The sequence below is a fragment of the Phoxinus phoxinus genome (assembly GCF_949152265.1).
Source record: "Phoxinus phoxinus genome assembly, chromosome: 4".
NCBI classification, from domain to species: Eukaryota; Metazoa; Chordata; class Actinopteri; order Cypriniformes; family Leuciscidae; genus Phoxinus; species Phoxinus phoxinus.
The window spans coordinates 23496032-23629615 of record NC_136879.1 but is presented as its reverse complement, the minus strand read 5'-3'; the positions used below and the strand labels follow the sequence as shown (position 1 = coordinate 23629615).

At 38.6% G+C, this 133584-nt stretch overlaps 1 protein-coding gene across 1 annotated transcript; it reads left to right on the top strand.

Moving 5' to 3' along the window:
• Positions 1–26445: 26445 nt before the first annotated feature.
• On the top strand, positions 26446–118927 carry dchs1a (dachsous cadherin-related 1a). The gene is made up of 21 exons (XM_079609640.1): positions 26446–26743; positions 38084–39892; positions 96135–96323; positions 96947–97178; positions 97630–97866; positions 98262–99302; positions 100014–100201; positions 101069–101165; positions 102335–102492; positions 104969–105818; positions 109101–109340; positions 110185–110310; positions 110457–110666; positions 111561–112427; positions 112760–112873; positions 112977–113188; positions 113519–113670; positions 113989–114119; positions 114424–114710; positions 115075–115213; positions 115724–118927. The coding sequence occupies exons 2-21, from the start codon at positions 38105–38107 to the stop codon at positions 118312–118314; spliced, it is 9849 nt and encodes a 3282-aa protein (XP_079465766.1). The 5' UTR covers positions 26446–26743; positions 38084–38104; the 3' UTR covers positions 118315–118927.
• The last annotated feature ends 14657 nt before the right edge of the window (positions 118928–133584 follow it).

The window sequence follows — 133584 nt, the reverse complement described above, 5'->3', positions numbered from 1 at the left end:
TTAGTACATAGTATCTACAACTGTATTATTAGAGTAACTACACATATGTAACAACCCACGTAATGGTATGTGTAAGTACAAATGTGTAACAGGACATTGGTAACAACACTTTTTTCACATTAGTAAGTACACATGTGTAACTACATTTTGTATTAACAATATGTAGCCTATTTGTTGTTCCAATTCCACATGCAGTCTTAGATACTGCAGTTACCAGTTTGGGTATAAATGTATTTAATTTCCAACAAGTGGACAGTTCCTATGGAATTATCATGTAACGACACTGATGTACACAACAATTACCTTAACAATTACACTTTATATTAAGTGGACAGTTCCTGAGGAGTTACCATGTAACACTGGTATCACAAGGTGAAACTTTAGTTGTAATTCAACATTAGTCCTGCCAGTCATAAATACATGTATTCCAACTGGTAACTGCAGTATCTAAGACTGCATGTGGAAGTGGAACAACAAATAGGCTACATATTGTTACAAAATGTAGTTACATAATTACTGTTACACATGTGTACTTACTGAAGTGAAAAAATGTTGTTACCAATGTCCTGTTACACATTTGTACTTACACATACCATTCTGAGGGTTGTTACATATGTGTAGTTACGCAAATGTTACAGCTGTAGATACTATGTACTAATGTGCACTTACACTGTAGTTACATACTATGTACACATGTAGTTACCATGTAAGTTCACAGGTATTAGGGCCACTTAATATAAAGTGGGACCAAAACATTTTCTGGAGAATGTTCTTTCATGGGTCCACCCAGCCATTTGTCCCACCCAGAATCAAACCTTTGTGTTTGTAGTCTTGATCTTAACCCATTATACTATCAGGGCCCCATGATCTAAGACTATCAGTACATTTGTACTTTCCGAGAGAGTAGATAAAGTATGGTTTAATTACCACTCTTCCAACATAAAACCTAAGACTGCGGTGAGCTGGCCTAATCCACCCTCTTAGCCTGATTCTGGCTGCCCTCTCCCTTGACTCTGCTGAATGAGACCTGATGGAGAGGTGGAAAGAGACGAATGAAACATCCTAAAGGGGGACAGTGATGTGGAGTGGACATTTGATAGGCCCATATCCTCTTTGCAATCCCAGCACACTGAACAAATTAAGGGTCCTGTTTAGCCAGATCCCTGAGCTGTGCTTTAGACTAGACTCTTTATCTAATAACTAGTGATTCAGGAACTGTTGTCATGGCAGACTTTTAGCAGCAGCTGTAACACCACATTAGAGAAAGCTTTAAGTATTTTAACCCAAGAATAGAGAGAGTGCCATTCAAATGTAATTTTTAGCGGTGGATTGGCAAATAGCTATTGGATTCGTAAGTGAAAATGTAGTTGAAGTTATATTTACATTTATATCATCAGTCTTAGACATGATTGCTTTTTTTTTTTTTTTTTAGAAAGTAGGTGGATTTATTTATTTATTTGCAATGTTACAGAATTGTAAAAACGTTATTTAATTACTTAAAACAGTGTTGCAAACATTGCTACCATCAATGGTTCTCTTTCACGGTACTTTACTGTAACAATGAGCAATGCAATGAGTGTAGAAAAAGGTACGATGAAGTATCAAAAAACTGTGTGTGTGTGATGTGATGTGATAAACTTTTGCACATAACATGCTAAACTTTTGCACATTCTACTACTGACATGAATAATGTGTGTGTCTAATAGTGTGTCTTGCTGTGCATTCACTCATCTCACATCTGCTGTTTATCACTAGAACTAATAAAAAACTGAATGACACAAGATTGAAGACAAAATCATGTTAATAATTAATTTGAATAAAACCTATGTCCATTGCGATGGACATTAAACTTTAAAAAGATTTTGTTGATCTTCAAATTAACTTTTAATATTATCACTTGAAACTATTAAGATTATAATAGGTGGAAGTTGATGATGCTACCATAAACACAAATCTACATAAAAGGTAAAAATGAGCTCCTTCACCTCCTGTCTAGTTGGTTAGTCATGCATGTCTTATGCTTTAATTTCAGTCAGATTACATCATGGGTCATACTTTCATTGTGATTGGTTCAGGGACTAATAAGTGACCAGGCAGAAAATCAAAATCATAATATCTTATTGGTTTAAACCAAAAACCATGTGATGTCCATTACAATGGTCGCAGGGTCTGAATGGGGTTAATTTAGAGATTTACTGTGCCTACGAACTGGTAGTTAAAGATGTGTTTTTGTCAGTAGTATTTTATAAATATTAATGAATTAAATAAGTTAGCACAGATTGTTTGCTCAATTATTAGATTGTATTTATGCTGCATCTAAAAAGAAAAGTCAATTAAAAGTCTGTAAGCAGACCTTTTTAATCCTTGTCCAGAATTATTTTAAATTAAATTTTTTTTTAAATAATTTTCTATGGAAGCTTCTTTCCACCATGGCATAAAAAAGGTATATGTGACTTTTTATCTCTCAGTTCTGAGAAATAGTCGCAATTATTTTATTTTATTCATATAACTAAAATAATTTATAATGAGATGGTTAAGAACCCAGAATTGGTCAATTTTTTTTTTTTTTTTACGATTCCCATTCCATGAGCCTGTTCTCTTTCTATTCATTCGGATTCTTTTCTTCGGATTGCTTTCATTAAGCCCTGTGATTGGCATTTGGTCAAGCACACGTTGATCTTCCTGTTCCATACCATTGACTCTTTGAACTTTCACTCTTAAGTCATCCTTTCACTCCTCCTCTTTTTATTTAATTTCCATCTCTTCCTCCATAACCCCCCGTCGCACCTCTTCCAGCAGATTTGCAGTGGAAATGAGCTTCACAGGCTGTTGACCTTGTAGACCCACCACCTGAGGTCTGGACCAGCAGAGCTTGCAGAGTGACCCTCAAATTCACCCCGCTGTAAATCTTTTCACGCTCACTTTTTTCAACATTAATCTCATGAACATGCACAAGCAGAGAAGGATGTGCAATTTTGTCCAGGATTAGGAGTTTGGGATTTTGTGGCTGGTTTAGTTTAACTATCAGTTTATTTTCCATCCTGAACGAAAGTCCCGTTTGATTCACTTTCAAGGAAGTAGAGTATCGATGGTCCATGCAGCCAGCGGTGAAAATGATTTGAAGATGCTGGAAGTCATAAAACGTTCAAATTAAACAGAGCTGTTAAATGAAGAGTCTCATTCCCTGGGCATCGTTCATTTTTTTTCCATCAGAACCATTTAGAGCAGACCATCCTTGTAAATAAATACCACTTTAATGGAATTCAATCTTCTACTGACCTCAATGTGTCCTTTGTTCCCCAAAAACCATTTCATCCAGCCAGAACACTGGCTTTTTATTGTTCACTTGAAATAGTTTTGGAACACCTACGTTTGTAGTCACATAAATATGGCTTTTCTGTCGATAAATGGAAAAACATCACTGGATGACCTTCTGGCTCATACTTGCTTTCCTTCTGCTGACAATTTCTTTTTTATAATCTTTTTCATACGTTTTCTGTTGCTAATTATATTAGCTTGTGATTCTTATGTGGCCTTATTATGTAGAGCTAATGAAGTCATCGAGATCAGAGTTTCAGAGTTTAATCCGTTTGCGACTTCTCAGGATTGAAAAAAAAAGGTGGCAGAAAGTTCAGGGGATGATGTCTCAGCTTCTTAGAAACAGCATGAGATCTTATGACGTACATCAGCATGACACATTCACTTCAGCGGGGTGGAAGAAAGGTTGAAATATCATACTGGAAGTGAAACTCTGAGACTAGACTAACAGTTCCGGACTCAAGCTGTTTATTCAATCCAGCGCTAATTGTGTTTCCGGGCGCTGGATTGAAGAAAGAAAGAATCCTGCACGAAATCCTAAACGCCTTCCTATGTGAATCTAAATGTATTTTTGCCCCATAATTTAAACACATTTCCCTCAGTTTATAGTTTCTATGTAACAGATGGTGATTTGCTATTATTGTCTAACCCTCTACAGTCACTGTCTTGGATGCCCACACACCTTTCTTGCGATGAGTGATCTCATATCTTCCACAGTAAATACTCAAGCTGTGAGTAATTCTGCCAAGCATCATTATGTCCCGCTCCTGGCCGTTGTGCCTCATTAGAACCTGTTACCAGAGCACTCAGACCTCCCAAAGGGCCCTGGAGGTGTTTTCTTAAGCCCTACACCAGAGGAAACCGTGTGGCCTGTGCAGCCTTTTCCGGCCTGTAAACGCTGCATTTATTTTTGATGCTCTCTTCCAGAAATATCTCCTCTCTAAAACAAGATGCCACGCGCCGAAAGACTGCCAAGCTCGAACCATTCTACCATAAGATGTAGAGAAAGCGAAAAGGAAGTTCAAATTAAAAAGAGTTTATGTAGTGTTTAGGCCAATTCATTCCACACCGACAGACGGCAACAGACACTTTGTCAGGTTTTGTTGTGTGTTACCCCATTCGGCGTCTGTCAGAGCTTGTTTTCGCCGATTGAAGATGTTGAATCGGGTTTAGAATGTCTGAGAAGTGACATGCTGAAATCTGGTGAGAGTTTTGGGAGCAGGAACAGAGAACCGGTTTTTATTAAGAACTGCAGAAAGGACTGTTTTACTGAACTATTCTGACAGTTTCGTTGTTTATTCAGGGATGTCACAACACTTTCACTGAATCTACAGCGTAACCACTGTAGTTTGATTCCCAAACTAATGACACTAAGCTGATTCATTTAGTGAATCAAAATGAATGACACTTATGAACCGGTTCATTTTAGGGAATGAAAAACATACAGTTTACAACGAAATTTGAGATGCACACTGTGCGCTTTTGGCAGTTGTGTATACTAAATGCTACCTCTTTTTTTATTTTATTTTTTTGGTTAAGTAAACTTCACGAGTTTATAGCAGTGGCTGTTTATAATAAACTTGCATAAGTGAGCCAAAAAATCTAGACAAGTATCTTACTCTTAAAATGAGCTGTCTTCGCAGTTTCCTCGATTTGGCTCTATTGATTGATTGTATGTGTTATTTTTTGTCGGACCATCCGAAACTAAATGAAAGCATGCCAAAGATTTATGCGCAAACGGTAGCTCTGGTAGGTCAAAAACACATGAGGAGAAGTGTTAGGATAAAACAACATCAGCAATCACAGACATTTGCATTCGGACAGGATTAGATTTCTCAGAGGACCGTTGGGTTTGCCGAAAAACAGTAGGTAATTTGCTCTGGAATTTTTGCACAAGTTGTGTGAGAAAAACACTGACTTGGCAGATTCGGAGGGGATTAAAATCGCAAAGAACATCTTTGAAACACGAATTTCTCTAACGACCCCCTGGAAAACTAGTCCTGTCCGAACAGGGTTTTAGACGCGTTCCTGGGACAACATGTTTTGTTGATCCTGGAACAACATTCCTGTCCGAAAATGGAATCCTAACCTATCCATAAGTTATCCCTAACATCAGAGGGAAATGATAGGTGAATAATACTGGCGAAGAAGCACCTAACCTTGTTTGTAAACCTAAAATTGACATTAACTTTAAACTTGTCCCTCAAATCTGAATGGTTGATTGGAATGTTGATCCAGGAACATGTTGCGATTGGTGAAATCAGGTTCTGCAGTTTTGTTGTTAAACTCTTGGTTCTTTTAAGAAGGCAGTGTTCTTTGTAAACGGAAGAGGAATATGTTTAGTCATTTTTTGCTTCCCGAGGAACTTCCCGCCTAAACTGGCGCCACAGAACCAGCCGTCCTGATCGCAGTGTACCACAAGTTTTGCAGTGACGTTGTTTTGCCTCCGCTGTGTGCAGCTGGGGTCCTGTCATGATAACACGGCAGCCAAATCTGCAAAAGGGATCAAAGATGAGTTTCCTCCTAACAAACAGCCCAACACATTGCAATTACAACATCTGGCATCAGCTGGGTACAGATGTCAGGCCATGCCCACACCCCTAAAACCATCAGGATGCGGTCCAGATGTGAAGAGGTCCATCTCACGTAAGTTACAGATGTTGCTGTTTCTCAGACCACCACAAGGCAAACTGTGCTTTTGTCTGAACTTTTTAAATTTAGATTGTTTTGCTACACCCAGTTTGCATGTGAAGCTGTGGGACAGGATACAAAACAGCAACTGAGAATGGGATTCAATTAGAGTCAAGATTGTTTAGCAAAACTTTGAGAATCTGCGATTTGTACATCAGTCCTGTTGGCTTTGTTTTGGTGGGCTTGCATTTGATCAGGCTGAAGTATGAATGAGCAACAACATATAATGCTAAATGTTAGCATCAATTTAGTGATTGATGTGATTCAATTCCATTTTCAAACTGCAAACTACAAAATTTAGTAGTAATGTCAACAATGCTACCGTTCAAAATGTTGTTGTCAAAACTTAGGACAATGGTGTTTGTAGTGCCATTCTCCTCCAGTTGACCTGCAGGAACCAGTACAGTGTTATGTTCCCAAATTTCATCTGCCTTAAATAATATTTTTTCTCGTTTCTGTCTCACTGTCACTCCATTCAAAACTGCTTAGCACTTCCCATGCGAGATTAGACATATTTTTAAATTGGATTAATGCAGATGGGAAATCTCACAGGCGCAAGTGGGAATCTAATGAAGTGCAGGTGCAAATGAAATCATTCCAATATTCTCCTAGGATGTCTCAATCAGTCCACAAGTTACTGTCAATTCCTGAAATTGCTGACTCTCAAAGGACATAAAAAGTAGCCAAATCAGTATTCCCTGTGTTGGCTTTTACCGAGGTGACTTCCTGTTTCGAATATATCTGATTATGGGTTTACCTTATGCAACCTTCCTGCTGCACAGTTCTGATTTATCTTTTTCAAATATCATGCATGTTAAATTAGTCATGAGACGAACACCTGTGGATGAATTTGAATTCATACTGTCCAATGTGTGGGAAATCTGGTCTTAAGTTCTCAAGATGTTTAAACAATTGTAATTGTTATTCAGCAAGGATGCATTAAATTGACATTAAAGACATTTATAATGTCACAAAATATTTATTTTTCAAATAAATGCTATACTTTTGAACATTTATTTATCAGAGAGTCCTGAAAACAATGTATCACGGTTTCCACAAAAATATTAAGTATAGCGCAACTGTTTTCCACCTTGATAATAATAAGAAATGTTTCTTGAGCATCAAATAAGCATATTGGAGTGATTTTCATCGTTTTTTGTTGTTGTTTGTAAAATTACAACCAATTTGTCCTTCAGCATTAACCAAAATGACCTTCCAACATGTGTAAATAATTCTACAGGGTATAATTAATGTAATAGGATTAGATTGTGTTCATTGAGAACTGTTGTGGTCGGGATGAGTGGAGACATGATGAGATGCGTCACACCTCATTGAAGGGTTTGTACCTTTATGTGCTGTTCATGAGTGATGTTAGCACCAGATCCGGTCCAGGCTGATCCCGCTCTTCCGTTTCTGTAAGATCCCTGTAGGGATTGGAAAAACACTTTGGTGGATATTACACCCTGTTATTCTTTCTCTCCGCAGTCCCTCCAACCGCTTTCTGTCTTTGGGCCATTAGAATAATATCCCAGTGTCTGGGTCAGGAGGAAGAACATCACAAGTCAATCTCTGAACCCACTCCTATTATTATTATTATTTGTAGTAGTAGTAGTAGTAGTAGTAGTATTAATTTGTTTACATTATTCATATATTTAGCTCCACAGCTGTGATGGAGCACAATTGTTATGCTAAAATGAATTATGAGTTATATATGTTATGTTTTATGTTGTGCTGTGTGTTGTGTAATGTTATGCAATATTATGTTATTTTATGCTATGCTATGTTATGCTGTTATGTTATGCTATATGCTAAGCTATATGTTATACTATACTATACTATACTATACTATACTATACTATACTATACTATACTATACTATACTATGCCAAAATAAGTTATATTATTGTGTCATATGCTTCGGGATATGCTGTGTTTGTGGATCAACTATTAGTGAGCTTTCCCTCCATTTTTCTTCTTTTTTTTTTTTTTACAAAACTTTTAAAATTGTGTCACTACATATTATTCTAAATACTGAACCTTTTCCTGGTTGATTAATGGCTATGTGAATAATGTGCATCAATATGACTTTCATAATAGACTGTGCATTAGTCAATATTTTTTTATAATTAATATTTTTATTATTAATGTAAATTATTCAAGTTCTCCCCATCGATTCAAATTACGATTCGGTATGACACAGATTCCGTAAGCATGCCATTTTCTTTTTTAGAAGTTATATTTGTATGACCCTAGTATTTTGTTGATGCTTTCTACATCCTGAAATATTAGGCAACTTAAAAAAAAATAGCACACCTTACTCCAGTCTCCCCTAAATATGTTTTCTCTTCCTCTAGAATTCCTTTCTGAAATGTACGTTGTTTGGAGAAAGGCAGTCATTCTCTCAGTTGTCATCATCATCATCATCAGTGGTCATTACATGCGCCTATATTCCCTTCTTCCATGTTCCCCTTCTGTAAGTAATCATTACGAACATGGTTCATGTGGTGATTGCTCCACATTTAAGCTTCAGGTATGGCTGAGCTCCAGTCTGGGATTCATTGTCTTGATAGGTCTGGGTCCACAGAGCCTACGCATGACAGATTGCAAGGCCGCGACGAGTAGAAGATGAAGTTAACTTGTAAACGATGCCTTTCTCAGCTGTGTTGATTGATGTTGTTGTGCTGACATGGATGAATTACTTTTAGAGGAGATGTTGCCAAAGATCTCGATTGTAATGCTATCACATTATCTTTTCATTCTTAAGGGGTATTTAGAAATTTGACTTGGTGGAGTGCAGAATTATCCTGCGCATGTTGTATCGATTAGTGTCAACAGGATTTAAGCCATTGAGGATATGTGTAATTTATCCCAACCCATTTGATTTTATCATTAAACCGAACCTCACACTATCAGAAAAGACGTTGACATGGGAAAAGTTCAACGCAAAGTGGAAAATTAGCATTTGACCTTAGATTACCATCCCAAAAAACCCATCTAATCATTTCAAAACGGATGAAGTTAAAATTTTAAGCTTAAGCAAGAACCAACTCTTTCTTTCAAGTGGCTTTCGCTTGATCTATCGTTCTTATTCGAAGTAACCAAACGGTGCATGGATAATCTCTTTATGTGGCGGATAACCAAATGTCCCTCGCCGACCCCTGATACACGTCTCTGATCTTTGGCCCATTTGATCTCCTTCATGACCGAAACCCTTCATTTGTTGACGGCTTGGCCCGCCAGATATGATGCTTTTCCAAAGCAGTGAGTCATGGCTCCCGTCTCCTCATGTTTTGCAGCGCTGTCCAAAACCCTGAAAGACTGTGGAGGGAAAATAGACATCCTGACATCAATGGTCCAAAGATTCTCTGATTTGTGTCCACGTCTACATCGGCATCTCCTTTCAAATCATCCTATGTTTACAGGACCGTAGGTAAACCTCTGACGGATGACACAGGATATGTATTTTTAGGGTCGGCCTGGTCAGCAGACCTAATTGACTGCTACTGATTATAGTATTTATGTAAACCAGCTCGCCCTCAGCCGTAATGCAGTCTAAGTGCGCTGCTCATAAAAACATCTGTGCATGACTAATGTTGTTACGTGACGTGACTGAGTGGACTTCCCATGGGCTGTCGATCTATTAGATTTACTTCAACCCCACCCTGGATTCAGATCCAACATGCACAGCTAACAGGGTTGTTTGGTTCTGAAGGTGCAGCACGGTGCTTTTCCTCACAAAACCATAATATACATCAATTAAAATACTGTATGGGAATTCTGACCACTTTGATAAGATTTAAGGTTATTTTTAAATGTTGAAAGCATTGAAAAGAGAAACCAATGCCATTCTCACACACACACGCACACACACACACACACACACACACACACACACACACACACACACACACACACACACACGCACACACTCAGTACATACATACTAACTAACTAGTTTAAACAACAAACCAGCTCGCCTTAGATCCATTAAACATCTTTGAACAAGAAGGTATGGTCATCCAAAACAGTCCCATTCATTTCCATTGACTTTATGGAACGTTATTGTTCTCTATTTGAACACCAGACCAGGGATAAAGATTGCATGTACTTGCTAATACTATTGTGCAAGTATTTCCCTTTGCTTACAATGTTTGGCTGGATGTTAAATCCCGAAATTGGATTTAAGTAAAAGACATAAAAGCTTTCACTGTGATTTATTGGGATATGTGTCTCTGGTTCTACAGGGGGTTAGAAGAACACAATAACAAATATATGATCCATGGACTGCTACGGGAGTGATTTCCTCTGCTCTCTTCCATTGCTGCTGCACATCGCTGAGGTAATGCTGACGGCATGAAGTGGCCAACAGTGAACAGGCTAACTTGACATGAAGTGTCATTGAACTGGCACAGCCGATCACAAAGCGTTTTGACCACAGTTCAAATGATGTAAGTCGTAAATCTGGTATTGAAATCTACTGAACTACATACTGTTGTCTCTTCTCAGTTCTTAATCCTAATTATGTGAATGGAAAGAAATCACAGTTGTCTAAAAGTTGAAATAGTAGCACCACTAGGCGAAGCACCTCTGGAATATCTGTCCCATCCATCCATCCATCCATCCATCCATCCACCCAACCACCCATGCGCCCATCCGCCCATCCATCCTTCCATCCATCCTTCCATCCATTCATCGATCCATCTGCCCATCCCTCCGCCCATCCCTCCGCCCATCCATCCGCCCATCCATCCATCCATCTGCCCATCCATCCATCCATCCATCCACCCAACCACCCATGCGCCCATCCGCCCATCCATCCATCCATCCTTCCATCCATTCATCGATCCATCCACCCATCCACCCGCCCATCCATCCGCCCATCCATCCTTCCATCCATCCATCCATCCGCCCATCCATCCTTCCATCCATCCATCGATCCATCCGCCCATCCATCCATCGATCCATCCACCCATCCATCCGCCTCTCCATCCATCCATCCGCCCATCCATCCATCCATCCATCCATCCATCTGCCCTTCCATCCATCCATCCATCCATCCGCCCATCCATCCGCCCATCCATCGATCCATCCGCCCACATATCCATCCATCCATCCATCTGCCCATCCATCCGCCCAACCATCCGCCCATCCATCCATCCATCCGCCCATCCATCCATCCAAAAAAATGTAAAGTCTCTAGCGTTTACATACCACAAATTAGAGGACCACCTCTTCTATCGAATTCTATATGCTTTATTTTGATTATTCGCAAAAAAACCAAAACAATTTTAACCGCCATCCACCCAACCACCCATGCGCCCATCCGCCCATCCATCCATCCTTCCATCCATCCGCCCATCCATCCTTCCATCCATTCATCTATCCATCCGCCCATCCATCCATCCATCCATCCATCTGCCCATCCATCCATCCATCCATCCGCCCATCCATCCATCCATCCATCCATCTGCCCATCCATCCTTCCATCCATCCATCCATCCATCCGCCCATCCATCGATCCATCCGCCCATATATCCATCCATCCATCCATCCATCCGCCCAACCATCCATCCATCCGCCCATCCATCCATCCAAAAAAATGTAAAGTCACTAGCGTTTACATACCACAAATTAGAGGACCACCTCTTCTATCGAATTCTATATGCTTTATTTTGATTATTCGCAAAAAAAAAAAAACAATTTTAACCGCCATTTGGACGCTTTTCTCATTTTATATGTATTAGGCTGTTTTTTTATTTGCCTGCTTCATTTGAAAATGTCCAACCTCCCTCATTTTGTTGCACACAATTCACATTCAAATGTACGTACACAAAAACATGCAATATTTCATTGTCACGCCACTCTTCTAGTACACAAAGTGCATGTGTACAAACCAGCGGTGTCTTCCGGCATCTAAACAAATGCATTTATACAAAAAAAGTTGTACACATGGAGACCAAACAGTTTATCATTCCAGATAAGAACGGCACATTTGGATTAAGGAATAGATTTGGTTTAATTTCAGGAAGGCCTCCAGCCACTCTCAGCACCCCACTCACATCTGTCTCCTCACCTTCCTCTCAGGGAGTCAGCCAAAAACACATCACTCAGTCAGATCCCCGCAGACCTACCAACACATGCAAGTGACCCAGGACAGCCATGAGTGCTGGAGCATCCGTCTGGGATACTGCTACACAGAGGTCGTTGTCTCATTTTGTATATTCAAATATATCTTGTAAGTAGCGAAATGCGGATGTTAGTCATACCATGCTGCTCCTTGTTTTTCTTTCGGGTTAATTTATGTCCGGATGCCCAAAACGACAACAAAAAAACAGTCCTTGTGTGTTTTAATGCCTGGATGCACTTGTGTAGGAGACTGAAGGTCTGACCACAGAAGCATATAGTTTTGGATATCAGGATGATTGAGTTGTGCTAAATTTGCAGACACGTACATTTTATTTCTCATAGGGATCTTTTTATTTAATTAAAGATGATCGTTTCCAAGTAGTATAGATTTAATTAACTCCAATAACTATCATGTACCCTGAATATTTCACAAATTTTAAAATCAATTTTCCATCATAGCCTAAAAAGCAGTAACTCGAGTGGAAAACGATGTTGTTGAGTATGTTAATGTCCTGTGACGTTTTTCTCGAATCACCCGTTTCAGAAAGAGCAAATGTGGCATATTAAAATAAATTGCAAAAGCACTGGGAGCGCAGTAGTATTGTGGAACATGTTTAATGCCACATTGTGGTTTGTTGCATTAGTGGAAGGAGGTTTTGTGTTGCAGTTTGCTTTGTCAATCAGAGGACTGTTGGCAATCATGATGGAAAAATGCATTTCGGCTTAAGATTGGAAGTTGATTCTTCTTCTTTTTCCCAGCTGTATGTTTTTTTTTTTTTTTTTTTACCAGTCCGAATATTTGGACGAGGCATCGTTGCTCATGAATTCTTACCTTTGAGAGGTGATATACATTTCCTGAGAGACTTTCCATACGTTCTCTGAAAAGGTTCAATTCACATGCCAGTCAGTGTATATTGCGGCACTCATGCAATAGTACTTACATTGTATTTACTTTGTCTCTTCCTGCTTGCTCTGATGATGATGTGTTTAGAGAAGTTTCGAACGTGTTTTCTTTTTCTCCTTTCCACCGTCCTGTTTATTTAACACTGAATTCCCTTTTCATTCATTAATCTTTTCTTTGCAGGAATAATCACACCTTTAAAGTCTCAAAACTTGACGGAAGTCCACGTGTAATTCTCTGTTAGTCTCTAGTGGAGAAAACATTTCTAAATGAAGTGGGGTTAACATTTTACACAGACACAGACACAGACACCAATATCAAAATTGTGGTTACATTTTATTTATTTATGTACTCATTTATTTGTTTGGTTTGTTGGTTGTGTATTTTTTTTTTGTTTATTTATAATAAAATATAACATTTAAGTACAGTACTATATAATTATTATTTTGATTTTCACTTACAATTTATTTATTTAAATATCATATTAATAACATTATGTTTTTTATTTCCCCTTGAAACTCTAAAAAAAGAAACAGATATATAATATCAAAATTGTGATAACATTTTATGTATGTATTTATTTATTTATTTGTTTGTTTGTTTCAGGTTGTGTATTTGTTTGTTTATTTCATAATAAAATATCGAATTATTTTATGTTCTCTTGAAACTCTAAAAAGAAACATTATCAACATTCTGGTTACATTTTTATTGTAGTTTTGAATTTGTTTGATTTATAACAACATATTGTATTTAAATAAAGTAAATAATGAATATATTATTTATAATATAGAACTATAATATATTAACTAATAATATATTTTATTTTTTATAATATAATATTATTTTTTATTTTATTTTATCATAATTTGATTTATTCAAAACACTGAAAACCAACAGACATCAAATTTGCGATTTAAAAATATTTATTATATATACATATGCATACATACATACACATGATATCATATTATGTATGAGTAAATTATATTTTTAAATGTTGCAGATTATATAGGCATTGTAAATCCGATAAAAAAAAACAATGTTTTTCAAGGGGGATGTTTTTAGTCCCGTTACATTCAAAGAAGTGCTCTGTGAGCTTCCAGTTTTATTATCGTCACATGAAAGCACGTCCTCCAAACATTCAAGCTTTAACTCTTATCCCTGTTTATGTTCACACATGCATTTTATGCAACACCTTTCTACGTTTCCCCATAAAGTGGCTTTGAAACCTGAAGTTGTGAATCAAAGCTGTAAAGGTACAAACGAACGTGTGGCTCACAACCGAACGCCACGGCCCCATGTGGAGAGCAGTGGCAGTTAGTCAGAATCAATCAACAGATGCTGAGCAGGGCATGAGCTTGTTAATCGTTCCCTTCCGTCCCACCATTCCTCTACTGTTAGTCTCACTGTAGTGGCTATTTTATGATATTCACTGATCTTTAGTAAAATATAGATGATTCAAAGAATGTCACATGTGTGACTCTCACTTGTAGTGAGAGAAGATTCTTTTTATGTACCTGGGAAGGCAGAAGGGAGAGACACTCCAGAGAACAGACGAACGAGGACCTCTGACCTAGATGTCAGAAGGCCATTTGGTGAAGGAGGGCTTAGGAGTTGGCTCTAGTGACGAATCGAAACTAGTGTTATGGCTTCCTTGTCTATGGAAAACCACTGGATGGAAAACTACTGTGGGAGGAGGGCTCTGAAGAAGAAGACCTTGAATCTTAGATAAAAGCTGGTTCAGTCTGTCTGGGGGTGGGTCACTCTTCTGCACAGGGTAACAGCTGTGTATGAGACTGCTCCTATTCTTGCAAGAATAAATACTTTAATTTTTATAATTTGACTCTGAGTCTCCCTTACGCAGTGATGTTTGTTTGATGAATTTTTGCCACAACACTCACCCTGAGAAGTGCTGGCATCTGTAGCCCGTATGAAGTAGCCTACTACAAAGAGGCAGAATAAGCTTTCCTGAGTTTAATAGCCTCCCCCTCGCAGGAGTAAAGTGTTTCTGTCCCTCTGTTTATGCTTTATGAATCCGGTGACGATTCTCATTGTGGAGGTTGGTGATGATTTATGTTTTGAGTGGGATTATGTTGTCTGTCAGGATGTGGTGGAGGAGGACAGGGGGCATCTGCGGCTGGTTGGGAATGCTTGTAGGCTACTCTTGTTGTAATGAACATCAAAGCAGGACGTGATCTCTAAAGTGAGCTATTAACATCATGACCGTTTACTGTCAGTAAATCTATGGAAATGCTGTGATATTTGGTTAGGTCTGTTTGTCCAGTTGCTGAGTGACCATAGCAAGGGGGAAAAAGAGATATCTTATACATCTAAATTGTTTCTAGTGAGATTAAATTGAGTATCCTGCTTAAAAAAAAAAAAAAACTTTTGGGGATTATGAGCTTTTTTATGATTATGAGCATTTTTCATCTAATTCTTCAAATATTAGATTGTCTGAGCACTTCATCGACATTAATATTATAGCTCTACATTCCTACTGTATAAACAGTAATGATTTATTTTCTTAATATTTCAATTTAATTCATAACAGCATTGTGATGATTGTAGCTTGAATGACCAAGAAAATGACTTTTAAATGAGCCGGTTCTTTATAGTGAATCAAGAACTTAGGCTGGGTCCGAAAGCTTAAAAATGCTGCCTTCGGATGACTCATTGCAAGGTAGAAAGGCATCAAGGTACGTCCGAATCCAAACTTAACTTCACTTCCTCTCTCCTATTAAGATACCTTTATCTGATTGATTTTTGAAGGCAGCATAGATGTATCCTTCACTGCCTTTGATATCCCACAATCCTGTGCTTTCCTTTCTGTGACAGTTGAGGTAAAAAACAAAGATGGCATCTGAAAGTTGCGATTGGTCAGTTTGTGTGTAAATGTACTGTTTTTGAGCAACGTTTTCCACTTCTGGTGTCATTTCTAATGAGAAATCAGAACTGTAGTAATTAAATATTTGTTTAGTTCTCACCAAAGCTCTCTCTATATTGCTGTAGATCATTAAACCGTTACGCTGTCTCAGAAGTTTGTCCGAAATCAGTTTCGTGAGGTGCCTTCGTGCGCAAACGCTGCCTTCTGAGTCATTGCCTATAAGGCAGCGAGGCAACAAGTCAGCTGTCTTAAGTTTTCGGATGCAGCCAGTGACATTAAGGCTGTCATTTGATTGGTTATCAAGGCACACATGATCAAATTTAGCCATTACGTTTATTCCCATGGTAGAGCCACAGACACTCGTATATACCAACGATACCAATAATAAGACCATCTATGCCAGTGTATTTCGATTCCTGAACAAAATGACTCTTGTGAGCCGGTACTTTTTAGCAAATCATAAACTGCACCAATACATATTCCATAGACTGTAAAAAAAGAATCAGTGAATCAGAAAGCTGCAGTGCGATCAGTGTAGTCTGATTCCCGGACATACTAAGAGCAGTTCTTTTCGATGAATCAAAAACATAAAAAAAATGTAAATTCTTAATTCTCAAATGGTTCTTTTTAGTGAATCAAACAAAGTGCAACCAGTATAGATTCCTGAACAAATTTGACTCTTATGAGCTTTTTTATGAAGTCACAAGTCACAATTTTACGTTGTTTTCATTGATGTCCGTATTGAAATGAAGCAAGTTTAATGTCAGTCAGAATGTTTGTTGAACATGTTGTTAAAGTAAACATACAGAGTTTTTTGTATCAACTAAAGGAATAGTCCTTATCCCTTCTGTGAGCTGCTTCAGCACACTAACATAGTTAAATGAGATCACAGGTGGTTAATGAATAAGAAATATTCAAAAGTGGTGTAACTCCCTTCGGATGAAAAATCTTCCGATGGATAAGTTAGAAACCAGTTCTTACGCTAGTGTTTTGTTTGTGGGATACTGTTAAAGAAAGGGGCTCATGATCAGATCTGTGATATCAGCCAGTAAGGACTCCTAGATCCTCAATACAAAGCAAAGCCATATGGACAATATTTTCACAGCGTTCTCATGGCCGTTGTTTACATTTCAAGAGTGAAATAAAACACAGAACTCTTCACGGTAGACTATTAACTTGGCCAAGTTAGTTCATCTTAATGATGGCATTGTTCATAATCAAGAGCATATAGTTGCACTGAATCAACCCAGCCATCTGGATGATGTATCTTGCTGATTCTGAAACACTCCTTTTGCCTTGTCAGATATTGTGAGGTCTGTTTGTCCAGCCAACAGAACACTTGAGAAGACAATGACTGAAATGGTAGGGGATTATATGAGCCAACAGCGGGAAAGATCAGTCGAAGTCCTTCCATGATCATCCAACATGGATAACAGGGATCCATTTGTAATGCCAATTCTGCAATCCATTTAGTCACAAACAGATGGGAGTCCTGTATAGGAATCCTAACCCAGAGAGAGACATGTCTGTTTAGAATACAAATTAAGTGAAAGGCACAAAATAGGAACAAATGCACTTTAATCAACATGTACTTGAGGATCTTGTCTCCATTTAGTTCCTTAGTGTTACGTCCTGGGACGTATTGTGTACAGTGTTCTTTTCTGTATTTGCTTTACTTTGTGAAATATTGTTTTTGTTGTGTGTTCTCTCTTGCTCTCCCTCACTCTGCTTGCATTGCAGCTAAATGGACACACCTGAAACTCGTAAGGAGGCTCGTTAGCTGCTATAAAAGGACAGAGTGAACACTGCTTGAGGAGGTTCACTTCTCCCCTGCACCAGACTTGTTGAGCTCTTTGTGAAACTGTTGTGCTCTCTGTGAAACTGAAGTGTTGTGCTATCAAATTGAATATCCCTTTGGTGTGGGAGACAGCAGGTAGCTTGGCTACATTTTATTTCTCTTTCTCAACTTTTCTTTATTTGTTCGGTATTAAAAGGTATTGTATTTACTTTTACTTTGTATGGGGACTGGTAGGGAGTTTGAGTCACCCTTTTTATTTTGTAAGACGTTATTCCCTGTTTTTGTTTAGTCAGGGAGTGGAGGTTAGCTTATGTTGTTTATTTATTTTCTTTTACCTGTGTAGGTCATTTAGATTTCCTTCTAATAGTAAGATTCTTTTTGTTTGTTGTTTTGGTGACCTTCTCCTGAAGATTGAACCCCTATTTTCAGTTGTACAATAAATACTTCTCATTTGATATCTGGTGGTGTTGACTCACATTTCTGGGGCAGAGGATTGAAGAGAACTCTCCTCGTTTACTTTTTTTTTAATTTATTTAAACCGGTTACCTTCTCCCAACCCTAGACTGGGAGGAGCTTGTAACACTTAGATTGTTTTAGAACCAGTGTGATTTACCTGTTGACTTCGGGGAATGAGACACTGGCTTCTCGTAAACTGTTTATATGACTTTATATTCTAATATTTCTCCATATTACTGTTTTTTTCTATACTGCTGATTAAGAGGCTTCTTTTAAAAATATTAAATTAAAGTTGGCATGATTTCTTCCCTATTTATTCCAAGGGAAACGGATTCTCGAACATGCAAGGCGGGACTTGATTTGGTCCATGTGGAATTGATTGGATCGTTGGATGGTTGTGGTTTGTTATTGGTCCATCTCATGTGAAAAACAGTAATTGGTCATCAGAGAAGAGAAGTTGCAGAGAAGAGGGAGTGGAAGTTATTTTGACTAAATATCACAAAGGCACAAATAAAATAAATAAAATAAAAAGTGTGCACAGATAAATTATAATAAATATTGCAATATTCCATAAATATAGAGAAAAAGAATGGTCTATTTTAATTTCATGGTGACTTTAACCAATTCATAATAATTCATGCAACTTGTAAAATTAAAAATGTAGTAGTATAGAGAATGTAGCAATTAACATAAACCTGTTGTTATTGTTGTTGTTGTTTGTTATACATAATGCATAATAAATTGAGCCGTATTGTAAAGTGTTATCAATGTCTGCATGTGGAATCATATCCTGTTGTATATGATTTTTTTTGTGGAAAGAAAAACATACAGGAAAAAGTATTTTTTGTAATACATTGATAACAGCAGGCTACAGTGTTTGTTTATATGTTCTGCATTAACCTACTGTATATCTTAACAAAATAAGGAAGGGCCATTCGATTCATACACTCGATAAAGCCTCGCGCTTTGAAGTGATGCAAAGCCCTCGTGGGTTCGTGAAACGGCGATCTCTACATCTCCATCCAAACGTAACTGAACCCTAGCCTGGCCCTCGCTGAGGAAACAATAATTCTCTCCTGTTTCAACAGCCCAAGATAACTGAGAATAAAATAATGAAGTTAGTTGTTTTTCTGGAATAACTAGAAGGGGCCGAGATCAGGCCTAAGGACAGTAGGAATATTTTCTTCAGCTCTGCGAAACCAGTGAAGACAAGCCGTACATGACTTTGATTATCCTTCATGTTTGCTGGAACATTTTTGGTTTGGCAGGCAAAATGTAAAAGCGCTTTTGGTTCACCCTTCTCATAGGGTTAGCAAAACATTTAGCCCTTGATTAAAGTGGACAAACTAATCTCACGTTAGGCCGGGCCGTTTTAAGCACGTATGCACCATGTGCATTGAAAACAAGCAGTGTTAATTTTATACCCTGTTCTTTGCTTACTTTAATCCTGCTACAAATCAAATCCATACCTAAATATTCCACGCAGCACTCGCAAAATGATGGCAAATTATCTGGCCTTCAGGTCAGAATGGAGGATTTGCTTTAATCATGAACTGCATCTGGAAATAACAGTGTTCAAGTGCAATATTCAGGCTTTTAAGCCACCCCACCCCTTTTCATCCTAGGCAGTCTTTGTCTATTCATGATTACTTGTCATTTGTCATTCATTATATGTATTTACCCCGGTAATAGCTTTTAGAAAATACGGCGGCTCAATTTTAGTGCCTCAATTTCTAGAGCCAAAGTAAAGCAACACTAAACAGGGAGTCTGTAAAAGTGTTCTCGTCTAAAGACGGAGAACAAAAAGATGACACGAGGGCTGGTATATGGTTCCCCTTGATTTGAGCCAGCTGTGAACCCATGTGCCGTTTGGGGTCTGGCTAAGGTTTTGTCCCCTGCTTAAATATACTTTGTCAACACATGCAGACACGCACACATACACCATTACTTGGTAATTTGGTAGTAAATATACATTTGAATGGCTTTGTTTACACTTAAAATTGGAATCTACCATTTGTGTTCAATCAGTGGATGAATGCAATACACTGTTTAGACCCCTTTTAAGACTAATGTAAAGATAAAAGGGCAGGTGTTGCCTTTTTTATCTACCCAGGCCACCATACTGATGTTTAAATATGTGTTTCCTGGTTTCAGTGTGTAGAAATAATGGTCCCAAGCTCAAATTTCCTTGTCATAAATAATGTTTAGGTACAAACTGCAGCTGGCTGTGTTTTTGTCTTTGTTACTAAAACGGGATGCTTGACCATGCACTATATTTCTGTATATTTCTGTACAAATCATTCAGTAATGATTTGAGTTAGATATAATTTGATATTCTTTATATTTCTTAATAACATTAATAATAGTTATATTTGAGTTTTGAGTTATTTTTTGAGCATTTTGTTTTGTTTTGCTTTGCATTATTTTGTTTAATTTTGCTTTGTTTTTTGTTTTGCAATTTATTTTGCATTGCTTTTTAATTGCTTTGCTTTGTTTGGCCTAGACTTGCTTCGCTTTGCATCATGTTTTGATTTGCGTTTTGTTTTGCTTTGCATTATATTTTGTTTTGCTTCACTTTTTTTTTTTGTTGTTGCTTTGTTTGGCATATACTTGCTTCTCTTTGCCTTGACCAGTTTTCTTTTCTTTTCTTTTCTTTTCTTTTCTTTTCTTTTCTTTTCTTTTCTTTTGCCTTGTTTAGATTTTTTTTGCTTTGTTTTTTGTTTTGCTTTGTATTATTTATTTATTTTGCTTTGGCTTTATTTATTTGCTTTGCTTTGTTTGGCCTAGACTTGTTTTGCTTTGCTTTGCCTTGTTTAGATTTTTCTTCGTTTTTTGTTTTGCTTTGCTTTGCTTTGCTTTGCTTTGCTTTGCTTTGCTTTGCTTTGCTTTGCTTTGCTTTGCTTTGCTTTGCTTTGCTTTGCTTTGCCTTGCCTTCATTTCCCTTTGCTTTGCTGGCAGTGATTTTGTATGTTTCAAGCTAATTTAAAACTGTAATTTTTGTTATTGTAACTAAATATTTTGTAAAAATGTTATTTCTCTCCAAAATCAAACTTCAATATTATATTTTATATTATAATAATTACCCACATGTGTTGTTTCATAAATTATTTTCTGATTCATAATTGTTTTACCTATTTATATTTAGCTGAAAAGCACATGATGACATTGTGACAGTATGCCCGACTATTTAAGGTTTAAGTCTACATATATTTGCGGTTGAATGCGAAACTAGATGGGTGCTTGGCAAGACTTTGGTGCATTCCGTTGTATAGTTAGAAAAGAATGAAATATAAACCAAGATCAAGCCTGTCTGGATCACACTGTATCCATTACATCAATTAAGCTAAAGTATTTTGACAGAGTTGTAAATCACTGCAGACAGTCCTGTTGAGATTGCCAGGGATGTGTCTCTCTGATATGACAGGGATTGTGTAAACAGACAGAAGAGCCGTCAAATAAGGGCCTCAAGCTGCATGTAAGGACCATTTTCTCTAAGGTAATATTAAAAAGAATAAAACTGAACTGTTTGTTAAAAAGTCTGATATGTTTAAACTTCAACTCATTACCTTTTCTGTACATGTCCACAAGTAACATCTAAATGTACCTCTTGTGATTTCACAGCAAGATGGGAGGGTTTCAGGCAGTCTCTTATGAGAAGTCGTCTCAAACACACCCGGCAGTGCTGTGGACCGCAGGGAAACTGGCCAAGAGAAGAGAAAAACAGTCAGTAAAGGGAGCCAATTTGAATGAGGTAAGTGACAGTTTGATGTTATGTGAAGGAACTCGACTAGCAGGTGCTTCGGAGGCTTTTTTAAACAGACATTTGAACTGCGTGGTAACAAGAGTCAAATAATTGACCAAATTAATTAGCTAAATGACTTTTCATGTTGCCTTGCAATAAATCTCTCAGTATATCATCACAAATCAATAGGCCAGACCACCGATCACAACTGACCCTTGCATAAGCGCACCAGCATAATTCAGACCACTGTCACTGAAATAGCCATGGTGGAGCAATTGCAAAGTCTGTGATTGTGTGATGTGGCCAAAGGACTGACCACAAAGTACTGCAGCAGATCCTTCAAAACATTACCTGGCTTTTCCACTCGAGCGGTTTATAAGCTAAAACGGGCAATATCCCTCAGTTAACAAACAATTGTGCTGTGCGCGTCTCGATGTTTGGGTGATAAATGCATCAGATGTGAACATTCGAAATAAGCAACAGAGTTTGTTTGGATTCCTTGCAGTAAAAAAACCAAGATGGCAATGGAAAAATGTTGTTGACAACCAGTAAGAGATGTAAATCAGCCAATATAAACACATTTAAACAGATAGCGAAGAATTCTTCTCACTGAATATGAGTTGGTTTTCTACATTTGATAAGGAATTTGCTTATATTTATGTGTTTGTGGAAAGTCGTTGAAATGTTTTTTTTTTTCCAGGAATGACAGTGGCATTGCAATGCGTTCAAAGCATCTTAACTGTGTTTCCCTGTGGTTTGCACTAAAGCTTCGAGACGGTTGTGCAGATTCACGAGAGCTCGGCCGTCTCCGCTACTTCTCTGACATGTTGGCTACATATGCTCCCCTGATAGATCATCCTAATCAGTGTTAGCATTGTGCAGACCGTAAACATTTCCAACGTGAGATTAATCTTTCAGTGTGTGTTTTGTATCTTGCTGTAGTTTGCTGGCGGCAACGTTAGACTGACGAATCTTTTCGTTTTTTCATAGTATCCTGTTTATGATGGTTCAGCTTTGAAATTAAAATTGGTGTGACAATCTATCTAAAAAATCTATATTAAGTCTATATTATTTATTTATTTCTCCTGTCAGCAGAGGGCCTGGATTGAATTCGTCTGATTAAAGCGGTTAAAAACAACTAAGACTTTTATTAACCCAAATTGCTTCAGAGGGACTGTGTTTGCAATTGACTTACAGTAAATTGCTTAGGATAAATGTCTGCTAAATTATACATTTTAATTTCCGCTTCATTTTATTCGGTCGAATCAAAGATGTTGTACTGAAAGTCCTTTTCTCTGCACCCATTACCCTGCCTTCTAGCATGCATCAAGCTGACATGTAATAAACATTGTAAACATGACCTCACTGTGCAAAGTGTAGTGTGCGAACTGCCATTAAAGTCATAATCCGAATCATACAGAGTAAAAGAATGACCCCGTCCCGCCTCAGTTTTAACATATTTACCCGCAAACAAATAAATACAACTGAATGACAGTTTTGAGCTCAACAGGAAATAACTGTGGTCGCTCAGACATCGTGAATCAACTACATGCTGAAAATGAGCTTATGGGTTTGCTTGGTCTTGTTTGCCTGATGGGTTCCGCTCCACCCAGATACAAATGTTCTGGTTTCTCTGCAGATCCCAATAACATTTAGTCATGTTGTAAACATTTAATTGAGAGTTTACCAAATTGTGGGCATACGTTCATTAGCTCAGATACATTCATAGCTGTTTTGGAGGCCATTTTTAACCTGGTGCACATACCCAGGGCTTCTCAGTGTTGACGTCAATTTGTAGGCTAGCTTGGGAAGCTATTTTGTTCCTTTGGGAGTTTATAATGGATTTTAAGCATACCAGTTTTTAATTTATGGGAAAAATAAGGTCTGTGGTTAACATTACTTGAAGATATAGTAATAGATGACACCTATTTATACAGCAAATGTGAATTTTGAAACGGTTTATGCTTTAAAAATGTAGATGCTAACAAGTACTACAGCTACCATAAGGATGGACGTGCTTGACCAAGTTAAAAAATGATATGATCAATAAGTTATGACAATTAACTCATCAAAATAAGTTAAGCAATTTTCAACTTAAAAAAAAAAAAAAAGTTATAGAAGATTCAACTAATTTTTTAAAAGTCAGTTTAATGTCATTTAATTTGAAATTACTTAAACATCCAAGTTGATTGTACTTAAAAATGTACAGTATACCAACTTTTTCTTGTTGAATTTTTTTGAAAAACAGTACTTTTATTGAGCGAGAATGCATTCATTTGATCAAAAGTGAGCGTAAGAACATTTATAATGTCACAAAAATTTCTATTTCAAAAAAATGCTATTCTTTTGAACTTTCTATTTAACAATATTTTCACAAAAAAATATTAAGCAGCACAACTGTTTTCAACATTGGAATGATTTCTGAAGGATCATGTGACACTGAAGACTGCTGAAAATACAGCTTTGTCATCAAAGGAATAAATTACATTTTAAAATATATTCGATTGTAATAATATTGAACTATTTTTGATCAAATAAATGGTGCGTATAAGAGTCTGACCCCAAACTTTTGAATAATTGTGTAAGCTGTAGAATAAAACAGGAAAGTTTCTTGAAGTAATGTTAACCACAGACTTATTTTCTTCTCCTAAGCTTATAAACTACAAACTGAACAGCTCTGTCGCCATGTATCGATAGTTACATCACCACTAAGTAAACATATTGTTAAGGAGTATAACTGAGTGAAACAAAAGTTTCTGACCTTGTTTCCTGTCCCCATAATAGTCAGATGTCTCTCAGCCATGTGCTACCGAAGGAAGAGCATCTATATCTTTATTTTCTTTCCCATCAGCACACATGAAAATTTGCAGGTTTTTTGGACTCGAGGGTGTATGAGACAGATTGTTCTTCATTTTTCAGCCTAACTGACTGCCAAGCCTGTCTTCTCCCTAAACTCCTTTCATATAAATAAACTAGATAGTATATTTTTTCAGGAAAACTTCATCTCCTGTCTAATGTATTTTTGTATAGATTTTGGCGTGGCCTTGTGATCCCATGGGCTCTTCGACATTATCACTTGATATACCATGTAGACTGCAGTACATGTCGCTTCTGAACATTCAGGTCGTTGTCAAGGTTTATTTGCACTCAATATTAAATATTAATTGATTCCAAACTATTTATGTATACATTCATGTTTTAAATAAAACTTGAAGTACTTTACCGTTATTTCTTTAAGAGGCTTTACACAAATTCACAACCAATGTTTGTTGCATGTGCTTTAGTATTTATTCTTGAAGCACTTATGAATGAGTTCACTTACTTACATTTTTTTAGTAAACCCGTTGCCTTCAAATTATAAAGTAAACAAACTTAATGGTTAATTGAAAAAAATTACGGTATTGGAACTCAACACTTCCACATTACTTTTTTTTTTTTTATAAAGCATGAAACAAGGCAACAGGTTTCCTCAATTTTTTTCAAGTTAAGTCAACTGATCACTTTTTACAGTGTAATAACAAAATATCTGACAATTTAAATAAGATGAATGGAACTTTCCATGATTTTTTTTTTCTTAATACACACTGAATGAGAAATCATCCAAGTAAGACTGCAGTGAGGTTTCCTACAAGAGGCTAAAATACATTTCTGATGGTTGTTTTGATACAAATATTTGGAAAGGTGTTTTGCACCATAATGAAACTATTGAGTAGGTTCTGTACAGTACAAGGTCCTTAGGAGTACTTTGCCTTTATCTGTGTCAAAGGGATTTATATGCAAACAGACAGTGATTTGTACTTTTTGTTGTCTCTTAGGATTGATGGGGTCAGAAAGTGATTCAAGGTCGTGGCTCCAGCTCTGCAGCAGATGAAAGTAAACGTCCTCCAGGGCGTTCAGCATGCTTCTCTTAGACAACCACCAGATGGGAGGAAGTCACATGACCTGACTGTTGTCTTGGCCTTCGCTCGCTCACTCTCACCCAGACCACATTGCAATTTGCAAACCTGTATGACAGATTTCTCAAGATTACTTTTTTTTTCTCCTTATATTTTTTGGATGTGTGTTTATTTTTGTCATGTCATGACTGTGTAGGCTATTATAGAATGGTTTTCATGGTTTGAATTTTATTCTCACTGGTAATATTTCTGAACAAATAAACAGTACTAAAAAGCGAAATTAAAAGTCTGTCGGGATGTAGGCTACAGATAGATAGATAGATAGATAGATAGATAGATAGATAGATAGATAGATAGATAGATTTATTAATTAATTATTTGATTAATTTAAATTTGGATTAAATTTAAAGACGTTATAAATTCAATTCCTTCTGAAAAAGACTGGTGGCACCAAAGTCTGAGCAAATCACGTCACAATGTTTTGGCTCGCTGTCGCCCCCGTTCGATGAGGTCACGCTATTACCACACTCTTGCACGTGCTTATGAATATTCACGCGGGAGTGGGATGGCTGTGGTGTCGAGTTTCAGTCAAGGAGGTTGAGAGCGTGTGTTGGAAGTGTGGATTCTGGAGTTGGATGCTGTTGCCGAGGCTGACGGACTGATTTCATCCTGTCTGCGGCGCTCAGTTCGGAGGACAGAGCCCTTTTGAACTGGTGCAGCGTATTCTGAGCTTGACAACAACAGGGGAAATACAAAAAACTGGAAATATACTAGTGGAAGTTATTGTGGCACGCGAAAGTTAACTTGTGGGAAGATGGATATAATCTAAAACGGATTTTTTTAAACGACATTTCATTTTTGGGTGGTTTTCCTGCAGTTGAACGTTGAAACAGACTGGATCTCTCTCATTGAAAAGCACGAACAGATGAGTGTAAGTGTTTAATTGACATTGAACTGAGATTTTATATACCATAATTAAGCGACAAAACTAAAACGCTTTCATCTTAGTCAACGCGCGCGCTTATGGCAAGCCGAATCAACATTTATTCCTTAAACTGAGAATCTATCTTGATCTTACTAATACTTATATTTTGTCTTGTAATAAATAGTCAAAATAAGCCAATAGCCTACTTACCCAATCTATCTAATAAGCCCATTCATTTGGACACTATTTGGACAATAGACTACTCGCTTAACTTGAACAGTTGGACTGTACCATAACTATTCCAGTTTTACTGTTACAAATAGTAGTAGCCTATTAAATAAAGCAACTGAGATAAAAAATAAACGATAAAAATGAGATAAACCCTAGTGTCTGATAGTGTAGAAGAGTAGGCCTTTGGATAACGAATAGATAGTCTAATTAAAGAACAAGACCTCCTGATTAGTTACTGGAAATAGGAAAGGTCCGGTCAACAATTGGAATATGTTATTAGTACAAAAATTACAAGATTTTTTGTGTGCAATTGGTATATTTACTATTTATTAAATTAATAGTAACTTAAAGATAGATACTAGAGTTTAAAGGAATACATGTTAACACAGCTTGCCATAGTCGCTTGCAGTGTATACTTTGTGGACTAGAATGGAAGCATAGCATAATGTCAAATTTAGTAGTTTTGCATGTTTGGGTCATATACATTAACAAAGATTTTTGATTTTTTCATTGCAATAGAGACATTTAAATCACTGCGGTTATTGAGCATTGTCGTAAGTTTAAAAGTCCATGGCCATGCATTCAGTTATACTGCAGTAGTGTTTCATGTGCAATCCAAAGCTTTGGTGAGACCATTGAGATGTCAAGAGAGAAGTTGTAATTCAGACTTGAGAAATTGTTTGTTTGAGTAGGCTAGCCTACATTGCATTTGTTTTGGGGCTTAATACATCTTCGGGTCATTGTTTGCATCTATATTTATGATGGTTATTATGGTGATTGTACATTTTATGGTGGTTTTTGTATGGTTATCGTAAATATGAACCGTATATGATGGTTATTGTAATCTTTCTGAAGTGGAAGTGCATGCATTGTTTTTGTTTCTTGTAGACGGGGTAGAAATGGAGGTTAGGCAACTCTAAAAAAATGTTTCTTGGAATGAATCAGACCTGCACCATACTGTTAGTAATTAATCAATGCATAATCTGACAATCTGTGATAATGCAGCTGATATTAATATCAATACTAAGTTAAGAGAGCTATTATATTTCTTAACCATGACTCACAATACACAGTAGAAGTCGGTAGGTTAAGATATTTTCTGTGGTTCACTGCTGCAGTATGACCACTGAGCTACAGTTATTTGTATATTCTGCACTGCTGTTTTTGATCAAGCCTAGTATTGGTGTAACCCATGTGCGGGCCGCAAAAGCCTCCCAAACGTTTCTTTTCATTGAGGGGGTGATTTGTATTGCATAACTTTAGTTCTTTGCTTTTGAGAATGAATTGGAGAATAGCCTACATAAAATGCCAGAGGAGCAGCTGTAGCAGCCTGTGAAAACCTTGAGGTGAACTTTATAAATCTCACCTCCAGTCCATAGAAAGCAGAAGGTTACTTATCAAACTAAAGAATTATCCCTACAAAATGTATGTATCTGATTTCAAATTCAACAAATAAAAGTGTTGCATCCATCCACTATATCCCATGCAACATTTTAAATTACAGTTTTAATGTATTTATTAATGTCACCCACATCCTGACTTCTCTTGGCCATTGTATCTCAGCTGATATTTTTGGCAATGTGTTGGACCTCAGAGGAAATCAGTTGCAGAATAACAGGGGCAGATGTCCAGTGGTCATTTATTTAACTTGGTTGACACGGCAGAGCATATAGATTTTCTCTCCTTGCGAGACATTCCTCTTAAATTGGTTGATCAGTGGAATTCTTTTGTTAGCCATAGAGAAGTGCTGTGCTTTTGTGTTGGTGACAGGCCGGGGTTCATCCAGACCGCATTCCAAATCTCCCTCTGAGGATGAGAATAATTCATATTCATCAAGATAATAAGGTTGTTTTCACTCATTCAGCTCAGTTGACTTCCATTTCTCTGGTTCGTTGGTTGCCAGTGCGATACTGCAGATATAAAGCTACTGTTTCCACCTCTCTCGTTGAATTTTGAGGCTATTAGATTTTATAACGCCCCGCCCATCACCATCCGTTTGCTAAACTCCACATGTTCGCAGTTCGCACTCACGGTTTTGGGATCTATCCATAAGATTAGTCAGTCACATCCCAAGCTAATTCATGTTTCAGTTTGTTCAGGTGAAGTCATGAGCTTGAAAATGAACCGTGTTCCTCACGCAAATAAGCAGACTGCATCAGGTCGTTTATAGTACTACAATGGTTTTTAAATAAGAACAACATGTTTGATTCAACAGCCACAATTAAACATTGTGAATCTAATAAATCAGAGATAAAACTAGAAGGCGACTGCGCTAGACAGGAAGTGTAGTTGATTCTGGAGCAAGCCGGGCTGAGGAAAGCTTTAGAGCTTGAACCATTTTTTATTAGTTTCTAGACTAAGTGAATGTATAAAGTTGGCTAAGAAAATAGCAGCAGAATTGATGTCTGACCCTCAGACAGAGCAGAACCAGATCGAATGCTGAAGGGCTTTCAAGACATTCCAGGGATTATGTCACCAGACTCTCGTCCCAATGGACGATCGGTTAATTTCTCCGTCCCTGACCTCGGACTGTCTTGGGTGAGCTGAGATCCATTCGGATGTTGGGGGGAAAAAAGCGGGGTCGTTGCGCAGTCACACACTCTTTACAACTTTACATCACTCTTGATCTCATCCTTTTGGCTCAGGAAAGGATTCTCTGATGATCAGACAGTTCCAGTACCTCTGCTGTGGTGTAGTTAAACCCATCCTTACAGGTCTCTGGTGGAGCTCTAAAACCGTAAGCAGTTGCAGCATCTGGTCTCCAGAGTGGTGTGCAGAGATTGCATGCCAGAGGGCTCTTGCCCCTCATCTGCATTTCTCATTAGGTTCTGAGTCTGTGTGTCTGTACACATGTCCTATAAAGCCATGTAGGGTCAGTTTGTGACCTCCTTGTGTTTACTGAAAAAATACCTTTGTGCCCTGCTGCTGGTTGTTTTTAAGGGGACTGCCACTGAAGTGTACAGTTTATGACAACTGTGATATGATAATGAACACCTGTTGCTGGGATTTTGCATAGTTACATGTTTGTTGCCCTTAGCATGCCTAATAATTATGGCATGAATTAAACATTAATTTAAACACAGAGATGGGAGATCATGCTGCGCACACACAAACATTCAAGAGCACAGAAACTTATCAACGCTGCCCTGCAACTTTTATTTAAGGTAGCCTATAGTTCACCCTAATATGAAAATATAGTTCACCCTAATATGAAAATTATGTCAGTCATTTACTCATTATTTTAAGTCATCATTTACTCATCCTGGTGTTGTTCTAATGCCTTATTTCTTGTCTTTTTCGGACTACAAAAGGAGAAAAAAAAATGTCTTGTTCTCGCTGGTACATATATTGGCAGTGAATTGTGACCAGCATGGCAGGATCAAGCTTTTAAAAAAAGATGCAAATTATCACAGAATAATCCCATGCGACATGTGCCAAATATTCCAAGTGTTCTGAGGGTATACGATAGTGTTTGGAGAAAAACAAATGGAAATTGAATGTATTATTTAACCAAAAATCCTGACCTTGGCCATTGGTGTTCTGTTCATGGCTATGCAACGTGTGCGTTCGTGAGACTCCACTAGAGCCGCAGTTCACTCCTTTTTGCCCAGAAAAAGCACACAAGTTGTGAGAAATCAAGACTAATAGATACATGACATAAAATGCAAGTATCCGTGTACTTTCTTTACTATCTCTAGACCGGAATTCCATTTGTCTGATGACAGTCTGTTCAGAATGACAGTTGACAGGTGTGAACAGAATGCAATAACTTCTTTTTACGACAAACACAAAGGATACGGGTACATGGACTGTGTTTCCTGTCGCGTGTTTGATAATCTTGATTTCTCACAACTTGTGTTTTGGACAAATTTTGCACAAAAGACCAACGGCCAAGGTCAGGAATTTCATTAAATAATACATAAAATTTATTTATTGTACAAAAAGTTACTTTTTCTCCAAACCATATCGTATACCCTCAGAACACTTGGAATATAGCATACGACGCGTGTCGCATGGGACCATTCTGTGATACTTGTGGGTCTTTTTTAAAAAGCTTGATGCTGGTTGCTATTTACTGCCATACTATGGATGAGTGTGAGCGATACATTTGAAAAAAAATTATCATTGTATGGTCCATAAAGGAAAGAAGGGCATATGCCAATATAACAACACCAGGGTGAGTAAATTATGACTTAAATTTTATTTTAGAAATATATAAGAAATATATCAGGTTTCGGAAGTAAAATGGTTTGTGAATGTTGTTTCGTGTTGATTTCTGTGGAATTCTTCAGATTTGCCCCCAAAATCGGTGCAAAAAAAAATCTGATGACAATGTATTTAGTAGCTGTCTTTCCAAGAGACTAAGACTTAGCCTAAGATAGTACATAAACATAAAATGGATAACTGTCAAAGTAGCATTTGTAATGGGCGTAACTTGAATCTCCTGAGGGACAGAGGAAGACAAAATATTGCGGCTATGGCTTGTACGTCTCAACCTGATATGGATTTGTTTGACTGTGGGTTCAACAACTCAAATATATATGGTTCTCCATATGGCAACAGGCATAACGGACACGATACCTCTCTTTGAAATGATCCGTAAATGGGATGGTACAGTCTGTGTTCAGTTAAAACTACACTCAGTAAATTTCATAAACTCTGTACTGAACTCATCCGCTTGCTGCAGCCAGATGTTTCCAATTTCGCACTGTAACCGAAGCTGTATCAGCTGGTGTCATGTTCAAAGGACCCAGCAGCACGTGTGGTTCTTTGTTTTCTTCAGCGCGCAGACCTCTTCCACAAACATTTCCACAAACACACTCAGCAGGTTGGAGGGTGTGGGAAAAAGATGGTCCCCTGAAGCCAGAACATCCTAAATGCTGGCCAAACCACGGCTGATAGGGCCTTGTTTTTTTCCCCCCATGGCTCAAGTGTATCTGATGTAGATTAGCAGTGCACGTATATGAGGCCTGCAGGTGGTTTTCTTCTTTCCCACCAGCTCCTGTGGTGCACATCTACCATGGCTTATGTTGGACTACTGTACTGAGAACGTGGGATCAGCTCAACTGTTGAGTAAAGGGATGGTGGCACAAAATGCAGTGTTTCCCATAGGATTTTGTGAATCTGTGGTGGGTGGACCTTGGTCCCTCTAGGGGGTCCGGGCGGGGGCATTTTTTGTAAATTTTAAAGTTTTTTTTTTTTTTACAAATGTTCATTCATCAATCGGGTGCACTTTGGTAGTTCAAAATTAAGAGCTCCAACCCATATTCAGTGTGCAAATCGAACAAAGAAAAAGTCATTTGACTTGTACCTGAACTTTAATGTCGACATGAAATCAAAATGGACCCTATTTACTTTGTTAGTCTTGTGGTGAACATTTAATCCGAGCAAGTTAATACACAGAAAAAAATAGTTTGCCGTGGTAATCTTTAATCAAAATTTAATAAGGTACTTCCGTTCTGGAATGCCATTCCTTTTCTGATGACGTCAGTTTGACGGCTTGGGTTGAAAACGCTTAACCACTACCCTCAAACCGTTACTCTGTTCAATATTCCGTTTCATTTGGAAATGCGTCACAACACTGGAGAAAAGTCGTTTGCAGCTTCCGGTTCACGGGGACTTTAAAGGAGTCTCAAACCTATTTTTAGTTGTGATATTGTATCAGTCTACATTACACTACAAAGGAATAATTTTATAACTTATTATCATTATTATGACAGTACGTAATAGCCATATATTGTAAAACAAATGCACTGAAAAATATTTCTATACTTGAAAGAGTTTAACGCGTAAGCTTTTATTTTAACGAAAACTGCCGTCAAAAGTCAAGCTTTTATTTTGACTGAACAAGTTTACAAACGCGTCTCATTACAAATCTAATGAAATACTGCAATCTTCAACTATGCAAGTTGGTGCCTGCTGCGTTTCCAAATGCACGCTAAACTCAGCACATGCACAGAGAGAGTTCACTGCATTCATTCACTGTGAACTTAGACGACGAGCTGATCACGTGCTGATCGGAATTAGAGTGTACTGGTTCTGCTGTATGTTTCTGGCTTCAACAAATAATCAACTCATTAGAATTACTTGTTTTTTAATCGGACTACACAGGTTGCGCTATTTGTATTTTATTAAATAAAAAAAAGAGTAATTTGTTCGGGAGTCGGTTCCTGCATTATTATTATCATTGTTTTATAAGGATCCGGTTCTGAATAAGAATCGGTTCTTGGTTCCCAACCCTAGTTATAGGCGCAGTGTGTGCGTGGGTGGTGTTTGCAGATCTTTAAGATACTCCATTATTGTAGATAAGTGCTTCAACATGAGGCTTCTCTTGCCAAGTCTCACTGGTTCTGAGTGATTTGCTCAAACACCCAGAAGTAGCATTGGAATTGATCACGATTGGCCAGGTTGGTTGTTTTCTTTGATTTCTTTTGATTATCTTGTAAAAGCAATAAAATATTAGGAAAATAATCCCAGTGTGACAGCATGTTTGCTTGAGATCAAATGATAGTCAACGTGAAGTTAATTTGGCCCAGCACTAAACATACTTTAAAATGGAAATATTTGAGTTGCCCAATGTTGAGATTGATGGTGTTACTTTATGGCTGCTTAGGGTTTCTTTTTTTTAGGTCTTTTTGGCTTTCAGGGCCTTTTCTCACTCATCATTTACACTGAAGGGGCCAATATACTGTATTGTCTTTACCTCATTCGCCCTCTCAATCTAACCAAAATGAACTTTAGAAAAAACATCATTCTTTAAAGCCGTGTTTGCAGTCATTACAGTCTTCCAGCGTGAGTGTTGTTTGAGGTGTCGTGAGCAACGTGGACGTCTTCCACTGGTTGGGAAAACGTTTTGGACATCGAGTGATAGATGATCAGTGTTGGTCTGGCCAGCTGTGGTTGTTTTCATCCCCAGCGTCTTGGCCAAAGTGGTTTCAGTGTTTAACAGAGCAGCTTCTTTGGGATTGTTTAACTCCAGTTTTCTGCTCTGTCAGATCTTTGGAACTGTTGTGTGGAATGAAAGTGTTGGCTAATGGAGGAAGGCTGCAACACTTGCTTAGAAATATTAGTGGTCTAGATACCCACAAATCTGCTATCTTCTCTTCTTTGGAATGGAAGATTATTATCATTTTTTTTTTAAGTACAAAACTGCAACCCACTTGGAAAAGGTGCTTGGAATCAGCAGGTGTGAACAGCTTGTAGACCATTATTAAATGTCATTGTGGGCATTGATTCTTTAAATTAGATAGGGCAGACTTGTTTTCACTTCATCTGTGTCAGATTTTGTCAAGAGATAGACTGCCTTGCACACAAAGTGTTTTCTTTTTTCTTCAAATGGGCCATTTTCTATAATTAAACCATGAGTCCTCTGTCATTTTAAGTGGTCTGGGTTAAACACATGACCCAGAGCGCTGGAAATATGCCCAAAGATGGAAAATTAGAAACAGTGATGTAACACCTCTAACATGCTATTATAAAAGTAGCAAAATATTAAGATATATGGCCAACGTCTTGAATGGTTTGATCTACCTACTATATAAATATAGTTTATGAATAATATGTTATAGTCAACTATTATATTTAGATTTATGAGGAGAGAGAAATACTCTTGGATTCAGAGGCATTCAATGCAAGAATAAGAAACTTTTGGACAGAATAGCAGTTGTCTAGGTTCGTTTGCTGTGGTACATGTCCAGCCCTTTGGAGGTCTGCTCCAGCCGTTAGTAAAAGTGGCAGTGTCCGTTGAACATATCTGTGTAACTTTCTTTCAGCCTTTGACAATGTTTTGGACATTGCCTCAATGTCTGGAGAACAAATCATAATCTTTTTGTTCACAGTCGAATTTTTAATTTTGAAACCAAAAAATGTCCACACAAGGACAGGGGTTTCGGATATTGCCATCTTTGTGGGGATATTTTGTCCCCATAATGTAGGGTTTACCCGGACCACACACACACATAGACTTATGGTCGTTGTATTCAGAGGTTTGGTGCACATAATCTACGTTGGAGGTATTGTGTGTGTGTGTGATTGCCTGTACTTTCTTAAACATATGAGAGTGTTCCTGCTCGTGTGTGTGTGTGTTTCTCAGTCCCTGTGATGCTGACAGACTGAAATTAGCTTTGGATTCCCATATGCACAGGGCAGGCTTCCAGCAGACCCCAATTACAATGCAGCAAAGCCAGAGAGGGTGCAGGGCAGACTGTGTGGAGCCCTCCTGGTCTGCTCCGTCGCTCAGGCACACACACACACTGTCACTACCACAGACTTGACAGACTACCGCAATGAGGCGCACAGCACGCACTGATCTGACTCACACACACTGGCGCTTACACGCACTTTTATATGGACACCTGCATCATCAGACTCATTCACACACATTTTAGATTAACCACATGTGCAGCTGTGTGCAAGATTCAACACCACCAGTTATTCTGAAGTTAATCAAGTTAAACCTACACACACATTGATACATACTTACCTACTTAAAACAAATACCCCGTGGGGTAGAAAGTGAAAAGAATTAGCATTAGAATTTTGCAGAAGGGAAAAAATACATAGCTGGAGTCCACCACCGGAGGGAGCCTCTCTGATTCCTACAGTATGACAGAGCAAAAGTATTTCCTGTGAATCTGTTTTTATTTACTTTATGAAAACATGTGAAATTGTATGTGGTTTATAGTAAAGAATTTGATTGTGAAGTTATTTTTCTTTTGCAGGGATTGAGAATGACATGATTATTTCCCTTGTCCTTAAATTTAATTTTGTGGCTTTTGATAGTAATGCAGATGGTGACAGGCTCATCTTAAAGTCGACATGAAATAAAAATTTACCCTATTTACTTTGTTAGCGCATATTACTAGTCTTTTGGTGAACAATTCATCCGTGCAAGTTAGTACAAAGATTAAAGAAATAAAATTGTTTGCCGTGGTAATCTTTAATCAAAGTCTGAAAAGTTACTTCCGGTCTGGAATGGCGTTCCTTTTCTGATGACGTAGGTTTGACGGCTTGGGTTGAAAATGCTTAACCACTCCCCTCAAACCGTAATAGTCTTCTATGAGTAAGAGATGGAGAGGAGGAGCGCTGAAGTGAAACCCTGCCCTCTGTTCAATATTCCGTTTCACTTGGAAATACGTCACAACACTGGAAAACTGTCGTTTGCAACTTCCGGTTCACGCAGACTTTAAAACTGTATGTATATGTATATACACATGAGGACAAAACAAAAACATGAGAAGTTTATATATATATATATATATATTAGGGATGTCCAGATCCGATCACATGATCGGAAATCGGGCCCGATCACGTGGTTTCAGACTCGATCGGAATCGGACGTTACCTCCCGATCAGGACTCGGATATATATGTATGTATATATATTCTCATTTTTTAACACATCTATAGTTATGCGATGGCACAGAGCTAGACCCTTTTGACTCCACACAGAAACAGCAATGCGTGCGGCATGACATCACTTTGTTGACATCACCAAAAGTGAAGAATTTATGTTATTTATTACTTGATTGTTTAAGCTACCTCACAGAAGTGCTCTGTTTGTTAACAGAGTTGTTGAATGTTAAAATAAGGTGAATTAAATAAAAAATAAGGAACATCCTGGATCTATTTTTTCGCTCTTCTTTATTCTTTTTTTATGTACGTATTATAGAAGTATCGGATCGGGACTCGGTATCGGTAGATACTCAAAATCAAATGACTCGGACTCGAGGGCAAAAAAAACTGATCGGGACATCCCTAATATATATATATATATATATATATATATGTATACAAACACACACATAGTAGCTTGAAATTATGCAGCTTTTGAAAACGAGTGTCCAAAATGTGTTTAAATCTAAAAGGCACTGGTAAACTCTGTCTAGCTTGCTTTTGAAAATAAAGGGGGTCAATGTGATTTTTAGTGTTGTTTCAAGAGATTTAGTCAAAGGCAGTCAAATATAGGCTTCAGTTGTACCTTTGGATGTGAATACAATTTTCCTGTAGTACTTTTATTCCACAAAAGGAACCAGAAAACCACTCAATTCATTATTCCTCGGATAATAAGCTCTCTCATAACTTTCGAAATGTCATCTCCTTTCTGCTTTGCAGATCCTTAATACTTGAAAAGCTGGCCTAGATGAGTCAAGTTCCTCTAACAAGCATACATATTTAAGATGTGTCTTACAGAATGTTTATAATTCATTTGGACCCAGAAAGATCCTACTCCAGGAATCATCTATAAAAGATTTTGTTTCATAATTTCAGCAATAAGGTCGTCGTAGTTTGCAGGTCCACAAGCTACAATTTTATGGATGAGGAATTGCTAATTTAAAAAGGAGCTGGAGGAACGCTCAGAGGAGACCTTTGTGGTTTTAATATATTAGAATTGGCCCACCAGCGTTTTTCTAGCTTCATTTTGTGCATTAGTGTTGGCATTAATATATGACAGGGTTAAAACTGAGTTGGCTTTAAAGGGTACTCTTGGCTCTCTTTTGCATCAATGTGGGTTGCAGTTGTATAGTTTTACTTAAAAAAGGGGGGCTCATGTTAGCCACAGTCTCTATTTTAAGCTCCTGTCCATCACTGCATTGATATTTTGCTGTAGGAGGACATTCCTTAAGTTTACACCCCAAAAGAAATGAGAGTTGATGTATTTAAATGAGGGTTTTAAGCTTGGATCTCTCTACCATACACGCCAAAATTGACTAAAATAATCAATATAACAGGGTGAAATATTGACTCATTCAAAGGACATGTTCATCAAAAGACACAAACTATAACTAAAACAATGAGACTTTGAATTTCTTTTCATTTTAGTACAGACTAGAAAAGCTTCTCACATAAGCTGTAGCAATAACGTCTTGACTTATTAGCTGACAGTAAAATGCAGGAACAATGTGTGTACATGGTGTACTGCTGCATTATTAAAAGAGAACCCATGCAACATGTGGAAAGCCACTTAAGCATTCCTGTCATAACTGTAACCGAGCCTGCTTGTGTAATCCATCTTTCTGTAATGCATGCTTCTTTTTTTTACAATGTTGGACTGTTTTCTCTCAGTTCACTTATGCTTGTTTCTCTAACTAATGTCATTTTCCATTTGTCCTGTCAGGTTTTTTAAGAAGAATTTTCAATGAAGAGAGAAGGAAGGACAATTATGGATCCATTGCATCAAAACAGGACTTTGAAGTGGTGGATATTGGTGATCCTCTATGTGATACTACACCTCATGACCATCCAATCATCTATGGTACCAGGAACATTGCAGCTCCAACTAGATGAGGAACAGCCTGCAGGAACTGTAGTAGGTGACATCAGTGCTGGCCTCCCACCTGACATGATTGCAAGCCACTATTTCATCTCAGATCATCAGGGTACAGGTGTTGGCACCGATCTGGATATCGACGAGAGTACAGGGATCATAAAAACAGCAAAGGTCTTGGACCGAGAAGTACGGGACCGTTATAGCTTCATAGCAGTCACCATGACCGGTATAACAGTAGAAGTCACCATCTTAGTCAATGACATCAATGATCACGCACCAGTGTTCCCCAGAAAAAGAGCCACGTTTAAAATCCCAGAGCAGACAACCATAGGCGCCAAGTTTCCTCTTGATCCGGCTGTGGATGCAGATGAGGACCAGCTCACTACGCAAGGTTACATCATAACGGATGGAAATGTAGGACAAGCTTTTCTTCTTGAAACCAAACGAGGATCCAACAAAGTCCTTTACTTGGATTTGGTGGTCAATGCGGTTTTGGACAGAGAGACAAGATCTTCGTATACTCTACTCCTGGAAGCATTTGATGGTGGTTCACCCAAGAGAACAGGACAGATGATCCTGGACGTGACTGTGCAGGACATCAATGACAACGCCCCAGTCTTCAACCAGAGTCGCTACCATGCAATGATCTCCGAGAACCTTCAACCTGGGAACAATATACTGCAGGTGTTTGCTTCAGATGCCGATGAAGGTGACAATGGGTTGGTTCTCTATGACATCAACAGAAGACAGAGTGATCCTGATCGCTACTTTGTCATTGACTCTCGAACTGGAGTTATCACTCTAAACAAGCCTTTGGATTTTGAGATGAGAAGAGTTCATGAGCTTGTGATACAGGCTCGGGACAATGCCAGTCAACCAGAGATCACCAACGCCTTTGTGACCATCCAGGTGCGAGACTACAACGACAACCAGCCCACCATGACCATCATCTTCCTCAGTGAGGATGGTTCTCCACACATCTCTGAAGGAGCACAGCCAGGCCAGTATGTGGCTAGGATTTCAGTCACAGACCCTGATTATGGAGAATATGCCAATGTGAATGTATCTTTGGAGGGGGGTGATGGAAAGTTTGCTTTGACCACTAAAGACAGCATAATTTATCTCATCTGCGTGGATAAGATACTTGATCGTGAGGAGCAAGACCACTATGCACTCCGAGTCATGGCAACAGATTCTGGCACCCCTCCGTTACGGGCAGAGTCTTCATTTACCATTCAGGTCACAGATGTTAATGATAACCCACCTTTGTTTGACCATCAGGAATACACCCAGGTTATTCCAGAGGTGGCCTTTCCGGGAAGTTTTGTTGTACAGGTTACAGCACGGGACAAAGACCAGGGACCCAACGGGGATGTTCAGTACAGCATCCTACAGACTGAAGGAACTCATTCAGATTGGTTCAGTGTTGACACAATTACTGGTATTGTCACCACCCTGACCCAGCTAGATTATGAAACTGACCCTATACCGAGTGTAACTGTTGTTGCCACTGACAGGGGTCGACCGCCACTGTCTTCTACAGCTGTGGTCAAAGTGATCCTACAGGATATTAATGATAACGAACCTGTGTTTGGCAGCAAGTTCTACAATGCATCCATCAAGGAGAACGCCGCAGCAGGGACCTGTTTCATGGAGGTAGGACTATAATTTCTTTGTCTTCAAATGCTGAATTTGAATTATACTGATTAATATGCAAAATTTTGGGGCTTTTTAAATAATGACCTGTGTGAAAACCCCAATGTGGAATGACTTGTGTATATTTAAGACATATTGCTAGAGTGCTTTTTTGAAGTGTGTAAAATGAGTAAATGGAAACAGTCGTTTTAGGAAATTGACTTGGAAACCAGCATGATGAATTGTAAGATATTGAAGAGTGAGCTTAAGTAAGCTTTGTTTGGGTTGGACTACTTCAGTAGGGAGTTACTCTCCTCGGGCTTTGGGAGATTGTTTTTTACTAGCTGTTCTTACTTGCACTTCTCAATGGTTTTCACTGTATTGCATAAGGTGGTTCAGCTATTTGTATTTACAAAGAACCGGTTCTAGATTCACAACCTAACTTTTCATGTGAAAATGACATTGGATAAAATGTGAGTGGTCAGTTGAGGTTTGTTTGGACCTTGTTCTCATCGGGCCAAGAATTCTTAGTCCCTGTTGTCTGCTTACTATAAAAGGCACATTCTGCGTTTTATCAATGTCTGTACAGGGACTTCAAAGTGTTTTTCTAATAAGTTTCTCCACAGGCAAATACAAAGCTCGTAATACATTTCCTAGTAAATCAAAACGTGTAATTTCACATGGTCACATATCAAGTGAAGGCACATTAATGCTTTCTCTGTGGTGGATTTGTGCTGGCGGGGGTTGAGACACACTCCAGCGAGCTGACAGAGGGCCCAGCAGACGGGAACTTGGCCCTGGGGTTTCTCCGGAGAGAGGGAGGATCGTGCCTGGGAGAGATTTTGGGACGGACTGACTGCTTTCTGGTACAGAGTGGGAATAGGAGCTGTATAGGGTCAAGTGGGAGGTCTGGGAGTAAAATTAGAAGTTTATAGTGGTATTACTTAAGTTCGGAATTAGCAATCGGATCAGCAGTACTCGGGTCTACAAATCAAGTGCAAATCAAATCTGATTGTGGCTCCTGTCTTGCTGTCAGTTTTCATCCTCATTCAATGAGTGCTAATGGTTCACAGACAGTTGCAAAAAAAAAGACTTGAGTTTTCAACGTAAGAACAATATAAGGAGTTACTAAGTCTATCCTTACAACCATCAAAGCAAACTTGCCAAGGACGAGGTCCAAACCAACTGTCTCTCAGGCTGTGGCACAAACGACTGCTGTAGATGGGAGCTGGCATGCCACTCAAGAGCAGTTGGGAGTTTGATGATGCACAGACTGCAGAAATCACTGCCAAATCCACATCCAAGCATCACAGCACGGCACTTGATGAGTTGCTTTTTTCCCTTCATCAGAGATCCCTGTGCGCAGAGTTCCCACCGCCTCCCTTTTTCTGAATCAAAGCTTCTGTCCAAATGCCATTACAATGGGTCTATTGTGATCATTCATTTAACATCTGAACCGGGCTTGATTTCATTTTTTCCAGTGTATCCCTCAACAGAGCGTGATTAGTTTAATGTGTACTGGCACTGGCGGTTTACTATATTTAAAATTTTTGTCACTTTGCTTGTGCGTCACTGCCGTTGGGCTGAGGAATAGTTAAATTGGTTTTATTTCTCTTTTGGTGAATTTCCACTCTTTGTAGTGTGAAAACTCTAGCTACTCTCTCCAGTTTTGTTTTAACCGCAAAGATAACACGCAAAAGACTTGTGGCATTGGAATCAAGGGTGTCTAAAATTATAAGACATGTTACTAAATTCTTTTAATGACCATAACCCTGCTTTCAATTATTACTCTATTATTTATAAGGCATAAAACTGAGTTGATAATCAGTGTTGGGTTGGGCAGGGATTTTATAGTTTATAATTTGAATTAATGTTTTTATCAAGTCAGTTTTAGTTCGTTTTATTTCATTTTATTTTATATTTGTCTTAAATTTACTTTTCATTAAAGTTACTTTTCATTAGTTTTCATGATATCATTGTTAGTTTTATAGTTGTATACTTTCATAATGTTTAGTATAGTTTCAGAATTTTAGGGCTGCCAAAGTTAATGTGCTATCATTCAAAATCTTTAAATTTCTCAGTACTTTCTAGTGTTATTTGTATCTAGTTGCATTTTCATGTTTAATGGAGGCACGTTATACATTTTTTATAAACTTTTTTTTCAACAGTAATTTCATCAATCGAGGTAATTTATTAATAACTAAATATTGATCCCATGCTGGTATCATTCCAAATCCCAAATCTTGGTAACTATCTATCCATCCCTTCTATTGTGTGATATTGTGAACCCTCTAACCGTTTGGAAAGTTTGGAGCTGTAATGGAGGACCCAGATGAAAGGCTTCTCTTTGGTATGCGTAAGAATGGCTTGAACTCAGCTGCTGTTTTGTCTCTTCTGCAAGGACACTTCACATTTTTAGGCTATTCACAACACACTCCAACTGCGGTCTTGGACATGTTCACCACCGGGATGACGACAGTTTTTCACTCTGTGTGAGGCAGCTGCATAATTGGTACATCTAGTCAAGTCTCCTTTTTCTTCATGATTTGAATTGAGAGAGCTGTGAAAAAGATGGAGTGTGGTTGCTCCACAGGTCTCAACAGCACAATAAGGCAGGAAAGGCCTTTGTCCCATTCAGATTCATTGAACGCCTTGAACAATCATCTGTTAGCATAGTCTTGTTAGCGCTGCATTTTATTTCTAAAGCCATTTTTCTCTTTTTTTTATTGAAACACTCATCTTTGTGCTTTTCTGTGATTGTATAATGGACCAAAGCAAACAGTACTGTTCACTTGCACAGTAGGGCTGGGAGATATATTGAATATTTATTTACAATATATAAGCAGTGATTTTGCAGGTGTTATACAATTCAACAATATTATGATTGCAATGCTTTTATTGCACTTTTTGTTTGGCCATTATTTTTCCTAAAGACCACTCAACCCTCTACGCACACATTGACGATAGATCCCCATTGGCTAGTACATTTTTTTGTTCACTCGCCAGACTTTAGTAATAACTTTAGTAAATAGAACTAAAACTTGGTAACCATGTATGCATATTTGTCATTTTAACTGAATTTAGGACTGGTAGTGGTGCTTGGATATATTGTTGGTCATTCAGTGTTTCTGTAAAAAAAAAAGATAATAGTAATAGATAATAGTTCATATTAAAAGATAATAATACTAATTCTACTAATAATAAGAACATATAATGAGCTGCCGGGTTCATTAATATTAATCAGTTGTCAGCGTTTGCTCGAACTGATTTGCTGAAATTAAAACATGGACTGTAGTATATGTGCGCCAGCCAATGAGATAGCCGTTTGCGCATTATTTCTGCTCACTACCGGCATTTATCCTGCTTGTTCTTAAAAGCTGAATAATTCCAAATGAATTCCATTATTTTGACAGGAATATACATCAAAGAATATCGTTTAGATGAAGCGTTGATTTCTGCGTGGTATATAAATCTCTATATCTCTCTCTCTTTGCGTGTGTGTGATGGCGCTTTCACACTAGCACTTTTGGTGCGCATCCGGGTTTCGAATGACGCATTCATAGCGGTTACCAAGCAACACGATTACGCGCCAACTGCAGCTTGATGACGCAAGCGCACCGCGGTTCGGACGGCAGTCAACACAGTCCATCGGGGGTAGGGGGAGGGGGGAGCAATCGAACTCGGGTTCGGAACAGCAAGGCAAGCAACACACAGCGCTCTCAGCAAAGCGACGGCGAGTAGTGCGCTTTCACACTAGAGTTTACGGTACGTCAAATTCTCTGCGCACAAGGGGGTAATCCATCAGCCGGAAACTGAAGCTTCATTGGGGGCCGCCATTGTAGCAGACCATCACCTGCTGTTAGCATTCCATTGACTCCCATTCATTTTGGCGTCACTTTGACAGCAAATAACTTTACATCTGAGGCGTTTAAAGACTCCATTTGTTCATATTTTTTTTTTTTTTTTTTTTTAACACGACAATGTATAAAAGACTCCAATACCTTGTATCTTACGTTATGGCCCCGTAGAAGCAGTTTTTGTAAAAATAGGCTAACGATTGCGTCATAACCACACAACTCTCTGTCGCACAGTAGAGAAATTACCATAAGACAGGCGGAGAAGCTCGCAAGCAATCGGGGGGACGTGGAGGCATAAAGTCAAGGGAGAAGCCCATAGAGAGTCATAAAGTTGCTCCTGCTGTTAGCTCATGGACAGCTAATACTCACACTCTCCGTCTCTGCGAGATTCGGAAGGGAATGATTCAGATTTCTCTCGGCACAGCTACTAGAAGACTTACATCTGTCAGACAGGTTGCTCACGTCACATCTACGTCGTCAAGCTCAGCTTGAACCTGCGCAGTACGGTCAGCCATCAGGAAGTGAGTGCTTCTAATTGACTTCACTTTTCTCCGTTAAAACGTATGGGGTCGTTGTGTCCATCTTATATACTGTCTATGTCTGCGCATCCATCGAGATGAATTGAATTACTACAGATCGCTTGACGGAGAGCAAAACTCTCAAGCACTCAGTCAGTGTTCAGCAAGTGAAAATATATCTATGCTAAACTTATACTTAGCCTCTAACACACACTGGTGAGTAAAATCTATGATTCCTCTGAGAAAAAAATGACAACATTACATGTCTAAAAGAGGCTAAAAAAGTATTGATTTGATTTTTGATTTCTCAGCCCTAGTCATCTAAAGAGTTGTAATGGCAAAAGTTAACTTGACTTTTAGGGATGTTCTTCCTTCCTCATGGGGAGCTGTGTGCCTCCACAGCTTCTTATCTGATCTAACTTCACAGCTCATTATGAGGGTGTCAGTACAACCACACCACCCCAAACCTTCTTAGAGAGATCTGTCAACACTGGAGGCTCTTTAAGAACTTGAGAGGAGTCCGAATATTTGAGCCAAACCAAAATATTTTGGCATTTGCCCGTTTCAGAGCTCTGAGTACAACTGCGTCTATCAGTTTTCCCTTTAGCCTCAAAGATGTTTCCTGTCTCAGTCGTTTCTTGGCAACTCTCTGCTGGAAGTGAACTCCAAGTCCTGCAATGTCCTTGAAAAGACATCACTGATATGGTTCCATTTATCTTCCACAGGCTTTGATTGCCCCCGTGCTTTAAAAAATACACTCGCAGAGCTTTCTTTGGTCAAGGGCAGCACTATATCTCTCTGCTTCATTGCCAAGGTGTATTCGTGTTCGGGACAGTTTGGGGCAAATTACTCATAACACAGCATCAGACAAGTGCACTCCAGCTGTGCCTTTCTTTCCTGCATCTTTAGACATTAAATCACCCAACTTGTTGAAATGTCAGAGGCAGGAGGTTTCCGAATACTGACAGCATCTGCCCCCAAAAACCTGATATTACCTGATACCTGATTATTTTACACACCAATTAGCGGAACACGGTGCAGATCCATAATGCATCCGGACAACGATACATAAGTACATTTATAAACAAACATATAAAGAGGACATAAAATAAGGCCTTTTTATTATCTATTTATCTATGTATGTACAGTATGTGTGTGTGTGTCTGTTTCTGAATCTTCGCAGTATCGGCCTTAAATTAATTTGACATATTGTGTTTAGGCACTCTAAATGAATACTCAGTACTCAAGACATGTATGCATTGGAGGAAATATGATCTAAAGTTGTTAAATGCTATACATATTTTATATATATTTTTTAATATAGATATTTTAAATGTAATCTATTTTGTTGTAGCAAAGATTTAAGCTTGTAGCAAATTTACGTTGATGTTACTGCTGTGCTTTTACTCACTGGCTCAGTTTTTCTTCTTTGAATGCGAGACTCAAAACATCAACAAGCGAAGCTCAGCAGGCCTTTGCATGGACCAGGTCCTGGTCTGAGGAGGAGTGGATGTCTGCATGCCTCATTAAGCTGCATACACACTACCATATGGCATTTTTCTCTTGATCAGATGTCCAGTTTTTTTTTGTTTCAGAATATGCCTCAGATGCTGCCTTTTTCCACTAGTCTCCAAAAGCCATTCTCCACTTTTCGAATGACTTGGTCACACTGCTTCAGTGCACACAAAAGGCGATCATTTCTCTTGTCTGGTTTGATGCCAGACAACTTTGCATAGGCTAGTTTGGGCTCTTTTTTCACAATGGCCTTCAATAAGAGAATCATAGCAACCGTATTTGTTAGTTTTTTTGGATATGATTTCTTTGGATTCTGAAGCAGAAACTGTGTAGAAAATGCCTGGGGAGCTCAACATGACCGCTTTTGGTTATAGAAGTTTACTATTTATAGAGTCGTTTTGTTAAGAATAAAGAAATTCATATTGAATTAACGCATTTGAATGCCGTTTATTTGCTTAAATGCTATAATAATGAATCCCAAAGCTCAACTAGTTGACAGACCAATTTATTTCTGAAATTAGTTTTTAAAAATTTGTATCTAATGTTTTGCTTTCTGTATTATGCTTTTTTGATTCAATATTTGTTGGATTGTTTATATTTTCAGGCTTTTTATATTATATTTATTGTGTGTATATAATGCTGCAATTTTGCACATAGCCTAGCTAAAATGCAGGTTAAACAAGACATTTTTTTAAACAATTACAAGTAGCCTCCAAATATTTGCACGTTTTGTAGATGCTTTTTCGTAAACAGAAAAAAAATGGCCCATCGAACAGTTCCAAGTGCTCTTCTTCATGTTGTTGAATGTTGCTTTGCTAATATTAACTTGTGAGCTCTCTGTTTAGTTGTTTGCACTTGTTTATAGCCATACCTTGCAATCAGTGTAACCAGCTAAGCAAATACAAGAAGAGGGAAAGCCAGTCAGACAGTCTTGGTGGCATACTTCGGTCCTCTCCCCTGCAGGAGCTCTATCGCTCTGGGCCAAGCCTCCGCTGTTTTTAGTTCTCCTCGGTGCTTCTCTTTCCTGCCGCTAACTGCCGTGCCCCTGCTACCCCGGCTCTGTGGTTTAGCACTGTATTTACACAGAGCAGCCAAATTGCAGGAAACGAGATGTACTACTTAATGTGTTTGCAAATATAATACTTCCTCGAGCACTTCGTTTGAGGCCAAGCGGGCGCACTGAAGCGAATATAAACATGGACGCACATCTGGACATTTTGTGGGTGTCCAGGTCAGAGTTGCTCCACTTGAGGCAACTGCCTATGTTTTTATAGCACGCAGAGCCCATCAATTCAAATCCAATGCATCTGTCCAACTGTAGCAGGGGGGGAAATGTGTGACTTACTAGGGTGTGAAGAAAAGTGCTCACAGTGCACTGCTTAACAGTGACAAATTTAGGATGTGTGTTTGTGGTAAGACAACAGCAAGAAAGAGGGAGAAGACAGACTTGTGGACTATGTGGTGGTTTTGGTATTAGCGATTTTTGAATAGTAACTTGGGGCGAGTTGATGAAAAATTAAGTCTTTCATGGTTTTGTGGTTTGTTCTGTGTTTTCATTATATCTGTTTGGTATTCACTGTCAGGCTTTAGGCCTTAGTCTGGGTAGACGCCATATTTAGTTTGACACGAATGAAAATGAGGCTGTGAGGGATAGGAGGTCTTATGGTTCTTTTTAACGTCTAGTTTTTACAGCCTATGTTTTTAATCCCTGGGAATTTAATGAAGATGAACATTTTCAATGTTTTTCAAAATGGACGGTGACCAATATTACAGTTAGGGATGCAGAATATATTGGTACCATATTGGTTAGCAGACAGAATTAGTGATTTTTCTTTTTAATTTTCCAGTTTTAGTTATTGTTCACACCATATTGTTCATGCTCATTTCCTCATTGCTATTTTCACATTCAAAGTATCTTTACCTAGCCTGGGAAAACCCAGACCACTTCCGGCAAATTTAGATTTGCTCTGCAAGTGGGTCTGGCAAAGAGCCCATTGAAACCCATTTCCAATCCGTCGAAATCGCGGCACCAATCAGAAACGTTGGGGCGGGCTTTACACAATGACGACAGAGCAGCGACGGTGACGCAGATTTTGTACATTACAGAGATGGATGCCGCTATCGCGTCTGTTTCAAGCGATTTAAAATGGTCATTTACAAAAACGGCAAAAGTCGTCAGAAGCCATTGCTACATCTTCCTGAAAAACACAAAAAGAGAATTGCTGAGGGTCTCAGATGTTTCTCCGTCGCTCTGATTGGTTTTAGATCTATCCAATTGCGCCCAGAGCCATTTGAGCGACGTCCGTTGGTGACGCCCCTGTGGAAATGAATTGTCTATGGAGCTTTGCCAGACCCTAACTCAGTTACAACTGAGAGTGGTCTGGGTTTTCCCAGGCTAATCTTTACCATCAATTAACTCAAAACTTAGTTCATATTTAAAAACTAATAATTTAATTTAATAGTGAGCAAATATCTAAATGAATATACTTTTTTTGTATATACCTACATTATAATGTTGTGATGCCTAAACTTACTTGTAGCATTTCAAACCATTATTTTTATTAGTACTCAGCCATAACATGAAAATAATTATCGGCCTGTCCGTATTGGCCAGGTGTTTTTTTTACAGCCATTGAACGAACTAGCCTATATTTATATCCCTCACAAACTTGTTGACATCAAGTTAAATATGCTGTCTACCCAGAGACTAAGGTCTACTGAGTACCACTAAACCTGATGCCAGTGTGAGTTGCAGTTGTTTTTCCTCTCATATCTGACTAAGTTTTCTTGAAATTATTTTTCTTGAAGCCTATGGCTGCTGAGGGACAGGATTTTACTAAGGTTTTGGGGGTCCAATGCTCACATCTGGAATCATAGTAGTGCTGTTTGGGTGGTGAGTGTCCGTCCTGCTTGAATTAGATGGCCTAGTGAGCAGGTGAGCAGAACCTCTGAAAATCACTGCCAAGTTTCTGTGAAAATAGTGATGGATGAGAGACAGAGAGATAGAAAAGAGGGAAAGGAAAATACAAGCATCATCTCTAGAGGGACAGTGGTGTCTGAGCAGTTGGAGGGAAGCCTCAAACCAGCAGCTGGAGTTGGCTGCAAACAGTTTCCCAACAATGTCTCTTCCTTTGTTAAATATCTGTGTGTCATCTAGTATGTTTCCTTTTTTCACTCACCAACTTTGTTTTCTCACAGGAAAAATATTTTTCTTAATCATCGTATTTTGGTCTTGTTTTTCATAAAAAAAATATCCAGCATTAAACAAGGTAAATTTACTTTGAGGAATTGTTAATGATGGATAATAGCCTACTTTTTTTATGGAAGCATGTTTCCACTTCAGAATAAAAAAAACCCGGTACTTAATCATTATTTTGACTTTTTTTATCTTATTTTATCTCATCAAAAAAAAAAAAAAAAAGATCTCACAATTATCTGTTTTATGTCTGAGGTGGAAATAGGCTTCCTTACATTTTAGGCACATTTTGTTGCACTGTAATTTTATGGAAGTACCCTCTCGTAATTCATCTTGTCTTTTTATATATATTCCGGCCTAAACATCATAACCGCTGAGCAAATTGTCTCCATATTCAGAGCATCGCTGCTTTAAAGAATGCATCCCTTATGTCTGCCAGCAACCTCAGGCCCCTGATTAAACTCTGCCAGTTGCAATAACGAGAATGCAATAATGCTACCAAGCAGGCGGCGCTCGGGAACTGAACCGAAGTCAGACGGTCCTGGTTCTCATTCTGAATAGGATTACTTTGAGTTTAGTGAGATGAGTAATTGTTAGTGTAAAGGTGAAAGAACATAATTTTGTTTGACTTTGCCTCGTTTATGAGTTAAGGTTGATGTCGAATAACGCTGAGAATAAGATGTTTGTAAATGTGTTGGTTACTTGGGCGAAGCACATCTGTAAATCTCAGCTGCAATGAAAAAGGTTTATTAGGGCCGATATACACATAGCAGAACACTCAAGATGTTCTGCGTCAGAACAGGAGGAAGGAGACGGGAAATTTGACATTTCAGTATTTTACACGTGATTTCTTTATGTATTTTAGAGGTTGTGAACTCACAGCTCGCATTGTTTTTTTGATTATATTAATAAAAATGTCTATCTGCTGCTGCAGAAACCAAATGGCTAGTGTCCTAGGATGTTTCTGACATAGGAGAAGTGAATCCATGAAGACCAAATATAATTGTGCTGTAAATCAAATGCATATAGTTTCACAGTAAATCAGAAGTGAAAAAACAAACATATTGTTGTGTTCTAAATCATCATTAGAAGATCTCTTAAGGGTCTCTTTGTAAGTGATTTGTATAATCGTAAGGGGTATAAAAGTGGGAAGAGGCATCGTAATCACTGCCCTAGATTCCTCCGTAGATTGACTCAAATGCACCTGTGGGACTCCAGGAGGAATCCAGCAGAGAACTGGATTTATGTAAGCAGGGAACCTCCTCAGATAGTCTGCAAGCTTGCAACTGAACTAGCGTCGAGCTTAGTGATCTTAGCCGCTCAGGTTTTTCTCTCTCGAAAGCGATGATACATCCGCCCTCCCTCACAGCTCATAAATACAAGGGGAATTAAACCGTCCCCCCTTGTGGTGGAAGGTTCTTTAGGACTTTTCACCGATCGAATGGAAAACCATTGACCTTCCGCTCATGAGATTTTACTAGGTGTTTGAGTAACTGTTTTCCCTCTTCCTTTTCTCGAGCAGGGCAGTGCAGTCAGCCTCGAAGGACTTCATGGTGCATTGCCCAGAAACGTGGTCTTCAATGACAGCACCTTCATCTTCCTTGAAGCCTCCTCGGTTCCATTAAAGGAAGCTGGAGGCGGTAGCCAAGAGCGCAGAGGGCTTGTCAATGATTCTGTAAAACAGGCGCAGTGTTGCTGAGAGGGTAGCAGGGGTTGGACGTATGTTTCCAGCTCCCAAACAACTCTCAGGTCAGAGTCCATTGGGGCTTTATGATGGAGTGCTGGAGAGAGTAGATGAACTGTCTAATGCAGTGCTTTTCAAACTTTTCCGCCTGTGATCAAATCAGAACTAGTGGTAAACCAATATGTATTTTTTGAATAACTAATATCTTAGAGAGCAGGGTGACCAATGGCCAATACATGAGATAGCAAACTATTTAATTTAATTGAGTAATTTAGTCACAATTTTCTGAAGAGACACCATCGCTTTATATGAAGAACAGATTTAATTTAGGCTTTTATTCATATATAAACATCCATCAACACATCAGATATGGTAAACGGAAGCTCAAGTATGCCTGCTTGACGTACGAGAACCAATCAGGTTCATTTTCATGTTACGCAGCACGTTTGAGCCTCTGGAAGAACCAATAATGTTAGTTCTTGTGTTTCGCAAAATGTTTGAGCTTCAGCAGGAACCAATTAGGTTTATTCCTGTGTTACGCAGCACGTTTGAGCTTCAGCAAGAACCAATAAAGTTCATTCTTGTGTTACGCAGCATGTTTGAGCTTCAGCAAGAACCAATAAAGTTCATTCTTGTGTTACGCAGCATGTTTGAGCTTCAGAAGGGACCAATGAGGTTCATTCTTGTGTTACGCAGCACGTTTGAGCTTCTGCAAAACCCATGGGTTTTGTTTGTTTTCGTACGTTAAGCAAGTATGGTTGAGCTTCTGTTTTTGTTCGCTGATCAATGTTTGTATGTGAATAAAACCTAAATTAAATCTGTTCATCATATAAAACGATCCAGTCTCTTTAGAAAATTTGGACTAAACTGCTCAAAATATATGGATTAGTTTTACGATCTCTTTATGAACTTTTTATTAACGACTAAGTGGTAGTTGCGTGGACCATCAGTGGAGGGACAGAAATATCTCAGATTTCATAAAAAATAGCTTCATTTGTGGTTCGAAGATGAACAAAAGTCTAACGGGTTTGGAATGACATGAGGCTGAGTAATGACAATTGTTAATTTTTTGGTTGAACTAACCCTTTAAAATTGCATATAATTATGAAATTAGAAATGTGTTTGAGAACACTCATGTATTTCCATCAGGTGCCCCACTGGAATCCAAAGACTAAAATCTTCGGTGCACTGTCATCTTCTGAAGCTTTTTCTTAGATTCTTTGATCAACCTAATTCTTTTAGTCAAATGTTTTTCTCACATCAGAGGTGTGAGGTATCCCACACAAAATGGTTAATGCATTGCTAATGGACTTTGTACATGGCACAGATTTTCAAATGTCTCTAATCAAATACATTAATGCTGTCAGAATACTGTTGTTTGACTCAGGGATGGAAATGCGGACTTACAGGGTTCTGATGTTATAGCGACTCTTCTTTCTGTTTGAAGTCTGGTTCAAGTGTAAACCTGACTGCTTTATCAAAGCCTTCCTTTTCTGTTTGAGAAGTGCTTCTGACATTTTTAGCAGCATCCTCAATGTTTTTAAGTCAAGACACGAACCTGATCACCTCATCTCCTGGATGACATCCAGAATCTCTCAACATGAAATCAAAACAGACCCTATTTACTTTCTTTATACACATTTCTGGTGTTTTTGTTTCACAATTCTTCATTTCAAAGAAAGAAAATATTTATCTTTGTAATCTTTCATCAAAATTTAATAACTAATAACTTTTTTTTTCTATTTACATCACATGAAAAGCCCAGCATGATATCTTTGGTTAAAGTGAACTCAAAGCCAAATAGATATTTAGACATTTTTTAAAGGGATAGTTCACCCCTCAAGTTGTTCCAAACTTGTATGAATTTCTTTCTTCTGCTGAACACAAAAGAAGATATTTTGATGAATTTCAGTTCCATAGCATTGACTTCCATAGTATTTTTTTGTTCCATACTATTGAAGTCAATTGGGGTCCATCAACTGTTTGGTTACCCATATTCTTCAAAATATCTTCTTTTTTTGACCAGCATAAGAAAGAAATTCATGCAGGTTTGAAACAACTTGAGCATTTACTAATACATTTTTACATTTTAAAGTTATTTCTCAACATTAGTTAGTGCACAATGAACTAACATGAATGATCAATGTATAAGTATTAATGTTTGAATATATGTAATATGAAAGTACAGTACATTTTCATGGTTTAGTATTGTTTTTAAATTTTTGTAATAAAGTTCAGCACTATTTTATGTTTTTTTAAAAATGTTATTCAGTATCCATAAAAAAAAAAAAAACTATCGGTTGATTAATGATGAATTCGTTATTGGACCATATTAATCCAGCGTGGGCCAACCTAGTTATTGTTATCAGTAAAATCCAACATCGGTCTACCTCTAGTAATTTTTCTTGTTTAATGTCTTGCTTCGGTCTGAAATGTCACATTATGAATGGTGTTTCATGTTGACTTTCAATATTTCAGATGCATTCAGTGCTGTGACTGTGCGGTAACATGCACCGCTTATAACAGTATTACAGTAAACACACCAGTCCAGTGTAACTCGAAAGCTTTGGACGCTTCGGCAGAGGGACCGGTTTTCTTTTCTATAAGTCAGTGTGGCATAAATCTGTACTGGTGTCACTGTCTATCAACTCTAACACTGCTAACCACCATCTATGCTTACTCAAAAATGTGATTATTTATGACCTCGTTCTCTGGCTTGCTCTCTCTCCTAGCTTTCCGAGTTCAGTATCCTGGAGGATCCATTACAGAGGCATTTATTTCTCATTTATTCTTTATCCAAGTATCATCCAGAAACTCCATGCATGCTTCCTTTCATTGCTGAGAAGGAAAATATGAACCTTGGGTCGCAATTCAAATGTCCAGATCAGTTGAACGACATTAGAAAAGGTTTGTTATAGTTGCTGATTTGCACGCACATAAATGTTCAAGCATACAGATTTTTTTTTTTTAAATGACGTTTCAGCCTTTATTCCCCTCTTAATTGAAGCTCTGTCAGCACGTCTTCTCGGAGAAGCACATTTAGCACGCCTGGAGGAAAAATGACCATTGGCGGCTGCTGAAAAGGTTTATGATTAAGTGAGAGGTGCCGCTGTGGGATGTTTGAATCTGGGCCTAATGACATGGGTTAAAAGAGAAGCTCATGGGTGTTTTTGCTGGTGTCTCACGATGGATTTTAACACAAGTAAAGGCTTTAAATATAACCATTAATCTGTGTTTTCCACCTATGAAATGAACTACAGCTATTCATCATGTGAAAAGGCACACGAGCACATGACGTACCTTGGCACTGGCAGTTCATGGAGTGGCCGCTGAAGGCAAAGAGAACAAAGAGAAAAATGGATGTCCGAAAATGTGAGCGAACAGAACAAAGAGCAGGAAGAAGGGAGATTGGCACACAGTCTCGAAGGCTCCAAAAAGACAAGATCAATACTGATTGATGGAGGCACAGATAGAGAATAGAAGAGAAAAGAAGGTAGAGGTACTTCTCACTGTGATGTGAAATCGCTATTTTAGGAATTGGGCTGCAATATTGGTTGCCATGACGATGAGAAGAGACTTTTTGTCTGTGTCTTCCGCTAACCAATTTATTCCTGTGGAGGTTTTTCTTTTTTAGCTTTCCTTTTTTGGCCGTTTTGCAACTTGTTTGCTACTTTACTGGAACTCGTTCTCTATTTGAATGTGTTTTTCACGCAGAAATCATTCATCATCATCTCTATCATTCAAAAGTTTGTGAAAGAAGATTCTGATTTCTGATTATGTGACACTGAAGACTGGTGTAATGATGCTGAAAATACAACTTCACAGGAATAAATTACATTTTAAAATATGTTAAAATAGGAAATGGGTTAGTTTATATTATAATAATAGTTTGCAATATTACAGTTTTTACTGTATTTTTTTAATCAAATAAATGCAGACCCACTGAGTGTGAATGATAGGGACTTAATTCTTAGTTTGAGAATGCCATTTCTTGTGATTTTGTTTCTTAGTTATGCTTCACTGTGGCTACTATCACTTTTAGACTTATTAGTTAAGAAAATATTGCATCTCATTTTGTGGAGTTTATCATTGTGCACTCAGCAAAGGTTGCTTAGCTATTAGTGGATTATGTCTCTAAGTGAGTGAGTTTATTCTACAGATAATCAATGAGCTGTTTAAGAGCACATGCGTTTGTTGAGTCTGTTGAAGGTTTGTCTGAAGGTTCGCCTGCTGCGTTTGGAGAGCCCTGTGTGTTTATCTAGTATGTGTGATGTATGCCTGGCCGACAGTGGCAGCACCAGGGCACGGGTCACTGAGAGCCAAACTCAAAGGACACACCGGCAGACTCATCCTCCCCCTCTCTTCCTCCTCTGCTTCTTTCTCCTCTTTGTTTCTGGTTTGTGTACATACGAGGCGACTTCCTTGTCTCGGCGGATCTGTCTCCCTGGGGTCCCGATAAGGGATCTGGGTGGTCTGATGAGGTGCCAGCGTGACTAGATTAAATTTATTATCCGTTTTCCGCCAGACATGGAATAAATGAGACACTATTGGAGCAGACAACACTTGTACGTTTGAAAGAGACTAATCTCACACCTAAATAATGTAGTCTCTCTTATTTGTGTCCACTGATGAGACACTGCCTGCTGTAGGGTTGGTGATGGGTCAAACAAAGTCATGACGCTTATTTTTTTTATATTTTTTTATATATATTGATATTTTTTACTTGATGGTTACACCACATTATTTTATTTTATTGCTAGCAAGATTTTAATTTTTTTTTGACATGTCATAGTGCAATACAAGTGGTATTTCATGCTTCTTGGTGGCAGATTCAATAGCACACCAAATTCTATATTGACTTGTTAGCTAGACCTTTGTTTTCCACCATAGCTTGCTTGCATTGAGTTATGCTTTTTCCTTGCTGCAAAATCTGCAGGATTTGGCCTGCACTTTGAGTTCATAAGTGAACATTGTCAAAAGATTGGCCAAAACACACAACCGGTGAGGACTTTTTGGCATGAAAAACACTTGACTAGAGTGTCAATCAAGGTGGCTATAGATTTGGCGACCGTTAGAAACACCTCACAATCCATCCTTTAACTCTCTGATTTTCTCCCTGGAGAGAAACCAGTGAAGCTTAAGTGATTTGATTATATGTCACCTTTTGTTAGTCAAGGACTTGAATACGGGCCTGAGACCCTGACAATATTCCTTAGTAAAGTTGAGCTCTCCGGTCCAATAAAGACAGAAGTCTCCAAAACAATCCATCCGACATCATCTCATGAACATTTTTCTTTTTGCACTGGACATTTAGAAGTAGAAAATAAACTTGCAGATCATCAGACAGACATCTGTTTTAATTTGTTCGGTGAAAGTGTTGATGATTGTAATCAGAGATGTTCTTAAATATTTATAGCACTTGGTAGCTAATAAATTACAAGCTACCTTTGATACAGGCAAATTGTTGTTTAGTAGAAGATTAGTTCTTGTCTTTTTTTGGCATGACCTGCAAGTAAAATGCAGACTGTTAATACCCGAGTAGATGCTTTTTCTGAGATTTTTCTTAAGAGCGTTAAAGTCAAACTTTCCCTAACAACCACAGATTTGCTAATTCATTCTTACTTACTTGAAGATGCCTACGTTTATTTCATTTACAGAAGCTGCCTCTTTGTTTCCTGCAAGCAGGTGATTTGAAGTACTATTGGTGAGCTAATGGTTTTTGAGATATAATAAGAAATGCAGTCCTGCTTTAGGAGCTTTTAAGAAAATGTCACTTTCTTTTTCCACTGTGTGTGCATATGCTCCCTGTTGAGTTCATTAGCCTCAGAGGCTTTAGTCGTGAGACTAGCACAGTTTTAATGAACACTTCATACTCCGCTTTCGCTGTCGGTGCTTTGATATGACTTGCGGTGGTGGTAGCGGCCGCTTTCTCCTGCTAAGCGCCTATCGTTTTTCCATATCACAGTCCATCGCTGGCTCAAATAATAGAGCTCATTAAATTCAACTGGTAGCTTAGATTCTGTAATGCTGGAGACACCAGGGTTTGGTGTGGTCTTTGAGAAAAGCTTGGGTGTGTGGTGACGGTATTATCGAAGTTACGTCAGAGGATCAACAATGGAAAGAATTGCGTTCTCGCTGTAGTAAGTATGACACTATTAGTGGCTACTCTTCATCTTCAAAGGACAAGCATCACAGTGGTAGGCACTGCAAGTGTTAGCACTTTTAATGGGGCATGTCACATAACAGAGTATATACTATATCAATTACTTTTAATTATTTGTATCAATTTGATCAGTATAGGGGATGAGTCAGGTTTTACATAGATTTGAAAAAGATTAAAGTATTGCTGGTATTAATTAGGCTATATATTTTGCACGACTTTATTTTATACTTCTTTTTTTTTTTGCTCAATACTTTATTTTTGTTTTGCAAAACTTTATTCTTTAGCAAATCTATGTGGCATGGTTCTGACTCCATATAGGAGAGACCAAGGATTGCTGTCACATAAGTTGTCAAGTCTAATTGGAGAAAAAAATATTTATGTTGGTTTCAAACGATTTTTTAATGGAATATTTTTTGGGCAATTTTGTCTTCAAAATTAATTTTATTTTCATTTATTTGCTATCGCTATATTGTATTATTTTTATATTAATACATATAAAATATATTTTATATTATGTTAATATTATAATATTTGTTTTCCAAAAAATAGGATTTTTTTGTACATTACAGCTTTTTATTTGCTTCTGTCGTGCATTTTTAATTTTTAATTAAAAAAGTTTCTCATTGTGACAACTTACTCCATATAATCCGACTACATACAATAAGCAATACTTGTTTTAAAAAATAACTTTTATGTAGACAAGACTTTATGGCATATGTCACACAGAAATGGTCTTTCAAACATAAACTCACCTTAACAGCAGTAAAAAGTGTGGCAACTAGCCCCAGTCTCTTCCTATATGTTTGTTGCATTTATTTTTCACTTGTTTTATTCGTGTGATGAAGATAGAACAATCAGCAAGTGTTTCTTACAACATAATTAATTAATTCAAATGAATTCAGCTGAACCCAAACCCCTTCTCTTTAGCTCCACTCTCAAAATCTCTCAGAGGTTGAGGTTACCATGGAGACTATTTTGATGAGGAGCAAACAACTACATTTCAATTGTTTGCATTGGTCTTTCCTCATGTATAAGCTCAGTGTTACTCTGCTAGTTGAATGCAAGTGAGCATTGGGGAGTAATATTCTTGCATTATTTACCATGGCTGTGTAGATTAATCAGTTGCAAATCATTATTCAGAGGTTGTCAGATACATTATGAATCAGATAAATTCCTTATTCACTACATAAAGGTACACTACCTTTCAAAAGTTTGGGTTTGATGATATCAGTGTCACATGATCCTTCAGAAATCATTCTGATATGCTGATTTGCGGATCAAGAAACATCCCTTAATATTTTTTTTCAGGATTCTTTAGTGAATAGAAGGCTTAAAAAAAGCATTTATTTTAAATAGATTTTTTTGTAACCATGTAAAAGTATTTACTTTTCTTTTTTAATGATCCATCCTTGCTAAACAGTTGTATTAATTTCTTTAAAAAAAAAAAAAAGCAGAACTTTTGAACGGTAGTGTAAATTGTGTGAATATGTCTCTCAAGCTACAGCAAGAAGATCTCAAGATCTTACATTCTTTGATTTGAGCTCATTAGTTTGCTGCTTTTGATATGAGACCATTTCATAAATAATTTCAAATAAAACTCCAAAGATTTTAGATTTCTGCCGATTGGACCTTTTTTTTTTTTTTTTTACTTCCAATGCTCCCTGTTGAGCCTCACGAGTATGACCCTTCACTCTGTTGCAAACACTGATAACTTAAAATCCTGAGCTGTATGTTACGTGTACATGATCCTTTAAACACACAATACTAATTCTAAGACTTCATTGGCACAAAGAGCATGCTGTGACAAATCCACTTCTACAAAAAGTTGATTTGACCTGCAAATGCCTGAAATTTACCTCAACAAATTTTGGCAAAATGTATAATTTCACAAATTATGACATGAGCAACTCTGAAATCATTTGAAGTGCGGTAAATCTCTTGTTTAGACCTTTATATTTGAACCACTAACGCCAGGTTGTCTCTGTCTCCCAGGCGAATGGGTGTAAGACAGCCATATTGTGATGGTAAACATCCCGTCTGAAAGCAGAGGGACCCCCAACTGGGGTCATACACATAACCGCATTGTACGTGAATTGACTCCTCATGTTGGATTAGCTGGTTAAATACAGTGATCCTTTCCCTCAGACGCACAATTGTGACATTTAACGCATTTGAATGCGGGTCTCAAAAAAGGCCACCACGGTCCTTTCAGTATCCGCCAGCTCAGTTTCCCCGCACCATTCACTGCGACTATCACAACGGCGTGCTTGGCAACCCTGAAAGCGTACACTTAAAATGCCACATGCGGAAGTATCGAGACATCCCTCGTTTGGTGAATGCACACCATTGTGGAGCATAGATGTCGAGAAAGACCGACTGAAAAGTCATCAGCGCATGCAGTGCGACAGAACTCGGTGTAATGTATTTACTCAGCTACAGCGGCCAAGATAGTTTGAGAGAAAGTTTGGCAAGGAAAATAAATACTTGCTAAAATGTATTGGGATCCAGAAACCAATTTTTTTTTCCAGCATTTTCCAGAGACTGAATCCCAACTCACGAGATCAGGATAAAGAGGAGTGAGAGAGCTAGAATGTTGTGAGAACTGAAGAACGGGGGGTAAAAGTGGAAAATTGAGGGGTATGGGGTCTGATAGCAACTGAAATAAAAATAGACTCTGGATGGAGATGGTGTCTTGATGAGGGCCGCCCGCTAACCTCTCAGGCGCCACACTCCCCGTCTCAGGCGGGCCCCAGGAGCGGGAGGGGCCAGACCACAAAACCATCTGGTGGCTGAGGCTGTTGTACTTCTCCATTTGGGGGTCTACAACTACTGAAGAGGGGTATTTTGCTTGCGTTACACCCAATAGATAGCACTACACTGCACTCCTAAAAATAAAGATTCTATGATTCCATGAAGATTTGTTTACATCAATAGAACCCTTCCAGGTTCTTTATAGTGGAAAAGGTTTTTCAGAATATTAAAATGTTCTTTATACTAGGGGAAACAAATTTATTTAAAAAACTGTTCACTGAAAAGTTCTTTGGGGAGCCCAAAATGGTGGTTTTTCGCAGGGATGCTATAGAAGAGTTGGGTTCCTAGTTTATTTGTTCTTAGTGTGAAGAACATTTTAATAATTGGAAGAATCTTTTTCCACCATAAAGAAAAAGCTGGAAAGGTTCCATTTATATAAAAGGATCTTCATGGAACCATAGGTGGCAATAAAGAAACTTTATTTTTAAGGGTGTAGTGTCGTATCTAATCTAATACTTTTTAAAAAGGACTTCTGTAAATGACTAAGATAGCAGAAGAGCAGAAAGTCTTCCTAGCCCGGGTTCAGAGAGACGTCACAGAGGAACGCTCCAACATTTGATTAAAGAGTCTCTACCCAGCAGGCTGTGAATGGATAAAATGAGTCAGACTGATACTCATGGCTCTTTAAGCAGACAAAAAAAAAAAAAAGCTCAGCGTAGCATCAGTTTCTGTACTGAGGGGCCTGTTCCACCTGACACAACCCAGCGGGGATGCGGTGACCCTTCAGCTGATGACTTCATCACTTACAACATTGCTTTTAGGTTCTTCTCATAGGAAACAGCTGAAGAAAAGCATCATTTGATTTGAATTAAGGAAAACGTCATATTAGATAAGCTTTCAATCAGAAAAGAAAGGTTTTTGTGTATGAGAGAATCTTTCACTTAGATTTGAGCGGCTTGAGTCACTTGTTTACTCCATTAGGGCATGCCAGGTAGCATTAGAGAATTTTAGCCATGAACTTCAATGCAGCAGGGAAATGCAACAGAACTGTATATGCCTCCTCATATGGAATGCATTTAAAGGAAAAATATTTTCATAACAGTTGGAAATTTTAGATTTTAAGTGGATTAAGGAGGCTGTATGCCGTTTTTCTCTCCTCTTTTCCAAGGGACATCTGGATCCCGTTAGCTCTTTATGGACAATATGTCATTTCTCTCCGTATGTCATCTTGACACTGCTTTTTTGATTGTATGTGTTTAAAGGACTGCTGGGTTTTTACAACATGTGTTTGTGAAACACAAGGATTTTTTTCTGAAAGAAAGAGAAGTATAAACTGAAGAATTATTTAACTTTAAAACACACTATGCAACAAAATGCTTGAAAATGTAAATTTCCGGTTGTTATCAAAAGTAATATTACTCTTTGTTTCATAAGCTAAACATCAAAAAGTAACCCAAAAACATTGCTCTTGTTTACGATCTGACCTAAAAACTGTAGATTTCGTCAGTTAATCACATTTTGTGCAGTCCTATGAACAGTTGGATCTCATTACGTAGATAATGGTTTAGAGTATCTGCCTTTTTGTGTCTTTCTTTGATTTGCTGTGGTGTTTTTCCTCTGTGGGTCGTTTGATTCATGTGGATAGTTTTGGTTGTTTCAGATACTCCAAAAAGCACTTACTTCGTTTTACTTTATAACCCCTGGCCAGTATCCTCTCTTACACTGTTGGTCTAGTTCTGGAATATCTGTCACCATCTTCATTCTTCTGACACCTCTCTTATTGACTTCTCCAACTCAAACAGTGAACTGTTTTCACTGTCTTTCTGTTTTCTCCTTAACACCTTCCTAAAAATCCTCTCAAGCCGCAGGTTGGTAGTCCATTTCAGTATTGCAAATTTTTGAATGAGCTTTATGAATATTTAGCATGCTATTCCAGTCAAGTATATGCTGTAAAGGCTGCCACATAATGTGTTTCCCTGGAATCCTGTATGAGTTTGTGGACTAGACGTGGCTCCACCAAAATGGGGGTTTTGTTTGCCTACATTTTTCATTACTAAAGCGAGCCCTCAGTTCTGAGTCGGGACACCATTCATTTTGATATTTGAGAGTTGAGTGTACCATCTCTTGAAGGAAAGCAGGGGGCCGATGACTTTATCTCCAGGCAGAAGTTAAGACCCTCTCATCTGGTAGCAATCTTTCCGTGAGCCCGCTTCAGCCAACCACAGTCCAATTCATCAGAAACTGTCATCTGCCCGTGGAATAGTGAAAAAAGCCAATGGATGGGGGCAGGACGTTGAGTGTAAGCGTGGGGAGAAATAGATGATCTTTTAAAATGGAAAAACACCAACTCAGCTTTGCCATTTGCATGTAATTGCTTTAGGATGAAGCAGATGCAGGTCTGGATTTGTAAATGCAGTGTGTTTATTTTAAGACGAACTCGACCTCTTTAATGCGACATGCAACCTCTGGTCAGCAGTAACTGTCTGCTCATTATTCTTAAGAAAACAATGGATTGTGAGGGTAATGAGTCTAATTTAGTCCTGCACTGAGCGTGGAGTTGATTGGGTCGGCCTTTTTATGTTGGACAGGCTGTCACCGTGCTCTGTTTGGTTAGAGTAGAATTAAATTGCCCACGGATTGCAGCGGCTCCTGAGAAAATAGTGTGAATAGGTGCAAGCCGTGATGAATGGCATACAGAAGATCAAAGATGGGATCCTTATTTAGAGACCCTAGTCAGTATTGCTCTTTAGCTGTACTGAGTTTTTAGTTTTTTATCTACTAGTGTCTCTAAGCCATAATCACTATAATATAGACTATAATTTATAATGCCAAAGCCAATAAATGGATGATAATTCTTCTGTGGAACACAAAATATGTTTTGTAGAATGTTCAAACTATTTTTTTCTTGTCGATATAATGAATGTCCGAGGGCTACAAGACAACATCGGACCCTGCTGACATTGTATGGATGACAAAAACAACAACAATAACAAAAAAAAAAGAATATTTTTTTGTTTAAATAGTAAATGTTTAAATAGAAGCCGAATGTCTGTGAATATCTTAAATATGGATGTTTTTAAAGATAACGTTTTATAGAATCAATAGTACGCTAGCTTTAAAATAAAACACAATAACTGACATCAAAGTGATGCATTAGCATCGAAATTCCAATGCAGCCAAACCGGAGGAAGAAAGTTTAACATCTTATAGTTTGAATTTATCTGGGTCAAAACTAATGCCACAAAGGATTGTGGAAGTTTAAAATGGACTGTAGCTATCTAAAAGATATGAGCCAATCATATCCGCTTAGCCCGAAAGACCTAAAGCACCAGGATCCCAAGTAATATTAACGGGTCTTGTGTGAAGATAAAACGCCCATCTCTGAACTTAATATCTGTCTGAGACACTCACAAATACATCCGATGTGAGCCATTCGAAAGTTTCTCATCAAGGAGAACGGGGGAAGTTTAGTGCAGTCCTGCCCCTGGGGTTTGTGGGATACTGGACGTCTGCTCTTAGTTGTGCACTTGGGAGGAAATTAAGAGTCTCTTCGCAAAGCCGCCCAAAATGAGTTGGGCAAAGCGAGCATGCAAGGGCTCTCCTCGCCAAAGCTCTGGGAGTCAATAGGCCAGAGATGGTCCTCTGAGATTAGTTAGAGAGCATAGAGCCATGTCAGAAACTCAGCTGCCTGGCATGGAAACTAGAGATGGTGCACAGATTTCCCCTCCCTTATTAAATATCTCCTGGGGAAAGCCAGGCAGTGCCAGAGGTTAATATACTTCGCTAAAGGCCTTGACCTCCAAGTGACAGACATCATGTGAGATGGCACCAATGTGTACCACAAAAATCTCCCTCTGGTTTATAATATCTGTGTGCTTCCACATTCCTCCATGGATTGAGGAACTGTTCTTTATACGGTTTCTTATACAGGGTGATACTCAACCCTCTGAGAACTTTCCAGATCGTACAGCGTCAAGAAGGCCACTTTCACCCAGCTTTGAGTGGTTCTGCTGTCATGAATAATTATGGATGAAGGAGGTTCAAAATTCTTCCATGGAAGCTGTGAACTTCCTTTAGACAGGGGTCAGGTTTTTCAGTGGTGAGTGCACATGTTCTTACCTTTCTCTAAAGCAAAAGAATCACACGTTTCATGTTACAGTGTAGAGTTATGTGCCATTCAAAATAGAATTGAGAATTCCAACTGAATTGAATTTAGGCAGCAAACAGCATGCATAATTGCAGTTCTTTTCACAACAAGTTTAGTGACCTTACCGTAGCACTTTCTAGATGGTTGCTAAGAGTTTTTGTGTGTGTGATTAAGACGGAACTTATATGTCTTTTTATATAAGTAATTACATATTTTCTTACATATTGTGACGTCAAACAGAGTGTAATGGATTATCCAAATTATGTAGGATGTGGACATTGTGTTTAAAATATTACGAGGTCAAAGAAAATGTTAAAATATGAAACATAAACATGAGTGAATCGTTCACAATTTGTATTTCATGTAGACTGTGTGTTCTGGTGATTACCAGTGCATTGCCAGGATGTTGCTATTTGGTTTCTAGGGATTTTGTGAGGTTGCACTTGCTAGGGCATTTATAGTATTTTTTTTTTGTGACCAGTAGGTTTTCAGAAAAGAAAGAATAATTGCGCTTAGAATTATTTAAGATTTTTTTGTTGTTGTTGTCATCCATACAATGTCAGCGGGGTCCGTTGTTGTCTTGTAGCCCTCGGACATTCATTATAGCGATAAGAAAAAAAAAGTTTGAACATTCTACAAAACATCTTCTTTTGTGTTCCACAGAAGAAAGTAAGTCATACAGATATGGAACGGCATGAGGGTGTGTTAAATGATGACAGTATTTACATTTTTGAATGGACTATCCCTTTAACTAGATAACACCTCAACCACATACTTTACTTGTCAACCTCAAGAGTGTTGACCTCTTTTTCATTTTGTTTGTTCAGGGGAAAGGTTAGCATAACTCTCTGCGATTGCACGGAAACACAGTCTGAGCGTCCGAAGGCTTTTCGAGGCCAGCTGTCCTGACTCTTACTCCCCCAGCAGGCATGTGTTTTCCCCTCAGCTCAGATTTTTAATATGAGTCTCATCACGCAGTGCTTGGCCTGCTCATGCAGTTGTGTCTGGTCGTCTGAGCTCAGCCTGGTGGGATGTGTGCGCTATTATGTAGCGCAGATCATTTGCCACACCCAAACAAAGGCGCACACATGCCGTAGCCGATATGACCACACACAGCGGCACATTTGGTCGGCTTCACACATCCCCAGACACATACACACACACTTCAGTCACACCTTTGCTAAGCTGCTTACAAATGAGTGTGTTAACGAGTGTGCAAACATATCAGTCAACACCTTGAGTGTATAGATTGAATGGGAATTGTTTGAATTTTCTTTGCATTTCATGCCTAACAAAGAGAGATTGTTGTTGGGTTTCAAACTCTTGGGTCGCTGGGTCTTGAGAACCGTGCTGCCCTCCCGTTCTTAGTCTTCATTCATCTACGGTGTCATTCACCTCCCAACCCCCACATCCTGAATCACACTTCTTGAGCTTGTTTATGAAATGCTAGGAGAGCACGACTCCCAGAGGATTGAAATGGAGAGGAGGGATGTCTGCGACCCACAACTATCATCCCACAGGTTCAAATTGTGGTCTGGCTGGGGTAGCGGATGAACGGGGATATAAGCGGCGAATGTCAGAGTGAGTTAGTCCAGTTGCCTGTTGTGGTCTGACTAGACCGGGGAACAATATTTTTCTAAGATTGTCCGACAGGTTCAGTTGGTCTGTTAGCTTCCTCACATTCCTATAAATCGTGTCCAAATCCAGCGACACGCTGGAGGCGCTCCGCAGGGCTTGGATTCTGCTGATTTTAATCTTTTCACTCTCACTGCTTGGCAGTTGCGTCCGTCTTTCTCAAACACTTCGGTTTAGAGCCACACAGAGGGCTTCCCATGACCCAGACTGAACTTTGGATTACAAAATAGAAATACTATTGAATGTGTGTATTCAAAATTAAAATCAAGCACATTTTTCGCCATCAAGATACTTTTGCAAATGTCTTGTTTCTGCTTTCTCTCAGCTCGTTTACAAATTATTCAGTTGTAACTGGTATCTTCAGGATACACCAGTCTGATAAAGTGAGTGTGTGTGGGAGGTTTTTCAGTGCAGCCACTGCAATAACTTCAAGCCTTATCTAAGAAGTCTTTGACTTCTGCTGCTTTATTCGTTTTAGTACATTGTAGTTGTCCTCACAAATCTTAATTCACTTTGTCAAGGCGTCACCTTTTTGCCCAGTGCACCATTATTTGTTGGTGCTTGCTACAGTGAGCATCACTATTATTCAAATTATTTAAATATTACATTTCAGCATGCAACTCTCCCACAATGAGATGAATGATACCTTAAATTATGCTGCTTTTGATTTGGTCCGGTAAGCAACCACAACACTGTTGCAATTGCACAGCAACTTGCTAAAAACACCTTTTGCACCCACATAGCAATGCCCTTGTAACCACCTGGAATAATTTGCAAAACAACATGATACAAAATCATTCAGAACACCTTAGTGACCATGTCCAACCATCCAGAACCTTCTTGCAACCACATAGATCAACTTATTAAATTGATCTGGGTGTTTTTAGCAACCACTGATCTTAACTACTTGCATTCCCTCTAGTAAATGTAACAGGCTGGTTGTTATTTGAACTCAAATAAAAGTTTTGAATGAAATTCCTCCTGTAGATGTCTGCAGAGAAATAAATAAGATCATCAGTATTCCCAGTAACAGTAATAATTAGATTTCTAAAATAACAGACTGATGCAATTTCTCAGCTCACTGATTTGGGCCTTGTTTGCTCTCAAACAAAATCCTTTGAGCTTCACGTGTTGACTGCCAAATCCCGATATTCTTTTGCTTTGTTAATAAATCACAGAATCTGATTCATCTACTCGCCCAAGTCAAACCTAATTTTGCGGCCTTTGGAAAGAAGCACCTGGCCTTGAATGCCACGACACTTGTTGAGTAACACAAATTATTCAGTTCCTGGAAGGAATTGTGTGGTTGTGCCTGCCAGTTAGCATTGTTGTTAGCTTGGCAGTCACGCAATCAGACCCAGCTGCCTGCATATTCTGGTCCAGATTGGCGGATCCGTCAAGCCCTTTGCACGAAGTTGGGAGTGCATCACACTGTAATGCCAGCTTTAGCGGTGATGCTAGTTTTTAGCAAGATTTCCATCAATGCCTTGTATGTTTCAATGCATTGCTCCAGTCTGGAGGTTTTATGTGAATCAGTGATCAACTAATTGAACGCTATTTATTATCCTGGTTCTGTTAGTTTGTCTGTGAGATTTAAACAGGTTTAAATCTAGAATCTCCTACTGTAATTGTGTTGATTGGAAATGTATTTATTGTTCATGCAAAAGTGAAGTAATATGGTATTGGCCCAGTCTGATTGATACAATATAGTGACTAAGTGTTTTACCTAACGTCTTTCCAAAAAAAAAGTGGGCTTTACTCCAAAAGTTATCTTCTGTTTCCACAGCCTTTGTAAATAGAGTCTCGTTAGCCAGCCAAAAAAGGACTTTTGGGACATTCATGATGACTAGTTCCTTGTTTCAAAAGTAGTAGACATTGAAGCATCATTTTCATTGGCAGATTTCAGTTTTCCATCATTTTCAATCAATTCATTCAATGTATTATATTGACTCTGCAGATGAGTTATTGCCTTGGAGGCAAACGTCAGCCTGACCCCGGCTGACCTCTGCACAATATAAAGAAACCAAGAGTGGTTTGTGTGACTCATACTGGAGCTCTTTTTCTTCCACATCCCAAAAAGTATTTGGACACTAAAGCGCCACTTAAAACTGCATGAATGCCTTTTCATTACAAGTAATATAATATTAAATATACAAAATATGCATTTTGCGTAATCCAGTGAGATTCGGGTATTGTTAAGTAGAGCTGCACGATTTGTGGGGGAAAAAATCAATTTCTGAAATCCTTGACCTTGTGGGAATAAGGAAAACAGCTTATAATTCATACTAAGTGATGTTTCTTGAAAATATAAAAATGCAGAACGTTTTCTGGGATGGATAGGTTTAGGGTTAGGGGATAGAATATACAGTTTAAATTATACATATAACATATACAGTATAAAAATGATTGTCTATGCAAAGTCCCCATAAAACATGAAAATCCAATGTGTGTGTTTAAGCTCCAGGTTTGCTGTAACTGATGCAATGCTGTAATTTGTTAAAACATTTTATTACTACTAAAATATTACAAATAATAACAAATATTACTATTGTGATATTTAATAGATTTTTTTTTTTTTTTTTTTGAGTAATTACGCATCCCTATTGTTAATTGTGGCTTAAGTGACCAAATGTGTTTTGTGGCCACTGTATTTCCTCTCCAGTGCTCTCTCATTCTGTCCAAATCTCATTTATTCTCTCATTTTGAAGACTGCATTGTTGTGTGTCTGCGTCTCCTGGGCCGCCAGCCCACCGGGCTAATTCAGACAGCCCCCTGTAACCGTGAGAACAGTTTTAGCGTGCTATTGGATTAGCCTTTGAGCACTACGTGGGCTAATTGATGAAAATGACCCCGGTGCGGAGAGCAGAGCCATTGTCTCCGCTGTCACAAAGTCTCAAGCCATCAACAGAGAGCCTAACAGGATTTCTGCACACACGCCATCCATCCCTAATTTGTTGGCCCGGGTAACTGTCAAAGTCCGCTGGAAGCAAGCTCGGAAGCGGGCTGTTTGTTCTGGTTTTACTGTGGTAGATTAATCAGCCGCTGCCAACCTCGAAAAGCTAAGTGTAAATGTAATGAAAGGAAAGTTGACTTATGTGATTGAAAACAAATGGGACTTGTGATTTGGACTGGTGCTGTTACTTCTATATGGTCTCTTTGAGCCTTTGATTTAATAATGTCATGATTATTTAACAACCCCCAAGGTTTCTGATCACACCAATTATTCACACGCATACAATGGGTTCTCTGATGTCGTTTTATTAATTAAAAGAGCTGATTTGCCAGCTAGACATGTTGACGTATTTGCAATATAGATGATGTTTTTCTGTTCTTTCATTTTCTCTCTTGCTCTCCCACTCAACACTACCACACACACACTTTCTAGAGCTCTACGTGTGAGAATGGAGCCCTAAAGAGTTCTTCTGACCTGAGAATAATGGCTTGCTTGGTTTCCAGAGTGTTGCATTCATCTCGGTGGAATGCTGTAACCATAGATTACCTGACAATTAAACCCACTCATCTCACCACAAACCCTGCAGTAAGAGCAACTAAATATGCAAGGCTGTCAGGTAAGGCGTTGATAAACAACATTGGTTCAGAAATAGCTCACAATGTTACCCAACACATGCTATTAGATGATTACACAACAGTTTACATATGAGGATGTTTATAGGCTGGATTAGCTTTGTGTGCTGTTTTTTTAAAATTAATAGTTCAGCTTGGATGCATTAAATTGGTCAAAAGTGACAGTAAAGACATTTATATTTATGTTACAAAATATATTTATTAAAAAAAATAATAATAAAAAATGTATCGTGGTTTACACAAAAATATGAACTCATTTCAACATTTAAAAATAATGATATTAAGAAATGTTCCTTGAGCATCAAATCAGCATATTATAATTATTTCTAAAGAATCATGTGACACTGAGGACAGAGTAATGATGCTAAAAATACAGCTTTGTCGTCACAGGAATAAAATATATTAAAATAGAAAACATATTGAAGAAATATTTCTGTTTTTAGAATTTTAAAATCATTAAAATTATGGGATGAAAAGCCATGGCTGTACTAAATATAATGGATTTAATCTATATCAAATGCTTTCGGATTTTTTTTAGATGATCTATTTTGTTATTTAGGGGCTGTGCAAATATGGGTTTGAATTTTGACACGGTTATTCTGAAAATCTTTTAATTGTGATAAAATGGACATCGCTGTGGTGATTTATGGGGTTAAATTACTCCGTTTACATGTCCATCAAGATGATATCCATTCTCTAAGAGGAATTCTTGGAATCTGCGTTGTTCATTGAAGTGATTGCAAAAAAAGGTGCTTTTGTGTGCGTTCATCATCATGGTTCACTGGTTTGGGCAGACCTGCCTGTTTCCTCTGCATGACAACCCATCGCCCTGGCAACTGTTGACAGATTACCACAGCAACTCACTGCTGATGTCACAAAACCTGCAGGCATTCACATTTATACCTTTTTACATTTGTCTCCTTCTTTTACAATGGTCCATTTCATCCATTTCACTTTGGTCGCTGCCGGTAGATACAAGACTTTTATCACTTTATCATGTTGCGTCTGGTAAGGACACTTTGTTACCCTGTGTTTCTTTGTTCCTTTTGAGACACACTTAAGTTTATTTAAAAACACACAAAATAAACCAGACTGATTGGATTAAATTTCCCCTGCCTCCTCCTGCTGGTTGATGCAACACAGTTGTGAGTCGCTTCAAACCGACACTAGGCTACATTACATCCAAAGATTTCCCATGAGTCCCATAAACACACAAGAAACTACCACAGATGCGAGACACTTGAGCAGACTCTTGTTTAACCAGTTGAAGGAACTTTTCTAACTTCATATTTAGACATTCAGGCATGTAGATACTTGTGACATGAAACCATTTTGTAGTGCTTTAACTTCTGAGGGTCAGATTCTGATGTTAATCTTTATTTGACATTTATTTCGACAAGTGCAACCCCATTTTCAGTGCAAGTCTCTGTGAAGTTGTTCAACATTCTCCTGTAGTTTGATACTTGGACTTAATCTGCCTTGTTTTTTTATATATTTCTAAATGACTTCAAATCAAGGTCTTTCCTCAGGCATTTTAATTAGTTCTTCTAAGATAATCCTCCCATTTGAGATTATAATTGCATAAAGCGCTTTCACGCTTCCAGAATGTATTGCGGTTATAGGGTTTCATTGCTGTTTCTCAGAACACAGATTAATGACATTTCAAAATGGTTACTAAACACTTCAGGAATGAATATTGTATTGTTTGGGATAAGCTTCTCTTTGGCATTGATAGTGTAAAAATGACTGCTATAAAGAGGCCATACACAGCTAATGTAGTGTTTGATGCATTCAGGACACAAAATATGAAATATAAGAGCATTTGTGAGGTAAGATGAGTACCTAACCTTTGGTAGAATAAAGAGTGTACTTTCTTATATGTAACCATTGAAAGAAAGCTTTTTGAAGTTTGTTGTTGTTGTTGTTCTGACAAGAGCTATTATGGCCTTTATAAATGATTTAAGGATCAAATACATACTTGGTTGTTGCACATTGTAATGCATTAATTTCGACTGCACCGTAAATAATCCCTCAGTTTGTAAAAACAAACAAACCAACGTGTTGACAGAAATCCATTTACAATGGAAGTCTTTGTGGCTGTTGAACATTTGCCCCATAGACTTCCATTGTAACCACGTAACTGTCAACACATTATTTTGTTTGTTTTTTCCAAACTGAGAGACAGTTTGAAATGATTGGTTGATAGAGCTTAACTCAAATATAACCTAGAGTATTCATGAAGAATCAATCCAACTGCATTAGATTACACTAACAAAAGTCATGGGTCAGATTGGTTCAAAATGGCCCTTTAAAGGTCACAACTACACTTTTTTCACTTTTTACAGTGTCACGAAATGAGGGTCCTAAGTGTTACATATACGTCGGGCAGTTTGCCACGAGTTCACAGCGCTCTGCTAAGAGAGTCAACAATAAGCAGATGAGTAGGTCTTGTTTGTGTGTGCGTGTGTGAGTAGGACAGAGATATGAAGGAAAATACAGACATTGTAGAGTGCATCAAAAGAATTTGGTGTAATGCTACAGTAGATATCAGCCTTTTCTGAAGGCCGTTTCCCAGGGTTTGGAGAAAGACAGAGGAGTTTCTGTTCTCTTAAACAGTCCCTTGTGTACGTTAGCTTGAGAGTTGGCTTCAAAGGGCCTTGCTTTAACATTCAGTTCATATGCAAATGTATATGAATTGATGCACGCCAGTGTAGGTGTAAGTTAGCACCAAAGTGCCAGTGCTTTCTTAGAAATACGTTTTTGGCTTGCATGTTATTAAAACCCATCACTTGGAGAGGTTGCATGAGGTCAATATTGTTATGCCCTTAGATGCTTCTTACTTTAAATTCTGAAGATTTTCGTTCAGGACCAACAAATCCATTCTATATGTAACATCTGGAGAATCAATGAAGCCAAAGACATCTGGAGCCCCTCTTCCTGTACACGGCCATCAAGGATACTGGAGTTCAAAGACTGGTCAGTCAGCTGTAATTTTTAACCTAATTCGGTCTTTACAGTATAGGAGAACTATGGTGTAATTTTCGGCATCACCACCAAAGTTTTATGACTACGTGGTTTCACGCATGATCACACTTTGGATTGACCATTCTTAAATTTAACTTCTGAAATTATGTTTCCTACTGTTTCCTTAAACTGTTATACTCAGTCATTCCAAACCTGTTGGGCATTCTTAGTAGAACACAAAAGAATATACACTATCGTTCAAAAGTTTGGGGTTGGTACGATTTTTTAAATATTTTCGTCTCTTATGTTCTATTAAGTCCATTATGCTAACCAAGGTAGCATTTATTAAGTTGGCCAGAGAAAGTAAAGTTACCGAAATGCTACAGTATTTAAACTTAGATGTTCTTCTTCTGAGTCAAAAATGTCTGACTCCTCCTAGATCTTTAACTCTCATACCTCCAAACTCGGCTCAGACCTTCAAACTGTTCTGATCTTTTCTAACTGATCCGACTTACGTTTTTCCTAAAAATGATTTACTTTTTTCCTAAAAATTTTAATCTAATATTTATTTGTCTGTCTGTCCGTCCGTCCATCAAACTCTACTTCAAACTATTTCAAACTGAAAACCAAAGCTTTTAAAACTTCTTCAAACTTTCTGGTCAGGCTTTCTCAAGCCAACTTCAAAGTTTGTCTCTCTTTTGTCACTTTGTTATCTAGTTTGATCTAAAATACAGTAAAAACAGTAATTTTGTGAAGTATTATTATTACAACTTAAAATAGGCTAATTGTTTTATATGTGAATATATTTTACAAGTAATTTAGTGATGATAAAGCTGAATTTTCAGCATCATTACTCCAGTCTTCAGGGTCACATGATCCTTCATAAATTATTCTGATATGCTCATTTGCTGCTCAAGAAGCATTTCTTATTAATGCCAAGTTTGAGAATTGTTTAATGTACTGCACAGAAAGGTCAAAAGAACATTCAGGTTTGTTACGGCTTGTCGTGGATGCATGTGTACCGCAGATGAAACTTCGCTATTTAGTTACTTAAAAGCTGAATTTATCTTCATGATACTGTCCCTTTTACTCCCCCAAGCTTCAGTTACCTCCCGTTTCACCTCCAGGATCTTTGGGAGTACAGACAAACAGTGTCTCAAGTACACTTGGGACCATATTTCCATTCACATTGACCTTATTTTACATGTGGATTATTTACAATGCAAGACTCCCTGAACCCAGAGTGAACCCAATCTTGGATCACCGTGTTCATGGAGTTGTCCCAAGTCTTTATGAAAGGCATATGCTTGCATATGCCTTAATACAAAATATAGCATAGATCTTCATTCTGCACGTCACTGATTACAGTTAAGTGAACATTAGTCACATTCCTGTTAGAAAGGTTGCAAGAGGTCATGTTGTCTTCGGAGGGGAAGTTGTTTAGAGAATATACTTGGCTTGATAGTTCAGGAAAGGTTACGCTGGGTTTATTGTGGTTTTGTTTGTAAAGATTACCTCATGCACTTTCAATAGCTTGAGTACATACCATACAGATTTAGAAACGTGTAGGAGCTGATGTAAATACTCATTTATCATTCGTAAGGGCTATTTAATATCTAATTTGTACCACATTCAGGTTATAGTCGCTCATGTTTCAGGTTCAAGGGTTTCAATAAATTGTGGTTAGTTCATATTCCTGAGATGTTATGACATGTTTTGCATCATTTGTATTAGGTTTGTTTCCCAGTAGATATATCTCGCCTGTCATAACATATCTACACAGGCTTTTATTAGTGTACCTGCAACTCTTTTCGTTTGTCACCGATACGCTCTTGCCAAATCTCTTGTTGGTTTTCACTGACCGCTGTACCCAGCGCTCTCTGCCAATTTGTGATTTCATCTGCTGCTCAAAAGCCCGTTTAATAAGGAGTTTGATCTTGAACAACACCGTGTTGCTTTAGAAAACATGATAAAAGCATATGAAGATTGCACAAGACAGACTGCAAAAGCCATGAAGGAAGAATGATGATTATATAAATGTTTACAGGTGAGAAGATTTTTGTCAGGTTAGTTTTAGCTGACAAATGCTGTATATATTTAAAATTTTCTTTTTGAATGCAGCAAAAATATAAATAAAAATGTCTAAAATATTTACTGTCTATTTGAACCGTTTTAATCAAATTACACAATTGCGGCATTTTCACATCAATATTGACTTGATGTGAAAATGCCGCAATGAAGATAATTCATAGATATTGTGGCAGACTTGAGTTTGCATTTTGTTCAGCATCATTTTAGGACGTCAAATTAAAAATATGAAAGGAACATTTCCCAATAGGATGCATATTTTTTATTATTATTATTTGTACAGTTAAATGTACAATGCACAACAGATTCATTGTAAATGGATCTAGTGTTACATAAACAATGTTTCTCTCTGAATGTCTGGTATAGGCAGTTTCAAATTACAAGAAAACGGTATTATGTGCCAAATGGTGTTGATTTTTAAAAAAATATATATTTCATGTAAAACCAGAGAACTTTGAACATGGAACAAGAAGAGGGGATAAACTGTACTGTTTTCTATGGGAAACGTGGTTAACTCTGCACTTGTGGATATTGTGCAGTCCAAGGAATTTCCTTTTTTTTTTTTTTTTTTGGCCATCGCGTACAAAAGATTTGTTTGAGGACTGCTAGCACAGTTGCATATGTCCTGCCTCCTTAAATGTGTAGTTAAACGTGAGATATAGGCTGTCAGAAATAGTCTCTGTAAGCAGCGATAAATCAGGACAAGTGCTTTTTTCCGTGACTTTGTCAAGAAAAGGCGAAGGAACAGAACTAAAGTGATTTCCCTACCTTAGCGGTTTCTATTCACATTATGTTCCGTTCCTTGCGTTCCGTTAGACCTCTTTGTGGATGTGTTCGTGAATGGCCAAAAGTGTGGTGTCAGCAGTGTTCATGATTGATGAGGAGAAAAAAATGTAAGAAACATTCCATCCACACCACCCACAAAATCTTTTCATGTTTGCATCATGTTGAAAAAACATCTTGAGAAAGAACTGTATATTCGGTTTAAAAATAAGGCAACTCGTATTTAAGGTGTAAGAAGTCTTGATATTGTCATTCCGCTTTGAATATGTGTTATACACACTGCTAAAAGTACAGCAGATGCATTCAAACAGTACTTTCACACTTCTACTGGCTCTAAAGGCCTTTATGTCTTCAAAAACAAAAAGCTAGCTCTCGGGACACAGATAATTGATGGGATACAAAGCGTATGGCAATTGCAGATCGTCAAAAGCTGAATTTATTTTAAATTCAAATGTAACTTTTTGTCTTTATGCCATTATGAAAAATAAAACCTCGCTGTAGCTTATGAAACGTCCCAGTTGGAATTTAAATAGTGCGGTTTTGATTGTGAAGGCTCAAAAGGTTGGTCTTATGTCAGCTCAACCCATCTTTAATGCAACCAGACCGCCGGGATGACAGCAGTTGCCCTCCATTCTGTCTTCATGTATTATAAAAGTGGAGCCTCAACTCTTTAGCTCCTCGTAGCCTTTATCTGGTGGTGTCATGCTGCCTGTAGCCCTTCGCCATGTACTAGAAATGAGACGTAATCCTCTTGGTTAGTCATTGATTGGACCCCGTTTTCCTCTCCATACCCTTTACACACTTTCTGCATTTTTTTCCACCTGAAGAACTTTGGCTATCATGTGAGACCTGATTCTTTAACCCATCAAATGAGCTTAGGTTTTACTAGTGAGGCAAAGTCCGCTAGATCCCATGATTCATTATAAATCCGCCTTTCCTTTAGTTTTCTTCATCCCTCTCTCTCTTGCTCTCTCTCTCGCTCGCTCTTTCGCTCACAAGTACAATAAATGTTTTTGAGCAAGTTCAGCTTTTCTACTTAACACTTCCCCTGTCCCCTTCCAAACACACTTTGCATCTAGCTGAAAGAAAGAGCTTTTTTTTTACTTTAAAAAGCTAGTCTAATCGATTGGAATATGCTTCCAGAGAGCATAAGTTAAATAGGGATTTTGACATTACCTCCATAACCTTTGACCCCCTCCAGTGTCGTTCCAAAAAACTGACTTTGGAATAGCATATATTGATAATAATCGTACTAAATATTTTATATTGCCTTATCTTTATATGGCAGTGGTAGTAAGAGTATGCTATTCCAAATTCAGCCCTATAGTGAGCTGCCAACTTAGACATAATTTAAAGGGATAGTTCACCCAAAAATTAAACTGTGCTGTTAATTTACTCACCCTTGGGCCATCCAAGATGTAGGTGTCTTTTATTTCTTCAGTAATACAGTAAAGAAGATTTTTAGCTGAAACGATAGTCCTTGGTGATTCATATAATGCAAGTCAACGGCTACCGTCACTTTGAGAGTCAAAAAAACATAGGCATGCAAAATAAAAAGAAAACCTGCGGCTCCTGAAGAATCTTATGAATTCATTTTGTTTTGCCGGTATATGTTTTTTTTTACTCTCAAAGTGACGGTATACCATTGACTTGCATTATATGAATCAACAAGGAGCAGATTTTTGGCTAAAAATCTTCTTTACTGCTAGTGAAGAAAATAGACTGAGAGTGAGTAAATTAACAGCAACTTTTCATTTTTGGGTGAACTATCCCTTTAAGGCATCATCAGAAGCAATCCTAATGCGAAGGCTGTTCCTGAAGAAACCACCTTTTGGCAAATATCTAAAACAGAATTGCATGTTTTTTGCTGACAAAACAATCCCAGAATGCACTGTAACGAGATCAGTAAAGAGAAGTATTGATGTTTAAATATATATATATATATATATATATATCTTGTTATTAAAGACAGACCTGGACCTCCCAGGTTCACTGATCTGCCATGTTTTATAGGTGGTGGTTAGTGACCTATGATGATTATCACTGCTAAAGATGCAATTAAATGCAGCGTAATGCGTACAGTAGTCTACGTAAACGGTTCTTACTCTCTCTTTTTTGGAAAATGCAATGCTGTAGATTTGCAATTTCTGCTAAATTATTAAAGTGAACCTCAACCTAATATTGGCTCCATGTAATTTAGGGTCACATACTTACGTTTTTATGTGGTTTAGTGCCTGTAACTAGTGGCTTTTCTCTGCCCCATCAGCAGATTTCCCCAGTAAGCCTGAAAAATAGAAAAAAAAAACATAATTCCCCTAAAGTGTAGCAGAGCTTCTGTAGATTTCAGTCCAACACTCTCAAATCTTCCCTTAAGAACGACAATGTCTGCAATGCCAAGTGGAAGTTGGAACCTTTCTTCCTTTTATTGTTTCATATTTTCGAGTTTGTCTACTGTTTGTTGAAATTACACTGATCTACCAAAAAGAAACTTATGCTTATGCATTGTTTAAAATAATAATTTAAATTATATTATAAAAAGTATTTCAATTATATATGCTTTTATTTCAAAACAAAACAAATGTCTTCATCCTTTTCTCTCTCTCATCTGTCTCTGCTTATTGATGGTTTGGGTCGGTAAACCTTTGAATATTGCACTATAGCAAGGCTGCATCCGGGCTGAGGAAGCATATTGACAGTTTTATACTGAGCGGCCTGCTTTGGAAAGAGGCTTGAGAAGCTGCCCCTACAAAGCCAGAGCAAAACACACGCGAATGTGGACGCCTTTCATGTTACAGGTGCTTTAGAAATCTAGCCTGTTTACCGCTACTGATATGAAGACCATATGTGGCCTCACGTGGATGTCCGTATAGAGGTGTATTACAGACGGCATAAATCTTCCTGTCTTGAGACCACGTTCTCTGTTATGCACATTCATGCTTGCGCTTGAAGTCTTAAAATGCAATTCACAGTATTGCGTAACCCGAGAACAGAGGGATGGATGTCAGGATGAAAGGGAAAGAGGAAGCAAAAAGGATGATCTTGTAGGAATGTGGTCTTAGCTGAACCTACTGACCCCTCAAAGTTGAGAAAAGAAAGCAAATAAATTCATTTGAAAATTGCACTTATTTTATTTTAACATATATAATAATAATAATAATAATATAGTATATATATATTTTTTATTTATTTTTTTAATGAAAAATTCTTCAATAAAAAATGTATTTTTAAATTAAATGTATTTTCACCTGAAATCCATTGGTGTTAAAATGTAATCTTCATAGATTATTTTAGCAAAATAATTGATTTTACATTGTAATATATACATATTCATGTGGTTAGAAATAAGATGATTTAAATAAGTTGAACAGAGACTAAAAATATCTCAAAGATTTTGAGATGGACAGGGAAAATAAAGTGTTGAGGTAGATATGGAGCACGTCAACAGAAGCGGCACTTTTGCCACTTTATTTCCTTTTTTTATGTCTACTTGTAGTATGCTGTGCACGTTTGGTGAAGACTTGGCATTAAAGACAACATGAAATCAAAATTGTGAATATTGTAAATTAAATACAAATGCTTATTTTCTTTCATCAAAGTGTAATAACTTTCTCTGAAGCCATTTTTTTCTTGTTGACGTAATCAAGGTCATGCGAAATATTTTTAACCAATAACCATTTTCCACCAACAATCGTAGCCTATAAATCCAATTTCAATGAAATCCCAGTGAATAAGTCTTTATAACTTTACTCATCACTGATTATTTCATTTCATTTGTAAATGCATCTCATTATCCAAATTAAATTACATTTCCTGTTGTCTTTATGATGTAAGACAAGGATTTCTTGTGATTCAGCATTATACTTTCATATATAAAGCTTCTCTGAAGCAAACACAAGGTATTTATTGTGGTCTTAGTCAGCATAAACCTCATGGACATGTTGTCATCATTGGATCTCGACTCAATTAAACAGAAGTGGAATAGGCCACTAAGTCAAGTTACAGGTCAAGTCCCTGGAGAGCTGCGAGCCGGCTGTCAGCGAGCTTTTGAACATGTGTGTATGGATTGGGTGTGTGTGTGTATGTGTGTGTGTGTCAACCGGTAGAGATTTTACGTTTATGCATTTCCATACACTCTTAAAAAAATAAAGGTTCCAAAGGGTGGTCAGTAACGTCACAAGATAACCATATTTTGTGCCCCAAAGAACCTTTCAGTGAACAGTCCTTAAGGATAAGGACATGCAGTCTCATGAATAATTATGAGACACAGTTGAGTCATCGATATACTATGGTACAAGAAGACGTCACATCCTATGACGTTAGCACAAAGACAAATTTAAACCCGTAAGATGAAAATAGCGCAAAAATGCTTAAAATAAACTAGTTTTGAACTTAAAGGGTTAGTTCACCCAAAAAGGAAAATTCTGTCAGTAATGACTCGCCCTCATGTTGTTCCAACTTCGTAAGACTTTCGTTCATCTTTGGAACACAAATGAAGATATTTTTGATGAAATCTGAGAGCTGGCTCACTCCCTCATGGGCTTCTGGGTAATTTAATCTGCCAGCCCAGAAAAGTTTGTAAAGACATCGTTAAAATAGTCCAAGTGAATACAGTGGCTCAACCTTAAGTTTATCAAGCGACGAGAATACCTTTTGTGCGAAAATATTTCTTTATTCAACTATTAATTTTCTTCCGCTGGGCCTTTGACGTGAGTTCACGAGAGCGCCACGACGGTTCCCCACCATTGACGGAATTTTCCGGCAATCCATGTTATACGGTTGTGGGTTTAATTTTGCTGCTTCTGAAAGAATAGAGAATCTCAGGGTCAAAACACAGGCGGAAAAGAAGCAGAAACAAGTGATAGATGCATTGCTTAGGCACATGTTGTAGTCTGACAAAAATGCGATTCTCAGCTTTTTGTTCAAAATGTTGCTTTTTTCTATCAAGCCTTCCCACAGTCAAGTATTGATAAAAAAATTATGGATGATGAAATTAGAATAAATATTCATACATACAAATATTTTGGGGGCCTTGAATATGTTGTGAAAGTTATCAAAAATGCTGGTGGTGGCTGGCACTTTAAAGAAAATGTTGGCAGGGAAAGAGTCAATTAATTAAATTGGTCATTGAGGTTGTGTGTATATGCAAGTGTGTGTTGTGCATGTTTATTTCCCTTGTACATGTAGTGCTTGAGTGTTTTGTGACAGATATGGTCGTAAAGACAAATTGCTCATCCGTCCTCTCTTAAATGCTACGGGTCACTGCGTGCACACTGTCAACATTGAAAATCAAACACACGCGTCCTGACTTGATTTTTATGGTCATCTCTTTCATATGCCTAAGCTGCTGCATTTAATATTTTCCTGGAGATAACAATATATGCCCTGACATTAAAAGGCCCAGATGTCTTTAATCAAAACTGTGACTTGCCTAAAGTCATTTGAGTGACGGATCACTCATAACAATAGAGCAGGCTGTGACAGAGACTTTGATTTATGAGAAACACAAGGCTCATTGAAAAAGAAATGCTTTTAGACTGAAAAAAGCCACTTCAGAAAAATGGCACAGCAACAGTTGAATCTCATCCCAGCCTGGGATGGGGTTGTGTGGTTCAGACAATCCTCAAGGATTCTGAATTCGTTCTGATGGTTCCACCATAGGATTAGGCTTTAAACGGCACTGTCTCATATTAAGGCTGAAAAATTATATTTGTGCTCGCTGAAAACTTTCCATTGCCGGGTCTCTCCTTTAGTACGGTAATGAAGATCATTTGCTTTATTTAGAGGCATGAGATATTACACCCAGTTACAGAGGCAGATGCAAATAATAAGGTTGTGAAAATAGCATTTGAATTTAAAAAAAATTAAAGTTTGATAAAATAAATCATTATATGATCATGCATTTCATGGAAGAACATTTGATTCGGAAAAATCATAAAATGGGTAGTGTATACTCAGTACAAATCCACAAGCTGAGCCCTATTTAATTTTTTCCAAATCAAATATAGTTTATAAAAAAAAATAAAAAATAAAAAAAAAATTCACAATATTACTTTATTGTGTGTTACCTTCATTTGTATAAACTGATCTAGACGGCTCAACTATCCCATCTCAATGTAGGTATAGGCGCCCACATGTGGTACATGCTTGGGTCACACATAAAAGACAGAATGGATAGTGTTGAGGTGAAAGGTCATGGGGGGCAGGTGGCCGTTTAGGTGACCTTTGATCCCAGACCTCACATGGCAGTCACACCCACTGACTGATCAGATTAGACTTCATTTACCCCGCTTATGCGTCTGTGTAGAAAATCTGCCACGAGGAGGGAATATAAAACATAACTGTGAGCACTTAGCCTTAGCATTGTGGCAGCGAAATAGTTTTATATCACTAAATGGGTTCATTATTCAGTTCCCTGACATGCCTTATCTGTTAAAAAAATAACAAATGGTCAAAAACGCTGTCACGTAATATTTATGATGAGTATTAGATGAGATTGTGGTTTGTGTGGGTTAGTGTTATATGATAATAGTTATGATTTTATATATATATATATATTCTATCAATTGTGATTGAAAATGATAATATATATTACTATTTAGTAACACAGTCACCTTGATATTTATGAGCCAATCTGATAACTCACAGATCGTCCCTGTTCTTCCGTCTGCACGTATAACCAGAAACATTTTTAGTGACGTATCTCTCTATCTTGGGAATGTGTGATATCACAATCCCCACTTGTGTCCGACACATTCTCTGGCCATGTGCGATCAGATAAATGTTAAATCATTCGATCTGTGATAAATTAGGTTTGACTGTGTGGACGCCCTGGTGTGCCTCAGTTTGTTTACCATAGGGAATTTGTTATCGCCCCTTGTATATACCATTAAGCAACCTAATAAATGATGCAGAGCGCACAGACTGCTTATTAAATAAACTTACGCTGAAGGTTTGTTACATCTCTCACTGCGGGCAGCTCTGAACCTCAGAGGAAGCAGTGTTAAAGCGTACAGTGTGTGACGTTCCTCGAAAACACACAGCAGAAAACACTATAGATAAGCTTATGTTTGTAACATGAATCCCGAAAGCTTGTAAGTGTCAAAGGTTTCCTCTGAGAAGGATACTGTAATGATCTGCTTCTCAGACTTTTCTCATCAAGAAAGGGGATATTTAAGCTTAATTTGAAATTTTTATTGAATTTTAAAGAAATGGCAAAAGTGTTACAATTATTAGTGTTTATGTAAATGAAACAAACTACTTTTATTAAAGCTGACAGAAAGTATAAAAGTATATTCATTCATTCATTCATTCATTCATTCATTCATTGAGTCAGTCAGTCATTTATTCATTCATTTTCTTTGTGAACCTTAACTCTCAAATGAAATAAGGATTTTTTTTTTCTTTTAATTGTTTTTGCAGCTAAATAAATAATCTTTAAGACATCTCCTGGATATTGCAGAGACAGACCCATAATAACGGTCATATCCTTTTACAGTTGAACTCCAAAGTATTTATTGCCATCGTGTACTCATGGCTGACCCTCGGGTTAAGTGCATTTGGCTTCGTTTTTGAAAGACTAGCAGGCAGTTTGTATGTACAAATTCCATATCCACAAGAATCATGAATCAGAATCAGATCTGTTTATTTGAGTATAAGTAGGCCTATACATCACATGTGGGTCGATGCTTAGATACTCATCAGTATCAATGGAAGAAAAGCATGCTTGTTACTGTGTGTCATCTATATACAGGCAGAAAACATAAGACAGTGCTACAGAGAGAGAAAAAATATTTCCGTCTAAGTGTAAAATATATGTTAGTGATACTTTTTCATATTTAGAAAATCCCCCTGGAGTGAGAACGTGATGGAATGGGAGGATGCTGAAGATTTGAGGATGTTTTATGTAGATCTGGACCAGGATGGGAGAGATTATTCTTTTTTTTAAATGCCTCAAGATGTGCATCATCTCAGTGTCTCAACTATAACTGTGCTGTAAATTAACGGGGGGTGAATTAAGTGATGTAGAGAGTTGATAGAAGTGCATGCTTTGGCTAACAGCATTCTCCACCAGTTTGCTCTGTGAACAAAATAAGATGTGTGAAAGGCAAGCAGTCCTGAAAGGGTTCAAGTGGTCAAAATCAGCACCAGTATTATTTTAGTATCAATGTGGTTTTATTTGTAGTTTTAGCGAACTAAAATAACCCTGATCAGCACGAACGTGGCTGAAAGTGATTTATCAGGTAGGGCTTTTTGTATGACACACAAAAGAGAATATTTTGAAAAATATCCATCCAGTAAAAGCCAATGGGGACCAATGTTTTTTATTTTTTTTCTGGATCCCAACAGTCTTTAGTGTTCCACAGAAGAAAGACCGTCCAGTTTAAAAGATGTTATAATTTTATATTTGTATGTATCTTTATAAGAAAGACCTGTCTTCATACTATGAATGAAATCCCCCATGGCAAACATCCCCATAACATAGAAAACCATTTCCGGGTTTCCAGGATTTCACCGTCCAAAGTCTCCTCCATTGCTTTTGTATTTATTCAAGGTAAGATATATATATATTCCCCAGTATAAACATAAGTGTAAAGCTGGCAGGAAGAGTCAAAGGTTGTGCAAAAGATGTTTAAATGTTTCAGATCTGGAGCGCAGTGGCTGGAAATAGCAGTTATATCTGGGCACCAGCTGTTGTTTCGTAAGAAAACACACTGCATTTCTTTTTTGTTTTCTCACTGAGGAGGCTGTTGTGATCTGCCTGAAGGCTTGTTCTGTACATCAAAAAAACTGAATATTTGGTTTATTCATTTCATCACACCACTAAACATTTAGTTTTCCTCACCAGTGATGTAATGTTGACATCTTTAACCAGCAAGTGCACCTTAACGTCACATGACACATGCTTAACCAAACATAAGATGGTTTGTTTGCTCTGGTTTAAGCTGGTCTAGGTGGTCCTCGGGCCTTGCAGGCTGGTTTTTAGCTGGTTGGTCAGATCGTCTCCCAGCATGACCATCAGCTGGCGATTTGTCCAGGACCAGAACAAAACCTGGACCAGAACTGAGAGACCATCTTAGACCGCCAAGCCTGCTTAGGCTGTTTTTTTTAGCAGAAGATTGAATAATTTGCAGATGATGGAGCAAAAACTCTGTAGGAGTTGAGCCTTGGAGCTTTTGGAGCTCTTCCTGAGTGTTAAAAATAGCATTTTGGTTGCAAAACCAGAAGTTAACACATAGCAGAGGCCGTAACTCTTTCCACCTGTCAATACAGTGAGACTTAGTAACATGAATGACTAAAACATGATCTTAAATAAGAGAGAAGGCATCAAACTGCACAGTTGTTGATGGGCTACATCCGCTTTAATGGATTTATTTGTCAAGAGAATGATTTATTTGTCTCCTCTCAATGCTATATACTGTATATGATGTGTAGCTTATTTTAATAATACCATTATGCAGTTAACTAAATTTTTTAGGTAAAATACTACAGTATACTGAAAGATGTGTGCCTGTATTAAGAGTGACTGTTACATAAATTACAAACATCATAATAAATTAGGCTTCAGATAAATATTTCACAATGCAAACATACATGCAAAAGTTCATAAATGGGTCCATTGATGCAGACGGTTTAATTATTTTATATCTGAGAAGCGAGGTTTCATTTTTTTTTAAGCTTTCGAACGCATTTGCAGCTGTGCTCGCCTTGTACATACAAATGTGCATTAGTCACCTCATCTATCATAACGTTCACCACCCAGATTCGTGTCACACCTTATAATATGCCAAACATTAATACTTTCCAAGCTCTAAGAAACTGGGAATCTGTTACATGTTTTTTTATTACAGGATGTCTACCGACTGTAATCCTTTTGGCCCAAACAGATTCTGTTTTTCTGTTTCGCTTTTAAAAGCAAGTCCACTGTCATTTTTCACAGAGGTCATTATTCCTCTAGCGACAGTGTGTAGGCTGCTAAATGAATTGCCTGTTTACTTGCGCAAACAAGTGCCAGCGAAACCGAAGAAATTGATCTAAACACTCTCTGGCCTGTGCCGTCTCCTTCACTAAACTGTGTGTTTTTCTACACTCGACCCCGGCTTGAACCGGAGGAGGAATGACCTCCGCCGGGACCGTCCCACTGCTCTAAAAACAGACGTCTGAGGGCTGCGGCCCAGAGCGTCGTAGCACGGTTTGGCACACGCCGGTAACCAGCCCCAGCGGGCCTCACAGAAAGCCGTGTTTATCGGCCAGTGGCACGGGCCCATGTGTGTTTATAGGGACGGCTCCAGAGAGCTGATATTAACTGTGTGACCTAAACAGTTATTTTAAACCGATAGCGTCCAGCCACGCCACACACAATATATTGAATGTTGCTGGTTCAACTCTTAAACTGTTTAGGGGTCGTCCTACACTGTAATCCAACATATATTATTTTTGAGATAAAAAGATGTGGGGGGAAAAATTATGGACAGGCAGGATAAAAGAACTGTAGAATAATGAGAACTTTTCATAATGTAGGACAAGAAATGCCAGACATTATGTGAGACTTTTAAAGCTTATTTAAAGAATATGGTACTTCATTTATTATATATATATATATATTATTATTATTTTTATATTTTTTATATTTACTTATATTTTAACATATATTATTATTTTTTATTTCAATTAAGCAGAATGTTTTAATACTTGTATTTTTTGTTAACAATGATCTCTGATGTGTTCGGTATGAATATATTGAATATATTACATTTCATAATTTGGATTGTTGTTACCCGTTGGTACTTATTTTAGCTTTCATGCTCAATTTATATACTGCACACATTGATTTCTCATGCCATGTTAACGGTGTGACTTTCTTTTTCTGTAAAACCCAAAAGAATATATTAACAGAATGTTTCAACTGTTTTTGTCCATGTTATCAAAGTCAGTTAAAAAACATTGGACTCTATAGTATGGATAAAAAAACAGACATTTTTCAAAGAGTCTTCTTTTGGGTTTCACAGAAGACAGAAACCAAAACCAAATGGGCTTTTAAACAGAAATGCTGTGTAAATAGAAGTTTCCATTCCCATACTATGCAGCAAATATGAACTCGGTGTGCCAGCTTGTGATGAGCTTGAGGCAAGCAAGCACTTTGCTCTCTAGCAGAGACTGTGATTAAAGCCTAGTGAAATTAAAGAGCATGTTTGTGAAGTGTCTCCTGGGTCCCTGCGCAACAGTAAAGCACCTTTCCATTGTCATCTGTATCTGGACCATGAAGTGCCTGCAGCCACACACACACACAGAGAGAGAGAGAACGAACGTTTACTGTGTTCCATTTTGGGAGCTTGTTGGACACTCTTTTAGTGTCATGTACAAACAATGGAATTACACTGAGATCATTCTGACATTGTGATGAGATCTTGTGGATTTTTATGATCTGAATATTTCTATTCAGTCAGAAGAGAATAGATGCACACAGTATTTTGACCTTAGAGGTTTGTGCATGTGGAATGTTCATCTTGTCATTTGTCTGATCTACTCCTTGTTTCATGTCTCCCCTCTCACTGTTTCTAGCAATAAAGTGGCAAAAAGTTCAATCAACAGGTATTTCAAACTACATTATTACATTTGTCTGTAGAAAATGTGATTTGTGCTTGCCCAAAACTTGCGAACACAATTACAGTATAAGACTTTCTGTGAGGTTTTTACTGTGTTGTTATGCAGTTTCTTGGGAGTTCTGGGTGGTTGCTAGGTACCAAATCTAGGAGCTTAGTGCCAACTTTCATCTCACAATGTGGGACGAATTATAATAAACGGTTTAATGGTTATAGGTTTGTTCAAAAGTAAGAGCAATAGTGATGCTCACCATAGTGATGCCATGTATTATGTGTTTGATGACAGCTGTAAAGTCAAACCAACAGATCTTTTATAGAAGATCTTTTTTTGATTGAATCGTTTAAATGCATACTTTACTTGGCATGTTTATGGTTTCCTTTAAACTCATAATAGCAGTTGTTCAATGAATATAAGATCCATACCACAGAGGCTTGGGCCTAATTGTTGTGGGCATTGTTGATTTTGTTTGTTTTCTCATAAATATATGCTTTGTTTGAACATTGATTTACAAATTGGAAACAACCATGAACAAATCAAAGACATCTGGCCGCGAAAACAACACAGCATCTATGCTTCTTTAGGAGGGGAACACAATCATGATAGCTATAACTCAAAAACACACTCAAAACATATGCATATGAAGTAGGTAACATTATAATGGAATTGCATAATGGAAGCAGATGAGTGGCAGAATGTTTAAAATAAATCAGTGCAGATTATTTATTTGGTGTATTTATTTACCTTATCAAAATATTAACACTATAGTGTTGTATATAAATAAAAAAGTAATTATAAAATATTATTACAATATAAAATAACTGTTTTCTATTTTAATATTAAGAATGTAATTTATTCCCAAGCTGAACTTTCAGCATCATTACTCCAGTCTTCAGTGTCACATGATACTTCAGAAATCATTCTATGCTGATTTTGTGCTCGAGTAATAATAATAATAATGTTTAAAGCAGTTTTTGCAGCTTTTTTGGTGGGGGGGAAACTGTGATACACTACCATTCAAAAGTCTGTGGTAAGTAATATTAAAATAATAATTATAATAGTTTTATTCAGAAAGGACATGTTAAATTGATCAAAAGTGACAGTCAAGACATTAATGTTCCAAAAGATTTATATTTTAAATAAATGCTTTGTTTGTTTGTTTGTTTGTTTGTTTGTTTGTTTGTTTTTACGAACAAATAGTTAATAATGTAACCATTATTAATAGTTAAGCAACAATAATAATTGATAATAACTGGGCATTAAATCAGCGTATTATGATTTCTGAAGGATCATGTGAAACTGAAGAATTGAGTAATGATGCTGAAAATTCAGCTATCCCATCAGGAATAAAATAATTAAAATAGAAAACAGATATTTTTGATTTTGTATATGTATTTATGTATTTAATGTTTGTATGTGTAAATTATATTGGTCAATATATATATATATATATATATATATATATATATATATATATGTGTGTGTGCAATTTTGAATTATGTTGTCGAAATGTACACGGTCACCAACATTAAAAATAAAATAAAACATTTCCAATGGGTTTGCTCATTAAAGAAATTCCATTTGTTTAAATTGTTCAGCGTTTAAGGAGAAGAGGGAAAAGGGAATAGTAAAAAACTACCTTCCTTTCCATTTAATGCAATTCCAGTATCTCCAGGCTAGGAATATGCTAATTATTAGGCTGTCGGTAGCCACTCACAGATGACTGTGGAACGACAGTAGAAAGTAGACAACCTGATCTGGCTCCCTCTGCTGAGCTATGCAGCATTAAAAGACTGAGTGCAGGAGAATGGCTATTAGCTTTTGCCTTGAGGACATTTATGAGTGATGTGGCCACTGACTCCTACTGACCACGTCTAAAATGACATTTCACTGAAAGCAATATATCTAGCAGTCAAATGATGTGGACATATTGTCAAGTCCACTTACATTCCATGTATTTTCATGTAGGCCACAGAAGTTTTTACCACATTCATACTTTAAAACACTGACCATACTACATTTTAACCCATATAAAAGCCGTGCTATCTGACTTTTGCAAGGAGACCATGCAAAGGCCACAATGCATCGGAAAAACCCCGGTGTTCTCTGCAGCTGGCCTTTCAACAACCCATCCGACACTGGTGCCAGGCGGCAGGGCTGCGGGTGGAATTTGCTACCGTGTGCGTGTTGTGTTTGTGCATGCAGTCCTGCGAGGGAGTTATTGACCAGCAGAGCGGTGCCATAAGCCACATCAGTACCGTTAGATCCCGTAGCGGGCATGGTTTGCATTATTCCGTCTCTGCTGACGTCCCTTCAGCATCCCACTAAACTCTCAATGCAATTCATCTGGGTTCATTCAAGTTCCCGAAAAGCGGAGCTGGTTTACAGCTTCAAATGCAATTATGGGCACCAATATGCCGGAAATAAATAAGCTATTTGTTTCAAAATTTGGCCCATTTTTCCAAATGAGTGTGGTCAAAAAACCCACTTTTTTTAATGTTTTTATTTTGTATTATTTATTATAGTTTATTCTGGGCACGTATTATAACATCAATGTCCACATCCGCTTTTAAGTTGTCCAAAATAATCACCTTCTAATATTCTCATATGGTTTTGCCATTTCCTTTTCTGTATGAAAAATATCATGGGGGGTTTTGTGTGAAAGCATAAAAGAGCCATACCGCTTACTGTATGTGGCATTTCAAAAATAACCAGAGATGGCATTGAATTGACAGTGATTGGGACTCCAGCATAGAGCTTCTTCTGTAAGGCGTGATGGGGTCAGTGCAAAGGGTCACCAGGCTTACATTTCCAGAGGTGCTTTTGGCATGTTTATTGTTCCTGTTAAAATGACCACTGGAAACGCTTGGGCTTTAAATTCTCATGGGTAAAATTTGTCAGACGTGGCACGAGTCTTAGTTTTGTTAGATTGGCTTCCTGTTCACTCTGAGCTTCAGTAGACCTTAGGGGTCACTGGTAAACACAGTCCGCTCTTAAAAACATTGTATACAAGTGGATGACCTGCCTGTAAAGATTTTAATCAAAAGCAATGATCTCTGCTATATGCGTACTAAAGCATTGAGCCCAAGATGAGAGATGCAACGTTTGGTTCTTGTGCTATATTTGGGTTTTGACTGGTCATATTAAATGTATATATCTTACATTTACCCATATGCACATCACCCATATGGACTATTTTTATGAACCTAATGGACATGGCTCATTATGGATTGTCATTGTATAGAAAGAGCTCGATGTTCCACGGAAAAAATAACCGCCTCCGGGTTTGGGACATCCTGAGGGAGAGTAATTACTGACAGAATCTTCATTTTCAAGTCTTTAATTTCATCTCTTGACTAAACTGGAGATTGTCAACACATCAATGTTTATTCAAATGCATTTTCAAACATTTATTTGACTGTCGAGTTCTCTGAAAGCGTATCAAGTTATTATTACCCAGAGTCCATTTTGAGCCCATTACTCCTCTTTCAGCCATTAACCCCTCTGTCTCTGCTTCTCCTCGCTGAGATCCCCAATCTATCACTTTTCGCTGTACATATTTTGATGCCTTAATCACCTCCAGCTGTGAGGGCCAGATGAAAGACAAGCACTCACAGTTATGGAGAGATGAGAGAAAAAGGGGAAACCATACTCTATAGTCCCTTCGCACCAGTCCTCCTGGTGTCATTAGTCCTCTTTATGCTGAATTGGCCGTCCTGTGATCTCCTGCCAAAAATCTGCACCTTACCCCAGCCGAAAGTACCTGCTGCTACGCCTCCCCGTCACCGTCAAGGCCAGAGATGAAAAGCTCAAAGCTGTGTTATTTTAGAAACCAACACCTTTCAATAGTCTTCCAACCCCAATATTTACATCCAAAACTCAGGCCTTTACACCATACCTGACATAAATTGTGGTTGACTACCAGAATCAAGTCTGCATCTGATAAAAACGTGAAACAAGACCAGTCGGTGTCGATCCAAGACTTTTTGACCCTTTCTGGACATTTCCTGATGACAGTGTCCTGGCGGGCGGCTCATACCGACACGGCTCCTAGGATGAAGCCAAGCTTCCTTGCATGAAGAAATAATTAGGGTGCTCAGTGATCTTGACATGTATATGATGTTTTACAGGCATCCCATTATACTGCAGATCCCTTTTAATGGACATCTGGAGAGTGCCGCGTACTTCACAGATCTGGAGGAGCGCTCCTCCAATGATGTCATGCTGATCCATTACTCAAAGGAAATATGTACAAGAGATGTTTGCTAATACGATACCGCCATATTGCGGCCATTGACAGTTTGTTCTTTGGTGTAAAGTTGCAGTAGATGCAGGTCACGGTGACCTTTGGGGTTTCTGCCAGCCACTTGAAAGGGCGTCATAAAAAACATTTAGTACGTAGGGAATGCATCTGGTATGTTTCATAACACGTGTCTGTGTTGTGTTATTAGCTGTTTTTGTCCAAATGGACATCCATTGGTGATATTTGAGCAATGCAATGAGTGAATGCAGTGAATGTGTTATGTTTTATGATTTTGACAGCATATTGGAAGATGTGATTGTGAAAAACTGTGATAAACAAGTATTTAAAGGGATTGTTCACCCAAAAATTAAATGCTGTCATAATTTATTCACCTTCATGTCATTTTAAACCAATATGTATTTCTGGAACATAAAATAAGATAATTCAGAGAACATCTGTGAATTTAATAAAATGGTCTATCCATCCATCCATCCAGTGGTAATTTTGGGGATGGAAACGCTGCTTTTGTAAATATTTTAGCGATATTCTAATTTTTCACATAAAATAAATTTGCAACTTGGAAGAAAAAATAGCTAGTAGATTTGTGTTTCTAGTCTCGGTCTTGAACAGGCAGGACATGTTACATGTCAAATGCTTCAGCTCTGTAGCTGTAATGAGCCGGAGGGATGTGCGGCTTTTACTCGACCGCCGGTCAAGAGGGCCAGAAAGTAGTAGGAGGTATCCAGTTTCCTCCTCTTCCTCAGCTCTCTGAAGTGATGCCAAGAAGAGAAAGAAAGAGAGCGATCTCTCAATAAACAGCTGTAATAACTCATAGCATGTCCTTCAATATATCAGTCCATGTCTTTCTGTCACCTTTTACCGCTGTCTGTCAGTTGCACACATCTCTTTACACTTCCATCCATCCATATTTTCACTCAATGCCTGCTTTCATATTTGTATTTATCCATCAGTCAGTGTTTGTGCGTGTCCTCCCATGGGTTTGGGAATCGTCCATCAGTGTGCTGTTTTTGTCTGTCTGAAGTCATGTGATGTGAATGATAGCCTCAATAAAATGCTGTATTGAAATTATTGGGAGCATAGTATGTTTATGGTGTGCTTGGCTTTGTCTGTAAGTATCCTTCTGAGAAAAGAATGTGCTGTTTTCTGTTTGATCTCTTATCTCCCCCGCTATGGAATGAAATGAGATATAGCACCAGATTGAAAATATGAAAGCCATATTGTGGATTATACTGAGAGACTAGATTTTATACACAGGAGTTGTATACTGTATTTAAACACTTTTGAACTAGATGCCTTGGTTGGTTAGTTAGTTTACCCCCAAATTTAAACCCTGTCATTTCATTTCCCTGTCACTTCCATGAAAAAAAGGAAATATTTTGCATTTGCTCTTTTATAGTTCCCAAATAATCCATTGCTCCCATATGTGGAACTTGTTGCAAGTTTCTGCAACATTGAAACATTGCTTTCGGTCAAAACTCTGAACATTAGCTGCAAAGAAGATGCTTGAAGCTGAGCTTCTCTTTTGCGTGAGATCATGCTGTTTCAGTTGGATCACTCTGTAGGTTTCTTGTTATTTAAGTAAAGTCCCCACTGTACTCTCTCCATGTCATGTTTGTGTTAGAGACGCCGCTCCAGATGACCCCAGCGCCAAGTTACACCAACTTGCTGCCTTGTACTGCTGTTATTTGGGGATTTTGTCTGTTTTCGGGTGATGTAATTTGTGATATCTTTGGTTTTATGTTTATTGATGTCTTCACTGAGAAGATCAGTTGTACAGAACGGGTCTTACAAAAGTGTTTGTCAAACAGACTCTGATTGGCTTGTTAGCAAGTTCACAAACTGTTCTGTCGGCTGCGATGTTTAGTTTGGCTACGAAAGCTTCCTGATCAGATGGTTTGGTCTTGAATTCTGTAAGATGGTTTGTTTGACTAGGAACGTGCCACAGATTTAAATGGAGCGTTTCTGAATACTAAATGAACTACACTTAGCAAATCTACACATCTTGCATTGTTGTTGGATCATAGATCTTAGACATAATTTGCATGGAAATTGTCCCACGGAACAGTTTCAAAGTCCTCTATCAATCACTGTTCCATGCAATACTGCGATCATATGACCAACTTACAGGTAACCTTGAGTCAGTGGTTTGTCGACAGACATTTTACAGACATCCAAGTAAAAGTTGTGCATGTTCATTCCAAGGTGGTCAATTAACAAATCGAAAACTTCATTATCATACACAGCATTTCCTTTTGGGAAAGCATCAGCCAGGTCGCTTACCCACTAAATGAGCTGTGTAGCCTTGAGGAAACCCAATGCAGTGAAACCAGATCCATTGCATTAGCAAAAACTAACGAGAACTGGACAAGCTTATTCTTTCTCCCTATTAATCTTGTATTCGCTTACTTGAATGTTTCTTTTTCTCCCCTAAAAAAGGAGTCAAGAGGAATGGTGGGTGAACCACAAAACTCCACAAGTTAGCATTGGATTCCTTTGGCTTGTTCTGCAGTTACAGTTCGCCCAGCCAAAGTCTCGCTTGGCTCGTTCAGGACGGTTCGCATCTTTCGCTCACACATGGAGAGAGAGACGAGGGATCTGTAAGAGCTGCAGAACGTGTCCAATATTCTCACTCTTGTCTCACTTTCACACTCTGAGAATAAATTATGTATGACGATTAAATCACTCTCAAAATAAACACCAAACCTCTGTTTGTTTGAGCATCCCCGACAATGGGCTCAACCAATAGTGTGAGTTTTGGGGCGGCACTGTCTGTTTGTCCAACCAATTGCATATGTTTGAATGTTTGTAATTCACTTTCGTGGTTCACATTTTAACTTTTTAGACAACTGTGATGCAATACATGTAGCTTTTGAGATGATTTGAGAAATTTATTAGGTGAAATTCAGTTTTTGAGGTCATCTCGTGCATTGTGCACAGTTGGCGTGTCTTGAGTCTGCGTGTCTCCATGAGTTACGGTGAGGAAAAGCACAGAGGATTTAGCAGAGATTTTGAGAAAGCAGCTCAAGCACACTTTGACCCACTTATGATTCAGTCAAGATTGAGATTCCACTAAACTTCTTATGAACTGTTATTGTACTGGCAAAGGCAACCCCTTCTTAAACAGTACATCTCCAAATCCCTCGGCTCCTGTGTGTGCGTGTGTGTGTGTGAACATGCATGTTTTTGTGTATGCATGCACTTTAGGTGCCCCCTTTAGGACCCGAAAATACAATCATTCAATCAGTCATCATGATTACTGGCATCTCACCACATATTCAAACACACTCTAGAAATTATGAGCTTGGGTTTCTCCCCATTTTTGAGAAGCCACTTTATTTAAATCCTTTTTTGTTGGAGAGATGGAAAAAGAAACTCAATCCCACTTCTGGTTTCAGTCTTCTACCTTTGAAGGGTTTACATGCTTAATACGGATTGTTTTCTGCCGTCTTATTACATGTACCATGCCATATAGTCAACCTGAGAGATGTTTGATTAAAAATACATAGGCTAACTTCTTATTGTGACCAACTTACTTCCTTTTCTCATACATCGTCCATTCAATAGCTGATTCAAACAGCGCAACGACCGAGAGGAAATATTTATCTTACAGTGCTGCTTTGGAGCTCTTTATTTAAACTATATTGAGACCCACAAGTCCCCCAGACATTTCCCTGCTTTCTCTGCTCAAGCCAGGCTTTCATGGAAAATGGCTTTGTCCACGAAGCAGATCCTTGGTCAAACCGCCCTTCCACGGTTTGTTACCTCAAACTCTCGCTGTTCAGGCCTCAGGCGTCCAACTTCTGTCAAGCTATCGTGAAGGGAATAAGCATAGGTAGTGTGGTGTTTATGAATATCATGCCCCCCCCTCCTGCTCGGTTGTAAAATGTCAGGGTTTGCTTCAGGGTCTTGGATGGTTAAAAGGTGGAACATCTCTCCGCTGTGGGCTGGAACTTCTTGTATTCATGATGATTATTTTTCCTACACTTGCTCCACAGCCTCTGCCAGGACTCGTTCTCAGACTCGGTTTCCCTCTCAATGTCATTAGAATCTGTTACAGCCGTCATCCACTCCAGGCGGCTCATGGTTGAGGTGTAATGTTGTTTGAGAGTACATTTCAGAAGCTGAAGCAGTATTTTTACTTTTATTTGATGAATAAGAAGCTGGATAGAAAGTAATTTCGCCCTCCGTGTTTGCATTGAATGGCAATTCATTTTCTCCCAGATAGTCATACAAGTCTATTTCTGTCTGTCTCTCTTTCTCTTTATTTGTTTATCTGTCTGTCGTTCTCTTCTGAGCTGTTTGCTGTAGCTGGGAAAGTCTTTATGTCTGCAAGCTGCCAGTAGCTTCCCTCCTCTTGGCTTGGTTGATCAAACCCAACTGTAGCCGAAGAGCTCTCCATGTGCTCTCTTAGTTTACCGCAGTATACCTGCTGCAGAGCACCAGAGCAGTGTTAGAGTGCCAAGGGCTGTGAACCAAGTCAGATAAATGTGTTGTGGTAGGCTATTGCTCAGTGGAGTCTCAGGTTTATTTGTGACAGGAAACTGCTGAGTCTTGGAATATGAACATTTAAATTAAAACTAGGCTAGAGCTGGGGAGTATATTGTATAGTCACAATATGAATTAATATTAATTTTATAATTAAAATATATAATTAAAAATAAGTATATATTTTAATGACTATGATTATATATTTATAATGAAAATAATTGTATAGGTATAATTGTATAATTTTCTTCATTCAACATTGAGTATTGAAATAATGTTAATGCACTTTTTATTTGGACATTGTGTTTCCTGTTTATCACATCATTTGATGTTTTACAATCTTTCTCTGGCTTGCAATTTTCGAATATGACAGCATTTAAGACTGATGTTTTAATATATAATTTTATAATTTTCTGCTAATCAGCTGATTTTAAATTAATCAGATTCAATTATTTGTTTGGGTTTGTACTGTCTCTTTGAGACACTTTATGTACCTAAATGTTTTAATTAAAACTTTATATAGGTAAACTTTGATGTTAATGTTCAAACTATTATCATATTGGAGGATTTAAATGAAAATGATTTAATATAATTTTCCCTTGTTTTTTTCTTGTTGAAAAACAGTAAACATGACTTATTTGTTATTTTAAAGTAGATATTTCTTAACTATGCTTTACTCTATTTACATTTGTAATTGAATTGGTGGCAGTTTGTTAAAAAAATATTGTTCACATAAAGTATCACCCTTTTCAATGATTTCAGAGCAAGTATTTATATCAGATACCATCAAAGGGCTGCAAATATTGAGATTTTATTTTTTCCCCTACCACCAAAAAAGGGATATTGATCCTTATATAATTATTCCTACTGAGATTAGAAACAATTACTGGTTAAAATGAACACAAATCTGGACCTGTGATTAAATCCCATTGAACCATGGTCCCAAACACTAAAAGTGTCTGGCTTCTCTGCTTAAGCTTTTTGTTACATTTGGCTGAACTTTAATCTAATGTGTTCTCTCTTCTTCCAGGTTACGGCTACTGATGCTGATGGTGGGTCTTTTGGCTCCATCTCCTACTCTCTGGGATCTGGTCCAGGCTCCGTAACCCCGTCTCAGTTCACCGTTGGCAAGCACAATGGACAGATCTGTACTACCACCAGCCTGGATCGTGACCAGGGTCCAGCCAACTACGACTTCACCGTTACAGCTGTGGATGGGGTGAGTGTCTCAGCAGCCACATCCCTCACCAATACAATTGTGACATCAAATGTGACTGGATTGTTTTTAGAGGTGCAGCAAATTATTTCCATTTTGGCAGCAAGTGAAAAAAATTGCATGCATAGTAATTCTTCAGTAGTGGTTTAACATCCTGTGCCTAAGTAATACTTTAAAGCATACTTAAATACTTTAAAAGACATTTCAGCAGACACATTAAAGCGCTCTGAGGCAGCTGGGCCCTAAAGAGCACCATCTTGTAATATTTAATAAGTTGGGGCTTTTTCCTGACATGCCATTTGCTCCATATGGGATGCCTGGCAAGCAAGATGTTTAGCGACAAGAACCGTATCCCATGTGTACATTGTCCCCTCGGCAGATTGCAGTTCTCAACAGGGAATATAAGCAATCTACTGGCTCCCCTCGCAAATGTTACCTCCGTAATTTTTTGACTTGTACGGATATTCTAGGGAATGTTTTCTGTTTCTTAAGATTTTTTTAAGCCTGTTATGTAGCCAGCCTCCATCAGTTGGTTGTTTAATTTATTATCTAGTTAGATTTGATTGTATATTCTTCCAACAGACCTTTATTGACCATTAAAGCAAGTGTTAACCGATTTATTCTAGGGTGGACTAAGTTCAGTGGCATACGTGCGGGTGGACCTGATAGACATAAATGACAATCGACCAGCGTTCTACCCTCTGAGCTATGCAGTGAGCCTGAGTACGCAGAGCACCCCAGGGACCTCCGTCCTGAAGGTGACTGCTCATGACCCAGATGCTGGGGAGAACGGCAGAGTGACGTACCGTACTGTACCTGGAGGGAGCTCACCTTTCTTCACCCTCAATAAAGATACTGGTGAGAAGATTAGATCTACCCTCTTTTAAAGTTCAAAGTACAAGTTCAAAGACCATAATCAGTGCACTTCAACATTAGCCACATTTTAAAACCATATAAGTATATTTTAAGGTCAGTAATTTTTTTTTTTTTTTTTTAAAGAAGTCTCTTACGCTTACCCAGGCTTCGTTTATTTGATCAATTGGACTCCTTTTCAGGAGACTCCTTTTCTTTGTTTATTAGAAAGTTCAACAGAACAGCATCTATTTTAAATATTGTAACAATAAAATGCCTTTACTGTCTCTGTAATGTGTCATTGCAGAATAAAAGTATTCATTTCTTTAAAAATAAAATGATCCCAAACTTTTGAATCGTATGGGTTTCAGGCTATTCACTATGGCTTGATGTATTCTGATACCGTTCAACTTAAAATAAACAATATTAATATTTAATTTGGTTGTGCATTTCCCAGGAGTGATTTCACTGTCACGCGCTCTACATGGAAAGGCAAACTCAGTCATTACGATGGTGGTCTCAGCCCAAGATGGTGGGGGCCTTACCGCTCCAATCAATGCCAGGGTCAACATCAGCATAGTGGCAGGACTGGTTGCACCTCCTGTGTTTGAACAAGCTCAATACTTTTTCTTGGTCTCTGAGGATGCCCTTCGTGGAACACAAGTTGGAGTTGTGCGGGCCAGCACTAAGAATGGTGGGTGAGCTAATCTCAGAGGTTTTTCAGGCCCCCTCTTAGGTCATAAAAATCCCAATTCAACATGTTTAAACACACAAAATAGACTTCAATGCATACCCACATTTATCAGTCACGTTGGACTGTGTTCAAGTGTGCTGACAGATGTCTTCTGGCTTTTTTCTCCATGGTGCACCACTTGTACAAATAGGCATGGCACCACTGTACATACCTCATTTACAATCAACATTAATCATTGATTCTGTTTCACTGATTTTTTTTTTTTTTCAACAATTTGCTTTGGATATTTGAGGCACTAAATTCTCGTCTCATGTGTTGAAAAATAACTCTTTGTCTTGTTTTCTTGCTACACTGTGAATTGATGTGTCTCTGGCCATTTGCCTCTTGGTTCTCAGGTGTCTCGAAGGATATCTCCTACACTATTAGCTCTGGTGACCCAATGGGCTACTTCACCGTGGATTCAGAGACTGGGGCCTTGAGAACAAGCTTGCCTCTGGATCATGAAGCCCAACCCAGCTTGAATCTGGAAGTCCAGGCGCAATGTGGTAACCCCCCGGCCTTTGGCCAGACTAGGGTACGAATTACAGTGTCTGACGTCAATGACAATGCGCCCGTCTTTTTGCCCTCATCCTCCGAGTCATTGATTTTACCTGAAGACACACGGATGGGTACAGTAGTGTACAAGGTCCAAGCAGAAGACCGCGATTCTGGACCCAATGGTCTTCTGAGTTTTGACATTTTTAGTGGCAGTGCCCAGAGAACCTTCAGCATTGATCGCAACAGCGGGCACATCCGCCTTATTGGTGGTTTGTCGTACGAGACCATACCCCGCTATGACCTGCAGGTGATTGCCAAAGATAGCGGCGCACCTCAGTTAAGTTCTACCTTCACCCTGGTCATCCACGTACAAGCCGAGAACGGCCAAGGTCCCATGTTCGATAGCCTCACGTACCGAGTAGAGCTGAAGGAAAGCACACCTATCAACACACGATTCCTGCAAGTACGTGCAGTAAACCGAGATGGCGGCATCACCGCTGGACCATCTTCTACGTCTTCCACCCCACTAGCCTACCACCTGCACCCAGACGGTGATGCTGCAGGGTTTGGCATTGTGTCCGACAGCGGCTGGCTGTTTGTGAAAAGTGCTTTGGATAGAGAAGCCAAGGAGATGTACCTGCTCACTGTACTGGCTACGTCAGGCAACGGACAGCTGAAGAAGACGGGTAGTGCCACAGTGCGTGTGTCAGTGATGGATGAAAACGACAACACCCCACGATTTACCCAAGAGAGAGCATTCTTGGCACTGCGCGAGAACCTGCCGGCAGGCACTGGTTTTGGCCGAGTGTCTGCTAGCGATCGAGATGCTGGTCTCAATGGTCGGTTGAGCTACCGCCTGCTCCATCTGGATCGCCACTTCCAGATCAACTCCCACACAGGTGAGAATCAAATATGGCAGACAGTTCAACAGACCAAAACGACTTTGCGTGACAAGGTCAACTTGGCACCTACACAAGTTCTCTAGTGGTTTGTGGTATCATGTTTGTCTGTATTGAGTAATTATGTCCAAAACTACATGTGAGTTGTTTATGAATTAGTCAGCTAATTTGGTTTTGAGGAAGGACTATATAATTTGGCTGGTTTAGGGTCATGTCGATTAGTATTTTTAAAAGTTAAGTAACCGCTTTCTAAAGAGACTTTTAGCATGCTGACAGTTACTGAAAGTTAGCATGCTGACTGACAAATATTTAGCTAATAAATAGGTAAAAAAATGACTATAACCTTAAATGTCAGAAAGCTATAGATCACAATCCTCACAAAAACAGTTATTTTACTGATTGTTAGCATGCTATCTTAGAAGTTTTACAGCTGCTAACATAAAGCTAAAACAAGAAAATCTATATAAACTAGCCAACCTCAGTAATCCATCCAACTGCTAGTTGACTATTCTGACCCATCCTTAATGTGGAGCTGTTGAGCATACTGGACATCACACAGCTCCAGACTTCTGGCAGCTTGCTAACTGTGGGGGTTCCTCTTGTTGATGTCAGGATGTGCCATCTGTGCCTTCTGCCACTGACATTTTCCTCTGCAGTGAAATAGTTTCTCACCCTTTTTCTGTGTTTTCCATCTGTCCTGCTCTTTTAAAGGTGAGATAAGCACAAAGCTTTCCATGGACCGTGAACTTCAGTCCAGCTACCAGCTCATTGTGGTGGCTCAGGATGGTGGGACCCCTGCACGCAGCGCTACAGGCACTGCTTTCATCACGGTTCTGGATGAGAATGATAATGCGCCCTCCTTCAGCCATGCTCAGACAGGAAGAGAGCTCTTGCTGCAGGTATGAGAGCTAATATTAGCTTCATAATCCTCAGAGCTACATCTTAATAGAAAAACTGTACATTATAATGTGTACTGCATATGCTCTACATGTTCACTGTGTCAACTTTTAGGAGTTTGCTAGCATGTAGATGCCTTAAAGCCAATAAACATGGACTAATAGCAATAAAACTTTAATTTGACATGATTTTTGAGATATTTTATCTTGCTAAGCTGATGAGATTTCTTGAAACAAGGCAAATATGTTAAAAATAACTTTACTGTTAAAAAGTTTGGCGTCAGTAAGAAAACAAATGAAAACCTTTTTTTTCAGCAAGGATGCATTCAATTGTTTAAAAGTGACAGTAAAGGCATTTATAATGTTACAAAAGATTTCTTTCAATTCATCGAAGAATCCTGAAAAATAAAATCATGGTTTCCACAACAATATTAAGCAGTACAACTGTCTCCATCATTGATATTTATAAGAAATGTTTCTTGCGCACCAAATCAGCATATTAAAATTATTTTTGAAGGATCATGTGATGCTGAAAACTGGAGTAATGGCTGCTGAAAATTCAGCTCTCATCACAGGAAAATTACATTTTAAATTTGTTAAAACGGTTGAAATGAAATGAAAACGGTTATTTGAAATAGTAGTAATATTTTTTTATCAACTAGATGCTGACTGGGTGAATATAAGAAAAAAAATTCAAATAAATTATTTAAAAAATCTTACTATCCCCAAAGCTTTGAATATATATATATAGTGTACTATATGTCCTAACATTTCTACACAGACTACTACATTGGGAAAATTATACAGAGATTTCATAAATAGTAGTGAGCTGCATTGATTAAAAAAGTTGAAACTGAAATCTCTGTACAGGCGCTAGAAGGTCAACCATCTGGATTTCTACTGGGAACCATTCATGCGAAAGACCCTGATGAAGGAGAAAATGGAACTATTTTCTATTCTATGTCTGGTAAGAACGATGCATAAGTGAATAAATCAATTTATAAAAAAAAAATCTTGTTACCACATGCAAAGTTTACAACGATAAGCATTTTGTCTTGACTACTGAGCATGAAACTGCTATGCAATATGACACAGTCCCAGCTAATCAAAGGATATTTAATAGTAAATGCAGCTGATTTAATTTTAAAAATACAGTTTTAGTTTGTTGTTAAGATTGCACTGCATACTGATACTTTAAAAGTATGCTGGTACCAAAAATACATCATACCTGACCCATGCGATGATATTCTGCTATTTATCAGTTTAGGCAGCGTGACGTGAAGTGTAGAAGGTAATGTGTTGATGCGTGAGATCATTAAATATGTTTTATAGCAGATTTACTGAATTTGACACATGACTATTTCATTCTGTATTAATCAAATCCAGATGGGATCTCTAACAACACTGAAGTCATATGCAGCCCTTGTACAGTAGAGTAATGGTCTATCCAATCATTCTCTATCTGTTAGGACCAGTGTTGGGGGTAATGCATTAAAAGTAATGCGAGTTACGTAATCAGATTACTATTTTTAAGTAACTAGTAAAGTAACACATTACTTTTAAATTTGCAATAATATATCTGAGTTAATTTTTCAAATAAGCAACGTTTTGTTTTCCCATGTTTTGACTGACAGCTCTCCGTTCCCCATGTTGAGAGAAATCGGGAGTGAGATGCAGAGGCATTGTGTGTGAACATGATGCTTATTGTAGCTCTAGACTGAATGTGAGCATTTACTCATCTCACTTGAACAAAAATAGATTCCGTATTCCTCAAAATTAATAAAAACAGTGAAATGCAAACTCAGAATATTACACATACCTGCTATAATTAAATATAACACAAATATACTTTATGTATTTAATCTCACTTTATTTACCATTATGGCCAAATTCAACCATATGAATAGGCAAAAATGATTTTTAGATAAACATCATATTTGTGTTTAATTTTTTTTTATGTAACAGATTACTTTCCGTAAAAAGTAATTAAGTAACACAATTAGTTACTTTTTTAGGGAGTAAAACACTATTGTAATGCTTACTTTTTAAAGTAACTTTTCCCCACACTGGTTAGGACTCACAGTGATGCACACTAACTTGTCTTTTATTGCCCGTTCCATCCTGTCTGTGCCGTAGGTCCTAGAGCTGAACGTTTCACTCTGAACCCAAACACCGGAGAGCTGCGGTCCTCTTCCCCTTTGAGTCATTCTGAGCGGCCTGAGTACAGTTTCAACGTTCTGGCCTCGGACCGAGGTTCACCCCCTCAGAGCTCCACCATAACACTGAAAATACAGGTCAGTCTCCCTCCAGGAATCAGATGGGACAACAGTGGCTAGGTTAAGATACACCTAGAGTCTGTGAACCAATCGAAATCATGCAAATGTAATCCACTGGATGACAGATGGATTAAACATCCCCTCTGGACCCTCATTCTTTGGCAGGGTTTCCTGACAAATTTCCTAACAATGTATATTGTGCCTTGATTAGTTATGGCTATAAACCTTCAAAAATGGAAGTTAATACAAGTGTCTTTGGTCATATCAGAGATTGGCTTCATCGTAAGTTAAAAATAACACCTTCCGCCACATGGATCTACTCATCACCTTTTCATAACATGCTAAATTATTTATTTAACACTGTTATATGAAAATATGAACTTGTAGATTATTCTCTACAGGAATGGATCCGTTTACATCCACTCTCAGGTTAAACGGCATGTGAAGGAAATATGGAATGATCAAGTTGGCCTAATCAAAGCTTACATTCTTGCATTGCAAATTTCCATAGCAAGCTCATCTCTTCTAGTCCAAGTCTTGTAACCTTCCCCAAGCAATGCCGGGAAAAATACTCTCAGCTGGCTAATTTTAGGTGCTCATAGATGAATTTCTTAGCCTTGACTTTTTTCCCCTCTCCCTCTAGCCGTTGTTGTCTGCAACATTTTAAGCGTGATATTACGGTGTAAAACGTTCAAAGTAGGAGTGACCGTCTCCCAGCTGCACCGATACAAGTGCCAGCTGTGCTTTCTGCTATGCGGTGTCAAAGTCTTGTAATACAGTTCAGTAGCCCTTTGAAGAACAGAAAAGCTCCTTGTGAAATACCCCAGTGATCAAATTAATATTTCTCCAGCTAGTCAACAGAGTGGAAACAGACACGACGGACATCAACGGTAGTAAATTCCAACATGCAAATGCCTGGAAAACACATTTATGCTGTGTAACCATTTAATATTGTTATGTATGTGCCAATACAAATAATGAAGTTTATAATTTATATCTAATTAGAATAAAAAGAGCTCTGGCAGGGTATTGATACTTCTAGAAATCAACAGTTTGATTTAAAAGCAGCTGTGCGGAAAAAAAGTTGATCTTTTGTTGGAACGTGCTTTGACGTGTCATTTACCACTTAATGTGGGATTAATTTCTCCTCTGTCCTATTATGTTTCATTAGAAGACTTGGCCTCAAGAATCTCTTTATTGCCAATATACTAATCACACTGCTGCGTAATGATGATTTAGTCATAGTAAAAAATTAATTGGTTATTCATGAGCACCTGTATTGCAGTGCATACTTTTAACACAGCTTCTAAGGATAAGTAACTTGCATGCCTCTGAGTTTGTATATGTTTTTCCTCATCTAAATGTTTGTTTCCATCTCTCTGTATCTGTCTTTCTTTCTTTCTGTGCACATACACACATACACAGTCTCTAGTAACTATCAAAACAATGTCTCATCTGTGAAAAGAAACCGTGCTGGCTTCCTTATTAGGAAGTGAGGTTCTTTTGCTTTGAAGTGAGTCATCTATGAGGATTCTGTATTTTTATTAAGAATATTTGCACATTTGAATGTTCAAACAGTTTCCTATTCTGATTATGTTTACTTTAATCCAGTATTATTTTTCCTGGCAGGCACAGACCCATCAAATTAACTCTGATTAATGCTAGCAGGTTTGTTGTTTGAGCTTGTAACAACCCCAACAAAAAAAAAACTTTTTATTTTTCATTCTCTGTAAAAAGAATAGAAAATGTGGAATATGTTCCTGTTTTGTTGGATTTGTAGTCAACTGGCAGGACTAATGGGTTGTGGGTCTGTTCTGATATGTAGTTAAAATAACTCAAAATCAAAATCAAATAATAAACCAAAAGTCCTAATGTTTGATCTTTTGTGGTTTAAAGTAATAAAAAAGAATATGGGAATTTTTTTTTTACTTTCATTCCTATTTGGCTTGTTTGTCAGTTTTGCATAGTATCAGTCCTGTGTGGTTTAGGCAAGTCAACAAAATACCTTTTTGTATTTGTACTATAAACAGTGTTGGTACTGTGATTAGTTTGAATTATTTTAGTACTTGTAATGCAAAAATGTTGCCTTGTCATCGAGCTGAAATTAAATAGTTTTTTACTGTAAACATTTTTTTAAATGTTTTATTTTATTTCAGTTTGTTTTATTTTAAGCAGTGACATTTTTTATTGTTTTAGTTAATGATGATAACTGAAGGAAAAAGTACAAATATACATATAGTAAAATATATAAAAAAATTATTTTTACTTTTATTGACAGCCGCATAGGACTAACATGATGCGAAACTGACAAATAAGCTAAATAGGATATATACAGTAGGTATATATTTTTTTTTTCTTTTACAGTTGTAAAGATGAATCTAGTTTAATCCAATGAGCTCCATTCCTGTTGTAGAATTAACATGCCGTACTTTAGCAATGCTTTGCATTCATCATTTCAGCCTCTAATCTAATACACACATGTCTTTCTTTACAGGTTCTGAGCTCAAGTAAAGGATCGGCCACCGCTAACTCCCAACCATTAACGCTAAATTCTGTGGAGGGAGCTAAACCCGGCTCTATCTTGGGGTCTGTACGTTCACCTGATTCTCAGAGCCTTCCTGAAGCAGGCCAGGTCACGTACACCGTGGTGGGAGGAACCGACTTTGACGGCACCTTTGTGGTAGAACGCCAGACGGGTGACGTTTACCTGGCCCGTGAGCTTGACTTTGAAAAAGCTCCTCGATACACTCTCCAGGTTGAGGTGGATGACTTCTCCATGCCCCTCCCTAAAAGTCACATTGTGACATTGGTAATTGATGTCCAGGACAGCAACGATCATGCTCCCGAGTTTCCCGAAGACCCCGTTATCATAGTCGTCCCTGAGAGCGCGGATCCTGGGTCGACTATCTACACCTTCCAGGCCATTGATAAAGACGGAAGTGGACCCAACAGTGAAGTACACTATTCCATCCTTCAACAGTGGCCAAACGTCCCAGATCTCCTGTTCCTGGATCCAACTACAGGAGTTCTCTCTCTGGGAATGATGCTGGATCATGAGAGGACCTCTTCACTACTCTTGGTGGTTCAGGCGACTGATTCGGCCACCGATGTCAGTCAGCGGCGCCGTGGGACTGTCACAGCCCGCATATTTGTCACTGACGTGAATGATAACGGCCCTGTGTTCATCTCACCGTCTGTGGTGAGCGTGATGGAGGACCAGCCTGTGGGCTTTGTCGTGGTCTATGTCATGGCTGTAGATGCAGACCAAGGAGAGAACGGACGAGTGACATACCGTATCCAGAGCGGCAACACCGGAGCAAAGTTCAGCCTTAACCCAGATACAGGTAAACCAATCAGCAACTCAGTCTGAATGAAATGCGTGATGTTCACTGTATATTTTTGTTCCCTCCTTACATCAATTTGAAGATTCTTAAAAATTGCATTTAGTTTATTTATTTAGAAAAAAATAATTTTTTACTGCAGCCCTGGTGAAGCTTTTTTGACAAAACATAATATTGTTCAAAGTTTGGGGTCGGTAATATTTTTTAAAGATGTTTCTTATGCTCTCCAAGGCTGCATTTATTTGATCAAAATACAGTAAAATCTGATATATTACGGTTTTAAATCATTGTTTTCTAGTTTAAAATATATAAAAATTTAATATATTCCTGTGATTCATTTTCAGCATTATTATTTATATGAGATACAAATCTTTTATATCATTATTACTAGGGGTGTAAATCGGACAGTTCATAACGATGCGATGCGATATCGATTCTCTCAGCCAGCGATACGATATTTGCAGATACCTCAAAAAATAACGATTCGATTCAGGGCTATATCGATCGATTTATCGATATTTAGACATTATGTGCCAAATTTACACAATGCATATCAATGCACGATCCATATCGATGTATTGTTACACCCCTAATTATTACTGTCACTTCAATTTAATGAGTCCTTGCTGTATAAAAGTATAAAAAAATTTACAGACCCCTTTTTGAACGTAGTGTATATATTGAAAAATATTTAACAATACAAAATTATAACAGATTTTAAGCTAATTTTAACTCTAATTTATAAAACAATGGTAAACACCACAAAGATGCTGTGATGGGTATGTAAAATGATAAGAAAGGTTAGCACTAATGCAACCATAATTGTGCATATAGTTTGTTTATCTTTTGAAACCTTGAAGTGTCTTGCATTTTGAGTGATTTTCAAATGCTGTGGCCAATTACTCAACCTGGCAGTAACATTAGGACATGCAGCAGTGATTAAATTGATGTGTGAACAGGACATTAAGGGATTAGTTTTCTGTCATCATTTCCTCACCCTGATGTCGTTCCAGACTTCCATGGAAAATTGCATCGCATGCAAAATGCACCTTCATGTTGATTCTGCATTTCTGCTTGACTCGCATCTTTCCTCTCCTCCCAAGTCAGAATTCTCTAAATGCCCTTTAGTTCTCTTAATCCTAAAAACTGCCAGCTCAACATCTCATCCATTCTGAGAAATGCTGTCCTGTGCTGTGAGTTTCTCTCATCTCTGTGTGTGTGTGTTTGTGCATTAGTACATGATTCATGACATAAAGCAGGAGTGTAAGACAGTACACACCACTCTGCTGGTAGCTATTCACAGCATGTTCTGCCATTAACAGAAAGATCAGGTTGTGTTTCTCTGTTCCATATAGCTTTGTTGTGGACCTTGATATGCTTGATATACCACACTCGATATTAAGGATCCGAAATGTATTGAACTAGATCAAGTCTGTACTTTAGCTTGTGGTCACAGTGCTTGAACCTGTTGTACTGGTGATTGCAATAACAGACTACAGAAATAATTATGCAATCAAATATTTAAAAATGAGTTTGAAATATAGGCAAATATTATATAAGCTTAAAGTGATCTTAAGTGAGATCGAACCTCTTTTCTATGCAGTGAAAGTACAGTAAATGGTCACCAGAGGCTGTCAAGCTGCACCTGGTTTCACAGAAAAGGCTTAAACTAGTCCCAGACTAAAATGCAGAATGTAACTTGCACTGGCATATCTTAAAATATGTCAGTGCCATTGTTTTGTCTCAAGATGCACACCAGTAATGTTTTTTTCTTCTTCTAAGGAACATTCATAAGCTACTTAAATGTCCTAATTGAACTAAGGCATAATCCTTGTTTAACAAGCCCTGTCTTTGAAACCAGGCCAAAAACACCATCAAATTAGTCCATAATACTAGTGTATTGTATTTTAAAATATTTTGAAGTCATATGTTGGTTTGTGTGAGAAACGGAGTGATATTACAGTCATTATTCTCTTCTGAGAGTTTTGAGATCATCAGATATGAGAATAAATGGCAGGCATCATTGCAGTCAAGACACGTGAATGATATTCGAGAGCTGCTGCAGATGAAAAGATTTTTAGTGAATAACTACTGATTTTTTACAACTTTTTTAAACAATCATATGGCTTCTGAAGACCATTTATGATAGACTAACTTTATTATACTTTTGTGGTTCTTTATCACATTTTTGTAGCTTTGAAAGCTGTTTGTCTGCATTCACTGTCATTGTATAGAAAAGATCTGCATCAACTTTTCATCAAACTTTTGTAATCCATGAAAGCAAAAAAAAAGCGTACGTGTTTGGAACGACACACGGTTGAGTAAATGATGATAGGATGTTAATTTTGGGGAGAGCAGTCTCTTTAAAATAACATGTGTCTGCTTTGTGAATGACAAACCCTCTGTGCAAACTATTTCACTTACTTTGGAAGCTCCTTATTAATCCTCTCAGCTATTAACATGAGAATAGAAAAGCAAAACATCTCCATTCTTCCTCTTGGTTTCTCCTTACGTTATCGTAGCACAAATGTTGAGGAGTCAAATTGTCTGAAAACATTCAAGCTGGTAATACTAACCAGATTAAAGCCTCAGAGGCATGTTAGCTCAGCGTTATGGAGATAGAAGAGAGGGAAAAATAAATCAAGACAGAACGAAAACACCCTCTAGTGTCCTAGTTCCCATCATGCCTTTACAGCCTGCTTTGAATCACTTCGTCTGGTTCTTTAAAAGCATGAAATTGAGATTGGATCAATAGGAGCACCGCTCGCTTGTGGTAGGCTAACGACAGGGGCGCTGGCACCCCCAAATTTGAGCAGGGCACGGCAGGCAGGGCCGTTGCGTGTCTAGGGTGCTTGTTTGTGCGCTCTTTGTGTTTGCTGTGGAAAAAACTCATAAACTGCGGCCAGATAGTTGAGCTGTTACAGTGGCTCAGTGAGTGTTCAGGTAGGGAGGGCTCCGCATGGGAAAAAATTTATTATTTAAATACGTCGCATGACTTACACTCATTTGTAACACAGCAGAAAGGCGTCAACTCTTCGTGCTGTGATGTTGCTTATGCAAGATCAAAGTGTGCTACAAGATGGAAATCATTCGTCGTGCGAGCGTGTGAATGAGGCTTTGCTTAAGCGCGAGTGGTTTTGTTTTAAACAATTTACATCATAGCTTCATTACTGTGTAATTGTTTAAATGCAGTTCAGCAGGCGATCACTCACAAGAAATACCAGACACAAAGCTTAGTACATTCATCATATGGTAGCCTTACACTTTTGCTTATTTCCTCTTTAGGTTCTTTGTCTATTCTTAGACCAATTGACCGTGAAGAGCAAGACCTCTACAACTTGACCATAGTGGCAGAAGACCACGGTTTACAACAGCACAGCAGCTCCCAGTTACTGTCGATCCAGGTGATTGACGTAAACGACGAGGCGCCGTACTTTGAGGAAAGTGAATATGAAGCTTTTATTGCAGAGAATCAGCCTGCAGGAACCACTGTGCTGGCCGTTTCAGCTTCTGATATGGACCAAGGTAAAATATACTCCTTTATGTCACATCTCGCGCCATGAGTGCCACATTTATAAGACTGACAAAAACATGAAGTTGGTACTTTAATCTTGAATTAGTCTGATGATAGGAAAATTCCTTATTACAGAATGTACATATTAGTCAGGAGCATGATTAATTACGGTAATTTTGTATCCCGTTATGGTCTTTTTTTAATCACACTTAATTACATGTTAAATTAATGATAATATTACATTTAGTTTACATGTAATCTCTGCCACACAACAACTCAGATATACTTGTCTGATATTACACGGTACTGTCTGTCTCCACCTCGTGAGATTAGTGACTGTCACACCACTCTCTTTAAAAGTGACACGAATGTTTGTTTACGGTTAACATTTCCCTAAAAACACTGGATACCACAGCCAAACCCATCACAAATAAAAGTGTGTGGTTTTAATTGGTGCCAGCCAGGGGGTGGTGGAAGGGGAGTGCTGCATTCTCTTGGACTTACTCAGGGGCAAATAAAACAGAAGGATCATAAACTTTCTCTCCATGAACAATTAGCGAGGTAAACAGGTGACACTCTGCCAGATTGCTCGCCTTTTGCACGCGATCTGCCATGCAAGTACCAGGGGGAGGGCGATTGAGACCGACTGCTTAGACAGCGGAATTAACTACAAACAAATAAAAACAGGGTGTGCTGCCGTGTTTATTCATTCCGTGAGAAAAGTCTATTGTAAGAAGTGAACACAGCCTCTTAAGAATGATGGCTTTTTTTTTTCCTCAGACGTGATCATTTGAACTTGCATTTGGGGAAACTGTGCAGATTATCTAATGTCATGTCTTTATGCTTTTTCCATAGGGACTAATGGGATCGTGATGTACGGAAGCATTGTAGGAGATGATTTCAGTATTCATCCGGTGACAGGAGTCATAACCACCTCCAAAGCTTTAGACAGGGAGGCCCAAGGGGTGTATGCTGTGACAGGTACTAAATCCAATGCTCAATTGCAACAGAGAATTTATTCTCGGATGTGCTTTTATAGCAAATGTTTTTGTGTTCTTCTGCCAATGTCATGTCACGGTTGGGCACGCGTTTGTTTAGCCAGTTTATAACCTCTTTCTCATAAACAGTTTATGCCAGAGATGGTGGTTCTCCTCCCAATTTCGCCAAGACCACAGTGCGCGTCACAGTGCTGGATGAGAATGACAACAGGCCGGCTTTTGGGAGAGTCTACTACAGTCTGGAGGTGCCTGAGAACCAGGAGCCTGTGACGCTCTTCACAATTAGAGCCACAGATCAAGACTCCGGGGACAGTGGGGTGGTGCACTACAGAATCACTGGTATTAATGCCATGAGCAATATTATTGTTGTTGTATATGTTAAATATTATTATATATTTTATACAAACAGCTAATTGTTCACACGTTTTGTAATGCCCAAAGTCATTTTCAGTTCTGCAAATACCCATTAATCCTTCCCCCAATGTAGCAATATTTGGTACAACCTCATCAGAACTCTGTCTAGACAACAACATTGACTATCTTAGTATTGCTTAAATGGAAGTGAATGATCTAGGATGCATTTATTTGATCAAAAATACAGTGAAAACCGCAAATATTTATTTGATAAAAAAAGGTGAAAACTGCAAATATTATTACAATTTTAAATAATAATTTTCCATTTGAATATTTATGTAAATGTAATGTATTTCCTGTGATGGCATCATGGCAAAGCTGAAGTTTTCAGCAGTCTTTCCTCAAGTCTACAGAAATCACTCTAATATTCTGATGTAGTGCTTGAGTAACATTTTTATTACTATTGTTGAAACCACTTGTGTTGCTTAATTTTTTGAGAAAACTTACGGTTCTTTGATAAAGGGTTAAAAGAATATAATTTATTTGAAATTGCAGAATAAAAGTATTCTTTCCACAAACAACCCCAACTTTTTAAATGGAAATGTACTTTTAGTCACTTGGTTAAATATCTTGCGTATCATTTTGCAGAAAATATTCATTATTCCACAAAAAGCTAATCAAATATTGTGAACTATCTGAACTATAAATAAGTTTATTTATTTATTTATCCATTCCATTACATTACAGGATATAGTAGTTATGAATTAAGAGATAATGAGAATACGAGATTATGCAATATATATTGAACACTTCACAGATCAGTGTTGAGGAATTGAACAGGCCAGGCGACAACATTATTTTTTATCTTTCTTTTCTCAGATGGAGACCATTTTGGTGATTTCCACCTGGACAGGAAATCAGGTGTGCTGTCCACCTCTAGGCCTTTGGATCGAGAGTCCAAAGCAAAGTACACCCTCACCGTGGAGGCACAAGATCAGGGTATACCGCCCCTCACCAGCACTGTCACTTTGGACATCAATGTGCTGGACCTGAATGACAACAGCCCAGTGTTTCCCAGCAGCAGCTACTCTGTGGAGGTATCAGAGGATGCTTCAGAAGGGTCTCTTGTTCTAGAGGTTACAGCCTCTGACAAAGACGAAGGGTCCAACAGCCAGGTGGTCTACTTCCTGAGCCGCGAATCCAGAGGTATGTTCATTGTGGACCAACACACAGGTCGCATTATTACAGCGGCAGCTCTCGACCGAGAAAAAGTGTCCTCCTACAGCTTCCAAGTCTACGCCATGGACTCCTCAGCAGCCAATCCCCGTAACACTTCCGCTGAAGTGACCGTCCAGGTCTTAGATGTAAACGACAATGCTCCCTTCTTCATCACAGACCCGCTCATCATCAATGTCTCCAGCAGTAGTCTCTCCAACCGTAAACTGCTTGCCACCATGAGAGCTGAAGATAAGGACTTCGGTGCAAATGGATCTGTATTTTATCGGTTTGCGAATCCTGTCAAAGGCTTCACCATAAACTCCTTGACGGGGGACATCCAGGCCACTGAGAAGCTCAATGCGCTTACCCAGAGCCAGCGGACCCTCATTGTGGAGGCCATGGATCAGGGTAACCCATCACAGTCCTCTCTGGGAGTGGTGGTCGTGTACATCCGAGAGCAGAGTTACCAGGGCATCCGCTTCTCACGCAACACTAGGGATGTGAGTCTGCAGGAGAATGCCGCTAAAGGTACGATAATGTCTAATTGCTGTTCATCTGTGATTTCCAGCTGTAGCTCAAACTGTATAGCTTGAGGCTAGCAACACCAAGGTCATAAGTTTGATTCCCAGCTGATAAAATTTATATTTTGCATTCAAGTCATAATGCCAGTGTAATATAAAAACGTGAGAAATTAGTTGCACGGCTAAATATCCAATGTTTATATATATGATATATAAAAACTTGCAATATTGGATGACACCCTTTATGGTATTAATATTGTGCGTCACTACAATCTCTCATACATGCCAGGTTGATGGAAAATGTCCTATAATCATCAAAGGTCTTGTCTTTTTTCATAGGTACAGCAGTGGTTCAGATACAGGCTCACTATCCTGATGGATCTAACCGTGGCATCAACTACAGCATTTTCAGTGGCAACAAGCTGCAGTCCTTTAGCATCAGCCCCCACACAGGTATGATAGTAAATCTAAGTCTTTGCATCAATGTTGTTGTGATAGTAGTCTTTATATTGGGAAGGATGTTTCACTATTAATCATAATAAATTAATTATTTTAGGTGAGATTTGGGTGGAAAGCTCCACGAGTCTGGACTTTGAGGACACCCCACGACTCCGCCTGGTGGTCAAGGCTGAAACCGCATCTTCCAGCTCCTTCATGGCAGTCAACCTTCTTCTACAGGATATCAATGACAACTTACCACGCTTTCAACTTCACAATTACGTTGCTTATGTTCGTGAGGCCCAGGGTTATGATCATCCTATCATTCAGGTGCAGTAATCTCCCGTCTTTTTTCTGAATGGCAGAGTGTTCATAAAAGTGTAAAGTTGTGGAGTACAACATCCCTTGGCCTAAATACAGCATATTTTCAGTGCAAGCTAGAAGAGTTTCCTTTGCGTTTCCACAGTGTTTTCATTGTCCATGGTGAGAATATAGGCTTAGCTGTCCAACATAGCCACAACCAATTCCCCTTTTCAACTTTTTTTTTTTAAATAATTTGAGTTCCAAAGCCAACATTGCTTAGAGGGTTATGTTACGTTCGAGCAGCTGTTGCAAATCTGCCTGTGCTTTTATTGCCAATTTCACCGGTAATTTCCTTAGGTGTTGGCAAATGACCTGGACCAGGGTCAGAATGGGCAGGTGACCTACTCCATAAGGTCATCATCCATGAGTGGCCTCTTCAAGATCGATCCTGTCACAGGCAGTATATCCACTGCTGCCATCATGGACAGAGAGATCTGGACACAGACTAAGTACTAAGTTCTTCCTTCCATGTTTATGTTGTTTCCTTTTAACAAAGAACAAATATATAGTTATATATATATATATATATATATATATATTGAATAGCTAAGAAAAAAAAGCCATGCTCATGTATTTCTTGACAGAATGACAGAAGACTCTTCTGTAGAGGCAGATTCACTGATGTGGCTTAAACCTTGATAACATTTTTTTATCTTTGTTTTAATTATTTTTAGAATTTGCATTTAAAACATCTTACATTTCTTTTCCATCAAGATGTCTGTGAGAATGCCCAGACTCTGACACTAATTGTATTGTTGTGTCTCCAGCCTGGTTATTATGGCAACGGACAGAGGAAGTCCTCGGTTAGCAGGTTCTGCCACTCTCACAGTGATCATTGTAGACCTGAATGACAACAGTCCCACCATCCCTGTTCCACATGAAGTCCGGATCCCTGAGAGTAAGTTGACTGCTGTTTGAACTCAATATCATTGCTGTAATCAATGAACAAAATTTCCTATTTTTTCTGGCAGACAAACAATGAGGCACACCGTGCTGAAAGATTGACTCAATTACTAGGCGTTTTTCTCGCCAAAGTCCTCAATGGTTATTTCCTGTCACTGATGTTGTACAATGTGTCCAATAATGATTGCCGTTGTCCTGCAAAACGTAATAATTTTGAGAGGTGTAACCACAAGTGGAAACAAGTTACACAGCATTACATATTACACAAGGTTATCAAGATTGTCTATTTCTTTTTCTAGATACTTTGGTTGGAACCGTGATCACTCAGGTCACAGGGAATGACGTGGACTCTGGGCCTGCTCTCTCCTATTCCCTTCTTCTGGACTCAGACACTCAAGGGAAGTTTGGTATACACCGCTTTGGAGGAGGTGTGTCCTTGACCGCCTCTCTGGACTTTGAAGAGAGAACATGGTACATGCTGACCGTCAGCTCCTCAGACACCAAGCAACAGAGTTACGCAAATCTGACCGTGCTTGTGGAGGATGTGAATGATAATGCTCCCGTCTTCTCCCAGGACCTTTACGAGGTTAGTAGAGATCTCAGGTTTAGGATGAAAATTAAAAGAAAAGGTCAATTTCTGTAGTTTACTTTGAATAATATAAAGTAAACAGTTATTTGTTAATCAGAATTAGGTACTCCAGAGTAATATTAATAACAGATTACATAAACTTTGATACTCTATTATCTGTTTAATAATCAGTTCCTCTGGTTAACATCCTTAAAAGCACTTGCAATTTATTTAAATGTCAATGAGACATATTTGTATTCAGAAAATTTAGCTTGTGAGCACCACATTTGAAAAATATTTCTTGGAAGTTAAAAGAAATATAAATTGATGCTATGTTCTGCTCAAAGCAGTCAGTGTTAAGGCCGATTTATGTATTTGGCAGGTGACTCTAGCAGAACACTCGCCAGCAGGAAGCTCAGTTATCACAGTAACTGCTACAGATAAGGACTCTGGAGAGAACGGAAGGATAACATACAGGGTCGTGTCAACAAAGGACATGTTCTACATTGACCCAAGCAATGGTAATTTATCCTTTTGTTCCTGTTGTTATCCTTTTGTGTTTATTGTTCTTCATCCAAATCATTGTCAGATGTCTTGTAGAATTTATTTGTAAGGAACAAGACAGTTGATGCAGTGGTTCTCAGATGTTTTTTTTCTTCAGGGCCCACATTGTAGGAAGACAAGTGGCACTCCAACACTATATCAATTTTATTAGTCAAACAAAAACACTGAATGAATAGAAGAAAAAAAATCACTGGAAATGTAGTAAATTATAAACAACAGAAGTAGTGTGATTTACTAGCCTAATGCATTCAACAAACACTACACCAAATAGTATGTTGCTATTACCCATATTACCAAGGACAGATACATTTTTGCCTAAAGACTCTAGACATAGATGCATGACAGTCCAGGACCCCTTTCATTATTATTATTGGGTTGTCACCCGCCAGTTAAGAACCACTGTTTTGAGGCATATAACAAAAGCCCTGTTCTTACCTTTAATCTTATCCTGCAATTTCTTTACATAGGTACTCTGTTCATCAAGCAGAAGGTTGAGTTTGACTCGCAGCGCCCTTCCATTCTGGTGGTGATTGAAGCCAGTGATAGTGGAACACCACCGTTGAGCACCCTTAGCACAGTTCAGGTGCATGTGTCTGATGTCAATGACAATGCCCCTGTATTCCACCAGACTGAGTACAGGGCATCTGTATCTGAAGACGAAGTTCCTGGTTCGACCATTCTGACCCTGGAAGCGGTGGATGGGGACTTATCTAGGGACAACTGTGGCTTTGATTTTGCCATCGCCAGTGGGAACATCGGTAATGCCTTCCAAATTGAGAGCAGTGTTCGCTTCCTTGAGGGCCATGGATTTCAGACAGTTGGAATGCTGATATTAGTTGATAAGCTTGACTTTGAGATTGTGAATGGCTACAATCTTACTATTGTGGTCTCAGATCGTGGCATTCCACAACAAAGCTCAAATGTTCCAGTTTTAATCACTGTAATGGACACCAATGATAACCCACCATCCTTCAGTAGGGCGGAATACAAAGTTGTTGTCAATGAAAGGGCAGAAACGGGAACAGAAATACTTCAACTTTTTGCTGTGGACCCCGACTCGACACCTAATGGAGAGGTTCAGTATTCAATCAGTTCTGGTGATGAATCTGAGCTCTTTTCTGTTGATCAGTGGACTGGGTCCCTTCGTCTGCGGAGGTCTCTTGATAGTGAGGAACAGTCTTCTTACATGTTCATTATTCAGGCCTCGGATGGTCAGGGCCACTTTGCTCTTGCTCCTGTTACTGTCGAGGTCAAGGACATCAATAATAACCGGCCTTACTTTCCTCTTAAATCACTTACAGCAAGCATTCGTGAAAACCAGCCCCAGAATGCTCTAGTAACCATATTACATGCCATTGATCATGACATAGGAGCATACGGAGAACTGAGATATTTCCTGATGTATAATTCCGGCAATGGTAAAGACTCCTTTCTAGTGAACCAAACCTCCGGTGAGGTGCGAACCCGCTTTACATTCGACTTTGAGAAGATAAACACTTTCAATTTTATTGCCATGGCAATGGATGCAGGCAACTACTCTTCTACAGTCACAGTGCAAGTTTTTGTGACTGGTGAAGATGAGTATGACCCCATTTTCACTAACTCAGATTTCACCTACCATATACCTGAGGGTGCCAAGAAAGGGCAAAGCATCGGCCAAGTAAATGCTAATGATGAGGATGGAGGGGTGGACGGCATCGTCCTCTATTCACTCTCAAACAGTTCACCTTACTTTGAGGTCAACACATCTACTGGAGTGATATCCCTCAAGATGGATGCCTATCATCGTCATATAAGCCGGTCTAAAAGAGAGACACGTCAGATGACGTTGGATGTTATTGCCCACAGTCCTTTGGAGAATTCCCGAAAAGCTTCTGCCCAGATCACAATTGATGTCACTCATACATCCTTTGGCTTAAACACAGATATGAATGTGGTACTTGCCAGTGCTATAACAGCTTCCTTGGCAGCCATCGTGTTCCTGATCGTAGTAGTTGTGGTGATATTCCTCTTGAGATCCCAAAGGTACAAAAAACAAGAGACTTGCACCAGAATAGTCACCAACGGTACTGTTCTGGAGAGTCTTGAAGATTCGAAAGTTCAAGAGGATGACAAGCTATATCATCAGACCCTTCCTGGGTATTCAACTGACCAGACTGGGAACGGAGGAGGTACCTACACACGAGGTGGGTCTCTTGACCCATCTCACTCTAGTGGACGTGGTTCCGCCGAAGCAGAGGCAGCAGAAGATGATGAGATTCGGATGATTAATGAATATCCACGAGTTTCTAGCATCTCCTCCTCTATGCAGGAGCACATAGCTGCTCGTGGGCCTGACTCCGGTATCCAGCAAGATGCAGATCAGCTGTCTGACATTTCCTGTGAGCCGGGGATGGATGCAAACCAATGGTTTAAAGGGAAGAAACTGGGAAGTTTAAGTGGGACAATGTTATCAAGCCAGTTGCCAACTTATCGGGATGAAGGAGGTGGATATATTGGGGTTGGAAGGGGGCTTAACATCTCACATCCGAAAGATTATGCTTTCCCGGAGGATGGTAAGCCTGCTGTCGATGGTTCTCTTACAGCAATCGTGGCTAGTGACGAGGAACTAAGAGGCAGCTACAACTGGGACTACCTCCTCGACTGGTGCCCTCAGTTTCAGCCTCTGGCTAATGTCTTTACAGAAATTGCACGATTAAAAGATGAAAACGCACCACCTAACCCTCGGCGACCATTTCATCCCAAAGCAAAGACTGATCCCAAGCCCAGAATTGACCCTCCTCCCCTAATTACCTCTGTAGCTCATCCAGGGGCCAAAACTGTTTTGCCAAAACCTGCTGTAGGCCGAACATTTCCCCACCTCTCCTCATTGCGACGATCTCCTATTGACCATGATGGCTCTGTTTCCTCAATTGCCATGTCTCCAAGTTTTTCTCCATCGCTTTCACCACTTTCAGCACATTCCCCAGCCATCGCTCCTTTTGGTGGTCACTCGTCCTCCATTATCAATACAACTGACCACTCCTTAGAACACGAGGAGACAGAACTGAGGATTTAATGCAGTCTAAGCAAAGCATTCCCGAAAGGATTCCCACCTGACTCAGGTTCTCTAAAAATGCCTCTCTGTCATGGTCCTCAACATCATGTTGTATGTAATGTCGCCCCACTGGCTGGCCAGAGGTTTTGGTGCTTTTGTCACCCTTCTTTAGACTTACTGACTTGAGTTGTAAAAAATGACTTTTTTATAATGCTGTTCTAATGATCCTGAAGATCAACTGACATTTGTATTAGCCCAGCATTTGCACATTTTAAAGGACAGTCATGTTTGATGTCAATGTTTTGTAAGAGAAAACACTTTTGTATTCTATATTTTTGTACTGATGTTTTTGGTTTAAAAAGAATGACATATGTCAAGTGGTTGCTATAGCCTGTGATTTTATTGACATTCATTTATATTTGTATATTTGTGGCTGTAACAGTATGTTTGTTATCAGAGCTTGTTCTAGTTTATTAACGGTTGCCATTCTAAATTGTTCTAAGTATGTTCAGTATTAAGCTCTTAAATGTTTGGGGAACATGTTTTGCTGTCAGTATTTATAAAAAAAGGTTACAGTATCTGCAAAATGCCACTGTACAGTCTTTGAAGGTTATGCTGCAGACCACAGTGATCATTAATTAGGGGCCAAGCACTGAAGGTGCGGGCACCTATTGTATCTGTTCCCGTTCTTATTCTTCTTTTTCTTTTTCTTTTTCTTTTTCTTTTTTTTCTTTTTCTTCCGACTGGGCGTCTATGGCAGCCTATAGAACCGTTTGCGGGAAACTTATACAAATTGGCACAGTGATAGAGGACAGCCTGAACTATCACCATAGCAAATTTGGAGTCTCCAACTCATTCCCTCTAGCGCCACCAGCTGTCCAAAGTTTCACTCATGTTTATGCTAATAACTTTTGAACCACAAGGGCTAGAAACAACATTCTTTTTTCCTCTGATTCCTGAGCTCACGACGATTCGACTGCACCCTATGACGTCATTTTCCGTCATAATAGTTTTCCCGCCATTTTGAATTTTCCGAAAAACCTACTTTTTCGAACTCCTCCTAGGCCGTTGCTCCGAATTTCAGGAAAAATGAACCAGATCATCTCCAGACTATGACGACCAAAAGTTATGGAATTCAAGTTGATTCGAATTACCGTTCTCGAATACCGCGCAAATAAATTTTACGTAGCGCTTGCAAAAACAGACGTAAGGCCGTATCTCCACAACGCTTTATCGGATTCAGACCAAATTTGGTACATGTCGTCACAAGCATGACCTGAGGTTACTTGCTGCGTTTCGGCGCAGCGCCACCTACTGGTCCGGAGATATGAATAATTTATGTTTTTGCTTATAACTTCTGAACGGTTTGTCCAAAAATCACAAAAGTGGTCTCGTTAGATTCAGGGCGTCGTGCTGAGTTGACTGATATTCAATTTTCCCATATCGGCCATTTTGGCTGTCGGCCATTTTGAATTATGTGCTAAAATGCTGTATTTTATGAACGCATGAACGTATCGTTACGAAACTCAGTATGGGTCATCAGTACAACGCCCTAAAAGTACTCAAAAATTTATGAGACAGCGCCACCTTTTGGTCAAAAGTTATAATGAAATTTCCAAAAATGCTAATAACTTTTGAATAAATTTGCCTATAGTAATGACACTGATCTCAATAGATTCCTTGGGTTATGCTGAAAACATAGATACCAATTTTGCCATAGTCAATCAAAGTTCCTGTCCGCCATCTTTATTTTCTTTTAAAACCTACTTTTTCGAACTCCTCCTAGACCGAACGTCCGATTTTCACCAAAATCGGATCGTGTCATCTCCAGACTGTGCCGAGTAAAAGTTATGGATTTCGTGTCGATAGACAAAACCGTTTTCGTATACCGCAGTGGCAAAGTTGAGGCATGATGCCAAAATGACTATTCAGGCTTTATATCTGCAATGCCTTGACATATTGACACCAAACTTTGTATGTGTCATTGTCACTTCACTCTGACCACATCACATCAGTTTCGTAACTGCGCCACCTATTGGTCGAAAGTGATAATCATATTTTTAGTTATTGTATGTGATTTTTCAACCATTTTGCCAAAATTCATCTTCAAATGTCTTTAATTGCTCCTTGCTGCAGTGGGTCTCACACTCCCAGCCACTTTGGCATGTCTTGTCGTCTTGCTTGCGCTTGGCCCCGGTGATTGCTGCTTGCAGCTATATTTAGGGGCCAAGCACTGAAGGTGCGGGCACCTATTGTATCTGTTCCCGTACCAAAAATAATTCTTCTTCTTCTTCCGCTCTGGGAGTCTATGGCAGCCCATAGAACCGATCGCGGGAAAGTTGTAATGGTTTGACATTCGGATAGAGGACAGTCCCAACATTAAATACACCAATTTTGGTGTGTCTAAGTCATTCCCTCTAGCGCCACCAACTGTCCAAAGTTTCACTCATGTTTATTCTAATAACTTTTGAACCACAAGGGCTAGAAACAAAATTCTTTTTTCCTCTGATTCCTGACCTCGTGACGATTCGACTGCACCCAATGACGTCATTTTGCGCCATGAAAAGTTTTCCGCCATTTTGAATTTTCCGAAAAAGCTACTTTTTCGAACTCCTCCTAGGCCGTTGCTCCAATTTCCATGAAAATTGAATCAGATCATCTACAGACCATGCCGACAAAAAGTTATGGAATTCAAGTTGATTCGCTTAGCAATTTTCGAAAAAACCCACAAACAAATTTTACGTAGCGCTTGCGAAAACAGACGTAAGGCTGTATCTCCGCAACGCTTTGTTGGATTCAGACCAAATTTGCCACATGTCATCACAAGCATGACTTGAGGCTACATGCTGCGTTTCGGCGCAGCGCCACCTACTGGTCCGGAGATATGAAAAATGGCTATTTTTGCTTATAACTTCTGAACAGTTTGCCCAAAAATCATCAAATTGGTCTCGTTAGATTCAGGCCAACATGCTGAGTCGACTGATATCCAATTTTACCATGTCGGCCATTTTGGCTGTCGGCCATTTTGAATTTTGTGCTAAAATGCTGTATTTTAAGAACGCATGAATGGATTGTTACGAAACATGGTATGGGTCATCAGCACGATGCCCTGAAGGAGCGTGAGAAGTTTCGAAACAGCGCCACCTTGTGGTCAAAAGTTATAACAACATTTCCAAAAAGGCTAATAACCTTTGAATACATCTGCCTATTGAAATGCCACTGGTCTCAATAGATTCGCTGGGTCACGCTGAGAACATAGATACCAAGTTTGCCATATTTGGCCGAACTTCCTGTCCGCCATCTTGATTTTCAGTCAAAACCTACTTTGTCGAACTCCTCCTAGACCGTTTGTCCGATTTTCACCAAAATCGAATCGTATCATCTCCACACTGTACCGACAAAAAGTTATGGAATTCGTGTTGATTCGTCAAACCGTTCTCAAATACCGCGCAAACAAATTTTACGTTGTGCTACAGCTACAGATTTAGTGCAAAAGTACTACATCGCCCATAACTCCTAGAGTCCGTTTGTCCTAGACTCAAGTGTCTCACACCACTGTGATCCCTGGCTCAAGGCGGACAAAATGGCTATCTCCAATTTCGATTTAGGCCAGAAAAATTTTCTGCTATGTCGAATTTTGTCCGAAACCTACTTTTGCAAACTAGTCCTAGGTTTTTCACCAGATCGGAACCAAACCAGTCTAGGACATTTCTCTGGACTCTCTAGATCAATAAATATCGAAAAAAAAAGTTGAACTTTTGCATTTGGGTGGCTGTAACAGGGTCATTTAGAAAAGGGGCGTGGCAAAATACACTAAAAAGCCTATAAATCCCATATGAAAATTCAGAACTTCACCAAAATTGATGAGCATATGTGTCAGAACATGGTGAGGAAGCATGCAGAGTTTCATGGAGATCGGACCATAGGTGGCGCTGTAACTGGCAAAAAGCCTTCAATCTTATTAGGGGTTCAAGCATGAAATGCTGAAACCCTATTGTAATTAAGGATTCGTAAAACGCATCGTGCAGGCCAAACCGTAAGGCCTAGAGACGTGAAACCTGGCCAGATGGTAGGCCTCAATTTGGGGACAACCTATCAGAGTATGACCCCGAATGGCCCATAGGTGGCGCTACAGCAACCAAAAGTTCAAAATTGATCATAGCTCTTAGACCGTTTGTCCCAGGATCAAGTGCCCCAAATCGTTGGAATCCTTGGCTCAAGGCGGACAAAATGGCCATCTCCGATTTCGATTTAGGCCAGAAAAAATTTCTGCTATGTCGAATTTTGTCCAAAACCTACTTTTGCGAACTAGTCCCTGGTTTTTCGCCCGACCGGAGCCAAACCAGTCTAGGACATTTCTCTGGACTCTCTCGATCAATAGTTTTTGAAAAAAAGTAGAATTTTTGCATTTGGTTGGCTATAACAGGGTAATTTGGAAAATGGGCGGGGCAAAATACAGTCAAAAGCCTATAAATCCTAAACAAAAACTCAGAACATCACGAAAATCGCTGAGCATATGTGTCATGACATGGTGAACAAGCGTGCCGAGTTTCATGCAGATCGGACCATAGGTGGCGCTATAAATGGCAAAAAGGTTCCCTTATTATTAGGGGCCAAGCACTGAAGGTGCGGGCACCTATTGTATCTGTTCCCGTACCAAAAATAATTAGGGGCCAAGCACTGAAGGTGCGGGCACCTATTGTATCTGTTCCCGTTCTTATTCTTCTTCTTTTTCTTTTTTTTCTTTTTTTTCTTCCGACTGGGCGTCTATGGCAGCCTATAGAACCGTTTGCGGGAAACTTATACAAATTGGCACAGTGATAGAGGACAGCCTGAACTATCACCATAGCAAATTTGGAGTCTCCAACTCATTCCCTCTAGCGCCACCAGCTGTCCAAAGTTTCACTCATGTTTATGCTAATAACTTTTGAACCACAAGGGCTAGAAACAAAATTCTTTTTTCCTCTGATTCCTGAGCTCACGACGATTCGACTGCACCCTATGACGTCATTTTCCGTCATAATAGTTTTCCCGCCATTTTGAATTTTCCGAAAAACCTACTTTTTCGAACTCCTCCTAGGCCGTTGCTCCGAATTTCACGAAAAATGAACCAGATCATCTCCAGACCTTGACGACCAAAAGTTATGGAATTCAAGTTGATTCGAATTACCGTTCTCGAATACCGCGCAAATAAATTTTACGTAGCGCTTGCGAAAACAGACGTAAGGCCGTATCTCCACAACGCTTTATCGGATTCAGACCAAATTTGGTATATGTCATCACAAGCATGACTTGAGGCTACATGCTGCGTTTCGGCGCAGCGCCACCTACTGGTCCGGAGATATGAATAATTTATGTTTTTGCTTATAACTTCTGAACGGTTTGTCCAAAAATCACAAAAGTGGTCTCGTTAGATTCAGGGCGTCGTGATGAGTCGACTGATATTCAATTTTCCCATATCGCCCATTTTGGCTGTCGGCCATTTTGAATTATGTGCTAAAATGCTGTATTTTATGAACGCATGAACGTATCGTTACGAAACTCAGTATGGGTCATCAGTACAACGCCCTAAAGGTACTCAAAAATTTATGAGACAGCGCCACCTTTTGGTCAAAAGTTATAATGAAATTTCCAAAAATGCTAATAACTTTTGAATAAATTTGCCTATAGTAATGACACTGATCTCAATAGATTCCTTGGGTTATGCTGAAAACATAGATACCAATTTTGCCATAGTCAGCCAAACTTCCTGTCCGCCATCTTTATTTTGTTTTAAAACCTACTTTTTCGAACTCCTCCTAGACCGAACGTCCGATTTTCACCAAAATCGGATCGTGTCATCTCCAGACCGTGCCGAGTAAAAGTTATGGATTTCGTGTCGATAGACGAAACCGTTTTTGTATACCGCAGTGGCAAATTTGAGGCATGATGCCAAAATGACTATTCAGGCTTTATATCTGCAATGCCTTGCCATATTGACACCAAACTTTGTAAGTGTCATTGTCACTTCACTCTGACCACATCACATCAGTTTCGTAACTGCGCCACCTATTGGTCGAAAGTGATAATCATATTTTTAGTTAATGTATGTGATTTTTCAACCATTTTGCCAAAATTCTTCTTTAAATGTCTTCAATTGCTCCTAGCTGCAGTTGGTCTCACACTCCCAGCCACTTTGGCATGTCTTGTCGTCTTGCTTGCGCTTGGCCCCGGTGATTGCTGCTTGCAGCTATATTTCTTCTTCTTCTTCCGCTCTGGGAGTCTATGGCAGCCCATAGAACCGATCGCGGGAAAGTTGTAATGGTTTGACATTCGGATAGAGGACAGTCCCAACATTAAATACACCAATTTTGGTGTGTCTAAGTCATTCCCTCTAGCGCCACCAACTGTCCAAAGTTTCACTCATGTTTATTCTAATAACTTTTGAACCACAAGGGCTAGAAACAAAATTCTTTTTTCCTCTGATTCCTGACCTCGTGACGATTCGATTGCACCCAATGACGTCATTTTGCGCCTTGAAAAGTTTTCCGCCATTTTGAATTTTCCGAAAAAGCTACTTTTTCGAACTCCTCCTAGGCCGTTGCTCCAATTTCCATGAAAATTGAATCAGATCATCTACAGACCATGCCGACAAAAAGTTATGGAATTCAAGTTGATTCGCTTAGCAATTTTCGAAAAAACCCACAAACAAATTTTACGTAGCGCTTGCGAAAACAGACGTAAGGCTGTATCTCCGCAACGCTTTGTTGGATTCAGACCAAATTTGCCACATGTCATCACAAGCATGACTTGAGGCTACATGCTGCGTTTCGGCGCAGCGCCACCTACTGGTCCGGAGATATGAAAAATGGCTATTTTTGCTTATAACTTCTGAACAGTTTGCCCAAAAATCATCAAATTGGTCTCGTTAGATTCAGGCCAACATGCTGAGTCGACTGATATCCAATTTTACCATGTCGGCCATTTTGGCTGTCGGCCATTTTGAATTTTGTGCTAAAATGCTGTATTTTAAGAACGCATGAATGGATTGTTACGAAACATGGTATGGGTCATCAGCACGATGCCCTGAAGGAGCGTGAGAAGTTTCGAAACAGCGCCACCTTGTGGTCAAAAGTTATAACAACATTTCCAAAAAGGCTAATAACCTTTGAATACATCTGCCTATTGAAATGCCACTGGTCTCAATAGATTCGCTGGGTCACGCTGAGAACATAGATACCAAGTTTGCCATATTTGGCCGAACTTCCTGTCCGCCATCTTGATTTTCAGTCAAAACCTACTTTGTCGAACTCCTCCTAGACCGTTTGTCCGATTTTCACCAAAATCGAATCGTATCATCTCCACACTGTACCGACAAAAAGTTATGGAATTCGTGTTGATTCGTCAAACCGTTCTCAAATACCGCGCAAACAAATTTTACGTTGTGCTACAGCTACAGATTTAGTGCAAAAGTACTACATCGCCCATAACTCCTAGAGTCCGTTTGTCCTAGACTCAAGTGTCTCACACCACTGTGATCCCTGGCTCAAGGCGGACAAAATGGCTATCTCCAATTTCGATTTAGGCCAGAAAAATTTTCTGCTATGTCGAATTTTGTCCGAAACCTACTTTTGCAAACTAGTCCTAGGTTTTTCACCAGATCGGAACCAAACCAGTCTAGGACATTTCTCTGGACTCTCTAGATCAATAAATATCGAAAAAAAAGTTGAACTTTTGCATTTGGGTGGCTGTAACAGGGTCATTTAGAAAAGGGGCGTGGCAAAATACACTAAAAAGCCTATAAATCCCATATGAAAATTCAGAACTTCACCAAAATTGATGAGCATATGTGTCAGAACATGGTGAGGAAGCATGCAGAGTTTCATGGAGATCGGACCATAGGTGGCGCTGTAACTGGCAAAAAGCCTTCAATCTTATTAGGGGTTCAAGCATGAAATGCTGAAACCCTATTGTAATTAAGGATTCGTAAAACGCATCGTGCAGGCCAAACCGTAAGGCCTAGAGACGTGAAACCTGGCCAGATGGTAGGCCTCAATTTGGGGACAACCTATCAGAGTATGACCCCGAATGGCCCATAGGTGGCGCTACAGCAACCAAAAGTTCAAAATTGATCATAGCTCTTAGACCGTTTGTCCCAGGATCAAGTGCCCCAAATCGTTGGAATCCTTGGCTCAAGGCGGACAAAATGGCCATCTCCGATTTTGATTTAGGCCAGAAAAAATTTCTGCTATGTCGAATTTTGTCCAAAACCTACTTTTGCGAACTAGTCCCTGGTTTTTCGCCCGACCGGAGCCAAACCAGTCTAGGACATTTCTCTGGACTCTCTCGATCAATAGTTTTTGAAAAAAAGTAGAATTTTTGCATTTGGTTGGCTATAACAGGGTCATTTGGAAAATGGGCGGGGCAAAATACAGTCAAAAGCCTATAAATCCTAAACAAAAACTCAGAACATCACGAAAATCGCTGAGCATATGTGTCATGACATGGTGAACAAGCGTGCCGAGTTTCATGCAGATCGGACCATAGGTGGCACTATAAATGGCAAAAAGGTTCCCTTATTATTAGGGGCCAAGCACTGAAGGTGCGGGCACCTATTGTATCTGTTCCCGTACCAAAAATAATTCTTCTTCTTCTTCCGCTCTGGGAGTCTATGGCAGCCCATAGAACCGATCGCGGGAAAGTTGTAATGGTTTGACATTCGGATAGAGGACAGTCCCAACATTAAATACACCAATTTTGGTGTGTCTAAGTCATTCCCTCTAGCGCCACCAACTGTCCAAAGTTTCACTCATGTTTATTCTAATAACTTTTGAACCACAAGGGCTAGAAACAAAATTCTTTTTTCCTCTGATTCCTGACCTCGTGACGATTCGATTGCACCCAATGACGTCATTTTGCGCCATGAAAAGTTTTCCGCCATTTTGAATTTTCCAAAAAAGCTACTTTTTCGAACTCCTCCTAGGCCGTTGCTCCAATTTCCATGAAAATTGAATCAGATAATCTCCAGACCATGCCGACAAAAAGTTATGGAATTCAAGTTGATTCGAATTACCGTTCTCGAATACCGCGCAAATAAATTTTACGTAGCGCTTGCAAAAACAGACGTAAGGCCGTATCTCCACAACGCTTTATCAGATTCAGACCAAATTTGGTACATGTCATCACAAGCATGACCTGAGGCTACATGCTGCGTTTCGGCGCAGCGCCACCTACCGGTCCGGAGATATGAAGAATTTATATTTTTGCTTATAACTTCTGAACGGTTTGTCCAAAAATCACAAAAGTGGTCTCGTTAGATTCAGGGCATCGTGCTGAGTCGACTGATATCCAATTTTCCCATATCGGCCATTTTGGCTGTCGGCCATTTTGAATTATGTGCTAAAATGCTGTATTTTATGAACGCATGAACGTATCGTTACGAAACTCAGTATGGGTCATCAGTACAACGCCCTAAAAGTACTCAAAAATTTATGAGACAGCGCCACCTTTTGGTCAAAAGTTATAATGAAATTTCCAAAAATGCTAATAACTTTTGAATAAATTTGCCTATAGTAATGACACTGATCTCAATAGATTCCTTGGGTTATGCTGAAAACATAGATACCAATTTTGCCATAGTCAGCCAAACTTCCTGTCCGCCATCTTTATTTTCTTTTAAAACCTACTTTTTCAAACTCCTCCTAGACCGAACGTCCGATTTTCACCAAAATTGGATCGTGTCATCTCCAGACCGTGCCGAGTAAAAGTTATGGATTTCGTGTCGATAGACAAAACCGTTTTCGTATACCGCAGTGGCAAAGTTGAGGCATGATGCCAAAATGACTATTCAGGCTTTATATCTGCAATGCCTTGACATATTGACACCAAACTTTGTATGTGTCATTGTCACTTCACTCTGACCACATCACATCAGTTTCGTAACTGCGCCACCTATTGGTCGAAAGTGATAATCATATTTTTAGTTATTGTATGTGATTTTTCAACCATTTTGCCAAAATTCATCTTCAAATGTCTTTAATTGCTCTTTGCTGCAGTGGGTCTCACACTCCCAGCCACTTTGGCATGTCTTGTCGTCTTGCTTGCGCTTGGCCCCGGTGATTGCTGCTTGCAGCTATATTTTCTACACGCTGCTTCCTCTCCCTTAGCCTGACTAATGGGAACACAATTTTAGCTATGAAGCTAAATATAAAAATAATTTTGAAATCTAAAAACTTCATTAACACACTAAAGGCCTTTTTCATTGTTTTTAAGTGTTGAAGCGTAACAACTTTAACACAAGAACACAAGTTATCTGTATTATTTTTTTTTTATTACAAAAAAATAAAAATAACAGAAATGTTAAACATTTTTATGTTAGCTCTTATCAGCACCTTTGAAGAGCTGACACTTACAACCACCATAACGTAACTGGAAATAACGTGTTGTCTTTTTTGTTCTCATGTTTGTTCTCAAGTGGTTTTTTGAAAACAGATTTTAATCAAAAATATCCTCAAGGCCAGTGAAAAGGTGAAAAGCTATCAAATAACATACATAATTTGACCAAAAAGATTCTCTCACAACTCCACTACTCCCTAGTCAAGGTACTGTATAGGTAAAACATTTTGTAGCATCTTTCCTACATTGCTGTGGGTAAAAAATTGGTAAGTTTATTATACTACAAAATGCTGGATTACTTTGTTTTTGTGTATGTAAATTACATGGCTCAATAATGTAATGACACCCATATTTGTTTAAAAGCACTGGTGATTTGATTTTAGTGACATATTTGTTCCTACAATGTACAGTTTGCATTAATATTAAAAGATAAAGAAAAATATTTCAAACTAAATGATGGTAGCATTGTACACTCTCCTAACATGATTCATTTGTAGCCTTTTAATTTGCTTAAGTGATTGTGAATCATTTTTTGTAAATTATTTTCAAATATTTTAAAGATGATTGTAAATGTCGCCATATGCTGAAAAAAGTCAGCATGCTTTTTTTCCCTGATGCCCATTGAAAGGCTCAACTTGTAATTATGAAAATTGACAGTGCCTATTGAAGAAAAACATTGTGTTTATGAATGATTGTTAAAATGATGCTTTGTTCAGATAATTTTTTTGAGGTTAGCCTGATTTAACAGGATGTCTCTCTACTTGTTTAAGAATCCTGTATTTATGGCAGATACTTCACTTTTGTACACAAACAATCCCTCACTCGTAACTGTGAACATGTTATACTCATGCTGCCTTGAAGGAAAATAAATAACGTTCAGTTGTTCTGTGTTCTTTAAAACGTTTCTCATAATGTTTGAATCACTGTTCATAGTGTTTTACGTGAATGAAATCTGTTTGCCTTCATTTTGAAGTGGTCCAAAAAATGGCCAGCTGTTTGTCTTACATTTGTACCCAATATAATCCAAAGAGCATTAATGATAGTTTGTGGTGTTTTTATCGTAAATGATGACCAGAAAACACAACTTTGTTCAGTTTCCACCTTTTTTTGTGTGAATTTGTCAGTGTCTGATTAAAATGTATTTCCAATAATGAGCCTTAAACATCATCTAGTTCTCAATTATATGTATATTCTGAGTTGATAATACAATTTTACATATTCTTTTAGATCTAAAACAAGACATTATTTGAACTACATTGGAAATTTGAACTGTTTTTCAGTTGTACAGCTATAAGTTACAATATATATTTTCGCCATGCTTAGCTAACCTTCAAGGCTGTCCACTTCAAAATTGCGTAGATGCAGAACCAGAGCAAGACGAGGTAATTACCATCGGACAAGGACTGGGCAGAGGTAAAGCCGCCGGGGCTGATGCAATACCAGGTGAGCTTCTCCAAGCTGAAATTGAACCCCTACAGCCATTTCCATCAACTCATTTTAAAGTGCTGGAGCTTTAAGCATGTTCCCCAAGATTTCAAGGATACCAAGATCACCACACTCTACAAGAACAAAGGGGACAGTGGAGATTGTGATAATTACCGTGGCATTTCACTATTGTGTGCCACAGGGAAAGCCCTGGCCCGCATCTTACTGCCTCGCCTTCAACAGCTATAGCTGAGGTCACATAGCCCGAGTCCCAATGTGGTTTTCGGCCCAACCGCTCCACAACAGACATGATTTTTGCTGTGAGACAATTACAAGAAAAATCAAGAGAACCGAATCAACCGCTCTACCTTGCTTTGGAATATCCTGACCAAAGCTTTTGACTCATGTCAACAGAGAAGCTCTTTTTATGGTCCTGCAAAAAGGCTGGCTGTCCTCCCACCCTTCTATAAATAAAGGGCCAAGTTCAATTTGAGGGTGACCTATCAGATGAATTCCCTATAAATCCAGGTTTGAAACAAGGCTGTGTCCTTGCTCCAACCCTGTTTGGCATTTATTTCATCTATGTAGACTGCCTTTGAGAAATTGGATAGTCACACCAGAGTCACTCTAGGGATGATAGAAATTCCGTCAGTCTATCCCATTTTAAGAGCAAGAACTATAACACAGGAGTTTGTCATCAGAGAACTGCTATATTCAGATGATGCCGCATTATGCGCATCTTCACCAGAGCAGCTGCAAACTCTGCTTGACTGTTTCTCAAGATCATGTGATGTTTTTGGGCTCTCAATCAGCTTGAAAACAAAACTGTGACTATGTCACAAGCTGCCAACATGCATTGCTTTCAGTTAAATAATATAGCACTTGATGATGTGGGAAAGTTCACTTATCTTTAATCTACCATGACCCGTAATACCACCCAAGACGATTTTGGATGTCTGACAAAACGTGTATGGTGGAAAAAGCATCTATATCTGTCTGCATTAAAGTAAAAATGTATGAGGCATGTGTTCTGAGCGTCCTGCTGTATGTCGCTAAACGCTGGACTACAGGCATCAAGAGAGTAAGCTAAGTGCCTTCCATACTAGATGCCTCAGGTTTATAATCGGTAAGACCTGAATCACTGGTCTTGACCATGTGACAATGACCACTGATCGACTGTATGAAATGTGACATAAATATTCATCAACTCACATCTGATTAAGCATGATTGCTTGATGTGCATGAACCAATGAGGTCGCATGTGACAGAGTTTAAGCTTCTGCAAGAACCAATGAGATTTGTTGTCGCTCGTCAGTACGGTTAAGCTTCTGTTTATGTTTGCTGATGAATGTTTATATGTGAATAAATACCTAAATTCAATCTGTGCATCATAAAGCGACCCTGTCTCTTATTAAAATTTGTCCTAAACCACTCAATTCATATGGGATTCGTTTTTTATCAACTTTTGAAGCCACAAAGTGGTAGTTGCGTGGACCGTCAATTGGATTGATTATTTGAACGTGCTCTTCCCGAACTTTGTTTATGAAACATCGTTAAACAGTTTTAATTTCAGGAGCGCTTCGGCCTGTTGTTCACACTAACACACACACAGAGGAGGACACCAGATCTCAACTCTCAGCCTGTGTTTGGCTCTGTCTCTTTGAGCCCTGAATAATCCTGGCTTTCCTCAGTGTTGTGTTGTGTTGTGTGTTGTGTGTTGTGTTGTGTGTTGTGTGTTGTGTGTTGGGTGTTGGGTGTTGGGTGTTGTGTGTTGGGTGTTGTGTGTTGTGTTGTGTGTTGGGTGTTGTGTTGTGTGTTGTTGGGTTGTGTGTTGTGTGCTTAAATTTTGAATGTCTATTCATGCTTTTCTCATGTATCACTATAATGACTTTAAATGATCTTTTGGGGTAATTTCTTTGCCAAATTTGATGTGTGATTAATTAATCAGCACACCATGTAATTAATTAGATTAAAAAAAGATCACTTGACACTTAGACCCTGATTCATTACATACTGTTCTTGCAAAAAGGCCAATGGTGTTTTGAACTTCAAGAATGTTCATAGATCTGCAGTCTGGCCATCTACTGAAGTTTCAACATGCAAAGTCAAAGTGACAAACTGAACTCCAAATAGAATCCAGATGTTCAGCCAGAAATTGGAGAAATATTGATGTAGATTTATTGTTAGAACGTCAAATAAAAATATGTGTGATTCCCCCTTGAATAAAATAAATACTTTACATATGGGATAGTTAATATGTGGTTCATGAATGAAACTGCAGGCATACAAAGAACACACAATCCTAGTTTAGCTATTAATGTATTTCCACCAGGTCTCAAAGCTCATGCACAAGCTGATAGGGGAAAATTCAGTCTTCCCACCTGTCCTGAAGAGGAAGTACCAGATCACTTGTCTCTTCCAGACTGTCTCTATAGAGACCAAAGATATACAGCACACTAGATACTGCAGCCGGGGTCTTATAATTAAATCTTTAAAAAGCCAAAAAATAAGGGTTTAAATCATGGAGCCTAACAGTTGCAAAAAAAAATGGGGCAGTAACAAACCTTGTCACACAAGAGGAATAATTTAGTCATTATTCATCCATATTCAGACCTTAATGATTTGTGGATCTTTCTGAACATGTCATTAGAGCCATGCCATAAACAGCTTGGATTACAGGACACGTCACTGCAGACTGTCCTGTGAAGTATATTGCCTTGAAAACACAAAGAACCGTCTAGGATTAAACCACAAAATACTCCCTGAAACTAGATGTTGAATGTGGGTTTGACTAAAACATTATACTGTACCAAAGCACATTCTAAAACTTTAAATAATCGTGTTTAACAGTGGAATTCCTGGTTAACAACCGTGTTACCCATGATGCTATACAGAAAATTACACCAATAAGAGAGTCGATAACAGCGACACGCTCCAAAATAGCTTTTTAGCTATTAGCAAATCAAAGTTTGTAGTGTTGGGATTCACCGTAATGAACTGACTCCATATGAGGAAATGTCATAAACTTGTAATTCCAATGAAAAGCATTATAACTTAGACACTTAGAATTTATATGGAAACAAGCTTTAGGAGCTTTCCATCTTTACTCTCATGTTACGTTGCATTCGGAGATCGATTATTTTGACTGACAAAATTCCAGCCACCGGAAACACTAACTGATAAAGTGAGTCATACAAAACCTTTCTTTTTAGTAAACTTTGTGTTCACAAACAATTAATTTAATGCTCAAGTTCATGTGTAGAGCCCCCGTTGATACTTCGAGCACAGTTTCATGTTGTGTCGAGCCTCCTTAGTGTTTACCGATTTTAATGCTATCATAGAAGTGCCCCTAGCACTCCCATTCAAAAGGCATTTTGAGCTAAAACAAAAATACAGTCTATCTTAAAAGTGGCGTTTCCATTCTAATTATGCTTTTACACGAAAGTTTGACTCGGTAGATTAACAAAAATAGCCTAGGTTCAATTTTGGCGA

Excerpts from the sequence above, each read along its gene's own strand:
- dchs1a (XM_079609640.1), top strand. The coding sequence starts at position 38,105 with ATGAAGAGAGAAGGAAGGACAATTATGGATCCATTGCATCAAAACAGG. Across the intron at positions 97,179-97,629 it reads CACCCTCAATAAAGATACTG|GAGTGATTTCACTGTCACGC; the intron begins GTGAGAAGATTA and ends TGCATTTCCCAG. Across the intron at positions 109,341-110,184 it reads AGCTTCTGATATGGACCAAG|GGACTAATGGGATCGTGATG; the intron begins GTAAAATATACT and ends CTTTTTCCATAG.